Source organism: Rhinolophus ferrumequinum, chromosome X (genome assembly GCF_004115265.2).
Source record: "Rhinolophus ferrumequinum isolate MPI-CBG mRhiFer1 chromosome X, mRhiFer1_v1.p, whole genome shotgun sequence".
NCBI classification, from domain to species: domain Eukaryota; kingdom Metazoa; phylum Chordata; class Mammalia; order Chiroptera; family Rhinolophidae; genus Rhinolophus; species Rhinolophus ferrumequinum.
The window spans coordinates 101,755,361-101,899,539 of NC_046284.1; the positions used below are offsets into that span (position 1 = coordinate 101,755,361).

Consider the following 144,179-nt stretch of genomic DNA (forward strand, 5'->3'; position numbering starts at 1 on the left):
GAAAAGCAAGGACCTACAACCAAGATTACTCTACCCAGCAAACCTATCATTTAGAATGGAAGGACAGATAAAGAGCTTCCCAGACAAGAAAAAGCTAAAGGCATTCATCACCACCAAACTAGTATTACAAGGAATGTTAAGGGACTTCTTTTAAATGGAAAAAAAAAAAGATCAAAATTATGAATAATAAAATGGCAATAGCTACATATCTAGCAAAAATTACTTTCCAGGTAAATGGATTAAATGTTCAAATCAAAAGATATAGGAGGGCTGAATAAATAAGAAAACAAGACCCTTACATATGATGCCTACAAGACATTCACTTCAGATTGAAAGACACACAGAGATGGAAAGTAAAGGGATGGAAAAGTTATTTCAAGAAAATGGGAACAAAAACAAAAAAAAACAAACAAAAAAGCAATACTTATACCAGACAAAATAGACTTTAAAACGAAGGCTGTAACAAGCAATATAGAAGGACCCAGCAATCCCACTTCAGGGTATTTACCTAAAGAAACCCAAAACGCTACTTCAAGGGGATATGTGCATCCATGTGTTCATTGCAGCATTGTTTACAATGGCCAAGATGTGGAGGCAGCCTGGGTGTCCATCGATGGAAAAATGGATAAAGAGGAGGTGGTACATATATACAAAGGCATATTGCTCGGCCAGGAAACGGAATGGGTTCTTGCCATCTGCAGTGCCACGGATGGACCTGGAGGGTATTTTGCAGAGTGGAGTATGTTAGACAAAGAAAGACAGATGCAATGTGATTTTGCTTATATATGGAATCTAAAGAACAAAATAAACAAAACAGAAACAAACTCATAGATACAGAAAACATATTAATGGCTGCCAGCTGGGACGGGGTTTGGGAGTAGGTGAAAAAAGGGGATGGGATTAAGAAGTACAAGTTGGTTGTTACAAAGTAGTTATGGGGATGTAGGGTATTACATAAGAAATATAGTTAATAATATTGTAATAACTATGTATGGTGTCAGATGGTTACTAGATTTGTTGGGGTGATAGATGGGAGGGGGTTAGGGGACAGGGTGAAAAAGGTGAAGGGATTAAGTAGTACAAATTGGTAGTTTTAAAATAGTCATGGGGATGGAAAGTAAAGCACAGAGAATATAGTCAATGATATGGTAATAACCATGTATAGTGCCAGGTGGGTACTAGACAAGTCAGGGGGATCACTTCTTAAGTTATACAAACGTCTAACCACTATGTTGTACACCTGAAATTAACATAAAATGATATTAAAGGTCAACTGTACTTGAAAAATTAGAAAGGGGTAGAAAAGTTGAAGGGGAGTAAGAGGGTCAAATTTCCAGGTATAAAACAAGTAAGTCATGGGGATGTAATGTACAGCACAGGGAATATAGTCAGTAATATTGTGATAACGTGGTACAGTGTCAGATGGTTGCTGGACTCATCATGGTGGTTTCTTCTTTAGGTATGTAAACATTGAATAACTATTGTGTACTCCTGCAACTAATATAATATTGTATGTTAGCTATATTTTTAACAAAATATCTTAAAGAAATATTCATCACATGAGTGAATGAATGGAAGCTCATATTTACTGTATGTATACCATGCATCAGGAACCTTAATTCAATTAGTTAAGGACAGCTTTTAGGGGAAAAGAGATCACAAATGAGCAACATGAGCGATACTGGTGAAAGAGAACTGTGGCAGCCACCCCCTTTGGTTGCTTGTGGCTATGAGGGTGTTGAGTATGACTTCATTAGTAATAAGTGAGCCCAATGTCTCTTTTCAACGTAAACTTGGGAGTTGCCTCTATCTCCCCTCCAACTATCCCCATGAGATGCTTCCCACCAAATCCACAGGAAGGAGCCCAAAGTGAGAGAGCTAGGAAAACCCTTCTCATGCGCTTTATTCTAGGTTGAAAGCCGATGGGCACTTGTCCATCGATCCAGAATTTTGCATCATGGAGTAGAGGAAAGTGTGGCAAAGCAGTGGCATTAAATGATGCCTCAATAAGGATAATTGCAACACTGAGCAGATATTCATAATGGAGGTCATTTCTAATGAATTCTTCTAACGTCACATTTTTGGCCTCACTACTTAGAATTCTCCTTTTGCTTTCTACATTCAAATTCATCATTCTCAGAAAGATTGTACTTTTACTAGAAAGGATAGTTCTTTGAATCATACCTCATAACAATGTTCATTATATTTTCCTGCTGAGCAAGACCGGCATTGAGCTTGTTTAAGAACGGATGTCCTGCTCTTCTTTCCCTCTCTCCATGTTATCTCTCATAGCAACTGGCTTTTGCCTCTTTGCTGATCATTAGTCTGAATGTGCCTACAATGAATAAAGCCTTCATTTTTATGCTTTCACACACACACACACACACACACACACACACACACACACACAAAGACATTCCCTCCTGCGAGTACAGAACAGCCAGGTTTCCCAACATGAACAGGAACTTCAAAATCATTGCCAGTTCCTGACATGTAGATAATTCCTCCAGAATTGCAGTATTTCCAGTGCAAATTATACTTGAAAAACTACCCACTCCCTAGAATAAGCTCTATGCAATGTCCAGCTCATGCCACCCCCGCAAGAACAGGAAGAACACTGCTTCATATTTCTCCCTTGAAAGGCAATGCAGTCTAGTTGATAAGAGATCAGAGCAGACACCGGAAAACCTGACTGTATTTCTGACTCTACTTCTTAGATACCGAGAATTTTTTTTCTTTTCCTCTCCTCACCTCTTTTCTCCCCTCCCCCTCCTCCCTCCCTTCCTCTTTTTTCTTCTCTTTTTTTCTCTCTTCCTCCCCAACTTCCTCCCTCTTAATCTCTCTCTCCCCCTCCCTCTTTCCCTCTCTTTAAAACGAAAGGTTTGTTATAAATAAATTTATACTAGCAGTGGAGTGACAATACCAAGTATTGACAAAGATGTGGAGAAATTAGGACTCTCATCCATTGCTGGAAGAAGTACTAAAATGGCACAACCACTCTGGGGAAAGGTTTGGTGTTTTCTTATGGAGTTAAAACATGCATCTACCTTATGACCTGGAACTTCTTATCCAAGGGAAATGAAAATCTGTGTCCACAAAAAGATTTGTATAAGATGCCAGAGCGGTTTTATGTGTAATATCCCTAAACTAGAAACAAATGTCCATCAGCATATTTGGACATTTAACATAGGCCCACCTGGCGCACTCTTTGCAAGGGGGGAGATGTTTTGACCATTTTATTACTTGTCCTGGGGCAGAAATGAAGGGCTGAGGGGAACAACCAAACTGACCTTCATGCCTCATACGGGGGCAGTCTCTCTCTCGTAACTGCATCAAACAGGAAGTGAACAGGATTTCTCAACACATTTCTCAACACACAATTCCTACATATTTTCATGGTAGGAAAACCAGACTGTACTCTAGCCAAGTGATCAAAATTAATACCACCAGTAAAGGGCAAACAGACATGGTAGGCCTCCCAGAAAAGATGCCCTAAGCGAATACTTTAGCTTCCCTAAAAAATATCCCCTGGTGCTTCCAGGACATTTGGGAACCTCCTTGCAATTAGTTCCCTTGGTAGAAAGACGTAACCTCCCTATATCTCCCAAAACAATGCTTCTCAAACTTTCCTATGCTCACCAATCACCTGGGGATTTTGCTCAAATGTAGACTCTGGTTCAGCAGATCTGGGGTGGGACTCAACATTCTGCATCTCTAACGAGCTCCTAGGTGATGTCATATTGCTGATCTGCAGGCCAAACTTTGGGGAGCAAGGTCCTAAAGCAGTGGTTCTCCAAATGCGGTCCCTGGAGCAGCAGGAGTATCACCTGGGAACTTGTTAAAAAATGCAAATTATCTGGCCCACCTCCCCAGATCTACTTATTTACGGACTCAGAAACTCTGGGCATGAAGTCCAGTCCAGCCAGGACCTGAACTAGGAATAGGCAAAATTTAAGGGGCATTTGCTCTCCGAATTGTACAAGTGCAAGGTCGGCACCTGAGTCTGGCAGTGGTGTCCTCCAAGACCTCCATGATGCACGCCAGTATTAGAGAACCATTGTCTCCTTTCTTCTCAGTAAACCACCTCACTCCGACAGCAGCTTCATTGTATTTAAATTATCTGGGCCCGAACTCAGATACATCGAATCAGAACCTTTGGGGGTAGAAAATGTTCATCTGGCCCATAAGAGGATGTGAATGAGAGTGCTCATCAAACAATTGCTTGCCATCGGAAGGATGTGGAAGAGAGAAACCATGATATGTTGGATAAGCAAAATTTGTGGAGGCATACTGCTGTCAGAGGCAACGAGCTACGTATACCATATTGCTGTGACAAGAGCAGAAAAACAGAGATGAAAATTGCAAGAAACACAATTTAGAGCACAACACCATTTGTGTAAATTTAAAATGCATCTTTTAAAAAAAATACACTATATTTTACATAAAGATCCATAAATAGGGAGATACCAAAGAGGAAGTGGAATGGGTGTGTGGACCAAGGATAAGGGAGAAAAATGGTAAATAATCAGCCGACAAATAAGCATAAAAGAAAAGAGCTTTAAAAGGTGAAGGGATTAAGAAGTACAAATTGGTAGTTTTGAAATAGTTACAGGGGTGTAAAGTACAGCATAAGAAATATAGTCAATAATATGGTAATAAGTATGTAATGCCAGGTGGGTACTAGAGTAGTCAGGGGGATCACTTCATAAGTTATATAAACATCAATCCACCATGCTGTACACCTGAAATTAATATAAAATAATATTGAATGTCAATTGTAATTGAAAAATAAAAAGAAGGGGAAAGATGAAGGGGAATAAGAAGTTCAAATTTCCAGGTATAAAACTAGTAAGTCATGGGGATGTAACGTATAGCATGGGGAATATAGTCAATAATATTGTGATAGCATAGTACGGTGTCAGATGGCTGCTGGATTTATCATGGTGATCACTTCTTTACGTATAGAAATGTTGAATAACTATGATGTATACCTGAAACTAATATAATATTCTATGTTAGCTATATTTTAATTAAAATCTTTAGAAGTCCAATGTGCTATCCATTGTGCAACAGAGCCACCTTAATTAAAATCTTTAAAAGAGAGGGAGAGGGCCGGCCCGGTGGCTCAGGCGGTTAGAGCTCCATGCTCCTAACTCCGAAGGCTGCCGGTTCGATTCCCACATGGGCCAGTGGGCTCTCAACCACAAGGTTGCCAGTTCAACTCCTCGAGTCCCGCAAGGCATGGTTGGCTCCGCTCCCTGCAACTAAGATTGAACACGGCACCTTGAGCTGAGCTGCCAGTGAGCTCCCGGATGGCTCAGTTGGTTGGAGTGCATCCTCTCAACCACAAGGTTGCCGGTTCGATTCCCACAAGGGATGGTGGGCTGCGCCCCCTGCAACTAGCAATGGCAACTGGACCTGGAGCTGAGCTGCGCCCTCCACAACTAAGACTGAAAGGACAACAACTTGAAGCTGAACGGCACCCTCCACAACTAAGATTGAAAGGACAACAACTTCACTTGGAAAAAAGTCCTGGAAGTACACACTGTTCCCCAATAAAGTCCTGTTTCCCTTCCCCAATAAAATCTTTAAAAAAAAAATAAAAAAGAGAGAGGGAGAGAGAAAAGCTTTGTGCAGACAGAGATGAAAATGTTCTCTGAACTAGGGAATAGGATGAACTCAACTTGTGTGTGTAGAAATCTCTGTGGATGGAGTCAGGAAATGCACTGCAAACAAGAGCCCTGGACGATTCTTCTGCACACCACTGATATCTTTAATTCCACAGCATTTTCACTTTTTAACACTTCCATGATTTGGCCTTTCCTTAGCCACCCAGTCACCCTGCCTTACACTTTACAATACAGTGATACAGTAAATGTCATGATGCTCCCGCACTCCAGATCCTTATTCCAGCTATGTCTCCTGCCTTGAGCACTCTTTTGACCTTTCTTCACCTGGCTCTTATTTATCCTTTTCAATACAGTACAGGTGTCATCTCATTGGGAAAGTGTTTCTGACCCCTCTGGCTGAGTTAAGTTGACCCACTGGCTTTCATAGCACTGGCTTATTTGGTCATAGTATATGATATTGAAATCAATGATGTGTGTGTTTTGAAACCTCTCCAGCTCAAGAACTCCCTCTTACCATCCTTTGTACCTCAGTGCCTGTCCATATTGTACCTGCACTTCAAGAGGTTTACTAATGTGGTGGGGCTTAACCATAAAGCAGATGTAATAAGGCTTAACAGGCACTAGGAATAGGATTTATATATTCATTCACTTACACAAGACCTTGTTCAGAAAGGATTTAAGGCAGCACTTGAGAACTAAACTTTAGAGAAGGAGAAGGTGGAACTGAACTGTAACAACCATCAGCAAAATCAGCCCTCTGTAGCCACAAGGATCCATCATGGCTGCCTGCCTGGATAGCCCAAGATCCAGAGCAGGAGCCTGCAGTTCTAGTTCTGGCTGTGGCTGGTTGGCAAAAGATCTCCATCCCTGCCTGCTACTGCCATCTCCAGGGGACTGGTTGATTTTCACCCAGCTGCAGGCCTCCAGCTGCCAGGATAAAGTCACAGCTCTGAATTAAAATCACCTGCATCAATGAACCGACAGACAGTTCAGTTTTCCCTTTTCTCTCTTAGGTCTCCGAGAGAGATGTTGCGTGTCCTGTATCGCACTCCAGTCAGGTAGAGACCAGAAGACCATTTTATATTGTCTCTCATCTATGTCAAATAATTTCTAAATGTATAGCTTCACAAGAAAACTCCCAAAATACAGAATGCCTTTACAAAACCAGGAAGTTGCATGATGGATTGATGTAGAAAATTAGAAAGTTCATGTCTTAAAAGATTCACAAACCCTCCATTGAGAAAACATTTGCAATTATAGTCATGCTTCCTTCCCACAGAAAGGAAAATAAATGTTTTATTTAAATCACTGTTATGTAAGAGTAAAAAAAAAAAAGCTGCAACAATGAATCTAAAATGCATTTGTCTCTTATTTCTAGGATTTTCTTCAGTCATATCATTAACTTCTAAAAGAACCATCATAAAGTTGTTTGTTTGTTTGTTTGTTTTTCTAACAGACCAAATTATACTTGCTTAATGATAGGAAAACATGGTTTGGTAAAATCTAAATTCAATTGGCTAAAAAAAAACTTTCCTATAATCTGTAAGGTACTATCTCAGAAAGAGTCAAATAATCAAGGGAAACAATTGGGACAGTCACTAGAGCAGGATTTCTCAGCCTCAGCACTATTGACATTTTGGGTGGAATCATTCTTTCTTGTGGGGGTGGGGGCTGTTACATGCATTGTAGGATGTTTAGCAGCATTCCTGGTCTCTACACATTGGGTGCCAGTAGCACCCTCCCAACCACAGTCATCTACAACCAAAATATCCCCTGGGTGGCAGAGGGGAGCAAAATCAACCACCCACCCACCAACCCACCCACCCCCACCCTGGTTGAGAACCACTGCCCTAGAAGGAAACACAAAGCCATTGACAGATAATGGGGAGTCTGTAGATTAGAACATGAGACAGAATACACAGGCTTTTCCCTAATCCAAACCCTAAGGATTGAACTTTCTTAATTCAGAGGTATCAAACTTGGCAATACCATATTTGGGAACAAATCCTTTTTTAAATGGCATTTCAAAACCTAACCAAGAGGTATCTGACAGAGGAAGTGTATCTTTCAATAATTAATATAGTCTTTCACTCAACACACTGACCCTTCAAGAATAACAAATGAGCTATGTTGACCTCAGTGAACAAGCTTAACCATTCGTGATAAGAAATATAAATATAAATTTTTAAGGAAGTAGAATAATGTCCCCCCCAAAAAAAGATGTCCATATACCAATCCCTGTAACCTGTAAAGCAAAAGTGATGGAATTGCTGGCTTTGAAGATGGAAGGGCCACTAGCCAAGGAATGCAAGCAGCCTCTAGAAACTGAAGAGGCAAAGAACCGATTCTCTCCTAGAACCTCCAGAAAGAATGCAGCCCTGCTGACACCTTGATGTTAGCCTGATGAGACTCCGACCCCCAGAACAGTAAGATAAGAAATTTGTATTTTTAAATCACTAAATGTGGGGTAATTTGTCACAGCAGCCAATAAAACTAATAGAGTGACAGTCTATGAGCAGGACCATCCCAAGGAAAATCCAACAGGAATATTGTGACCTGTGAAGCCAGGAAAGGGAAGGCATTTCTTAGTTTTCATAAGCACAATTACTATTTGAAACTACAGTTAAAGATCTCAGACAATACAAGGACGCACTCTCTCTCCATAATACTACCTCTCCCTAATACTACCTAAGAAGTAAAGAGCTAGTAGGTGTCAGGCACTCTTCTAAGGGTTTTTGGTGTATCATTTAATTATCATAACAATATTATGATAAAAATACTTTAGTATCCCCATTTTTCTGATGAGGATACCACGATCCAGGGAGGTTAACTAACAATTCCAAGCACACACAGCTAGGAAATGGCAGCACTGGGCTTCAAATCCAGGCAGTCTGGTTCCAGAATCCACATAAATACCACCCAGAGCAGTTCTATTAAGTTCAGGGGTGGATTGTTTCAAAAGCAAAACCCTGGGCTTCTATACTCAAAGACCATAAGCACTATGTCATCTATGTTTCCAGTGTAGGAATGGATACTGCTTTTGCCTACCCAGCATTCCTGGAGAGTAGTATGCCGTTTCCTTGGGCAATCACCCCTCCCATATTGCCTACAGTCTCCATGGACTGTCAGTCAAGCTGCCTCATCTCTGTCCTGGCCAATGCGATACAAGCCAAACCAATACAATCCCTACAATCCCCTCTCCCTCCCACATAATTCCTGCTCCCTGGAGTGTCCCTGGTTCCTGTCTTTTCGAAGGCCTGCTATCTAGTTCGGCTTTTCCTCCGATTTGGTGGGCAACCCCACATCCTTCCAATAAAGTCCTTTTTCATTTGCATGTACAAGAGTCAGTGACTTTCCTTCCAAACAAAAAACTGGAAAACTTGGAAGAAAACAACTTGAAACTAAGCATTCAAGAGACTGCATATTTGTTAAGAACCCAAACTAGAAATTGCCTTTCCCATCACCTGAAAAGAGGCTGGAACACTCCTCTCACAGCCCTGGAACAGACAGAACACAGGAGGCTGATGATGAGAGACCAGGCAGAGCTCCAGTGAGGAGGCTCAAGACTGCAGAGCCATGCAAATAAAACGAAGCTACAGCCCGATAATCAATGAGAGGCAGTTTGACAAGTAAACGATTTTTCCTTAGCAATTACTGTTGCACAGACTGTATCCGGAGTGAACTATGAGCAATGATTCAACTTTCCTAACATCCACTTGCATGGACACAAACAACAAGGGATGCAGTGAACCCAGACAACGCAGGAGAGGTGAAGTGAGGACCCCGCTGGCATAATTAATCCTTTTATTGTCCCAATGGTTCTGCTGTTAGCAGCTATCTCGACCCAGTGGACACTAGTGACCACTGCAGTCCAGATAGTGTTGACAGAGTTGACACATCAAATAAGGATTACGTCCAGCAGAAGGTTACCTTAATAGGGCTCATTTCTTTTATAGTTACCATATAAAAGTAGGACGTGAAGAAACCTTATTTTGGATTCCCTAGGCTTCTGCAAGCCTATGTATCATTGCAATCGAAAACGTTTCATTGGGATGCATTTTCCCTCTGCAGTACCTATTACATGGACAGCTAAAAATCCACCGCCTCCAATCTCTCACTGTGAAGATAAAAACTTCCAGATCAGCAGCAGCTTCACTGACCTGATTTTAACAGGTCTTAAAGTCACTTTCAGTTGTCAAAACTTTTTTAATTACAAAAAGCTACATTTTTCCAATAAATGAAATGTCAAACGTTTGGAGATGGCCCGAGGCAGACTTTTTTAAGTGTTGTGGGTTTTTGTTTTTTTTAACTTTCCATTCGTGACTGATTCAGGGGCATTAAAGTCCTTACATATACTGCCATCACCCCCTCATCTTTTTCAACAATTTTGTCCTAGATTCAGCCTATAGAAGGCAAGTTTTACTGTCCCTCTTTAAGAATGTCACTAAGAAGTCATTCTACTTTTCTGAGATAGCTAATTCCATGATCAGTAGATCTTATGAAAAAAATCTCCAGTGTAGTCTTTTGACCGAATCTCATACATTTCTAGGGACATTAAGAGAATAGGAGCAAATTAAAATTGTATTCAGGCTTCAGAATTTTAAATATATTGCAGTGGGTCTGGACTCAACAGTCATCAGATTATTTTTGGTTTGGTTTGGTTTTATATCCCCAGTATTTATTTATCTTATAACTGGAAATTTGTACCTTTCGACCAACCACCTTCATCTAATTCTCCCACCACCCCTCTCCACTCTCTACCTCTGGTAACTACAAATATGTTCTCTTTTTCCGAGTTTGATTTTTTGGTTTTTCTTTGTTTGCTTGTTTCAATTCCACAAATAGGTGAGATCATACAGTGTTTGTCTTTCTCTGTCTGACTTATTTCACTTAGCATCATGCCCTCAAAGTCCATCCATGTTGTCACAAATGGCAGGACTTCCTTCTTTTTCATGGCTGAATAATATTCCGTTATGTGTGTGTGCATATATATATATATATATATATATATATATATATATATATATCACTTTTCTTTACCCATTCATCTGTTGATGGACACTTAGGTTGTTTCCATGTCTTGTCTATTGTAGATAATGCTGCTATGAACATTGGGGTGCAGATATCTCTCCAACATAGTGTTTTTGTTTCCTTCATATATATAACCAGAAGTGGAATTGCTGGATCAACACATACCCACTCATTAGCTATATATTAGGTATAGACTGCAAAAAATCTCCCCATTCCTTCACTTTTCCCTGTTACAGCTTCTACCGTCAAAAGGTAGAATCTTTGTCACCCCAATAAATTAAAAAAAAAGAAAAGAAAATACTTAAAAAAAAAAAAGGTAGAATCTATTTCCCTGCCCTTGGAATCATAGGTGTTCTCATGATTCATTTTGGCTATGTGAATGCAGTGAATGTGACATGTGAGTTGTAAGTTTAGGCCACAAGGGGCCTTGCAGCTTCCACTCTTGCTGCTCTTAGAACTTGATACTACTATGTTAAGAGACCTGGACTAGTCTGCTGGAGGTTAAAAGGTCATGTGAAGAGATGCTTTAGCTACTATAGCCATCCCAGGCAAGGTCCCAAGCATAGAAGTGAACCCAGTCAAAAGAAGCTGAGCCTAATTCAGACCATCCGGACTGCCATCAGAATGATGAGCCACATAAGTGGTTGTCCTTTGAAGCCACCAAGTTTTAGAGTACTTGTTATGCAGCAAAAGCTAACTGATACAATAGCCCTTAAGCCAAATACTTAAGCTCTCTGGGCTCTGTATAATGAGAGGATTAAAGTAGCACTAGAATTTTCTCATTGTAAAAATATTCTCAGTAATATATTCACCATCCTGTTTATTCCTGAGCACCCAAGTGGAAGGACGCTAAAATGAGATTCACACAATTATATACAGGATTCAAGGTATATAGTACAGTATAGCATGTGAAAATGCTTATAAACATTGAAGCATTGTACAATATTAAACTGTCATTGTAATTACACACAAATCAGGAGTACAAGTCAGTCTAAAGAACATAAATGAAGACCATCTCCAAGGCAGCCTGAAAAATGGTAAAGAAGGAACTAACGGTTATTGAGCACCTGCAATGTTCCTGGATATATATATATACTCATTTAACCCTCAAAACAATCCTATAAAGTAGTACTGTTACTATCAGTCCACCTTACAAATGAGAAAACTCAGGCTTGGAGATGGCAAATACTTTGTCCAAGTTCAAACATAATAAGATATAATAAACGAGGGTATGAACACAGGCCTTTGGGCTTCAATGCCTAAAGTATTTATTTCCATTCAGTACCTTAGCTGTTGCCACCCAGCAGAGTCAAACTTAAATTAGTTATCATAAAACATTTTTCTTACTTTTCATTTTTGATTATGTTTTTCTCTTATGACAGAAATACATACCCATGGGGAAAACTGGCATAAAATTATTATCTATGCATCCAAGATCTGATTGTCCCAAAATATCTACTGTTACACTTAGGGTCATTTTTTCCCATGTATTTTCTCGACACTGGGTTTTTCTTTAATCAAGTTAAAAAGCATTCTAATATCATTGTTAAAATCCTTTGTGTAATACATGAACATATGTTTACTATAAAAAAATCAAAGAATCAAAACACTTAAAAGATTTTTAAAATAGTATTAATTTGGTGTATACCCTTCCAAACACATACTACATAAAAGATTGTATTACAATAAATTATGCCTTACATATGTGCAGATATTATATATTTTTTGTCATACATAAATGGGGTATTTGTTGCAACTTTTCTTTTCAGTTACCAATATGTCTTGAAGATCTTTCCATATCATGACACACAGATCTGCCATATTTTTTAAAACTATGCAAAGGATGCATGTACCATGTTTTATTTAACCCTTCTATTATCTATGGACACTTAGACTGCTTTCAAAATTTTACTGCATCAACATTATGCAAATATTTTTTTAAAAAACTGCCTCCACAAACGTAATTACACATATAGTGTTGTAAACATGAGAGTATTTCTATTTATAGATGTGGACATAGTTTTAAGTTTCAAAAATACTTCCAAATTTACTCTCCAAAAAAAATGCAATTCCAAACAGAGTATGAGTACCCATTTCCACCACCCTAGTGAATGCCAAATATTACACATATTTTTTTATCTTTCCTAATCTGATTAGAGACAGATCATTTATTGCTTAACTTATATTTTCCTGATTTCAAACAAGCATTAGTTCTTATGTTTATTTGACATTTGATTTTGCTAATAAATTTTTATTTTATTTCCTGTATTCAATTTTAATTGGATTGTTTCATATATATAGATATAGATATAGCTATAGATATAGATATTGATCTTTTGACATATAATTTTAAAATATACTCCCAGCCTGTCACTTATCTTTCGTCTTGGTTTATGGGATGTTTCAATGTACAGAAATGTTAAATTTGCATGTATTCAAATATGTCAACAGTTTCCTTTATGGCTTCCAGGTTTTTTAAAATAATTTTCCCCACTCTGAGGTGTGTGTGTGTGTGTGTGTCTGTGTCTGTGTGTGTGTCTGTGTGCTTGTGTATACGTCTAAGGATTTTTGACATTTAGATATTTAATTCATCCGGAATTTATTTTGTTTGAATTGCTGGTTTTCATAACACTATCTTCTATCACCCACCAATGTCAAAGTATTTTTATTACTTTAGCTTTATAGCATGTTTTATGTCTGATACAGCAAGTTCCTCATTATTATTCTTATTTTTCAAAAACTTCTTTGTTATTCTTGTACATTATCTCTTTTACATTAAATTTAGAATCACCTTATCAAGATTCTAATTGACATTGCATTAAATTTATAGGTTAATTCTGGGGGGAAATGACAGTTCTTCTATGTGGTAGGCAGATTAATGTCCCCCCAAAGATGTTCATACACTAATGCCTAGAACCTGTGAATATGTTGTTACATAGCAAAGGGGAATTAAGGCTGAAGATAGAATAAAGGTTGCTAATCAGGTGACCTTAAGACAGGAAGATTTTTTTCTATTATCTGGGTGTGTCAAATACAATCATAAGGGTAGTTAAAAGTGAAAGAGGAAAGCAGAAGAATAGAGTTACAGGGAAATGTGACTATGGAAGAAGGGTCAGAGAGGTCCAATGTTGCTGGCTTTGATGATGGAGGAAGGAGACCAAGAGCCAAGGAACGCAGTGGCCTCTAGAAGCTGGAAAAGGCAAGGAAAATGGATTCTCCCCAGGAGCTTCCAAAAAGGAATGCAGCCCTGCTGACCCCTTGGTTTCAGCCCAGTGAAACCCATTTTGAACTTCTAACCTACAGAGCTGTTAAGATAAAAAAAAATGGTAATAGAATCAGTGGAACTGTAACAGCTATATACGATGTTAGAGGGGTAGTAGATTGGGGGAGAGGGGTATCACTTTGTGAGGGGTATAAATGTCTAACTAGTACATTTTTTTTGTACACCTGAAACTAATAAAAAAAAATTGTGTTGTTTTAAGCCACTAAATTCATAGTAATTTTTTACAGCAGCAATAGAAAACTAACATAGTCTACAATATTGAAATTTCTGTAACAGTTGGGATATTTGGTTGCAAACCACAGAAATAGACTCTGTCTAACTTAAATATATATGAAAGGAATTTATTGCAATGGTGTTAGAGATCTTACAGAACCCACAAAACTTTGGAAAATCGGGATCTGAAAGGGAAGCAAGAACCAAGGGAGGCCAGACAGCAAGATGCATAACTGAAGTCTTTGCATCAGTCAGTATTCAATTAAGAAATCAGAAACCAGGAGATCCAAGATGGCATGGAGTAGATAAATACTGGACCTGCTTCCTTCCGTGAACAAATTAAAATTACAACTAAATTATAGAACAATCAACCTGGGGAACCATCTGAAGTCAGGATGAACATAAGTTTTTTATAACTAAGGATATAAAGAAGCCATGTCGAGACTCGTAGGAGGGGTGGACTGGCTAACCCCAAACCTCTGTGTGGTTGAGAACAGGGAGGAATATCTCGGACTTGGAGTTTCCCCACAGAGGAGCAAGAAACCCCAGCCACACACTGACCTCCCCAGCCCAGATTACTGGTGCCAGGAAGAGTCCCCACAACAACTGGCTGTGAAAAAAGGAGGGGATTCCAACCATCCAAGTGGGACAGAAGGCTGTGGGAAACCCAGGTTTCCTCTTAAAGGGTCCATGCACAGACAGTCTCACTCCCAGCCACTTACCTTGGGCTCCAGCGGAGGGACAGTAACTCGGGGGTGTTGGAGACATACAGGGGACAAACTGAATTGTGTTGCTTCGGGTTGAGGGCTGAAGGACAGTCGACATTTTCCCGTGAGGTCCTCCTCCCATGCAGCCGTCAGGCTGGCACCATCTTTTCTGTGTTGAGCCCGCCCCCACATGGACAAATCTGAATCTGATTGGTCTGGTGAGCTCTGTAGCTCCATTCTGCTGACTCACTGAAACCCCGCCCCACCCAATTCCCCCAATGCCAGAGACACTTCTCCTGAGTAGCTAGCGCTGCCCACATTGCATTCTTGCTTGGAAAACTGTGGAAGTCCATTGGCCCCAGGTGGGCGGCAACTGGCCTCGGTGTGCTCTGAGACTTCTGCTGAGTAGCTCCAGACTCAGCACTGGCACCAAACCAGAGTTTACTTTAACCTGGTGACCACAACTCTTTCCACTCTAGTGACTCCCTGAGACCCTGCCTCACCCAACTTGCATACCCCATGAGGCTGTATCAGTGGCTGAACCTTAAGGGAGGTGGCAGGTGGCAGCAGGCCTCAGGGTGTCCTGGCATTTTGCGGAGCTACTCCAGGCCCAGTACTGGTGGCAGCCATCCCCAATTCACAGTGTCGCCTCTCCCAGGTGCCTCCAACATTAGCATAGGCAGCAAACAACCACAGGTAACTTTGCGGCTCCTACCATGTAGTCCCCAGCTGGTCACAGGCAGTGGGTGACCCGGGCCTGCACCGGAGAGAATCCTAAAAGCAGCATGATAAAGGCAACTAGTAACTTATAAGGGAATCCCCTAAGATTGTCAGCTGATTTCTCAACAGAAACTTTGCAGACCAAAAGGGATTGGCACAAAATATTCAACGTGATAGAAAGCAAGGACCTACAAGCAAGATTACTCTACCCAGCAAACCTATCATTTAGAATGGAAGGACAGATAAAGAGCTTCCCAGACAAGAAAAATCTAAAGGAGTTCATCACCACCAAACCAGTATTACAAGAAATGTTAAGGGACTTCTTATAAATGGGAAAAAAAAAAGATCAAAATTATGAATAATAAAATGGCAATAGCTACATATCTAGCAAAAATTACTTTCCAGGTAAATGGATTAAATGCTCGAATCAAAAGACATAGGCGGGCTGAATGAATAAGAAAACAAGACGCTTATATATGATGCCTACAAGACACTCACTTCAGATTGAAAGACAGAGACGGAAAATAAAGGGATGGAAAAAGATATTTCATGAAAACAGAAATGAAAAAAAAACACAAAGAAAGATGGGGTAGCAATACTTATACCAGACAAAATAGACTTTAAAACAAAGGCTATAAGAAGAGACAATGAAGGACTCAGTAATCCCACTTCCGGGTATTTATCTGAAGCAACCCAAAACGCTACTTTGAGGGAACACGTGTATCCACATGTTCATTGCAGCATTGTTAACAATGGCCAAGATGTGGAGGCAGCCTGGGTGTCTGTCAATGGAAGAACGGATAAAGAAGAGGTGGAACACATATATATATAATGGAATATTTCTCAGCCAAGGAAGCAAATGGGTTCTTACCATCTGTGGCACCATGGATGGACCTGGAGGGAATTGTGCTGAGTGGAGTAAGTCAGACAGAGAAAAACAGATGCAATGTGATTTTGCTTATATGTGGAATCTAAAGAACAAAATAAAAAAAAAAAAAAACTCATAGATACAGAGAACATATTGATGGTTGCCAGCTGGGAGGAGAATTGGGGGTAAGTAAAAAAGGGGAAGGGATTAAGAAGTACAAATTGGTTGTTACAAAGTAGTCATGGGGATGTACGGTATAGCATAAGGAATATAATCAATACTATTGTAATCAACAGGTGTGGTGTCAGATAGGTATTAGATTTGTTGGGGTGATAGATGAGAGTGGGTTGGGGACAGGGTGAAACAGGTGAAGGCATTAAGAAGTACAAACTGATAGTTATAAAATAGTGAAGGGGATGTAAATAAAGCACAGGGAATATAGTCAATGATATGGTAATAACTATGGATAGTGCAAGGTGGGTACTAGACTAGTCAGGGGGATCACTTCTTAAATTATATAAATATCTAATCGCTATGCTGTACACCTGAAATTAATATAAAATAATATTGAATGTCAACTGTACTTGAAAAATTAAAAAAGGAGGGGAAACATGAATGGGAATAAGAGGTCCAAATTTCCAGGTATAAAACAAGTAAGTCATGGGGATGTAACGTACAGCATAGAGAATAGTCAATAGTATTGTGATAGCGTGGTACGGTGTCAGATGTTTGCTGGACTCATGGTAATCACTTCTTTTGGTATATAAATGTTGAATAACTATAGTGTACACCTGACACTAATATATTGTATGTTAGCTATATTTTAATAAAAATCTTAAAAAATAAAATAAATTGGAAAAAATAAAAAGAAATCAGAAACCATTCTGGTATTCAAGTAGAGGGTATTTAATACAGGGAATTGGTTACATGGGGGTTGGAAGTGACAAGAGAGCAAAATTAAGAAAAGGGGACCAAATTGTACACCTGAAATCTATGTAATCTATGTAATTTTACTAACAATTGTCACGCCAATAAATTTTAAAAAATAAAAAGTAAAAAAAAAAAAATAAAATAAAAAATAAATAAAATAAAATAAAAAAAGGGGTCCAGAGAAAAGGGAGTTAGCATGGACAGGAGTGTTCGTCAGAGATCAGTATGATAGCACTGGTCTTGAGCTGGAGCCCTTCAGCCTGGACTCACCATTTCTCTGGTGGTGCTGTTGCCAGAGACCTCTTCCAAAAGTCGGGGGAAGAAGACTTCTCCCCTACTTTCCAATCTTGTATCATTACTTTCCACCAGCAGAATCTAACAGAAAGCCAGCTAATAAGGGACTTTAGGGAATGTGCTTTGCAGGGTTTTAATCCCAGCAGTACACAAGAGAGAAGTGAAAACTGAGTATAGAGCAGAGAGACAATGGACATCATCTGGCATAGGAAGAGTATGATTAACCTGTTAGTTTTCTACTGCTGTGTAACAAATGATCGCAAATGTAGCACCTTAAAAGAACTTACATTTATTAGCTCATGGTTTCTGTGGGTCAGGAGTCCCAGCATGGCATAACTGGGTCCTCTGCTCAGGGTCTCACAAGACTATCCAGTTGTTGGCCAGGGCTGTGATTTCATCTCAGTCTTCAGGTCCTTTTGCAAAATCACATGGTTGTGCCTTATGGTTGTAGGATTGAGGTGCCTGCTTTCTTGCGGGCTGCTGGCCAGGGGCTGCTCTTACCGCCTAGATTTTCTTGCCATGTATGACCTTCTCGTAATATGTCAGCTTGCTTCTTCAAGACAGCAGGAAAATCTCTTTATTCAGTCTTCTGAGACAGAGTTTTATATAATGTAACATAATCAAGGAAGTGACTATCTCCTCACATTTGCATCATTCTGTTAGTTACTAGGAGGAAGTTCTGCCCACACTCAAAGAGAAGGGATTATTCAAGAGTGTGACTCATTGGAGGGTTAGTTTAGGGTGTGTCCACCATAGTTAGGATGTAGATGCTGGCACCAGACACCAGCTGGTGCCGAATTCGTGTGTGTGTGTGTGTGTGTGTGTGTGTGTGTGTGTGTGTGTATGTTTTATTGGGGGAATATTGGGGAAGAGTGTGTTTTTCCAGGACCCATCAGCTCCAAGTCAAGTTGTTATTTTCAGTCTAGTTGTGGAGGGCGCAGCTCACTGGCCCATGTGGGAATCCAACTGGCGACCTGGGTGTTATGAGTATCGCGCTCTAACCAACTAAGCCAACTGGCCGCCCTGGTGCCAGATTCTTATGACTACCATGTCTATGAATAATGTCTAAACTTCCCTGAATCTTGATATCACTCCTTCAAGATTCAAGAAGTGTAACATTCATTGGCTGAACCCTTGTCAAGTGCCTAGATAATAATAGAAGGGAGTATTTCCTTCCTTTATTTTCCACAGTGGTTCCACAAGTGTTACACAAAACAGAGGATCCCTTCCAAATACGAAGGTGTCTTTTTGGATGCCCACTTCTTATATCCCTCCATTTAGTCAGGTCTTCCTCTGGAACATACTGTAAAGTGTTATAGTTTTATTCATCTGAGACTTGCATGTTTTTGTTAGACTTTTTTTTTTCAGTTAGTCAGAATCTCAGTTGCAAATGAAGGAACCAGAACAGATGAGATAAAAGAAAAAAATAAAACATATTGGCTGATATTGAGAATACCAGGGATGGAGCTAATTTAGAGACCCCAGGAACAAGAGAGAGAGAAATGATAGAGATATAAATAGAGACAGAGACGAGACAGACAAGACAGAGACAGAGATTGTTGGAGAAGGTCATTGAGAGGATGTGACTGCCAGTTGATCTGAGAGGTGGACCCAGGTGATCAGAGGCTCCTTACACTCTCCCCTGTCCTTGGAAGATTCGTTCAGCTTGCCTCCCCTGCACTAGAAACTGCTCCAAGGACACTTTGTTGAGTGATCAATGTGTTGTTGAGACCATCTGGACGGTAGGTGTGACTGAATCCCCCATTAAGGCCTCCATATAAACAATTAAGATTCTGGCTAGCCAGTACAGAGATCTACCGTGTTTCCGCGAAAATAAGACCTTGCTGGACAATCAGCTCTAATGAGTTTTTTGGAGCAAAAAGTAATATAAGACCCGGTCTTATTTTACTATAATATAAGACCCGGTCTTATATAATATAATATAATACAATACAAGACCGGGTCTTATATTAATTTTTGCTCCAAAAGATGCATTAGAACTGATTGTCCGACGAGGTCTTATTTTCGGGGAAATACGGTATCTGTCTTGCAGCCACCCGAGACAAGCCTCGAATGTAAGTTCCCTTGCTTACTAAACCTGCCACCTACCAGTCTGGAGTGGCCTGCCTTTTTGTGGTCTCTCCTTGCCCTCCACATACCAGGGCCACTTTCAGATTTCACCTGGGAATCTTCTGAGTTTTCAAACCAACAGAGATGAATATACCGGGGAGGTGCCAAAAAAATGTCTACAAGTGGATATTTTGGTCAACGTTGCTCAAGCAGTAGTTTGCCGTAACCAGAAGTGTCTGGTCGCTGATGGTAACCACTTTGAGCACCTCTTGTAATTGCAGAAGTCAAACGTGACTTGTGTTCATCTTTTGTTATTGGTATATATTGAGTATTACAATTAATACAATTTTTTTCCTTTCTTAAAATATGTATACATTTTTGGGACTATATATGTGTGTGTGATATGTGTGTGTGTGTCTATACACACACACATATATAGTCCCAAAAATGTATACATATTTTAAGAAAGGAAAATATATATATATATATATATGTCCTTCCAAAAGCCGATCTTCCATGAGATAGGGAAATGTGCGGTTTGTGTGCACAAAGGCAGTAGATAATTCACAATCCCAAAATTTGAGTGTGTAGAAATGTAACTTTTGATGTATAAATATTTCACTGGAAATTAGAAAACTCATGAATTATGAGATATTTTTTCACTGTGTAGAGTGATCACTAGAGAAATCCTTTAAATAATTAATGTATTTAAAATAAACTTTCAAAGAACCTAAAAAATGTAACTTTCTTCCTTTCTCCTTAACTATATTTAATTTAGCTATTGAGCCCCCAAGGTAGTCAGCAGTATAAAACTTAATCTTGCCAGTTCAAGGTAACTTAACCATTTCCAGCTTGAAACTCAGACACTTTTGAGTACCTTAGTATCTCCCCACCCCTTCTTCTCCTCAGAAATAAGCGAGGCTCTTTCTGGATGACTTACTACAAATTAGGTTTCAGTATCAACAGGATTCAAGATACAGAGGTCCTATCTTTTCCCAGAATTCATCGGAATTTAACTTGCTCCTCTGGTCTTTGTCATTGAGTTCTGGCATTCCTTGAATTTCATAATCGCATCATGGCCTGTGGTTACCAGGCCACAATTCGGAGTCTTCTCCATCCTGACGCCAGCCACCCTCAGGCCCACTAGCGCTCTCTGAGTTCTCAGTGGTTTAGGAACCCTCAGCTGCTTTCCCCACACCAGGCTGATGTCTATGGGTCCCTGACGGCTGACATCAGGTACGCCTGCTGTGGTACCTCTCTCAGCATCAGTACCCTCTATTCTGGTGTCTTGCTAAATGAGAGGCTTTTCTGAGAGGCTTGCTTTCTCCTGGCTATACCTGAGATGTGTGGCACACTTCCTTCCATCCTCAGATCCCATCTGAGGCTTGCATCACCCCCTCCCACTCCAGACCCAACCCAGAGAGTGGGCGCCAGGCCTCAGTACTCTCTTAGGGATACTCACTGATCTCTAACTCTTGTTTCCCCTCTGAATTTCACTCCTTTCTCACCCTAGTGGAATCTTTACCTGGTCTAGGGCAGAAATGACTCTACATCATCATGCATTCTTACTCACTTTGTTATTTATGAATAATCCTCATGTTCTACTTCACTTCAGAAGTCATAAAGAGTGAAATGGGGAAAAGGTGCTCTTTGAAATCTCTAAAGCTCTTTAAACACATAAGGTGACATTGCAACAATGTCTTCATAATGGAGAATATCTTCTTAGTTTGAACTTAGCATTTCTTCAAACTTTTGGGGGGAAAAAGGAAAAACAAAGCAGTTCACAATTGATGATCTTAAAATCTGAATTTATAAAGTTGTTTGGACATGACGTTCTTTAAGAACATGCCTTATTTCCCTAGGACATGATTTCCTTTTGCAGAAATTTGCATTAGCTATAAAAGCAGCTGATTTTTCTCCTAGGCATCAAAACTAGTTTTAGGATTCATTTTTCTTCTTGTGTCACACACAATTAATTATAGGATGACTTCCTCAAAAACCCTGACCACCCTATTAACATATTCAGGTCACAGTCAGCCCAAATAGTCCATGGTCTTGAATCAAAATGAAGGGGAAAATGGGTGACATTCAAAAACTTGAAATCAGAAATAAGATGCCCAGGAAGTAACAGAGGGATCCTACAAGTTGGGGGACCTTTTCATCATCCTTTCTCACTCTTGATCATGTATCAAGCTATCCCTAGGGCGGCTGGACCTGTTTGGGAGTCTTGGTTCTTCTTGCCGATGCAGTGAAGAATCAAAGGTCAGCAAGCTGATTAATATGCAAGCAGGGTTTATTAGTGATACGTTCTCAGGGACGAGAAGGGACCTAATCGAGGTGAGAGAGAGAGGCACAGGCTCCAGGTATTATTGATACATTCGCAGGAAAGAGGACGGGGCTAGCCGAGGTGGGGAGAGGCGGAGAGGGAGGGAAAGAGAGAGAGAAAGAGAGAGAGAGAAGCCTAGGTCCCCGGTATTACAGATACTTGGCTGGAGGCGTTCATCAAAGCTAGTTATGAGCTTTTTCTGTAGGCACTATGGACCCCCTCCCACCCCTCCTCCTTCTCCTGCATTTTCTAACTTCTACCTGACACACTCAGAATGCTTGATATGTGAGGCTTCTTCCCTGCACATTGAACAATTTTACCCTGATACACTCTCATTTTTAAAAATCAGATGCAGCCTTAAAGGGGAAAAAAAAGTGTTATCCTAATGAAACTGCATGGAAGGGAGAAGGGCTAGTTGCATCTACCTGCTTTACTTTGATGATGACACCCTATAATAATAATAGTAGCTAATATTTATTGAGCACTTACTATGGGCAAGGCACTGTGCTAGATCCTGCATTTACATTATCCAGTTTAATCATCACAACTCCATGATGTAGGTACTCTCATTATCTCCATTTTATAAATGAGAAAAATAAGACGCAGAGACGTTAAGTGACTTACCCACGATCAATCACACAGATAAAATATAACGAGCACATATAACTCATGATGTTGATTGAGCATAAAATAAAATATTCCATGTAAAGCAATTAGAATGTTATCGAAGCTAAATAAAATTAGCCATCAGGATGAGGAAGACCAAGAGAACTGATCTGCAATGAGAGAAAATCCAGTAAAAGCAATGAGAGAAGCAAAGATAAGATTCAGAGAGAAAAAATATTGGCCATCCCACCCCTGGTTCCAGATATTCCTGAGGCCCAGGTTAACATCCTGTTACTCTACAAGTCAATGCTCCTTTCTGATTAAGCTACTGCTGTGGTCTGAATGTGTTTCCCCCGAATTCGTATGTTGAATCCTAACCTCCAGAGGTGACAGTATTAGGAGGTGGAGACTTTGAGGGGTGATTAGGTCATGAGGGAGAAGCCCTCATAAGTGGGGTTAGTGCACTTAAAAGAGGAAAAAACAAACACAGAGATTATCTATATCAAAATGACAGTCTGACAACACACTGCAAACCTATAATTCAAGAGTGAGGGACAGTGTAACACCGACTCCCAGACTGTCCCTAAAATAAATATTAAAAGAAAACTTCAGCAACGAGAAAATAAAACTACAGGGAAGAAGTAGGAAAAGAAAAACAACAGTGATCATGGGAATCATTAATATTTTGGAAAATTTGATGACCTGCTGTATGTAGAAAAAAGTTATATATTCTTTTACCCATAAAACTAAGAAGCATTTCACAAGAGAGATCTCATTTGCGACAATCACAAAAATGCTTGGGTACCTACAAGAAAGTTTAACCGTTATTCAAGGACACAAAAGACTATCTAAAGAAAACAAGAGAAATCTGGTGTTCATGGATGGTGCATCAGTCAGCTTAGGCTAAATTGTGCCGGCTTTGGAGTTAATCATCTGTTGCTTCTTCTGTTCCTGCAAAGTCCGTGAATTCAGGCCTCAGCTACGTCCTCTCATTCTTGCTTGCAAAGTAGCCGAATCTTGGCTAGGCTTTCTCTCTTACTTATAGTATCTGCTCAAATGCAGCCAATAGTGAAGGGAGGTTACTAATATTGTTTCCTGCCCTCTCTCCCTAAACTCACAGGCTCATTCAGCACAGTTCTGCCTTTCCGAGCTATCACTAGTGATGTTTTTACCAAATGTTCACCACTTCATAACATGATTGCCTTCTTCCTAGGCTTTAATAACTGTTTCTTTTCCAAACCACTTAACTTCAAAGCCAAAGCCACATAGTTTTATGCTTTTTTACGGTAGCACCCCACTTGTAGTACTAATTATCTCCTTTAGTCAGCTTAGGCTTAGTTATAAAGCAGTGACCCATGACACCCAAAAAGCTCACTGCCTTAGAAGAACAAAGTTGGCTTTTTGCTTGCTTTTGTGACATTTCTATCACAGGATAGCTGTTGTGGCTCTGCTCAAGTTTGTCTTTGTTTTGTCATGCTGGCTAAAGGGGCGGCCTTTACCTGGGGCATTGGTGCTCTCCTAGCAGAGAGAAAAGAGGCACATGATGGCTCTTCAAGTTCTGTTTAAAAGTGGTCCAGGTTATATTTCATTCTTCTTTATGGCTGTGTAATACTCCATTGCATAAATGTACCACAGTTTCTTAATCCAGTCGTCTACCGATGGGCATTTCAGTTGTTTCCACGTCTTGGTTATTGAGTATAGTGCTGCAATAAACATAGGGGTGCATAAATTTTTTCGATTTACAGTTTTGGATTTCCCTGGATAGATACCTAGGAGTGGAATTGCTGGGTCACAAGGTAGTTTCATTTTCAGTTTTTTGAGATACCTCCATACTGCTTTCCATAGTGGCTGTACAGCATTAGGAATAGGGACAGTGGAAATGTAACGGCTGTGTGCGATGTCAGAGGGGCAGTGGATGGGGGGAGGGGGGTTATCACTGTGTGAAGGATAGAAATGATAAATGTCTAACTATTACATTGCTTTGTACACCTGAAACTAATAAACAAAAAAGTGGTCCAGGTTACTTCTCACATCAATTTGGTTAAAGCAAGTCATATGGCCCAACCCTACCTCAGATGGACACAGATAAATGATGCTCTTCCAGAAAAGGGAGGTGAATATTTTGAGTAATCATGTGATAAACCACAGATATGAAACTTTATACTGGAAAGATGTCAATTCTTCCAAAATAAAGTGATTAGTTTGACGCTATTCCAAAACATTCCCAGCAGGTTTATTGCTGTTCTGGGGGAACAGAGGGGATTTGATTGATTAATTGGTTGATTGATTGATTTAGCTTTTGTTTCTCTCATCTGTTTTCTTTTTGCAGAGCTGTAAAGCTGATTCTAAAATTCTTGGCAGTACACAGTACCAAATGTTGCCAAAGCCATTTTAAAGAAGTATCCCTCCTTATTATAAAGCTATATAAACTATAAGATTGAGACACCGGGACAGAAATAGACTCAGCAATTCCACTTTTAGGAATATAGTGTAAAGATATCATTACTCAGATGGTTATGAAGAGATGCAAAAGAATTTTTATCTGTGATTTGAATTGCACTGTTTGTAGCGGCACAAAATTGGAAACAACCTATATGTACATCAGTAGTTGAATGAATAGATAATTTGTGGTACATCAAGAAGTAGAACGTTGGGTGCCCGGTTAGCTCAGTTGGTTAGAGCATAGTGCTAGTAACACCAAGGTTGCCGGTTCAATCCCCTCGTGGGCCATTGTGAGTTGCACCCTCCTTAAAAAATAAGAAAACCAAAAAAACGAAAAACAAAAAGAAGTAGAATATTATACTAACTGTTTAAATGATCCAGAGCAACATATATCAATATGTATAAATCTTAAAAACACACTATTAATAGAAAAAGGATGTTGTAGGACCTGTATTTTATAATAACACTTATATAAAGTTTTAAAAACGCAAGCTATACCATATATTATATATGTATAATATATAATACCTATGCTTTTAAGTTTATACATATATGGAGTTTATATATTATATTATACAATATTATATTATATTATATTTCTGGCAAATATAACATTTTAGCAAATTCAGGATAGTGGTGAACTTGAGAAGGAAGAGGAATAGGTTGTATGCGTCAACACAGAGGGTTTCATCTGTCTCTGAAATGTTTCATTACTTAGAACATATCTGCAGCATATATGATAAAATGTTAACATTTGATAAAGCCAAGTATCAGGTACACAAGTATTTGTTATTTTTTTTCCATAACTTTGCGTGCTTGCAATATTTCATAATTCAATATTTCTAGCACCTAGCAATAGTTAACATTTTCTACTGTAAGTTTCCATCTGGAAGATATCTTCTTCCACGCATAAATATATTTTTTGCAAGTATATAAATTCAGGTCATAAACAATGTGGAGCTCATAGGGGTCACAGTACTTTGTCACTATTTTCACTCCATAGCATCATGAATATCTTTTATGTTAATGAACATATATTTAAAATATATCAATGGCTTATATTTCATTATACATTTGTATCGTAATTTTTAATCAATCCTGTACTGTCATATATTTGTTTCCAATATTTCAAAACTATAATAAATATTATTTTGCAAATGTCTTTCTTCAATTAAGTGCTTATATTCTTATAAAAAAATTTTAAAGTGAAGATGCTTAAAGAAATGCACTTTTTAAAGCTTCAATATATATTGCCAAGTTGCCCTTCAGAAAAACATATTCCAATTTTCACTTCAAGTGTGTCTGAGATTTTGTTTTTCTCTATTTTAGTCTTTACTAATTTTAATAATCTGTATTTCTGGATCTTTGAAAACCTAAACTTCCCAACTGACAGAGGGCAGCGAGGGCTGTTTCTCCATAAGTTAGTTTTCCTAAGAGAGATGTGTTTGCTTAAATGGAACATTTCTCAACAAACTGCCTACAACAATAAATTGCATTTGCTGAGTCATAGGAAATGTGCAATATCTTGGGAAAACATTGTCTCTACCCTTGAGTCCAGTGTTACAGATTTTACTATAGGTATTCTAAACTCTGTAGAAAGTGTATAGTTCTCTTTCACTTCAACTGGTGACTTAACCTGTCCGGAAGTCTAACTAATCTAACTGGATGGGAGATTAAAAGGTTGAGAAAAGTAATGCAGAGCAAGGCTTTTTTTGTTTGTTTGTTTTTATTCCATTGGTAATTTCCTGCTGTTTCTCGAAATTGCCCTGAGTGCCTGAGTGACACTTCCCCTTTCGTTTCTAACAACAGACCAATGAAAACTAAAATCGTGTTCCTGGTTTTGGTAAATGTCGGCCTCACCCTTCCAGTTTCTGGTTTGACAAGTACTTGTTGGGATGCAACAAAACAAAACAAAACCTTAACCAGGTTAATGCGGTGTCATGTAAAACAAGATACAGAAGAGGTCACCACAGAAGATCTTATTAAAGTTACCTTTATTATACACTTCCTCCTGCCTAAGAAATTGCTAAAGTAAAATAGGTTTTAAAATGTTTTAAGTTAAGGAAAAATAGCATAAGTAAAATATATCCTTGTTACATTACACCATGACCCTAGTTTAGGCCTCTGTTAGTACAAATGAACGTAGTTTAGAGAACCTAATAAATTCATGTTTTGAATCTGGTGAATGAGATTGAAGAAGCATTCTCAGATTTCAATTGACACCTAGAAAGTTCCCTTGGTTCAACTTTTATAATCCAAGGACAACTGCCTAAAATTTTATTAAGCTCTCTTAAATTGTGCTCCTGATAGGGCTTATTCATATAGTATCAAATTATTTTTATGGGCAATCCTCTAATTCACTCCAATCTACAGACCTACTGGACTGCTGATCACTCAATCTAAATTCAGTATCTGTTCCTACTTGACCGACTTCATATATGAGATTGTTCAGACAATACAGGGGTGTGAATAACTACTAATACACTCTTTTATAACTTTTGGTGACATCTGTAAAAAATAACAAGTTATCGGGGCGGCCGGTTAGCTCAGTTCATTAGAGCTCAGTGCTCTTCACAACAAGGCTGCCATTTTGATCCCCACATGGGCCACCGTGAGCTGCGCCCTCCACAACTAGATTGAAACAACTACTTGACTTGGAGCTGAGGGGTCCTTGAAAAACACACTTAAATAAAAGTTTTTTAAAAAATCATCTTAAAAAAAAAGAATAACAAGTTATTCGCAATTTTAATTTACTTGACTGTTCCTTAATCATTGACTATCAAATATGAATGGCAACTCAGTGATCTCAATATGGACCTCTGATTATTCATACCTAATGAGAGCCCCTGTCTCAGCAACACTGTAAGAGTTAGAGGCTGTCCAAATGGCTTCCTGATAGATGAGTCAGTGATTTTAAGTATCATATAGGGCCGCGTTCCACCCCTCTCCCCTCACTTTGTATGACGACTATTTGCAAGCCTCTTTTAGATAACCTAGAATCACACCCTCTCACTTTAACTCCCAATGCAGACTAGAAAGATCAGTATGCTTCTTTATTGACATGAACTTGTAGCAATATTGATAGGCAATTAGTCCTGTTATCGAATTATCATCAGAAATACTCCTTAAGATTAATTACTTTAAAACACCATTATTGGGCCGTCCGGGTGGCTCAGGCGGTTAGAGCTCCATGCTCCTAACTCCGAAGGCTGCGGGTTCGATTCCCACATGGGCCAGTGGGCTCTCAACCACAAGGTTGCCAGTTCAATTCCTCGAGTCCCACAAGGGATGGTGGGCTCTGCCCCCTGCAACTAAGATTGAATACGGCACCTTGAGCTGAGCTGCCGCTGAGCTCCCCAATGGCTCAGTTGGTTGGAGCGCGTCCTCTCAACCACAAGGTTGCCGGTTCGTCTCCCGCAAGGGATGGTGGGCTGCGCCCCCTGCAACTAGTAACAACAACTGGACCTGGAGATGAGCTGCGCCCTCCACAACTAAGACTGAAAGGACAACAACTTGAAGCTGAACAGCACCCTCCACAACTAAGATTGAAAGGACAACAACTTGACTTGGGAAAAAGGCCTGGAAGTACACACTGTTCCCCAATAAAGTCCTGTTCCCCTTCCCCAATAAAATCTTTAAAAACAAAACAAACAAACAAAAAAAAACACCATTATTTTGGGCAAATGATCCTGTATCACAATTAGGGTTCACTGTGAGTGACAGCAACTCAAAAAACATTAGCTTAAACTCAATTGAAGTTTATTTCTGTCTCATATACTGAAGTATAGCTTTATCTCCCACACTTTGGAGTTTTACCTTGGCCTCCAGCTTACTAGCCACTTTCTTCCTCATCCTTCCCAATCAGCATAATGTCACCAATATAATGGATCGATGTGATGTGATATTCTGTGGGACTGTCCAGATCTCTTTGGACTATGGGATGACAGAGGACAAGTTAACACAGCCTGTGGCAAAACTGTAAATGCATATGTTCATCCATTCCAGGTAAATGAGAACTGTTTCTGATCTTCTTTACTGACTGAGATAGAAAAGAACACATTTGCTGAATCAATGGCTACATATCATGCACCTGAGACCATGGTCATCCGCTCTAACATAGATACTGTGGCCCGCATGGCAGCTGTCGATGGGCCTGTCATGTGGTGGTCCATGACCATTCCCCAGGATCCATCCAGTTTCTGTAGCGGACAGACTAGCAAATTAAAGGATTCGTGAGATCCTTTTACATCTTTAAGGGTAGCATTAATCGCCACCATTCCCTGGGATACAATATTGTTTTTGAGTTACTACCTTGGCTGCTGGGGGTTGGGGTTGGAATAGAGTGTAGAGGGAGGGTTGTGTTTCATCCACTTAGTCTTCCCCACTAGGAGAGGTCTTAACCTACACACAGGCCAAGCACAAATGTGGGGGTTAAGTCAATTGCCAACCATGTCAATCCCAATCATACATTCAAAGACTAGAAAAATGACTACCATGTGATTCCTTAAAACCAGTAGAGATACTGTAAGCTGGACTGTGGTTCCCACGTGCCTCTGCTCTAACAAGGAGCCATGATGATGCTCTGAGTCTCTGTATATCAACATCAACTCAGAGACTATGTCCATTGTCCTCAAAATGCCTGTATATTTCCCTTTGCCAAGGGTACATCATCTGAGTAAATGACAGCTGGTTCCTTTGGGAAAGCACTGGGGGAATCGTTGTGGTCTCCACTTGCCATAGCGTTGCACGTTCCTTCCACCTGGGGACCTGAGGACACGGCTCCCAGGCCACCTCTTCCTTCAGTGGATTCCAGTTCTAAAACCTGGCTCAGGTCCAGGAAATGGGCACTGGGTCATGGCTTTTTATGGGAGCAACACTCTAAGCTTTCTGCACATCCACATTTGCCTGCTTTTGATTATATATGTTAAGCAGCACCCTGTTGTATGCCCATCAGTTTTGCCCGTAGGGAGCTGTAGGTTTTTAACCTTCTTCACAGTTCTCTTCTAGTTAAGGCCCCTTGGACTCTGGTGTTAAAGAACAAAATTCAACTGAGTAAATGTTAAAGATCTTATTGGTTTATTCAACAATTCACGAATCAGGTAGCATCCAATCTAGCAGATAGAAAGGAGCTCCAAAGAGCTGTATAGTTCAAGAGAGATTTGTAGGCTAAAGTGAACAGGAACAAGGACGTTATGCTGGGCATTTGCTAATTGATACAAGCAGGGTTCCTTTCCTTCTAAGCAGAAAAGGGAAGTCTTGGAACAGGGTCAGGTAACTTGTGCTGAGCAGGGTCAGGTAACTTGTGCTAAGCAGGCAAGTGCTGATTGGTTGACCTAGGCCTTCTTTTCTGGGCTCGCTGAGCACAGACACTTGGTAAAGTTTTGGTCTGCTGATATGGAGCTTAGCATGAGTGACTCATTCTTGGGCCTGATCTGGTTTCTTTAACGCTGTGAAGTCAAACTCTCCAGGGACATCAGCCCACATATCCTCATCCCATGTATCAGAGTCCCACGTTGCCTGAAACAGGGGTCTGACCTTGACATAACAGACTGCCTCAGCTGAGCAGATTCAATCATCTTTGAAGGACAGTGAATGTAACTATTAAATCTTGAGTTTAGTCTTCAGCTTTTTCTGTTCTCCCACTGCAGGAGATAAGGGCCTGTTTGGAAACTACCAAATACGCCTTCTGGCCTTCACACCTGTTTTTCAATTGTTTATTAACTCCCCTCAGTTTTTCATTATCTCTCTGTAGGGTGTCACTGAAACTTAATAGCATCCAGACAATTTCATTGTTCTTATATTTGGCAGTAACATCGCCTCCCCTCCCCCACCCCACCTCCGGACTTTTCAAATCCTTGCACCAGCCAGAACATTCCCCCTCCATCAGAACCTCCTCCCAAATCAGCATCAGTGTTAAGTTTTAGCTATTAGATGCAACATTAACCCAGGGACTCTCCATATCCTACATACTACGGGGATGAATGCCTCATTGCCAGGCAGGGGGTGAGTGGACGGGTCACCAATCCCCATCTTTTCTCCTGCTCTCTCAGACCACTTCAAGTATCAACTGTGTCAGTTCAGGTCCTCTGGGTAGCAAACAGGGAGACAGAGTAAGTAGTGTAAAAAGCATACTGGGGGAGTGTAACACTTGGGATAAATGGAGAGGAAAGAGAAGCAACAGAGAAAGCCTTCACACCCTGATGTTGTTCTGACACCTATGGAGAAAATGGAGGAGAAAGTAGAATGGGGCAGAGAGAGCCTCAGACTGCAGTGCCAACCCAGTGAGGAGCTGAACAAAGATTGCCGTTAGTGAATCCTTGTGTTGGGCAGAAAAGGCAGGACCTTTATAAGCACAGTATGGCTGTCATTGGTTAGGTCTTGCCTGGAAAAGCCAGGCCTCACAATTACGTGCTGAAGCAGATTCTGAACACACTGCAGTGGGAGGCTGTTCGCTAACTGCACTTCTGGCAGCTGGTCAACAAGTTCTTTCTCGAAGGAAGATGCAAATGGCACATCTTCTTGTTTGCCATAGCAGGCAAAACTAACAGATGTCCACCTCATTTTCATCAGTAATATGAACACTTTGCATGCTGAACAAGTAAGTCATAGAGACTTTTATTCTCATGGTTCTTTTTAAAAGAAAACTACCTCACCTACAACCTCCATGGAGAGAAAAGTAAATAAAAAGTATAATCACTACCGTTTATTAAGCACCTGCTATTTTTCGATACTAAACAAGGTATTTGGTAGAGATTCTCTTTAACCTTTACACCATTCATTATCCCAGAGTAATCCTAATCTCCAAGCCTAAGTCATCCCACCCTATTGGCAAAACTGAATAGAACAAAAGCTGCCACCTTCCCTGACTCAGGTTCAGATTCACTCTGGTCCCCTTTCTCCAACCATTTTATTTTTTGAATTCCAAACTTGTGTGTGACTTTGGCTGACACATATTTCTGGCTTTCTCTCTGGGTTTCTTCTCCTTGTGACTACTTCTTAGAGTTGCTGCTCATGTTCACTTGGTTTCCCTTCTAGGCTTCCATCCTTCAGATACAGTGATCTAGACTTTGCTCTATTTCCTGACTCACACCCTGGTACCCTCATCTCTGCTCCCAGTCACAAGTGTAAAAGGTACCCAACTCCATCTTCCCTCTACCTAGGGGTCATCCCTGCTTGGTCTCTGTCAGTTGGGGAGAAAGAAAACATAAAATAATCAGACGAGATAGATATTATTACACCAACTTTACAGATGAAGAAACTGAGTCCCAGAGAATTTAGATAATTGTTTGAAAGCTAGTATATTGCATAGCTACGTATTCTAGCTATTATTAAAAGGCATTATTTAAAATTTGAAAAATAAGGGGAAAATTCAATGCAATCTTGGGATGTTGACAGGATCACCCAACAATTATTTAATTATCTAGGGGACATATATGTGTGCAACTGCCATTTACTATTAATTAAGGGCTTAGACCCCGAAGTTATATGGTGATTTTTCTGTGCAATAAAAAATATACCCCCTTGTGACCCAGCAATTCCACTCCTGGATATTTATCCAAAGAAATCCAAAACACTAATTTGAAAAATTATAAGCACCCCTATGTTTATTGCAGCACTATTCACAATAGCCAAGATATGGAAACAACCAAAATACCCACCAATAGACGATTGGATAAAGAAATTGTGGTATATTTATACAGTGGAGTATTACTCTGCCATAAAAAAGAATGAAGTCTTACCATTTGCAACAACATGGATAGACCTAGAGAATATTATGCTAAGTGAAATAAGTCAGACTGAGAAAGACAAATATCACATGATCTCATTTATATGTAGAATCTAAAGAACAGAATAAACAAGCAAACAAAATAAATAGAGATACAGAGAGAAAAACTGATGGTTGCTAGTTGGGAAGGGGGTTGGGGGATAGGTCAGAAGGTGAAGGGATTAGACAGTACAAATTGGCTGTTACAAAATAATCATAGGCATGTCAAATACAGTATAGGGAATATAATTAATAATCTTGTAAAGATTATGTAGGGTGTCAGATGGGTACTGGACTTATCAGGGGAATCACTTCATAGACTGTGTAGAGGCCTGACCACTGTGTTATACACCTGAAGCTGATGTGGAATAATATTGAATGTCAACTATAATTAAATACACACACACACACACTGGGGGTGCCAAAAAAATGTATACAAGTAGACACTTTGGTCAACATTGCTCAAGCAGTAGTAATCAGAAGTGTCTGGACGCTGATGGTAACCAATTTAAGCAACTCTTGTAATTGCAGAAGTTGAACGTGACTTGTATTCATCTTTTATTATTGGTATATATTGAGTATTACAATTTTAATCATTTTTTTCCTTTCTTAAAATGTGTATACTTTTTTGCACCATATATTATATATATAGCATATATACGTATATATATATATTATATATGTATATGTATGATATATGTATATGTATATATATAATATATATACGTATATATGCTATATATATAATATATATTATGTTATATATGTATATATGTGCTATATAATATATATTATATATACTATATATATAATATACCTATTATATATATATGTAGTTATGGGATTTGTGAAGTACAGCATTTTTAATAATTAAAATATTATAGGGTGGCCGGATGGCTCAGTTGGTTAGAGCGCGAGCTCTCAGCAACGGGGTTGCTGGTTCAATTCCCGCATGGGATGGTGGGCTGTGCCCCCTGCAACTAAAGATTGAATATAGCGACTGGACTTGGAGTTGAGCTGCGCCCTCCACAACTAGATTGAAGGACAACAACTTGGAGCCGATGGGCCTTGGAGAAACACAGTGTTCCCCAATATTCCCCAATTTAAAAAAATTTAAAAAAAAATAGCAAAAATATTTTAAATATATATATAGCCCCAAAGTCACAGTTTCATTGCCTTTTGGACATTAACCAGTCTTGTCTCTTAGTAAATTTATTTCAAACTGCCTTTCCCGGTAGACTATAAATGTACCAGTCCTCAAAATGCTCTTTGACTCAGCATTACCATCTTATTGATCTCCTCATTAATGAGTTGAATAAAATCTTTGACATATGTCCATTCTATATTTGTATTACAGCCATGTTTTTAACTTTTGAAAATCACTCTTTGACACCATAATGTTTGACTCCAAAGTCCTTGGTCTTTCCCTAGACTAGATGACCTTTCAAGATGGGCATGCCGATATATATTGGACCAGAAAAAGAACTGTGGCCCCTGAAGTTAATTTTCTCTAGAACTGAGAGACCTATCTTTTGCTGCTTATTTCTGCTCATGTCAAAGATAGGCCCCTATCTTGAGCCAGGTGTTTGGGAACAGCTTTCCTCTTGCGGAGATTTCTGGGGAAAGGAATAGCTCGGGTACACTGATCATGAGATCTGAATAAAAAATTGTTCCTGAGATTCTTGAAATCTTGAAACAAAGCCTAAATGCTTGAAGCAAAGGCTTAAATTCCTCTTTAAGGGCTCTTTTGCTTTGGGAAGCCTTTGGGATACATAAATGTAAAGCCAAAGATTCTATTCCAGAATGGACTATGAAGAGCTAATCTACTCTGTACAATGCAAAAAATTGTCCTCATTGTGGGGAGGGTGACACGCTGAGAGTTTATGCTGCTTTGCATCATGGTAACTACTATTGCCTGGCAAGATACTGAAGTCCCTTCTTCTATTCCTAACACACGGAAATGCAGGATGAGATATGAAAAAAATATTTTTAAAACGTAGGTGAGCTCACAAGGAAATCCCCAGGGGTCAGAAGAACAGGGATGTTAGAATCAAATCAGTGAGGATGAATTGATGCCAGGCAACTTTTGGAGTATAGGCCCTGGAGACATAACTCAGGGGCTGCACTACTGACACAAGAACAGGACTGGAATCCAGGCTACAGGAACAAGACAAACCAGGAAACCAGACCTAGGCTCTCTAAATAAAGATGGGCGCTAGGAAAGGTTTCCTTGTCCTTAGGCAGAAAGTAGTAGTAAAATGTACACAAGCACGGTGCCCACTGTAAGCCACTGGATAAAATAGAGCTACTGTAAGAAAGTAGAACCACAAGCATGATCGCCGCCTGAGGCAAGTACAAGTTTGCACTAACTTAGACTATGAGTTTCCTCTGCTGAGAAACTGATCTTAACTCTATGAATTTTGCAAGACCAGAGAAGAGGGAAATGATAAACCATCCAATTGAGACGCCTCCTCAAACCAGGACACAGAGAGGACTCTCGTGGAAGAAAATACCCAATGAAAATGAGCTCGTAGCACAAAAATTACAAAGCATGTGAGGACACTCTGCCCTGTATTCCCTGAATGCTATTCATGAGAGAATCCATTGCAAGGAACTACAAAGAAATCTAATAGGTGTAGGGGAACCATCCTCTCCTTGTCCCTTATTCTTAACGAGCCTATTAAAAAGGAACATTTGCAGGAGGGCCAGGTGGCTCAGGTGGTTAGAGTGCGAGGTCTTAACAGCAGGGTTGCAGGTTCAATTCCCACATGGGCCAGTGAGCTGCACCCTCCACAACTAGATTGAAGACAATGAGCTGCCACTGAGCTTCCAGAGGGGCGGCCGGATGGCTCAGTTGGTTAGAGCGCGAGCTCTTAACAACAAGGTTGCCGGTTCAATTCCCGCATGGGATGGTGGGCTGTGCCCCCTGCAACTAAGATTGAAAAAGGCGACTTGGAGTTGAGCTGCGCCCTCCACAACTAGATTGAAGGACAACCACTTGACTTGACTTGGAGCTGAGGGGTCCTGGAAAAACACACTGTTCCCCAATACTCCCAAAAAAAAAAAAAAAGGGAACATTTGCCTCTTTAAGCAACGGAAAGAGTTGTGCCTTAGTTTGGGCACCCCCAGAAGCCAACTCTGAGACAAGGATTCAACTGCAAGTAGTCCATTTGGGCTGTACAGAAATGAGCTTGGGGTGGGGAGTGATACAGGGAAGGCAAGGCAGATAAGGTGCATTACTAAGCCAAGTGCTATGGTGCGCGTCTGGAGCTTAACTCCATGGGGCAACTCTAGTGAAATGGTATAAAACACACGCCTCCGAATTATCCCACCCAAGGGGCAGGACCAGAGTTAGGGTAGTAGTAATGAGATATCATTTATAATGGAGGATAATTATTATAATGAGAGTTTGGGCTGAGGGCTCTTCTCAGAGAGTTGAATTCCTGACACACTGCCCTGCTGCACTAAGCAGAGTAGTCCCACAGAGTAACTTTACACACAGAGACGCAGCTACTGACCAGTGAAAGTCAGAGAGAGAGAGAGAGAGAGAGAGAGAGAGAGAGAGAGAGAGAGAGAGAACACAGTGAAATGATTAAGAAGGGCAGGCCATGGATGGGACACTGAGAGTGTCGGCTACAAGCCAACTTGTGACTATGTCTCTGCCTTTTCATTCTCTTTGCCTATGTGGGGGTGGAGAGAGTGTAGGCAGAGTATAAAGCCTCTTCTCAGGAACATATTTATAAGTTTATTTTCCTCCTCTGACTCTTCCCTCTACTAATCCTGGGAAGGCTTTATATAGCTTTAGGTAGTTCTGATTGATCTGATCTTCTTCCAGATCTTTCTGTGTCAACCCTGAAGCCTTCAGGGCCTTGGCTTTTGACAGGCAAACCGTGCAGGCTCTTGCAATCCAAAAACCTTTCCTCTCATAAATAGTTCTGCAAAGAGCTTCAAAAGCATATTCTGTAGCACAAAAGTAAATGACTATCTTTTCTCTTTTTCTGCTCATTTTAATAAGGGAAGAGATGTGGGGTATAAAGGAGTTACCAACAATGGAAAAGACACTGGTTTACATTTCTTTTTTTTAAGGAGCGCGCAGCTCACAGTGGGGATCGAACCGGCAACCTTGGTGTTACTACGCTCTAACCAACTGAGCTAACCGGCTACCCGTGGTTTATATTTCAAAATCGTACTCTGCTACAGGAGATATGGCATCACTTTGTTTTTTTATAAATCACCTTAAATTCTGTTTTGAGTCTCCATTCGCACTGCACAAATGATCTCCCTCATTATTGGGACAACTCCTCTCTCACTGTTCCATCAGAATCCAGGAGTCTCATAGAGAAAAGAGGAAAGGGCCCGACATACTAAGAAATTTGGCCTTGCTAAAAGAGTGGTGTGACCTTTGTCATGGCTCCTGGAGGTAACTTCTAAACACTTGGGAATTCCCATGTGATAGAAGTGTCTTTGTTATTCACAGTAAGCTCCTTGGACTCTACCTGATAGTTTACCTTAATGAGATAACTCAGAGTGGAGCCACCCACACTAGATGGGTTCTCTAGAAAGACTAACCATGTGATGGGAGGTGGGGGTTAGAGATTCAATTCAACCACAATTTAATCAATCATACTATATAATAAAGCCCCCCAAAAAACTCTGGACACCACCTTTGGGTGAGCTTCCTGGATTAATAACATGCATGGAATATTGTTGGCAATATTCTGTGTGCATTACACTTCGATCTCAGGAGGGTAATGCATCCTGAGGACAAAGGAAGCTTTGAGGTTGGAACCTCGTGGAGCCCTCCCAGACTATGCCTACGCACCTTTGGCTGAGCTCAATGTATCCTTTTCCTATAATATACGTAACTGTGAGTCTACTAGGTTTCAGTGAGTTCTGTGAATCTTTCCAGGGAATTTCCAATCTGAAGGTGGCTTTGAGAAACCCCTGCTTGTGCACTGTTGGTGGGAATGTTAAGCTGGTATAGCCTCTAGGGAAAACAGTATGGAGGCTCATCAAAAAATTAAAAATAGGAGTGGCCAGATGGCTCAGTTGGTTAGAGCACGAGCTCTGAACAAAAGGGTTGCCAGTTCGATTCCCACATGGGATGGTGGGCTGTGCCTCCTGCAACTAAAGATTGAAAATGGTGACTGGACTTGGAGCTGAGCTGCGCCCTCCACAACTAGATTGAAGGACAACGACTTGGAGCTGATGGGCCCTGGAAAAACATGCTATTCCCCAATTAAAAAAATTAAAATAAAAAAAAAAGAACATAGGAGAATATTTTTAAAAAATTAAAAATAGAATTACCATATGATCCAGCAATTCCAACTCTGGGTATATATCTAAAAGAAATAATCACTATTTTGAAGAGATATATGCACTCCCATGTTCACTGCAGCATTATTTACAATAGCCAAGACATGGAAATAGCCTAAGTGTACATCAGTGGATGAATGGATGATATATAGAGAGGGATATAGATATATATATACAGTAGTCCTCCCCTTATGTGTGAAAAGTGAAACCACAGATAAGGAGGACTATAATATATATAACAAAACATTACACAGTCATAAAAAAGAAAATCCTGCCAGTTATGACATGGATAGACTGTGAGGGCATTATGCTAAGTGAAATAAGTCAGACAGAGAAAGACTAACACTGTATGATCTCATTTATATGGGGAATCTTAAAAACACACACACACACACAAACACACAAAACGCATCAGATTTATGGCTACCAGAGGTGGGGGTAGGGGGTTTGGGTGAAGGTGGTCGAAAGATAAAAAAATTCAAGTTATAAGATAAAGAAGTACTGAAATATAATGCACAACATAGCGACTATAGTTACCACTACTGCATGGTCCATTAAGAGAGTAAACCCCAAAGTTCTCATCACAAGGAAAAATTTTTTTTCTTTTGTAACTACATGATGTAATGGATATTAATTAAACTTATTGTGGTAATCATTCCACAATATATGTATGTCAAGTCATTATACTGTACATCTTACACTTATACAGTACTGTATGTCAATTATATCTCAATAAAACTGAAGGGAAAAAAAGAAACCCGTGCATTAGTAGTTGGTGTCAGAATTCTTGGGCAGACTTGGCAGTCTGGAGTTTGGCTAACTCTGTTTGGGCCCTTAACTTTCATTTCATCTATTCAATTATTCTGTTGTCAAAGACTGAGTTTCTCTTGAGGTACAGCAATCACCTGCTTTTGTGCCCTGCATGTCACAGAATTTGCAGAGGTGAGAATCCCCATGGCTAGGGTCTATGTCCATTTTGCACCAACCCCTTTGAGTGTTGCTGCCTCCCTGAGATTCTGCCAAATCACTGTCCCCTGTATCTCCTTACCATTAAAAGTATTCATAGTAACACTGTTCATTATGGCCCCAAACTGGAAATAATCCGAAGGTCCATCAAAAGCAGAATGGATAGAGGCCGGCCCGGTGGCTCAGGCGGTTGGAGCTCCGTGCTCCTAACTCCGAAGGCTGCCAGTTCGATTCCCACATGGGCCAGTGGGCTCTCAACCACAAGTTTGCCAGTTCGATTCCTCGAGTCCCACAAGGGATGGTGGGCAGTGCCCCCAGTAACTAAGATTGAACACGGCACCTTGAGCTGAGCTGCCTCCCGGATGGCTCAGTCGGTTGGAGCGTGTACTCTCAACCACAAGGTTGGCAGTTTGACTCCCTCAAGGGATGGTGGGCTGCTTCCCCGGCAACTGGACCTGGAGCTGAGCTGCGCCCTCCACAACTAAGACTGAAAGGACAACAACTTGACTTGGAAAAAAAAAAAGTCCTGGCAATACACACTGTTCCCCAATAAAGTACTGTTCCCTTTCCCCAATAAAATCTTTAAAAAAAAAAAAAAAGTAGAATGGATAGAATGGATAAGTATATCGCGGTATAGTCATGCAATGGGATATCAGACAGCAACAAGAATGAACAAACTAAATGACACACAGCGACATGGATGAAGCTTACAAACTTAATGTTGAATGAAAGAAACTAAAAACAAGAGTACAAACTGGGGGCCGGCCCGGTGGCTCAGGCGGTTAGAGCTCCATGCTCCTAACTCCGAAGGCTGCCGGTTCGATTCCCACATGGGCCAGTAGGCTCTCAACCACAAGGTTGCCAGTTCAATTCCTCGAGTCCCGCAAGGGATGGTGGGCAGCGCCCCTGCAACTAAGATTGAACACTGGCACCTTGAGCTGAGCTGCCGCTGAGCTCCCGGATGGCTCAGTTGGTTGGAGCGCGTCCTCTCAACCACAAGGTTGCCAGTTTGACTCCCACAAGGGATGGTGGGCTGTGCCCCCAGCAACTAGCAACGGCAACTGGACCTGGAGCTGAGCTGCGCCCTCCACAACTAAGATTGAAAGGACAACAACTTGACTTAGAAAAAAAACAGGCCTGGAAGTACACACTGTTCCCCAATAAAGTCCTGTTCCCCTTCCCCAATTAAAAAAAAAAAAAAAAAAAAGAGTACAAACTGTATGGTTCCACTGATACAAATTTTAAAAACAGCTAAAACGAATGGGAAGTATTTTAAATAAGGATAATAATAGTTGAAGAGTAACAGACTATGACAACCCAAAATATGCCTCTTTGGCATAAGGATTATTTTGAGGTGGCATATTTTTCAGAAAAAGTGGACACAAGGAGAACTCTAAAAACAAAGTGGAAATTTTCCCTTTTGTGAGGGAAATTTACACGTACTTATAAGGTTCATGTCCATGTGTAAGGGTGTCTGTCTCCCTCTCTCTACCAGAAAGAGAACATGTAACTCTAAATCACAAGAAACTGTTATCAATGGAGAAGGTGAGAATTTAAATTTGCAAAACAAACTAACTGTGTTTTCCTGATATTGTCCCGTAAATGGGCTCCGTGCCCCAGCCCAACATCTTCCTCTGTCTTTAGCTGAAGATGGTATTTAAGGTGTCTCGGGTCATTTCAGAGTTTTACTCAGATTTCCTGCGTATGTATACGGGACGTGTGTATGTTATTAAAATTGGTTTTTTTTCCTCCTGTTAATCTGCCTTTTATTATAGGGGCTCTCAGCCAAGAGCTCAGAAGGATAGAGTGAAAATTATTTTTCCTCTCTTACATGGTTATTCAAGGGGTCATGACTGAAAGGATGCAGAAGGAGGCTTCTGGAATTCTGGAAATATTCTTTCTTGATCTGAGTACTAGTTACGCATGTGTTTACTTGTTGAAATTTTGTAAAGCTACACACTTAGTATTTGCGCATTATATGTGTTATATATTTCAATTAAAAGTTTACATTAATATGGTAGGTATCCTGCTCTCCTTTTGTCCTTAGGTACACTTCTCTTCAGTGAACTCAGGATTTAGCAAAAAATTCCAGGCTGGGAGGTGTTTGTACATGACTTCACCCGAGGGTGACCAACTTGTCCCAGTGTGCCCAGGACTTTGCCAATTCTTTGTACTGAAAGGTCTGTGCTCCAGGAACTCCCCCTCCCCAAGTCCTGGGTAAAACTGGGACAGTTGGTCACCTTTCTGCCTACAAATATAATATAAATTTGGACTAACTTTCTGGAATGGGGTGGGGAAGAGAAGAACATACATTATGCCCTTCTTAAACAAAAAACTTCTGCGGCTGAAAGTCTTTTTAAAAGAAACACTTTATGGGGTGACCGGTGAGCTCAGTGGTTAGAATGCAGTGCTAATAATACCAAGGTTGCCGATTGGATCCCGGCATGGGCCACTGTGAGCTGTGCCCTCCTTGAAATAAATGAACGAATGAATGAATAAATAAATAAATAAAAGACACAGTCATTTTAGGCCATGGTTAGAAGAAAAAAAAAAATGAAGACCGGTTTGGGGCATGGAGTCTAAACAACCAGCAGCAGGGCTAGTTAGGAAAGACAACATGTTCATCATCCCATAGTTTTGCAGTTTTGCAAGCGTTTTTATACATCAAGTGGGGGGAGAAAGATGTTCTGGAAGGATCTACATTAGCTCTAGACAAAGGATGGGCTAGTTCTGCAAGAGGTACAGTAAAGTCCTTCACGCACAAGAAGCGGTTCAAAGGTGCCTGGCTATTCTCTTTTCAGAGAATCTCGGAAATAGCTGCGTGGGAGATAATTTAATAATTCCAACATACACGAAGGAGTGTGAGCAGTCTTTTATTGGTTTTGCACTGCAGTTAACTGATAACCCCTTTCTGTCTCTTCCTCCACCCTCTGGCCTGTTGTAATTTCATTTGGGACATCTCAGAATTTTCTCCTTGTCACCCTCAGAAAAACATCCTGCCACGATAGTACTTATAGTTTACGCGTCATCATAGTCAACAAAAGATCTCTCTGTTTGGGAAATCAAAGACACTATGTCACTTTAAAAGTCAGAATCTCCAGTAACCTAAAAGCTCAAGACACAAGTGCACACACACAGAACCATCTGAACCTAGATCCAGAGGGAGATATTCATTTGGAAAGTTTATTTTTACAAAGGTCAAATTATTCTCCCTGAAGTTCCTGTAGACAAGTGATTTTAGAGATAGAGGCCCCTAAAGATCTAAAGGAAATGCTATTATAATGCAAATAAAGCTTCCTGCAACCCAGCTGTGACATTTGATACCAGAGAGAATATGACTGAAAATACACAGCACCACTCTGGCTTTTCTCAAACGAAAAGGAAATTGTCAGAGACAGCTATAACTTGCAAGGACAAAACCCAACACATGTGAATTTCCATTTACAGTACAAAGAATGAGGATGCTGGCGGTGAGTGGTAGGGACGGCTGCAGAATAGCTACCGAACAGAAATACTGAGTTCAGTCTCGGCCACACAGTTGCAAAATGGGAAACCAGAGAACAGAAGACCCAGTTTAAATGAACTTCTCAGTCAATAAGTCCCCAAAACAACGTGTTATTCCTTTAACGTCTTCTATTACACAGTGATTAAATGGGCGCCCACACAGTCCTGATTAAAAACATTTTCTTGGGCCCATTTCTCCAATTCCAGTTCTATAGCACTTAATGTTCCCTCTAAAATTGCTTTGGGGAGAGCAATCTCATGTCAGGGAAATGAATTCAAAAGTGCTTCCCTACCGGGGCTGAGGGACATTCACACCTTCAATTCACAACTCAGAAATTATCAGGCTTTAGATTGCTTTGCAAAGTTCACAAAATAAATTCAAGAAGACTGCTATTGAGTGAGGTTATCTTTAGACAGTCGACACACATTTAATCTTTTAAAACCATCGTTTTAAAATAGATGATTACCAATATTCTTCAGCAGAATGGACTTGTTTACCCAAGTAAACTATTTGAATAGCGTGTTTTATAAGCCTTAGCTTTTAGAAATATCTCTCCTTTTCAGAGGCCTTCACCACTTTTCAGCACTCAAAGGTTTAACCCCTGCACGTGCACAGCTTAGTATTCAGCCAGACCTCAAAAGGACCCTATACAGATTTGTGGACCTTTTCTGTCTAGTCCCTCTGAGACAGGTTAGCTAGCATGTCACTAGGTAGCCAGGGAGGTCCCTGGTGGAACAAACAAAGACAGCCATATCCTGAACTCCAGGTTTTGAAATCACTCCTTCACTCCAGGACAAAATGTAACAACACCTTTAGGTTGATCATAAAATTCCTTTTGGACTCACAAACGGAGCAGATCTGATAGATAAGAGTGGGTTATTTTGCTCATTCCTTCAGGATGGGCAAGCAGAACAAACCTGGTAGACAAATTTCATTAAAAAGCGCCAGCTCCCCTTGCCCAAACAGGCAAGGGAAGGTATAAAAGTAAGAACTTTTGCCTCAGTCACGGGGCACCCCCACTCGGGACCCCCTCCCGCTCGGGAGCTCTGACCCTTTGCTTTCAATACACTATCCTCTTTTTAAAACTCTTTGCCTCTCCTGGGTCCGTGTTTCCATTCTTCGGTCTCACGAGAGACATGATCCCGGCCCTCACTCACTCAAAAGTCCCCTACATCATTTGGGGACTCACAGAAACATATTCCTCCTTCACCTCCTCTCTAGTACTTTGCCCAGCATATACATCTCCCTCCACTGAATGATCTTTCTGGACTCGTGGGTGAAGGGAAACAGAATTGGCCACCCCAAAATATGCCTCTTTGGCATATTGATTATTTGAGGCTGATTATTTTTTCTCCCCTACATAGGCAATGATGAGCATTGGGACAGTTTGCTGGGCCTTGTGTCCACTTGGGAACAGACCTCCTCACAGCCTTCTTTACACATGACTCAAATTCTTCCCTCCGAATGGATAATCTACCAAAAAAGCCATAGCTTAACAATTCTTGGGGGCATCATTCACATACATGACCCAAGGGGTGCCACTCAACTGGAGTTGTGTGATGTCTACGCCTTGTCTCACCCTCCAGTTCCATTTCTGTTCAGCTAATGTGAGGATTAGACAGTTGTTCACAATGTCCTTTCAGCCAATGTCTCCATGCTTTTCTGATTGTTTGCCCCATCAATAAAACATTTTTCATCACACTCTCCAACATATATACATACCTATATTTATAAAATATGTACATGTGCCAACACACACACACACACACACACACACAATTTTTTTAAGTGTGAAATACAAACTAAATATATATACCCGCAGTGCCAAAAAAATGCACACAAGTAGACACTTTGGTCAACGTTGCTCAAGCAGTAGTTCGCCGTCATCAGAAGTGTCTGGACGCTGATGGTAACCGCTTTGAGCACCTCTTGTAATTGCAGAAGTCAAACGTGACTTGTGTTCATCTTTTGTTATCGGTATATACCGAGTATTACAATTTTAATAGTTTTTTCCTTTCTTAAAATGGGTATACATTTCTTTGGCACCCTCTGTAGAACTTCTAATAATTTTTTTTTAATTAAAATGTATTGAGGTGACAATGGTTAGTAACATTACATAGGTTCCAAGTGTACAATTCTGTAATGCATCATCTATATATCACTTTGTATGTTCACCACGCAGAGTCAGTTCTCCTTCCATCATCATATATTTGACCAACTTCTAATAATTTTTGAGATCATCAGATTGGATGAAAAAATCAAGATCCCCATATGCTGCCTATAAGAAACCCACTTTGAATTTAAACATGGAAATAGGTTAAAAGCATGAGAAAACATACACCACACTAACACTAATCAAAATAAATCTGGAATGATTATATTAACATCAAAGAAAATCTCAGAGCGAAAAATAATACCAGGGATAAAAAGGGTCACTTTGTAAGAATAAAGGAGTCAATTCATCAAGATTATATAATAATCATAATGTTTATGAACTTAATAACAGAGCTTCAAAACACTTGAAGTAAAAACTGATAGAACTGAAAAGTGAAGTAGATAATTCCATAATTACAGTCAGATAGTTAAATACGCTTTTCTCAATCATTAATAGAACAAGTAAACAGAAAATCAGCAAGTATATAGGAGACTTGAAAAACACTATCAACTGATGTGACTTCATGAACATTTATAAAATATTCTATCCACCAAGAGCAGAATACGCATTGTTTTCAAGTATACATGGACTATTTATCAAGATAGACGATGCTCTGGGCCATACAGCAAATCTCAATAAATTTAAAAGGATTCAATCTATAAAAAGTGTGTTATATGACCACAATGGAATTAAATTAGAAATCAATAATAGAAAGATCTCTGGAAAATCCCCAAATAACACAATTCTAAAAAATGCATGGGCAAAGAAGAAATCAAAAGAGAAATAAGAAAATATTTTGAACTGTTTAAAAATGACAAATGATATATTAAAATTTGTGGAATGCCCCTAAGGTCATGCTTCAAAGAAAACTTATAGCACTAAACACCTATATTACACAAGAAAAAAGGTCTGAAATCAATTACTTCAGCTACCATGATTAGTTGGGAAGTTAAATGACTTGTACAAGCCATGTATCTGAGTTCTCTTGCCTCCGGATTCTCTTTTGTGAGGTTCTAATGCTTGGCCTTTTTTGTTAACTGTTGGTGACAAATGGGCCACATCTCTTCTTTCTCTCACTCACCCCTCAGCTAGAAAGAAGCTTCGCACCCCCACTTGCATCCCCTTAGAAGCTTGAGCAGAAACCAGCTTCAGACTCAGGAGAAAGAACACGTACGTAGGAGAGGCCATTTAAGCCAGTTTCCAGTCCAGGCAAAAAGAGTGCTCACTCCTCATTAGTGATCCGGTCCATCTCATCTGGGCCGAGATGTCCACAGAGAGGTTTGGGGGCCAAAACATTACAGACTGTGTGTTAGTCTGCTTGGGCTGCCATAACAAAATACTATAGACAGGATGGTTTATACAGCAGCAATTTCTTTTCTCCCAGTTCCGAAGGGCGGGAAGTCCAAGATCAAGGTGCTGGCCCATCAGTTGCTGGTAAGAGCTCTCTTCTTGGATTGCAGGCAGCCAGCTTCTCACTAAATCCTTACATTGCCTTTCCTCAGCGCATGTGTGCGGAAAGAGAAAGAGTTGTCTCTCCCTCTTCCTCTTCTTATAAAACCACTAATCCCATCCTGAAGGCCCTACTCTCATGACCACATCTAACCCTAAGCACCTTCCAAAGGTCCCATCTCCAAATACCATCACATTGGGGGTGAGGGCTTCAACATCTGAATGGGGGAGGGGAGGGGGACACAAACCTTCAGTCTATAATAAAGTATTCCCACTAAATAGCTCTCCCAAAAATATATAACACGGCAGGTTGCTTGTGGAGAATTCTGGGATTTTGATTCCAGTCATCATTATTTCCTTCTTGAAGACTCAGCAAATATTAGGCATCATTTTGGACACGAGAAGATAAAAGGAGCACTTTACTAACTCAGGGCACATAATAACATTACAACATTAGTACATTATCTTTAACAAGAAGGGAGACATGCTGCAGAAGGGGGTGAAGGGCAGGGCGAGAACCCCAAAGTAGCTGAATGCCAATGGAGCAAAAGTCTGACTTCTTATCCAATGTGACCTTGATTGCCAAAGACCTTCAGTTCTTAGATCCACCAATCATTACTACATTTGTAAAATGACAATAGTAATAGGAACCACTTCTCAAATTTGTTGTGAGACCAGGAGACGGTATAAAGAACAGTTGAAAATGTTGATTTCAATGTTAACGTTGCCCATCGCTTGAATCAGTGTCTTCTTAGCCGTTATCTCCCACCAGAGACACACACTGAAATACTGTATCATATAATTGTGTTCCCACAGTTTGTGCCCCTCCCCTTCTCTCCCAGTGTGAATCTTCAGAGACGTAAACTGAGGTGAAATGTCTTTTCTCCCAGTCTGCGTGCTTCCACAAAATTTTTCTTTTTAACTTTTATTTATTTCAAGTGTGTTTTGCCAGGACCCATCAGCTGCAAGTCAAATAGTTGTTTCAATCTAGTTGTGGAGGGCGCAGCTCACAGTGGCCCATGTGGGGATCGAACCGGCGACCTTGTTGTTAAGAGCACCGCGCTCTAACCAACTGAGCTAACCGGCGCCGCACACTTTCACAAATTTTAATAGTCTGAATTATATAATTCCACCATGCCTTCTCCTTGTTAGAATCAAAAGGATCTAACTCTGTTGCAAATACTTTAGTTAAATATTTTCCAGTGTATTTTAGGATTATTTAAAAGAAAAAAAAAATCGATTCCATCTTTTCGATACTTCCACACCTGGAGACCTTTGTTATTTCTCTAAGCTCTTCTACCTAAATACTGAAGCCTGGGTATTTCTTACAACCTAGCATGTTGGTTTTTTTCTCTTTCCTTCAACTCTGCAACATGAGTGTGGATCTGGCTTGTTCGCAAAGCCCATCTTGCCCCAGAGCATCGATTCTAGGGAAACTTCACCAGAGCCTGAGATTTTGGGGCCTGAAGAAAATTATGCATCCTCGCAAACGTCATCTGCTGAGACACTCCACATTGAGAATGTCTCAACTCTTCCTTCCTCCATGGATCTGCTTATTCAGAACAGCCCTGATTCTTCCACCAGTGCCAGCGTAAGACTACCCACTTCTGTAGAAAACACAGTGAAGAAGGAAGAGAAGGTCCAGGTCAAGAAACAGAAGATCAGAACCGTCTTCTCACAAATCCAACACTGTGTACTCAATGAGAGATTTCAGAGACAAATATCTCAGCCTCCAGAAGATGCAAGAACTTTCCAACATTCTGAATCTTAGCTACAAACAGATTAAGACCTGGTTCCACAACCAGAGAATGAAATGTAAGAGGTGGCAGAAATACAACTGGCCAAAGAACAGCAACTATAGGACTTGGAAGGGTCAGCAACTGCAGAGTACCCAGGCCTCTCTTCCTGTCACCAGGGATGCCTCGTGAACACTTCTGGAAATTTTTCAATGTGGAGCAACTAGGCCTACGATAACCCAACTTGGAACAACCATTCCTGAAACAGCCAGTCTTGGAGCTACCATTCCTGGAACAGTCAGACCTGGCGCCCTCAAGCCTGGAATAACCAGGCCTGGAACAATCAGGCCTGGAACAATCAGTTCTTATGGGGAGGAAGCCCTACCACCCCAGATCCAGCTCCAGCAAAATCGACCTGTCAGTGATTTGGAGGCCACCTTGGAAACTGCTGGGGAAAGCTATGATGTGATACAGCAAACCCCTAAGTATTGTAGTACACAGCAAATCATGAATTTATTCCCAAATTATTCCATGAACATACAGCCTGACGATGTGTGACGATGAGTATATTATTCAATCAATTTGGGCAGTGCCTGTATCACTTCTAGGGTTTTTCTATGTATCTCTGCCTTGATGTCTTGCTTCTTTCTCATTATGACTATTGTGTCAATTTGGAGGGGTGGGAGTATGGGGTATGACTGGAGTCGAATCAAAGAGGTTTCTGTAGCCTTGCTGCTATAGACAAAATGAGGATGGAAGATGTCTCTGGCTATAGATAACTAGATATAATAATATTTGGGATATCTTTACGACCTAGAATCTTATCTCAAGAATAGAAAGTAAAAGTATAAAGATGTGTGATGAAGGATTATTCACATATTCTGGGGTTGGGAGGCTTGTTTAAAAACCTCAACTCAGGGAGAGGTTAATGAGCTATAATGTGCTTCATTGATTTCCTCTGCCCCTTTTGCTGTTTTACTACAGCCCCTGATTTGTTACTTAAGTATTTATAAAAGATGTTTTTGTACTTTGGTGTATCATGATAAAAGTACCAGTTTGGCTGGTTGGTTTATAAGTTTAAGTACAAATAAATAAAACGTCTATTTAAAAAAAAGAAAGAAAGAAAAATCCATTAATTCATTAACCCAATAAATATTTATTGAGTGCCTAGCAAGTACTCTTCTAGGAACCAGGTATATAGCAGTGAACAAAACAGACTAAAGTCCCTTATATTTCATACCAGTATAAATAACTACAATAATATAAACTTCTCAAAGTCTGTTGATTTTGTTCCAGAACTTCTGTTTAGAATGGTCACTGTCTCCATTCTCAAATAAAGTTGGTATTTAATTTGTATTTTGACAATGCAAATTAATGAAGGTATCTTTTAGTGCTAGAGATGAATCTGGAGTTTATCAGACGTAACGAACACCAAGTAAATGACATATGATAAAGAAAATGAGTATGCTGAGAAAAGAAAGAAAAATCTCTTTGTGACAGTCATTAATTCTTTTTTTCTCTTTAAAGGTTTATTTTATAATGCAAGCAGGGAGGAAACATCATGAGATATTTAGACTACATTACAGGATCCAAGTATATTTAAAAGTGAACAAAAGAATTTTAGAAGTAACTTCAGCAATCTGACAACCATATTGAAAAATTATAACGGTGCATGGGTTTTCTCATCTTTACAGCTTTTCAAGTCACTGTGTAGGCACTTTACTAGACTTTCAAAATCAAATTTTTGACAGGGCCAGGAAAGTCAGCTTCATTGTTAGTTATGAGATCATCTTTGAGCATTTATATAAATCATATCAAAACTAGCAAAAGTTCAGCTGCAATTTTGTTGGTGGCGGGGGGAGCTGTCTAGGTTTCCTCTTGCAAAGTGAGTCCTTCGATACTGAATGATATGGCAATCTGCGGGTGCCAGTTTTCTATTCCGCTGGCCTCCTGTCTTCTAACAAGTTGCTGACTCACTTTATGGAGTGGAATTAAGAACCTGTCTGAATCAATAGGCATTTGTATCAGAGAGTGCTAGTTTTCCTCCAACATCCATTTTCTCTTTCTTCTAAGGAAATAGAAATTTTAGCTAGGCACAGCATTAATAAAGGTCAGCAAGATCTTGGAAAGCAGCTCACAGGCATCAGAAGCAATGGCATTGTGGTAAATAAGAAAGATTTATAACGTTGAGCAGAGTCTGCTGCTTCTTGCTACTTTTAGCAACACCCTACAGAGGGATGGACCCTAGTCAGAACTAGCTAGACAGCAACCAAAAATGGAAGAGAACATAGCTCTGTCAAGAGTCATTCTTTGCCTGTGGCCTGGGATTTCAGAGCCCCACATAACTGAAAAAGCCAACTGCTTTCTGCCACTCCACAGTGTAGCAGGTTAAAGAGGTTACAAAAAAGGGAAGACTTGCCAAGAAATAATATTGGGCTCCTCATGCACCTTCCTGCTTGACCAGTAAATGAGAGCTAGAGCAGAGGTAAAGAGCATATTAAGAACGTCAGCCTCGGGCGTCTGGTTGGCTCAGTTGGTTACAGCGCTGTGCTCACAACACCCAGGTCGCCAATTCGATTCCCACATGGGCCAGTGAGCTGCACCCTCCACAACTACATTGAAGGCAACGACTTGATTTGGAAGCTGAGCTGCACTCTCCACTAGATTGAAAAACAACGACTTGACTTGGAGCTGATGGGTCCTGGAAAAACACACTGTTCCCCAATAAAAATTAAAAAAAAAAAAGAAAGAACGTCAACCTCCCACCCAAACCTATTAAGAAGAGCTTAAGGAAGCAACTATCAAGTTGAATGAGAGGAAGATGAGTCAGCACAGAGAACAGCGAAAGAGCAAGAGAATTTGCCTGAAAGAGATTGTGGGCTATCGTTACCGTTTTTTTTTTTCTTTTCAAACTAGAATTTCTTTTTCTTATCTTTTTACATAAAAAAAAAAAAAGAAATCTTATTGTTGGATCATATTTCCTCCTCTGGAGCTGTGCTTGGGACCACTCTCATACTCTTGTCTCTTCGCTGTCACCTAAGGAGAGGGCCTGTCCAGTATGGCATTACTGCAGGGCTTCTTTGAAGGAATTGGGAAGCAGGAAGCTATGAGCATTCCCTGGAGAAAGGATCACCCCATTGGCAGAGCAGAAGAAGGGGATGCCAGAGCCCACTGATAACACAGCCACCTCGCAATTTGGCCTCATGTCACTGATAACACTAGGGTCCCCATGCAGTCATGGGGCCAGGTGGATGTGCATTCTTCCCGGATAGCACAGGACCTTGAGCAAGATGGATGGCCAGTGCTGCCAGAATATGCCATGGATAAGCATCAGGGACAGGGCCTCTGGGGTCTTCACAGGCATCAGCTCCAACTCACTTTTCTGCAGGGAGTGTCTCTGAGGGGCTTGGATGAGAGGGCCAGTGCTGGGGTCCCCCTGTTGCAGGGCAAACTACTGCTTTCCATTGGCGTCCACCATACACTGCACATCTTCAGCCGAGAATCTGCAGACCTGGGCAGCTCCAGGAGGGCGCCCAGAAGCATGAAGCTGTTGGCCCCATGGGAAGCCCTAGCTTCAGGGCCCGTGGTGCAAGGTGGAGGGCAGAGTCTTGGACAGTTGCACATCTTGATCAAGTTCCTGGGGTCTGTGAGCCTTTCTACCCCTGGGCATCGCTGCTTCCTGCCTCCTTCTTTCAGAGGAGCTCATGGTCCAGACAGACTTCCACTGTCTGCCAGCTGACCCTACAAGATGGGTACTTCTACAAGTAATTGACACGCGGAAAATAGACCAGAAACCTATTAAATGTTAGAGGGAGTCTGAAAGCCTACGAAACCAAAAACCTAGCTTGCAAATGTCTATGAAGATGAGAGCCTGTGAAGAGGAGGAAAAATAATTTCCCCTCTATTCTTCTGGGTTGTTGGCTGAGACCCCCCCCCCCCCAATAAAATACAGATTAACAGGAGAAAAACAAACAGAAGTTCAATAACATGTATACCTCCTGTAATTGGGAGATACCCAGAAAACTGAGTAACTCCCCAAAATGGCCCCAGCTGTGAACTTAAATGCTTTCAACTAAAGACAAAAGATGTTGAGCATGGGGGAAGGCCAGTTATGGGAGGGGCTTACCAGGAAAGCACAGGAATCGAGGGCAAGGTTGTTACGCAGATTGAACTTCTTGCCTTAGCCATTGATAAAACTTTCTAGAGATTTAGTCACTCGCTTCCTAGGAGGGAGAGGAAGACACCCTTACAGATGGAGATTTTCCCGATACATGTAAATGTCTCTTACAAAAGGGTAACTTCTACTCTTTTCCAGAGCTTCTCCTGTGCTTGCTGTTTCTTAAAAATAAGCAGCTCAAGATGATCAACATGCCAAAGAGGCAGATTTTGGGGGTGGCAAATTCTGCTCCCTTTCAGTAGTAATGGAATTGTACTTTGGGAGTTCTCTCCCTTGGCAACAGGTATATTCTATGTGTGGAAACATGGACACGCATAGATGTTTGTGTGGCCAGAGTAGCAGAATGGCAAAGGCTAATCGTTTTTCCCCAATATCTGTTTGCCCCTTCTTCTATCATAATAGAATTATGAACTGAGTATGTGGCCACCTAAGATAAAAACTTTATTTCCCAGTCTCCCTTATGCTTAGATGTGGTCATAGGACCACAAGTCCTGGACGATGGCATGTGAGAGGAAGTGATGTGTGAAATGTCCAGGTTATGCCCTGAAAGAGAAGGCACATGTCTTTCCTTTCCTTACTTCCCACTAGTTAGAATATGGAGGTGGTAGAGAGCCATCTAGAATCAATACACCATGGCAGCATTCTATGATGGCAGAACAAAATAGAAGTAGCCTGGTTTTCGGACACTACAGAGCAGTATATTAACCTAGATTTTTAGAGGAAAGATTTTATCTGTCAGTTATACACAAACTTCTAGCGTAATTAATAAGCAATTATATATCATAATGTAATTTTAGAAACTCAGAAGAAAATAGAGTGTTTTTCAGCTCTGTTTAAGAATGACTTCTTTAGCTTCAAGCAATGTGAAATGCAAAATGTGATAAACAAAAGTTTAATAACTATACCATATTGTCACCGTGCTGCTCGCTGTAGGAAAGCCAAAACTTGAGAGACAAGGTTGGTGGAAAGAAAAGCAGGCTTATTCAAAATGCTGGCATTCTGGGAAGATGGTGGACTCCCGTCCAGAAGCCATTTACAAACACACACACACACACACACACACACACACACACACACACACAACCCTCCACCCCCAGCATGGCCAAAAGGCCTGCATAGACCTGTAAGAAGAGGGAAACAAAGGAAAGGGGCTTGGAGGTTGGGATGAAACTGGTTTGGAGTAAACAGAACCATTGAAACTGGTATGCATAGTAAATGCATAGTAAACAGAATCATTAAGATTTGGCAGGAGAGGAACAAAGAAAAGAAAAAAAACTTTCAAAAAGTCCCAAGCTAAACCACACTGTAAAATCTAATTACACTGGAAATTTAAATCTCAAAATAGAAGATACAGTGTCACCCTTACAATATCAGTAAGTCATTCAAATTTATAAAAAAGACACCTAAAGCATGTAGTTAAGACAATAAAAAGTCAGTTGAGTCTTGAGGAAATACATATGGTAAAGGAAAATCACTTGGAAAATGTTTATCCTATATAGATATCAAAGGAGTGAAATTAAACTAACCTAGGAATTTTATGTTACACCGAATAATTACATTAGCGAATGCTTATTGAGGACCTACCTATTTCATGTTAGGCACTATGCTAAGTGTTGTATATCATTTAATCTTTACAACATTTTATATATGAGAAACTGAGACATAAAGAGGTTAAGCAAATCACCCAAGATCACATAATTAGAAAGTGCTCAGAGCAGAATTTCAAACCCAGAGTGTGCGAATTGACTCAGTACTCTCAACTACTAAACCATATTGCCTTCCTTGCCGAAAGAATAACATTTATAGGTAACACACAATGCTGGAAAGATTAGTAAAGTGATTTACTCATTCATTACTGTCCAGTTTGCTCTCAGATACCTCACTGCCCTTCTCTGGCTTTGCTCTCTGTCATAGAAAACTACATTTTCTAGGTTCCTTTGTTCTCTGTCTTGTGGGTAGTTTTGACCAATGGATATAGTACTTGCATAAGATTTGACAGCAAGAGGACATACAAATGGCAAATAGACATATGAAAAATGCTCAGCATCACTAACCATCAGAGAAATGCAAATAAAAACCACAATGAGATATCACCTCACCCCAGTCAGAAAGGCTATCATCAAAAAGACGAATAGTAACAAGTGTTGGAGAGGCTGTGGAGAAAACGGAACCCTCATACACTGTTGGTGGGAATGCAGACTGGTGCAGCCGTTATGGAAGGCAGTGTGGAGGTTCCCCAAAAAATTACAAATAGAATTACCGTATGACCCAGCAATCCCTCTCCTGGGTATCTACCCAAAAAATCTGAAAACATTTATACATAAAGACAAGTGTGCTCCAATGTTCATTGCAGCTTTATTTACGGTGGCCAAGACATGGAAACAACCAAAATGTCCTTCGATAGATGAGTGGATAAAGAAGTTGTGGTATATATACACAATGGAATACTGTTCGGCAGTAAGAAAAGATGAAATAGAACCATTTGTGACGACATGGATGGATCTTGAGATTATAATGCTAAGCGAAATAAGTCAGACAGAAAAAGCAGAGAACCATATGATTTCACTGATATGTCGTATATAAACCAAAAACAACAAAAGAACAAGACAAACAAATGAGAAACAAGAACTCATAGACATAGACAATAGTTTAGTGGTTACCAGAGGGTAAAGGGGGTGGGGGGTGGGAGATGAGGGTAAAGGGGATCAAATATATGGTGATGGAAGGAGAACTGACTCCGGGTGGTGAACACACAATGGGATTTATAGATGATGTAATACAGAATTGTACACCTGAAATCTATGTAACTTTACTAACAATTGTCACCCCAATAAACTTTAATTAAAAAAAAAGAAAGAAAAAAATAAGCTTTGACAGCCACGAAGAAAGAGTTCAAAGTACTTTACTCCCTCTTTCTTTCTTTCCTTCCTTCCTTCCTTCCTTCCTTTCTTCACTTTTTTTCGCCTTCTTCCACCTCCCTCCCCCACTCACTCCGGTTCAAGCCGTTGTTTCTCAGTCTAGTTGTATAGGACACAGCTCCCTGGCCCATGCTGGTATTATGAGCCTTGCGCTCCCCGGCTGAGGCAGTCGGTCGCCTGTCGGCTGCTCACAGCAGCTCGCAGCAGCTCTTGCAGGCTGCCGGCCGCTCACGCTGGCCACCGGCGCTCATGGTGGCACACAGTAGCCCACGGCAGCTCACACCGACTTCCGACTGCTCACCTCCAGCTGCTCACGGCAGCCCAGCTCCAGGGAGAGCAGTTGTTCACAATCTTAGCTGTAGAGGATGCAGCTCACTGGCCCATGTGGGAATCGAACTGGCGACCTCAGCACTAGCAGCACTGAGCTCCAACCACCTGAGCCACCGGGCCAGCCCTTTTTTTTTTTTAAGGAGGTGCAGCTCACAGTGGCCCACGCGGGGTGCTACCAGCACCATGCTCTAACCAACCAAGCTAACCAGCCACCCCTACTCTTTCTGCTTCTTACAGCATCTCTTCCATGGATCCAGCTTTTGCCAGACCAAACCTCCTTTAATGGTCCCAGATACTACTAGCCAGTTCTGACCTAGCAGACCCGATCATGGTTCTAGTTCCCTTCAGATGGCCCTGGTTTCTGGGCTCTGGTCATACCACCTCATCCATGTGTCCCCCCATCCCTAGGGCCAACAGCGTCTTTCTGCTATTGCCAATCACTGAGTTCTTTTGTCAATGACTTCTCAGCTTCTCTATTACTTTTAACGTCAATTTCCTGTTTTATTTTCCCTCTGTTAAAAGTACTAGAATGGTTTCTGAGGTTTTTGCTGGAACCTGACTTAATATACAGACAATCCACCCCTTTGGGGAATAAAAGCAGTAATGATGATCATACACGTTGACCCAGTTTTCTACCCTTAAAAATGTACCTTAAGGAAATAATTGAACAGAAACAACAACAAAAAATTTGTACATAGATGTCCTTTTCAGCATTATTTGTAATAGTAGAAAATTGGAAACTATCTAATGTTCAATATTAGGAGAATGGACAAAAAATTGGGGGTAGGTAACACGATGGAATTAAATGCAGCCATAATAATTATTTTATCAGTCAGCTTTTGCTAGATTATACTACAGTAACGGCTGATTTATCCAAATCTCTACCAAATCTCTACCAAATCTCTGATTTATCACAGGTTTATTTCTCACTCAGTTACCTATCCTTGCAGGTGAGCTATAGCTCTGCTTCCTCCCAGGACCCAGTTGGAAGTACCAGTCCCATGTTGGTCTCTAGGCAGTGGGAAAAGAGCAAGGACAGAATAAGACAATAGCCCTTACAGCACGGGCTCAGATGTGGGATATGTCATTTCTGCTCAGATGTGGGATATGTCATTTCTGCTCAAATTCCAATGGCCAAAGCAAGTCATATGACCAAGCTTGATACCAAGGAAGCAAATACTGTTTCTATGGGGAGGCCCACCAGGAATTGGCAATATAGAGATAGCGCCAGGGGAGAGGGGCAGCAAAGATTTTCAACAATAATAAAATATACCACCATAATGAAGACTGTAAAGAAACATGGAAAATGTTTTATATAATGATAAGGAAAGTAAAAATCTACAAAAATTTTTACGCACACTGTTGTGGTGGAGTCTGCCAGCTGTCTACCAAAATCCATTCTAACCTGTTTCCTGGGCATATGTAGTTAGATGCAGTCATGGGACTAAGTTCTAATCAACGACACTACCTACCTGGAGACAATATCAGGTTCCACAGGTGAAGGGCTCAGTCCTGCAGGACTGCCCCCTCCCGCCTCACTTTAGACACCAATTTCAAGTGCAGTTTGTCACCTGTGCTTCTAAATCAGAGGTTCCTACGACTCCCTCCTTGGGCTTGATTCATTTGCTAGAGCAGTTCACAGAATTTAGGTGAACAGTTTACTTACTAGATTACTGGTTTATTATAAAAGGATATAACTCAGGAACAGCCAGATGAAAGAAATGCCTCGGGCTAGGTATGGGGGGTAGAGCATGGAGCGTCCATGCTCTGTCTGGCAAGTCATGTTCCTGGCACCTCCATGTGTTCAACAACCCAGAAGTGCTCTAAACCCCTTTTGGACTTTTACGAAGAATAAGTAAATATGAGTGATGAAATCATTGGCCATTGGTGATTAATTCAACCTCCAGGCCATCTCCCCTCTACAGAGGTTGGAAGGTGGGGCTAAACATTCTAATCCTCTAATCACAGGCTTCCTTGGCAACCAGCCCCCATGTTTAGGGGCTTTCCAAAAGCCACCTCATTAACATAAACTCAGGTATGGTTGAAAGGGGCTTGTTATGACTAACAAAAGGCACTTTTATAGCTCATATCACTTAGGGAATTTCAGCAGTTTTATGAGCTCTGTGCCAGGAATGCAGACAAAGACCAAATAGATATTTCTTATTATAAATCACAATATCACAAGGACCCACTATTATGCAACCTGATTTACCGTCTCCCAGCTTTTCCCTCTCACATCTCTAGGTTCATGACAATGGGTCAGAAGACTATAGAATGAGAAGTTTAGAAAGAATTCTTGTGGTGTCACTACTCTTCGATTGGGTGCATGAGATTTGAAAGTAAACAAATGATCTTTTTAGGTACCAAAAGGAAAAGTTTTTAAAAATTCTCTACATAATTTCTCTTCACTAAAATTGAAATAATGATGAACTTCCATTTTGAATGTTTATCATTTCACTTATAATAATTGAAAATATTTTTACTCAATTTCGTTGTGAGTTTACACATGACCTCTTTGGGGACAATCTCCCCAGAAAAATGTCTCCTTCCCGTAACTTTTCCCAATCGCCACTCTCCCAAACACTTTCTCCAGATCCATAGTTTCTAGAACATTAAAGGTATTGTTAAAGAGAAAACTACAGGCTCAAAATGGCGTCACTCATGCTAAAAGTCCATGACAACAAGCTATAAACAGCTGGCATCCTACATCAAGATTGCCTGGCACCAAGCATCCCGAGTAGTGAGTAGTCCATCACTGACAAGGTTCCTCGTAGGCTTGTTCTACAAGAAGGGAAAGCACGGGATCCTGTCAGTGGAACCCAGGCTCACTCTTCAGACCCAACAAGGGCTCCCTCTCACCAAAGCTCAATTTCGCTACTACTGGCCCAACCTATCACCTGTAGAAACCAACACTGCCACAGTCTGGCACAATTTCTCAAGGAAACCAGCAGCCACCTGGGCAAATTGATTACTTTGGATCCCTTCTACATGCGGTGTGTGTGACTGCAGGGCAGCAATTCATTCTTTTCAGAAGTGATTCAAACTCTCACTGAGTTTGCCTTTCCTATCCACAGTTCCCCCAGGAACACCACCATTCAAGAGTTTACAAAATGGTCATCTATTCATGTGGTATCTCATATAGTATTGCCTAAAACCAAAGGATCCATGTTACTGCAAAGCACATGACCATGAGAACCACTGGTCTCATCACATATCTCATCATACACCTTATCCCTCAAAAGCAGACAGCCTAAGGGCCGCCCCGGTGGCTCAGGCGGTTGGAGCTCTGTGCTCCTAACTCTGAAGGCTGCCGGTTCAATTCCCACATGGGCCAGTGGGCTCTCAACCACAAGGTTGCCGGTTCAACTCCTCGAGTCCCGCAAGGGATGGTGGGCAGCGCCCTCTGCAACTAAGATTGAACACGGCACCTTGAGCTGAGCTGCCGCTGAGCTCCCGGATGGCTCAGTTGGTTGGAGCGCGTCCTCTCAACCACAAGGTTGCCTGTTCGACTCCCGCAACGGATGGTGGGCTGCGCCCCCTGCAACTAGTAACGGCAACTGGACCTGGAGCTGAGCTGCGCCCTCCACAACTAAGACTGAAAGGACAAAACAAACTTGACTTCAAAAAAAAAAAAAAAAGCCCTGGAAGTACACACTGTTCCCCAATAAAATCCTGTTAAAAAAAAAAATCCTGATTGTGCCACTTAAAAAAGAAAAGCAGACAGCCTAATGAAATGGCACACTAAAGGCTCTTAGCTTTTAGACCATACCCTGTGGAGTTGGGGTGACTTGGTAAGAGGGGGCCCTTGTTGGTCTCATGAGTAGCCTCTATTCTTGTCACCATGAGTGACCCTGGGTGAGACCAGAAGAAGGGCTGCCCGGCTGAGCCCAACCCAAATTGCGGACCTATTGCCCCATGAAATAAAATGGTTATTATTTTAGACTATTATGTCTTAGAGAGGTTTGTTATATAGCGATATATTATTGATAAAATAAATGAAGCCAAAAATATCTGAAATGGTACAGAAGGTGTAAGAGACACAGCTGAAGAAAATACATGCTAAATTCTATCACATTCTAAAGAGAGCTTCTAGGCCCTTCCCTAAAAGCTCACCAAAAGGTAGCAAAACCGGTTCTATGACTATCACCCAAACACCTCCCCAGCCTGAATAAGAGAAGACTAGAAGGGAGATTTTTATTACTTACCACCTTTGAGGGAGTGTTGTAGATGTTCTCTCCCATTAGGGAAGGCAAAGCCAAGTGAGGGGGCTTTGGAGCGCTGAGTGAGGAGTGTCAAGATGTATTACCTTCCAGCTGCTTGGTCACTGAACAGCAGCTATCTATAGGTCCATCCCAGGTGAGAATTTTAGGGACAGCCGTCCATATATCCTTGGAGTTTGGAAACCGGAGTCAGCAGAGACACTGCTGCCTGCCTCTTGCCAGAAGAATTCTGAAGACCGGAAGCTTGTGGGAGCAGCAAGACAGGGCAGCATGTCTGTTGTTCAGCATGTCAAGGACATGTGAGTTTCCCATGGATCAAGTGAATGTCACAGAAAGCAAACAAGCTGGAGCCTCGTTTGTGTCCTGCCAGTGGGTGAGGGGATCCTGGCAATAAGCACCTGTGCGTCTTCCACAAGAGGCAGGGCCTGAGAAGAAGTTAGAAAAGGGTGAGTCCATATCAAAGAATTGTGCCTTGAGGAGGGTGCTGAAGAATCACGCTCAGCCCATGAGAGAGCTAGCATTTGGGTGCCAGTCACATAGAAGGCATTGACAACCAAGAGAGGACTTATATTAATAGCAGCATCAAAAGGTAAAAGAGGGGTGGCCGGTTAGCTCAGATGGTTAGAGCGCGGTGCTCTTAACAACAAGGTTGCCATTTCGATCCCCACATGGGCCACCGTGAGCTGCGCCTTCCACAACTAGATTGAAACAACTACTTGACTTGGAGCTGATGGGTCCTGGAAAAACACACTTAAAATAAATAAAAGTTTAAAACATATGAATATATATTTCTTCTTTAAAAAAAAAAGTAAAATAGGCCAGGGGCTGAGGAAAGAGTCCAGACAGAGGAAAGAGCATCATCTGTGTCCTCAGATATGCTATCAAATCTTCCCAGTGGGAGCCTAAGAAGAACCCCAAATGAAATCAAAAGAGAAAGAGCCAATTTGGGGCACCTGCCAAGTGCAGAGAGGACAAAGCCATGTTATGATTGTACCTGTAAAGCAATAAGTTGCCCGCCTCCATTCCCACCCTCTTCATCCCTAAAGGAGAAGAAACTAGTTAGCAAAATGGGGGAGGAGAAGTAGAAGACTAAGGAACAGAAAGAGTAAGATTATACCTGCTTCTTTAACTTTAATCTCTTCACTGATGAGAGAGGACAAGATATCATTTTAAATCAAGTTCTGAGTTTTGATTATTGTATGGGGTTGCTCGCTGTCCCCCCAACCTTTTTTCTAAAGTCATAGAATTTTTAGCTAGATACAAGACTGCTTAGAATAAGACCACATTTCCCAGTCTCCCTTGCAGGTAAATACAGTAATATGATTACGTTCTTGCCAATGGGCTGTGAACTCGAGTGATATTAACAACTTCTGGGTTGTGCCCCTAAAGGAAATGGGTAGACCTTCCCCTTCCCGATGACTGGGATGTGATGTGGTACTGAGACATTCTGGACCAAATATACTAGGACAACCCTCTATGGATGGTGAAGCAAGAAGGCAGAAGGAGACTCACACCTGTTCACTGTGTGGAACAGAGCTGCTGTATTAACCCCCTTTTGCCATGTAATAAGCATAAGTCTCAGTGCCATACTACAGTGCACACTTATTTTCCACTCATGGGTTTGTGAATTGTTTGGGGCAGTTGTTTGGTATGAAACCCTGAACTTGAAATAGGTTTTCTACAATGTTTTAACATGATGTACCCCACTACCTGGGATGTGCAACAGGAGTGAATGGCCCCCTTTCTGACCACATCCAGCTTCCAAAATGAGTGGCTCTCAGCATCAGAGCTGCTCTGCTTCAGGATGTGGGTCAAGTTCAGCTCTGCTCTACACATCTCATTCTTATCACCAGGCTGGAGGGCGATTAGAAGCTCTCAGGACAGTGGCAGTTCCTTCCCACAGCAGCAGTTGGAGCCAGTTTGCAGTTTTGCCCACACTTGTAGACACTGCGTTTTGAAACCCCACCTCAGAGACACCAGCTCCAGCAGATGCTGCTCCCTCCTCATAGGTCTGAGTTTCAGCTGCACAAGTCCCCTCCTCTAAATATCTAAATTGTAAAAATTCCAACCTCTCCCCTTTGTCCCCCTGAGCTCTAGACGTAGTAGCTGCTTCCTGCGGCTGCTATATCTGCAATATATGCCTGTGAGACTCTCCTCAATAATTTTCTCTATTTCATGACACCCCACCCCCCAGTATCTACTCATTTTTGTCACGGAATTTACTGTGCTGAACTGTCATTTTTTTTTTTTCTTTCTCATCCATCTCCATCTCAGGCCAATAGCTCTCTGAGGTCAGAACATATCTGTTTCTTCATCACCTGGTACATAGGAAACTGAACTACACACGTTTGAATGAATAAATGAATGAAGGAGGAAAAATAAAACGGGAACAGAAGCAGTTAATAGTATGAGATTTGGAAGGCTCACACAGCGTCAAGATGAAAGAGAAAGTTAGAGGGTGATGTGAGGAACAGGCGGGCTGGGGTTACCAGCTGCGAGCCCAGCTCCGAGCACACAGCAAGCTCTCAATAAAATAACACAAGTCGACAACAGGACGACGGGGCAGCTGAGACTTTGCAAAGACTACTTGGTGACAGGGAGGGTAAGGAGAAGGAAAAGGCTGGAGGACTCCCGAGCATCCCCAAGTGTGTTGGCCCTTTGGGCTCTAGACGGATAACCTAGCCTTAAGGGACGCCTTTCACTTCGCTGCCGGGTCCGGCCCAGTCCTTTCCCGAGTTTCATTCCTGGTTCTTCTGCTCCCTCCTCTGCCCCACGGTTCTAGAGGAAACAGGTAAAACAGGGAGCACTTGGGTGCTAGTCCAAGGGCTGTTCTGGGCATGCGTCATGGCCCGCGCGCCCGCCCTTGCGCAGGCGCAATAACTTTCGCTGTCACTGGTGCTACCCCTTGCGGATAAGGGGGAGCTTTCTCTCAGAAGCTCAGACTACTCTAATTGACCACCTTTCCTGTGGGCCCCCGCCCTCCGGTTGCTGTGGGGGAAACCTCGCGAGATTACTTTCGGCAGTCCCCGACAGTGCCACCTTTGTGCCTGGCGAGCGACTGCACCCGACGGGAGCCCTGAAGCCCGCGGTTCGCTTGCCCAGCTCTCGCTGAGACCGGATCCAGGAAATACGAGGCGGGCCTCGGTGGGAGGGACGCACTGAGGGAGGAGGGAGGAAAGGGGGCGGCGGCGGCTCTCACCGTATCCGGGCCTCGCGCGGCGTGCCCCCGAGGGGGGGTCGGGCGGAGAAGCTGCGCCGGCCCGGACCCCCCGCGGGAACTGGCGGCGGGCGTGAGGGCGAGGCAGCGGCCGCGGCGGACGGGGAGCGGCGGCTGCCGGTGAGTGTCCGTGAGGAGGCCCGGCACCTGCTCGGACCGGGCCGTCGGGGGTGGCCCCGGGGTTGTCCCCGGGGTCGTCCCGGTGACCCAGCGCCCGGGTGGTGGGCGTGTGCGACGGCGGGTATCCCGGGGTTTCGGCTCGGCCTGGGGCTGAGGGGCTGCCGGAGGTCTGCGCACGGCCTGGTGCGCCCGCCTGGGACGCCCCGGGAGGCCGAGAGAGGGAGTGGCTGGGAGCCTGTGTCGGCCCTCGCCTCTCAAACAGAGGGGATGATGTCCTTTCTCGCCGGACCCTGGACTTTGACAAGAGTGAACCTCTGTGGGCGGGCTTCAAGCCCTCGCAAGGCGTTCGGGGATGGGAACTAGCAGCGCCAAGGTTGGGGTTGTTGAGGGTGTTGGGAAACGTGGGGAAGGTTAGTAGTAATTGTTTTCAAAGAGGTTTGCAAATAATTGTAAGTGTGGAGTCAGGAGAAGACATCGTCAACGGCCATTTAAAGATAACACAATCTAGTAGCCCTCTGAGGTCCAACAACAGATAAGTTATTACCAGTGGAGTTCTATAGTTTAGTATTGTGTGCCAGCCCATTAAAGTGTATAAAAGCCGGATTTTAGGGGGTGATATGGGGGACAAGGTGCGTTATAAACTAACTTGAATGTAAAGTGAAAAGTTGATACTGTTGATGGAAAGCATTTCTTACTGAAACGTAATTTTAAACAATTGCTTAAGAAAACTTGTCACCTTTGGTCCAGTGTTTGTCGACAGTGCTTGGCGATGTGTTCTACAGTGACATTTGTCAGACAATTTCAGCGTGTGATGTATTTACTTCTGGTTTGTAAAAGAACAAGAATGAATGGGAAGGGACAGTTTGAGAAACTTAGCCTTTTTTGCACACTCTAGTTTGGAAGGATAAGGGGGTTTAGTTTTTTTCGTTGCTGTGCAAATGTTTTGCATTCGTATACAGGAACATTTATGAGGAGAAAGAAACATTTAGATCAAGAAAGGGATTTTGAGATGCGAGTTTAATTTTTCACAGTATTAAATTTTAAAGGGCATCATCACCCATGGTAGTTTTATGACGGTGTCCGTTTATGAACACCGGAAGATTGCAAGCATATATATACACATACATAATTTTAAGTCCCTGTGTGATAATGAAGTTTTTCAGCTTTAGCCCTCCCCCGCTTTTCCTACAACTGGCTTACTCAAGGGAAAGACTTCAGTGAAGTTAAACATTAAATGTGATTTTCATCTTTGCATTTCACAGAACATAATCTGTGTGCTAGCATTCTGAATTCTCTTCCACATGTTTATTTGACACAGTCTTCTCAATTACAGATACCACACTCTGTACAGTTTGTGTTGGAACAAAGGGAGCTAACATTGAGTACGTTGAAGCACTGGACTTGGTGAATTATGTATGTTTGCATTTAATCCTCATAGCCACCCTGTGCTAAAGATAACATCCATGTTGCACAGAAACGACACCTCCAGTACTCCTCAGTAACTTTCCTGAGGACGTCATATAGCTGCTGAGTTGCAGAGCTAGAACTCAGACTCATGTGAGTCTGATTCTAGAATATGTGCTTTTTCTACTATGCTCTGCATAAGTTTATGTGCTGACCGATACAAATTTTGTGAAAATGGAATTTGTTGTCACAAAGAAACCTTTCAATTCTGTTGGTAATCTTAAAAGCTTTCAGTGTTCTTGGCTGAAGATAATCTCAAGTGGTTTTTGTTGTTGTTGTTGTTGTTTTGTTTTGTTTTCAGATGCCTTCATTTTCTAGCCAGAGGTAACACTTTCGCAGGTCTGCTGATTGGCAAAGATTCTTAGTAGTGACCTATCTGAAATTCATGTTTCCATTAACTTTGCCTCCAGTTTCAGCATGCCCAAGATACTTCAAAGACCAAATATTTTGTTTATTCTGGTCTTGAATGCCTTTTCAAATTATATTACTAAAATAAAATACCAACTATATATAAGGGTTTGAATTTGCTGTATCATAGCTTAGATGTATACACACACCCGCATCCACCCACCTACCCAGCCACCCACCTACCTTCTCCACCAAATGGACTACTTGATAACAGACGCTGTTTTTCTTCTTTTTAATGTACTACAGAAGTTTTAGACCCAGTTTGTGGTTTGCAGAAAATACGGTAGCTAGTCTGGGATCCAGCATAATCTTCTGTGGAGTTAGGGAGTGAAAGACCTTCTAGGTTCCCAGGCAATATCTTAGAATCCTGTGAAACAGCAGGAACATCTTTCCAGTGCATGGCCATTGGTCACTTTTGTCCCTCACTGGTCTCTGCTCTTGCATCTGCGATAAGCTGCTGAGCTTGTCATCCTGGCCGTTCTGTCTGCTGGAGAGTTCAACTGGAAGAGTAGCAGCTGAAATTAAAGAAACGGGGTGGGGAGTGGGGAAGGATACTAGGTGCTGTGCTGGCATTTATTCTCCAGCAGGTCCTGTGGTTAGGTTTACCTGTGGAATTAATTATTCCCGGAATTTGGGATTTGCTGCTCCGTCTTTCAAGAAGTAAATTGGGGACCTTCAGTTAAGTAGCCATGTCTCACAAAAACATGGGCATTAGAGGCAGAGGAAAAAGAAGTGCACTCCTCAGGACACAGCTGAGAGAGAGAGAAAAGAGGAGAGGAGAGTGGAGGAGAGAGAAATATGGAGTTTGGAGCTTTGCTTTCTTGAAATAATACCGTGGAGTCCTGATGGGCAATGTTTGGTCTGAATGAGCAAGTTTTTCATTATAGTTATACTCCCAAGAATTAAGTATACTTATTTGTGAAGATAATTGGTATTTGGGTTATTGGGGCGAAAAAAAATCAACAAATGATAATGTAAATAAGTACTCAAGTAAATAAAAAAGCCTTCTGAAATGATTTATATTGCCTCTATGTAAAGACACCAGGAATTGTCTCATGTAGTTAGCAGTTTATTTTCATACCTTTCTACGTAATAAAGCTCAATTTTTTACCATGGCCACAAGTATTTATCTAAAAGTGATAAATACCTGGTGAAATGGACCTGATGAAATATTTAGAACTGTCAAAATGAATTAATCCTAAATAGTTAAGAACAGGCATTATAGTTTAATTCATTGGCAGCTCTGCCCTCCGATATCCCACTTCCCTCCTGCTTCAAATTTCTCCCCTTAGTTTCCTCTCTTTCTGACACTGTTCCTGCTGGTACCTGGACCCTTCCTTTACTTCTCAGTTGACAACACTAAAGTCTTTGGCAGAGTGGACAAGGAGAGCAATGAAGCTCCTTGAAGTCCACTCTCCTTCTCTGAATCCCTGTGCTCTAGGAGTTCAAGAGGGACCCGACAAGACCCTTAACCACTCTTCTTTCTTGAAAAGACGAGTAGCCAGAGTAACCAAGCAATGTCAAGACCCTTGCCAGTTTCTCTTTTTCTTTTCCTTCCTTCTCCTAAGCGTTAAGGAGGAAAGTCTGCAGAAGTCCATCTGCTGCAAGAGCAGGCATTGTTCCCTCCTCTCCTGCTGCCCACCCTGACCCCCATACTTTTCCCTTGCTTTTAGCCACCCTCCCACACTTCATCCTTCTCTCCCAAGTAGGTCTTGCTTTCTTCATCTTAGGATCTCCGCCCACCGAGGTGGTTCTGCCTTTTTGTCCTTCCAACTCTGAAGCCCAATGCAATGCCAACTGCCCTCTTTCATGCCTTGATCATGGAATCCTGGGCCTGTGGTCCTGGGGAGCCCAGACCCCCAGTTAGGGGAGGGAAAAATTCTTTTCTATTTCCAGGGCTGAGTGGGGCAGGGGTAGTTACTTTTATTCTAAGTTGAACACTAAAAGGGTTTTTCTATAGAAACATTGCCCATGCAGGTTCGGTATTTTATTATATTTCTGTAACATTATGGATGTTTAAGTTTTTGTGAGCTGGCTCAGAAACGTGGCACATAGACCTTTGTTTCCTGGGAGGGTGAGTTTTGAAGTTCAAATAGATGATTCAAAAAAATCAGCTTGTGCTCCAGAAGTTGCTGGGTTCTTTGTTAATTATTCAGTGGGATGATGGGAGCACACCTTTAGCTCTCCAAAATTCTGCTGGTATGTGGACCAGACGGCTCTTCTGGGATATAAACTGCTAGCCTTTTTAGATTGTAATTCTGAAGAATTTCTGAATTTAGGCTCATGTTTTGAAACAACAATTGAAGTTTGGTCCATCCCAGGATCATGTTTGTCATTAAAGCAGATGTTACAATGTTGTGGAAAGAACAGGTTTTCTTTGTCATAAAAGGAATATCTTGTTCCCGCTATATCTTGCTGCTGTTTTGAAACTTTTCAAGGGTATTGGAATTCTTGCAGTTATTTTACCGTAGTTTACTTAGTGATAAACATGGACTGTGTGTTTATTTTACCTGAAATTTTAAAATAAAGTTTTATTAGTCTGTTGAAGTCATATGCTGTTAACACTGTAGTATTCAATTAAGTGAAGGATTGCAAAGTGATAAAAGCAGAGCAAAATACATCTTAAATTTGTTCTCCATAAATGTGTTCAGTTTTAGCTTGGTTGAAGCACATATTCCTAATAAAAGGCAAGTGGGTCTTTTTTTTTTTGGTCTCCAAACTACTCTTGTTTTCAAAATGAATTTGAGTAAGCACCCTGTGTTTGAGGGTTTACCAAATTATTTAACTACACATAGAATGGTTAAAAACATGCTTTCTAAGGGTAACATGCTCAAATATTCAAATCTTACTTTTGACACTAATTAGCTTGGTGATTTTGGGCAAGTTGCTTAATCTCTGACCTGTTTCCTCATTTTTGAAATCGGGATAGTGTAATGTCTACCTCACAGGATTTTTATGAGGTTTAAAGGAACCAGTGTATGTATAATATTTTGAACATGCTTAGCAATGGTAAATACTAAAATAGTTCTTCTCTTTCTTATTATTACTTGGTCATCGTCATCATTACTGCTACTATTATTACTACTTTGGCTACCTTCTGCGATGACACCCCTTCTGTTTTGGGGGGTGTGTGTGAAACATTTATTTATTTGGTAGTAATTTTTAAATGTAAAGTTTATGGAGGAGGTAGGGAGAGAAGTATATTAACTGCTGGATACATCCAAAGTTGGCCATAGTGAAGGAAATCCATAAAATATTAAGCTGATTTTTTTCAGTAAACCATTCCTATTATTTTAGGTATAAGGAGCTGTGCCACTTTAATGTATGAGCAAAACTGGATTATTTTGGGTAGTGGCGGTGTCTTTATTAAAGTTTGTTGAATTACCTTGGCATCTATGAGGCCAGAGTCTCTGTAGAGGGAGTCTCAATTTCGGAATGGTCCATTTATAACACTTCCTTTTTGAAAATCAGCACCATTTTCCCACAGAAATAATGTCACTTATGGCCTTCAGATTCCCAGGCCAGCCCAACATATCTGAATTTGAAAACTGATGATACTGTAAAAATTCTATGTATATCAGTGTCTCAACAAGAATCCGCACTGAGTACATGAGGTACTGAAAGATAATGAACACAATCTTAAAGAAGGAGTGGTGGAGTCACATTCCTTCTCCGTTTTAGCAAGGACTCCCCAGCCTTGGGCAGGGGACTTCTTTCTTCCCTAGTGGAGGCTGGGCAGTGTGACATGGCCTCTGGAAGACAGGAGCGTTTTCCTGGCTTTGCTCCTCAGAAGGCTGTATAGTACAGTGGTTGCCCTCAAGTCTGTTCCTTCACTTACAGATTTCTCACTGTGAGTCCTGCCTACCTTACGAAGTTCTTGAGAGGGTTAAATGTGTTAATACTATATATAAAGCACTTTAAACAGCACCTGGTCCATAGGTGGGTGCATAGGATTCATGTTACATATTTACTATTAAGCTTTACTGTTTTAGGAACTCTAGAATACCTCTCTCTACTTGGCAGTCCACTGCCCCTATCTATTGTACTTAAATAGGATTGTTCTCCTTCCTTTCCACTGAGAAATAGTTTTACAGCTTTCCCTGGGGATGGCAAGTCTAAGGATTCATCTTGGCACTGAACTTCACAGATTGAAGTAAAAGGAGCGAGTCCTATGCTAGAAGAAAGAATGCTATGGAGATGGAGTGAAGACTGAAGCGTTTTTATAATTTAAAAATACGTTTTCACAGGACTAAATGGGTTTTATGTACTGTTCACTTTTGATGGATTTAGCTTCAAAATGACAAGCTCCTTTCTGTTTGCTAGATCGGATGCTACCCTATTTGTGAATGTTGAATAAAATCAATTAGATCTCTAAATTAAAAAAAAAATGTTAAAGTTAAATAGAAAGCATACTTCATCCTGGATGTAGAAGCTAATTGGAATGAATTGAAGAAATTACTTTTTTAGTATTTATAATTGATTGATTGAATAAGAAAATTAATACTGTTAATACAATAATTTATTGTCACTAATTAGCACATTTGTTAGTCTGTATGTACTGGTTTCAGTTTGTGTTCATGATTGATTTTTTTCAAGTCTTTTTCAGGGGTACCATAGGCTGTAAGTTTCATTGTCATTCTAAATTATCACATATGCCTAAGTTTGATGTCATAGTTGTTATTTAACATAAACAGAAAGTTATCTGTTAGGTTGCACATCATGAACTTCAGTTTTAGAAAGTCTTATCTTTTCTGCCCCAGAAATAACTTGGCTATTAGTCATGGATGGCAAAGAAATTAATTTTGAATTGGTAACATTTGGATGAAAATGTTTCAATTAAATAGGGTATGTATTGAGGGACACTTCCAGTAAACAAACTCTCTTGGTGGGTGGAAATCCCCTAGAACTCTCAGAAAATTGGTAGAGGGGTGAACTTAATTAAATAACTTCAGTTGTTTCTACTTATCAAGAGCTGTTTATGACCTTGGACAAATCACCCAACTTCAAAGGACCTTGGTTTCTTCATTTGTGGAATTAGGAGATTTGACTAGATAATGTGAATCTGTTAGTTCATTTCTGAGGTTTGAAAGACTCTCTTATTTAATAATTTAGCAAAAACCTGTAAGACCAGGTTGCTTGTCTTAGACCTTTACGAATCAACACGAGGCACTAAATCTAGATATAAATTAATGTATTTTGGGGGGTTTTAATTTGTTTCAAACCAATGTTACTGTAAATTTGAGAGTCATTAGTTGGTTTTGCACCTCTATGAATATTTTTTGGTAATTAGTATGTTGTTTAATAGCTGTTTTTTTTTTTTTTTTTAGTTTTTGTTATTTGAGTTCTGTGCTTTGAGCTGAAGCAAGTGTCCACTTGTATACTTTTTTTTGGCAATTCCCCCCCCCCCCCCCGTATATGCAGAGAATGCCCATCAGTAGTGAATAGTCCAGTGAATATTCATCAACCGAGCACACTTGTGTACCAATACCCAGGTCAAGAAAGTGAACGTTAGCAGCCACTAGAAGCCCCTTTGTTTGCCCTTCTGGTCACTTATCACCCTGTCTCCCAACCATCGTCCTGACTTTTAATATCACAGATTAGTTTTGCCTCCTTTTGTACTTTATATAAATGGAATCCTACTGTACCCCCTTGTGCAGCATTATGAATGTGAGATTTATTTATATTGTGTGTAGTTGCAGACTATTCCTTCTCATTACTATATATTCCATCGTGTGAATATATAACTATATATCATTCTGTTGCTGATGGATATGTAGGTAGGTCTGTTTTTGGAGAATATCTTTGTGACCTTGGCGTGGGCAAAGATTTCTTAAACAGGATTTTTTCAATGATCAAGTATTGCTTTAGAGTTCTCACTAGAGAAAGAATGAGAGAACTAGTTTATTTTAATACGGGCATCTAAAAACATTTTTTTAATGTTAACATAGTGAAATCTTGTACTCTGTAAATCTCAGGGAAAGGGTCAGTATTTAAAACTAAATCTTCTAGGTAACTCAGGTTTGGGCTTTCGTAACTTTTTTGAATTCCTTCAAAAAATGTGTCAAGTATTTCCTTGCCTATTTTGACTTTCCGATTTGTAGTTCTTTATTATATGACAGAAAGGAGCCCTTGCATGCTTTTTCATTTTAATGTCTTTTGATAAACCAAAGTTCTTAATTTTAGTGTAGTCTGATTTATCAGTTTTCCTTCCTGTTTAAACGAGACAGCAGGTTCAGTTTAAAGTAGCCTTCCCTGTCTTCCCCAGAGTCTTAAAGATACTCTCTCTCATCCTCCAAAAGCTTTATTGTTTTGGCTTTAATGTATAGGTCTAGCATCTAGCTGAAATTGATTTCGGAACATCCTGTGAGGAAGGGGACAGTATTCTTTTTTATCCACGTGGATAGCTAATTTTACCAGCATACTGTCTTACCTGCTACTGTCAGGACTCGAATAGCTCTTTATCTGTGGTTGTGTTTCTAGGCTGTCTGTTCTGTTCCATTAGTCCTTGCACTGACACCACACTGTCTTTTTTACTATAGCTTTATCATAAGTCTCTATGTTCAGTAGAACAAGTTCTTCCACCGTGTTGTCTTTTGAGAGAATTTTGGCTATTCTTGGTCCTTAGCACATTTATATGAAATTTAGTATCATCTTGTCACTTTCCACATACCACACATACATGCAGAAAACCTGTTGGGGATTTGGATTGGATTTGCACGGAATCTATAGAGCAATTATATCGTACTGCTTTCTAATTCATGAATATGATATTTATTTAGGTCCTCTTTGATTTCTCTCAATGTTTATAATTTTCTCCAGAAAGTCATTCACAACTTTTGAGATTGTATTCATAGATATTTGATACGTTTTCATATTGTAAATTTTTATAGACTTCATTTTGTTTTTAAAAATACAACTGACATTTGTGTATCAATTTTGTATCTACCAATTGTGTCAAATATTTATTACTTGTAGTAATTTATCTTCGGTCTTTTTTGTTCCTTTCAAATTGTTATACTTTTACTTCTTACTGTGCTGACTGGTGTTTAGATTATAATACTGAATAGAAGTGGTAATAGAAGGTACTGTCCTGTGTATCTATGACGTATTCCCTTTCTCAAACGGAAAACTTTGAACATTTATCCTCTAAATATATTTGCTTTAATTTTTTCCTAGTTAGTCTATTAGTCGATTAAGGAAGTTTCATTCTGTTCTTGGTTTGGTAAGAGCTTATATCATGAATGATACTGGATCTTATCAAATGCTTTTCCTACGTTGCTCCTTGAATCAAATTATATTGGTTGATTTCCTAATGCTAAATCAACTTTGCCTTCCAGGAATAAACTCATTTTGGTCATTATCATATTTTCCTTTTATTTTACTTAGGAATTTTGGATCTTTGTTCTTGAGTGAGATTGACCTTTATTTTGTTTTCTTGTACTATCATTGTTAGGTAGGTTTCGGTGGCCTTGTAAAATGAGTTCAGGAATATACCTGTTGTTTCTTTATAAAAGGTTTTTTTAAATTCAGTTTATTTAAACTAAAAAAAAAGTTCATCCATTTCTTTCTCCATCCCCCACTCCTTACCTCTGACAACTACCAATCTGTTCTCTGTATCTATGAACTTTTTTTTTAGATTCTACATATAATAGAGACCATATGGTATTTGTCTTTCTCTCTCTCTTTTTTTTTTTTCACTTAGCGTAATGCTCTCCAGGTCTATCCATGTTGTTACAAAGGGCAAGCCATCAAAAACACTGTTAGAACTAAAAACAAAATTCGGTAAACGTTTCAGGATACAAAATTAATACTCAAAAAATCAACTATCAGAGAGCAATTAAGAAAACAATCCTATTTACAACTGCATCAAAAAGAAGAAAATATCTAGGAATAAATTTAACCAAGGAGGTCAAAGACCTATATATAGAATATTGCAAGACACTGATGAAAGAAATTGAAAAAGACACAAATAAATGGAAAGATATTCTGTGCTGATGGATTGGAAGTATTATTGTTAAAAGTCCATACTACCCAAAGCAATCTACATACTCAGTGCAATTCCTATCAAAATTCCAATGGTATTTTTCACAGAAACAGAACAAACAAGAACATAAAAAACACCTTAGTTCCATTTACTCACCTGACATACGTGCTGTCGTCCTGTAATTTAATTTTCTATATACACATATATTTTTACAAAAAGCTGTACATATTTTATATATATTAACTATTAATAATATATATAAACTATTAATAATATATGTAACTTAATGAGTTTGAGCTAAATTTCTGTTCGTATTTTAAATCCCATAAGACATTATATTATTATTTTACACAGTCAGTGTTCCATTAAGTTTTTCACGTGCTTACCTACATTTTCATGGTTCTTCATTCCTTTTTGTATCTGTGACCTTCTTCCATTTTGTGTCAGTTTTCTCTTGCTTTATGATTTCTTAGTGGGGGATGTGCTGGATATGAACCCCGTTTTTATTTGAGAATATTTCATTTTCATTCTTGATGGGTAGTTTCTCTGCAGTACAGTACTAGGTTGGCAAGTTGTTTTTCTTTCTCCTCCTTAGAGATACCATTACACAGTCTTTTAGCTTCCGTTTTTGTTGTTGAGAATTAAGCTATCTGTCTAACTGTTGCTTCTTTAAAAGTAATCGCCCCCCCATGCTTAATTTTTTTCTTTCTGGATTTTCAACTAGGAATTCATTGAGATTCTTAAATTTGTTGTTTGACAGTTTTTATTATTTTTAGAAAATTTCAGCCATTCAAATATTGCTTCTGCCCCATACTCTCTCTTTTCTTTCTGAGATTCCAATGAACTGTGTTGGATATTAGACTCCTCACTATATGCCCATGTTTCTTACCCTGTCTTCGTTCTGAGCCTTTTCCCTTGAGTTATTGCTTCAACTGTTTATTGGCTTTTAAACCTATTCAATGAATTCTTAATTTCAGTTTTTGTATTTTTCAGTTACAGAATTACTCTTTGCTTCTTTTAAAAACTGCTTTGTCACTTTTTATGGTTTCTATTTTATTGCTGAGATCATTAAGTTTGGTTTTCATCTCCTTGAACATAGTAAACATAATTTAAAATCTATATTTGATAATCTAATATTTGGAGTCCCTGTTGAATCTGTTTTTGTTGTTTGTTGTTTCTACGGCTTTTGATCTTGTTCTCATCTCCTTGTATGCCAGGTTGTCTTCAATTGTATGCTGGGTTTTGGATTTGAAAAATTGTCAGAGAAATCATTTGAGACCAAGGATGATATATTCCAGAAAGGATTTTTTTGGTGGCCTCTGCTTGAGGGAATCCAGGATTACTTATACTAGTCTAACCTCAGCTTTTAAGATTTTTCTGGGTCCACCACATGACTCAAGGCCAAATGGCATTCCGTGTATGGCCTGATTAATTTCTGGTTCACCCTTATTTCCACCGTGCAGCCCTTTAGGCTTCTAATCTGAAGATGAGGGAAGAGGATTTTTCCTTTTGTCCCTCTTAGCCTATCAGGCTGTCAGATACAGTTTAACCTCTAGTTTCTTCTGGATTGCTGGGCCCACCTCTCTGAATTCTTTAAGGGCCTCAGCACAGTTTTGTAATCAAACCCATTTAACATTTAATATATCATGGGGAGCCATAGGGACCCCTGATGGTTTGCCAGGGATGCAACTAAAGTTTTTCTTGCTAGCTTTCTCTGAAGCTAAAACCTCAGAAAAGTTTTTTGGCCCTCCCCTCTGCTGTTGCCAGCTCTGCCTTAGGCAATAGAGGTGACTGACTGGGAAAGGGGACAGGGGGTCTTAGGCAGTCAGGGGAACTTTGTTAGTATCTGTGGGACATTAACGTCATTCACTGTAATTTCAGGTAGTAAAGGTGTACAAATGGCTGCTTTCTTTTTTGGTGACCTTTTATTTGTACACTGGATCATTTGCTCATGCTGTCTTTAAACCTTTTACTGTTTGAATCTTACCTCATTGGTCTTTCTTTGTTTTAGGACAGTATCTTCAGACTTTTCTTCAAGGTTTTGATTGTGAGTTGCCACGTGTCAAACTGGACAAGGTATCATAGTTGAAGTTCCACAAATTGACAAATTGGAGGTAAGGAATGGATATCTGTGTCTGTGTATTCCTGTAATTATATTAGAGCAAAAAAGTTTTTTGAAAACTAATCCATGTGGCTATTAATATCACCCCACCCCCTTTACTCCTATCCTTTTTGTGCATTTAAAATCAAGGAAAAGATGTCCAGGTGATTTCATGTGTTTAGATTTAAGCCCTAAATCAGGACCCTAAGCAAGTTCTTTGTACAATTCATTTGTTATTAGAAAGCTTACTAGCAAATGAAAGGGAGATTTAGCAGTTGATTTTTAATAAAAGGGGCGAATCCTCCCCAGGTCCCACATCCTCAGTGGTAGGAACTGGTGGAGCATGCAAGACCTGCCCCAAGGAGTAACTGGGTGTGCGTGCGTATGCTAAGCTTTAGACTTCCTAGTTTTTATTGTAATTCTTCTTACTCTCAGATCTGTGTTCAATAACAGTTGTATAGAACAAATCAGAATAAGTTTTCAAGTGTAGCATAATTCTTGCTTTGAGCCATCGGTAGATCTATATCAAGAAAGTCTATTTAACAATACTTATAAAGATTTCCGCTCTTTTTAACATCTGTTTTTTAGTATAACAACATACATGGGTGTGTGTTATGACTTAAAACACTGGACAAGGTGTTATGTATGAGTCCTGTTTTCTAATCTTGGCTTTTTAGCAAGTTTTAAAATCCCTCTGGCCTTTAGTTACCTTCGTGTGTAAAACAAGGTTATTATACTGAGGTTAGGCTCAGTCAGGGTTTCTTGGCCTTGGCACTATTGACATTTGGGCCAGATGATTTTTTGTTGTCAGGGGATGTCCTGTGCACTGTAGGATATTGTCCCTGACCTCTGCCCACCACATGTCAATAGCACCCCTCCCCAGTATAACCAAAAAATGTCACCAGACATGGACAAATGTGCCTTGCAGGGCAAAATCGTCCCCAGTTGAGAACCAGTGGGTTAGAAGATATGTACAGTTCCTTCTAGCTCTATAATTTTATTATTTTTATTTTTTTAATCCTATTTTTCTTTGCACCACATCTTAAATCTCATCTCTTCCATGAAGCTTTCCTTGGTGTTCCTTTTCCTTGTCCTACCTTAATCGTTTCTTTTTCTGACTAGTTATTACAGGATTTACCCCCACTCTGTTATAACTGTAAGTGTGTTTCTCTCAGTTTGAGGGCATGAAGCCTTCTGCATCTCCAAGTGAGTTCTCAAATTTCCTTAACTGAATGAACAAGGGATTCAGGAGTATTGTCTGGCTAGACATTGTAAAATAAATGATTATAAATGGCACTTTTGTTAATCTTTCAAACCCTTCCAGTAGGAAATTCCGACAATTTGTGATTTTGAATTTCTGGGTTAATGAGACTGATAACTCATTTCTTAAAAAAATCCTTCAGAGGGCAGGAGCCTCCAGTAATACATGAGGGAGCTACACAAAACACGTTGAGGCTGCATTTGAGAAAAAGTCACAAAAATTCATGACATAAAGAGTTGCTTCAGCTTTCATATGCAGACATTTCTCAAATAACTCCACTTTGTTAATTAGAAAACTGCCATCTATTCAGATAAAAGTAGAAAGGAAAGGGCTACATATTTTTCTTACATAACCTGGAATACCTCACTATATTCTAAGTCAGTATTTCTCAAAGCAACCCACAGTAAGACATTTTTATCATGATCTAGTACACACACACCCCTCAGACAAGTTTTGTGAATCAATATATGTACGATTACTATGTGTGAAGCACTCTACTATTTTATTATTATGTTTCCTTTTTTCTTAAATTGTTGTCATCTCCCAGTAAATTTATTACCTAATTCACTGATAGGTCACACTCCACCATTTGAAAACCACTGTTGTAAGTAATCTCTTTAAGTAATAAAATGTGGAGATGATCTGTCTCTGCCTATATTACCAATAGGTTGTCCTGTCTTTCTTTTTAAATAATGTCATTTAAGAATTAACCCAATAAAGACCTTGGAGCACCTCAACCAGACCACATTGTTTTTTCCAATTATTTAAAACTCCTGCATTTTATCATTTATACTACTTAGTGTGTACAAGGCACTATAACTAAAAGAGCATGTTTGGGTTTTTTTGTTTGTTTTTGTTTCTTTGATTTTTAAGGAGGGCGCAGGCTCACAGTGGCCCATGTGGGGGTCAAACCGGCAACCTTGGTAGCTTGGTGCTACCAGCACCCGCTCCAACCAACTGAGCTAACCGGCCGCCCCGAGCATATTTGATTTTCGTTCTCTAGATTCACAGCAATAAAACCTTGAGGAGAATAAAAAGTTAATAAACATTATTTCAGGTGCTGAAAGTGGTAATAAACACACAATGACATTTAGGAAGGGGAGAAGGCTGTGCTAATTGAAATCGATGGGAGAAAGTTAACATGAATGTGGGGTGGATTTTGCATTGTCATACTGGAGATTGGAAAAAGCTATTACACATGGTAGAAAATAGCATTCATGTAGGTGCACTGTACTTGCTCATACTTGGAGTTCATTTTTTGGGTAATGTTTAAGATAAACAGTAAGTATGGCAAAGTGCTGAATTTATATGGTATAAACAGTGTATGTTATTTTAGCTCTGCTGTGGTTATAAAATGAGGTTGAGTCAGGAGATTAATTAGAAATGTATGCATGATGGCTCTGATGTTAAGTCAGTATTTGCCCTAAAATGATAAAGTTTACATTGAATTTACTAGGTTTACCGGGATTGAAGATAGCTTCTAAATGATGGGAGAGAATGCTCATTTGTCAGAATAAGCCAATAAAGCTACTATTCTATATATAAATTGCTCTTCATGGAACAGAAATGGGTTACATAATAGCATTTTTTAAAAAGTTGTATGCTATTTTGGGTATGCAATCCAAAATTTTATATGGGCTTCATAGGCCTGGGCTCATCCTTTCTTCTCTAAATAGAATGGGGGGCTTAGTAACTGCCAGATACACGGCAAAAGCCTTAAGAAAACAAGCAGTGGACTATCTTTTCGTCATTCTGAACTTCTGTCTTCTGTGAGGGAATGTAGAATTTAATTACTGTAGAAGATATTTGTGACCTAAAGGAAAAGAGGAAGATTCAGCTTGTGATGATAGTTGGGAAAGAACCATGTGCCCTAAAAGTGTGGTCTAGCATTGTGTCTGCTGTTACTTGTCTGCTGTTACTTTAAGGCACCAGAAGTCTATGGGTTTTGTCATTTTTCCATATTGAGTTGGGAAGTTAGCAAAAGGATAACTCCTCATTTTGTCAGATTTCCAGACTACTGAAAAGAAGGTGCTTTCAGAGCTGGAGATGTAAATACGATTCCTCTGCCAGGGCTCATAAACCATCTTGAGGTTATCAAAAATTTTTTTTACATAGATTTTACTTTTTAGAAGAGTTTTTTGTTGTTGTTTTTTTTTTTTAGGAGGGCGCAGCTCACAGTTGCCCATGTGGGGATCGAACTGGCAATCTTGGTGTTATCAGCACCACGATCTAACCAACTGAGCTAACCAGAACAGTTTTGATTTTACAGAAAAATTGAGAAGATAATGCAGGATGTTCCCATATACTCTACACCCGCTTTCCTCTATTAACAGCTTACATTAACATAATACATTTATTAAAATTAACCAATATTGAAACATTGTTATTAACTAAAGTCCATACTTTATTCAGATTTTCTTAGTTTCTACCTAATGTTTTTTTTCTGTTTCAGGATCCCACCAGGATACCATTTTACATTTAGTTGTCATGTCACCTTAGGCAGTTTCTCAGACTTTCCTTATTTTGATGACCTTGTCAGTTTTGAGGAAACTGACCAGGTATTTTGTAGAATGTTCCTCAGTTGGGATTTGTCTGATATTTTTCTCATGATTAGACTGGGGGAGAGTTTTTTTGGGAGGAAGTCCGCCATAATATTCTTAATTGAACGAAATATTTCCAGTTAAATAAGATGGCTTTCCCATTTCTTTTTCCATATACCACTATATAAGGTCATTAAACTTTGTTTGTTTTTTAATATTCTACCTCCTTGTTACAAACCTAAGAACTGGGAAGACATCCCAAGAACCTTTATTTTTACTTTGAGGAGAGGTTGGTGGGAGAAGGCAGGGAGTGGCTTGTCTGATAAGTCCTGTATTGGTGGTGGCTGGCAAATATGCACTTCAGGGGAGGGGTATTCAGTTTAAATGTAATCTGAACATGCTTCTGTTTGTTTCTGGGGGCTATATTTAATTGGACAATGCTTTTAGTGATTCTTTTAATATGAATATTATTTTGGTCCATAGTTTATCTCTTGAGAATATAAGAGAATATGAGATAGATGCAACAAATGTGTGACTATTTTCTGAATGGTTTCCACTGTAATGAAAATCTTAGTCTTACCATGTAGCCAAGAGTACAGGAGAATTATGGTAAAAGCACAGACTTCAAGTTTGTATCCTAGCTTTGCTCTTAACTGTGTGACCCACAGGCAAATTATATACCATCTCTGAGCCTCACATTTCCCCATTTATAAAATGTGGATGATATTACCTCTTCTATTGGATGATAGTAGAGATGAAATGAGATAAAGCACGTAGCACGGTGCCTGGTCCATAGATATGGCTCAATAAATATGATCTAAAATCAAAACCTGAAAAGCAGCAAGAAAATGGATGACAGTTCCAAAGGTATATACTAGTATACATGTTTTTGTTCAACAGATATTTGGACCAGACCAATCAGAAAAAAAGAATGATTCCTTTAGTTTTTAATCTTAAATCCTCTCAAGACAAGACTAACTATTCTTCAAACCTGGGAAATGCTCACCTCACCAGACTTCACATGTTAACAGTGGTTGTCAGCCTGAGATCCTGTTGCCTCTCTAGGGACCACTTGGGGGTGTTTCTGGGGTTTTACAGGAAGGGAAGGATGCTAAAGACCTTGTGACACATGGAACAGGCTTACATGATGAAGAATTATTATGTCCCAAACTACCACATCAATAGCATACCACAGAGACTCTACTAGACTGATACTTACAGTGTATCTTTAAACCTCTCTTTCAAACACATTTCGTGTGTCACAGATCCAGCAAATATGTCCATGAGTGAAGCAAGGCCGGGCCTCAGTGCCTGGGACACCCTAGGGAATGTAGAAACTAGGCAACCTGAAGAGTGTATGTCCTTTCTAAATGGGAGAGTGATGCTTCAATCAGTTATTGCCTACTATTGCTAGATCTTGTATTGTTTCAGAGGAAAGCTAGATATCCAAATTTTAACGTAAGATTTCCCTGCTTTAAAGTGTGGCTCAACTTTTTTTTTTTTTTTTTTAAACACTGCCAAACTAGACGGATGGGCTGGATTCGGCTCACAGACCATTGGTTTGTAACCTGTGATATAATTATTTGAAGAAGTGAGCTGAAATTCTGGCAGAAGTAAACAGTCAGGGCCATAACAGCACTCTCCATATTTGCCGAGCTCAGAAAAGGTTGTGGAAAGAAAGGACTAGGTGTCGTGGTCATTTTGTACTGTTTCTGGAGTGTGGAGAATTGTGGCATCAGAGCAGAGCTCTGGGGGAGCTTGCTCTCCGTTTGGGAGGAGGAATTCTGTTGGGAGAAATCCCAGCAACTGCTGTGCCTTGTACCTACCTGCACTCCTGAATTGGGGGGGTGGGGGTAGCTGCACCAATGGAGGAAGCCTCAGAGTGATCCCTCCGCGAATCACATGACCCCAGGCTCCCCGTCTTCATCCCGCCTTGAGAAGAAGTTAGGAGTCCCTGCAAAACTGACAGGCAGTAAAGGTTCCACCCTACAGAATCTCCCGGTTTCTGTGACTTTGGAACTGTGGGATTTATGCCTTCACTATTTCTTCTTTCTTGATCTAGGGTTACTGACTACATATACAGCTCAACAATCCACAGCTGTGGCCATCTGTGCTTTAGTGGGGGTGTCCCAGGAGTTTGGTCACATCCTAGCCTAGCCAGTACAGTTCAGATATTGCTTGAGTCCTTTGTCTGGTTTTAAGGTGTCAAATCATCACTCGTCACTTTAATATTTTAGTGTAAAAATTAGCATGTCATTATAATGTTAAGAGACAAAGTCCATGTGTATTTTGCACAGTTATTGCATACATTGATATGTAGTTGACCCTTGACCAAGGCAGGGGTTTAAGGTTGCTAACCCCCAAACAGTTGAATATCCATGTAAAACTTTTGACTCCCCAAAAACTTAATTGCAGTTGTCCCTCAATATCTGCAGGGAATTAGTTCTAGGACCCTCTGTGGATACCAAAACCCGCAGATGCTGAAGTCCCTATATAGAATGGCATAGAACAATGCATACCACCGGCCCTCTGCATCCCTCGATTCCCAACTAAGGATCAAAAATACTCTTGGTTGAATTCACAGATGTGAAACCCGGGGATACAAGGGACACAGAGGGCCAATCGTATGTTTATGGACTTGTACAGTTCGAACCCGTATTGTTCGAGGGTTAATTGTGTATGCACAAGAATAGATTTTATGTTTTGATCTGCATCGTATCCAAATCTGTAAGTTGTATTCTATGGGATTAAATACAGAAATACATTGTAGTACTTTACTGTAAAACTTTTAAGTGTTTTTGTTTCTTTTTTTTAAGGAAACTAGCTTATCTTATTGGCTGGAATATTTTCTATTTGCTTAACCTCCCAGTGAACAGAAAGGAAATTGCTTTGTTAAAAGAAGTATTTTAATATTTTATAATAATCAGGAAATTCAATTTATTTGAGAGTGTTACATATTGTGAAATACTTAACGCTTATCCCTGTCAGTTAGTGCTTATGTGAGTGACAGTGTATACAGGGCAGAGTGCTAATCACTACTAAGATTACATACAAAATCCCTTAAGGAAAAGATGTTTTTGAATCAGTTTAGACTCCTACTTATAGTGAAAAGTAGATCCACTGTTAATCATCTTTTCAGATGGTAGCCATTTTTGTGGGTAAGTTGTTGGCTTCAATTTTAAAGATGCTGTTTAATGTTTTTTCAAAGGCAAGTTATTTTAACCATTTTTTAAAAAAAGGCAGTTTCTTCCCTTTACCTCTGCTTCCTGTATGTCCTAAAACAGCTATTTGTACAAGGATTTATTATTCCCCTCTGAGCCCTCCATCTAACCTACCACATACCTGGAACCCCCTATTTGGATGATACACTGTTGAGGGTTTGCTGCCCGTTTTTCCCAGCCAAAGAAGGGCACACACATCATCACTCTACTGGGAATGACCTTGATACCTGCCAGTGACATAGTGGAAAGAACTCAGATTTTGGAAAAGGCAGGCTTGTATTTGAGTCACGATTCTGCCATATACCCATTCTCTGAGTTTGTTTTCTTCTTTGTAAAAAGGAGATGATCATAGCTACCTTTCAGGGCATAGGTGTTCAGTAAATGATAGCTGATACTAATAGTGATAAATTAATGGTAAGTTTGTGTAGCACCCAAGATTCTGAAGGCAGAGAAAGCCAGCTGAGGGCCAGTAGTTGCTAAGAGCTCTGAATGTGCGGAGCCTCAGCTCTTGGCACCTGAAACGTCTTTCTTCTTGTTGATCCTTGTCACTTTTTTTCCTTCTCATAAAAAGGCAACTGTATTGCCCTTATATTTTAAAGACTTGAAATTAGGGTTGAGAAATGAATAAAACTGTTCTTTGAAGCCAGTAGGAAAGCTTGAGTTAAACCTTTGGGGGCTTCAGAAGCTCTTTATTTGATGATGATTAAATAGCCATCAAGTGTTCTGAATGTGGTTAGACCCTCAAATATAAAGGAATCATTTCCTGTTATCATTTCTGTAAATAAAAGATTTGATTACCTAAGATCGTTCCTATCATTAAATTCAATGAATTTCACGTTTTTTTCATTTCACCTGACAAATAATCCCTAAACACCTAGTCTGTGCTAAGCCCTTTGCCTAATTAATTGTATACCCTCACAGGAGATACGGAATTAGGGAATCTAAGAGTTGTAGGTCTTAGCCTGTCCTAAGGCCTTAGACCTGTGCTGTCCGGAAAGGTAGCCACAGTCAGTAACATGGCTGCTGAGCACGTGAAACGTGGCCAGTCTGAATTGACATGTTCTGTAAGTATGAAATACACACTGGATTTCAAGGACTTAGTCTGAAAAAAATATGTAAACTAGCTTATCCGTGATTTTTATATTGATTACATGTTAAAACAACAGTATTTTTTATATATTAGGTTAAATCAAATATATTATTGATAAAATGAATTTTACCTGTTTCTTTGTACTTTCTTAATGTGGATACCGCAATATTTCAAATGACTTGCATCTGTGTTGGACAGTGCTGCCTTAGAGCTTCAGTGACATGGCAAAGTAACTCCTCTAGTTAGGTCTCCTGTGACGAGTATAAATTATAGATTGACTCACTGTGAAAATGGCAGGTAATGTTTGTGTTGATCAAAAAGTTAGATAATTCAAACACTGTTTCAGAGAAAAAATTAACACTAAGGACTTTCAAATAATTTACATTTTAAATTAAAGCCTAGATTGTTAACCTGGTAGAATCTCTTAGCATTTCAGATTTGAGATATTTTAAGAGGCAAACTGGAAAAATAAACCCATTGATTCAGTAGCCTAAACCTATTTTTCTTTTTTCCTAAGCATTTACAAATCATTCTACATAGGTGATCCCTGATCCCCCAAATTTTATTGTGGGTGTGTGTGTGTGCGCGCGCAGGAGGTAGGGGATAAACTTCATTTAAAGTTTCATACACACACACAAACCCCCACCGGGATGCCAAAAAAATGTCTACAAGTGGACACTTTGTTCAGCGTCGCTCAAGCAGTAGTTCGCCGTAATCAGAAGTGTCTGGACGCTGATGGTAACCACTTTGAGCACCTCTTGTAATTGCAGAAGTCAGACGTGACTTGTATTCATCTTCTGTTATCGTTATATATCGAGTATTACAATTTTAATACTTTTTTCCTTTCTTAAAATGTGTATACATTTTTTTGGCACCCTCTATATATATCTTAACCTTACTAGCTAGATTGATTTATTATAGTAAAATTGATTCTTCGTCATTTAACAAACATTTGAGCGGGTACTACGTAAATGCAGGGATGAAGAAGGCATAACACCTGAATAGAACCACGACTTCCTGTTTGCTTTTAGTTTTGCTTACAGAAAGTTTGCAAAATTCTATTGCAAGAATAAAAACGTACAAAGAACACCGTATACCCTTTACCTAGATTCACCTATTCACCTTCCTGTTTGCTTTGTAATTTGTTTCCTCTCTCTGTGTATGTGTGTGCGTGTGTTTGTGTGTGCACACATGTACATATATATATGTATTTTTTCCTGAATCATTTGAGAGTAAGTTGCATACATCATGCCCTTTACCCCTAAATGTTTTATTGCCTAATTCCTAAAAACGGATATTCTTATGTATAACCACAGCAGTTATCAAGTCAGTAAACTTAGTAAATTCAATAAATTTCACATTGATAGAACACTTTTCCTAATCTACCATCCACATTTTCGTTCTATCAATTGATCAATTCATTTCTTTTATAATATTCTTCCCATTTAGTATAGGATCCAGTCTAGGATTTAGTTGTCAAGGCTCTGTCTCCTTTAATCTGTGACATTTGTCTAGCCATAGTCTTTTATGACAGTGGCATTTTTAAGATGACATTCTCAACCCCTCTGCCCCCCTAAGTCCCTGCTTTTTTTTTTTTAATAGAACATTTCTCATTTGGGGTTTGTCTTGTTTCCTCATGAGTAGTTTCAGGTGTTATGCATTCCTGAGTGGAATAGTATAAAGTGATACTATCACATCTGGAGGTGCACGCTGTCTGCCCCTCATTGGTGATGTTTATTTTGATCACCCAGTCAAGATGTTGTTCCATTTATCCATTTATAGTTAAATTTTTCCCCTTTGTAAACAATAAGCAATTCTTCAGGGAGACACTTTAAGACCATTCATATATCCTATTCTTCATTCAAATTTCCCCCTAGATTTAGTATCCATTGATTCTTACTTGAAGCAATCTGCATACAGTGATTGGCTGCAAAATGCTTTTCCCAGCTCTAGCACTCCCTGCAAGTTTACCAGTTGGATTCTACTATAAGCAAAAGCCCTCCCTTCTCCTCCATTTATGTATGTGTCTTTATTTATGTCTTTAACTATTTATTATTGATATTGAGTCATGGGTTCTTCTTTTCTACAGGCCTATAATTCATTACTGGCCTTAATTATTTTGGTGCTCAAATTGGCACAGATGTGGCCAGGGGGAGACTCTTCAAGCTGACTCACAGGTCCTTGTGACAGGCTCCCATCACATTTTGAGTACTTCCTCACTCTGGCATAACAGCACGCTCCAGGTAGAACTATAGTTTTATATGAGAGACCCTTCAGATACACGGGTGGCTTCAGTATAGTGTGTTTGCTTCTCCTGTGATGATAAGCACAGCCTGCTGTGGTACCGCAGTGGAGAGCCCTCTAGCCCAATGTAGAAGGAGAGGCATGGCAGCAGGGCTAACGGGGGGAAGTGTCAGTGGGTGGTGCCACCAGTACTGACATGTATGGGATCAGTATGGCTTGGAGAAGCAGGGCGAGGGAGAAAGAAAAGGGTCTCAGGCAGATAGATGACCATGGGCTAATGGCCCGAGAAAAGGTGGCACGGAACATCCACGCAAAGGATCAATCACACATGGCTCTGTTTGGTTGGGATACAGAATGATCAGATTTACATCTGACTATGATATGGAGGAAGGCAAGACCAGGGCCAGGGAGAGCAGTAGGAAGTGGACGAGAACAATATTCAGACATGCCCTGAATAATAGTAACTAATGCTTCCTGACTTAATCACTGTTTTCCATGTAAATTCTACTACAAAAAAAAGTTTTATATTAAAAGATCGAGCCAAAAATAAAAAATAAATTCTACTACAACCCTACTATTATTTTCGTTTTACAGATGAAGCTTCAAAGGCGTAAGGATTGAGTATCTTTCCTAGAGACTATTAAATGGCAGAACCAGGGTGCAGACCATGACTCACTTGATTCACACTGTGTAGTTGGTTGTTCAAGAACAGGAAGTCCAGGATCACACCACGGTTTCTAGTTTTGTTAACTGAGTGGTAGTATTCATGGAGAGAACAGCATTTGGGGAAGGATCGTGGTAAGGAGTGCCTTTTTGGACATGTTGACATGTCTTTGGGCCTGTCCTTAACGGTGCTGTGTAGTGGGCAGCTGGCTGTGTGTGTCTGGAGTTTGAGTATGGGGCTTGATAGACCGATATGGGAATCATCAGCCTTTACATGTTATCGAAACCTTAGTAGTGATCACTTAGGGTGTGATCACTGGGCAAAAAGGGACAGAATGATACGAGCCAGTTTAGGGGAAAACCCGGGGAAACGTTAATGTGACAAGAGAGGTGGGAAGAAACCAGGCTACTGTGATGCCACGGAGGCTGAGAAAAGGCAGGAATATCAGTAGTGTCAGATACTTCAGAGGTCGAGGGCACAGGGGCCAAAAGATAGATCATCTGGATTTAGGAGCAGAGAGCTGATGGGAGAGGGTATTTCAGTGGAACGGTGAGCTGAGCCAGACAGAGTAGACGAAGGAATGAATTGCCGAGAGAATAGTAATAGTACAGGGTGACCAGAAGACCCATATGTGCGCTCAGTGGAAGTTCTCTGTATTCTTCTCCCACATTCTACTTTTTTCCTCATGTTTTTTTAGATACCTTCGGTGTGGATGGTTGGGAGCCGTTAAAGCAGTCCCTAATAGCTCTTTTTACCCATGCTTAGGCCTAGTCTTATAGACAGGGGCTTTGTGGCCACCTTGTACACGCAAAGAGTACATAAATAACTCTTGACAGTCTTGGCTTGGAAGGAAGAAGAGAGACAGCTAGATGCCCAGTAAACGACAGCAGATTGCATGCAAAATGAAATTCCGTTCCTATAACGAAAGTCAAATTAGAGATTCCATGGTATTTTTAAATTATCTGCTTAATTATAAACCAGCAAAACTAATTCAATATTTTCCTTAAATACTTCTTGTTTTAAAAATAGTCTCTAGTTCTCTGCATCGCCCCAAGTAATGGTATGATTTAAAGTTCTGGGGCCTATTTGCAAGAAGCAGAAGATTTGGTGGGGATGACCCTCCGTTCGGTGTGTGGTTCAGACATGTATCTTATAATCATGGTTTCCATAAATTCTGTAAAGATGCAGGTATTTACTTCTCATTCTTAAAAAGTATTTTGACCATATAGTGAGTGAACGCAGCAGAAATATGAGCTTGTATGGTATACACTGTATGTTTTTCCCCCTTTTAAAAATGAGAAGTGGGGACGGCCGGTTTGCTTAGTGGGTTAGAGCGCAGTGCTCTTAGTAACGACAAGGTTTCCGGTTCGATCCCCACATGGGCCACTGTGAGCTGCGCCCTCCACAACTAGATTGGAACAACTACTTGACTTGGAGCTGATGGGTCCTGGAAAAACACTTAAATAAAAAGTTAAAAAAAAGAAAAAAGAAATGAGAAGTGCTGATTAAAAAATGGATCAGTTAATTGACCCTTAATACTACTAGCTGATTTTTGATTTCATTATTACTGTACTAGCTGCCTTATTTACATGGGTGCTTAACTTGACTACTGCCAGTAAGATTGGGGGTCAGTTTCCATTGCTCAAACCGTACTCCCACATCCTGTCATCTCAGCACCTGTGCCAGTTGCATCAGAACTAGCTAGACAGGTCTGGCCAATAATGATGAGCCACCAGCGTCATCTTTGAAAACAAAGGATTCCACATTTCCTTTTTTATTTGCCCAGTTGTTTCATTTAGACATTGGGTTTCCTATACTTAGACTTCAAATTCAAACATTTTGGCTTCAAAGTACAGGGAGAATGTAAGACAGACAGGACAAGTGCGCTTTGTGGTGTTGATATTATCAAGTTCTTATTTTATTATTTCAGACATCAAAGTAATTGCTCTGCTTTGGAGAAGTGATGGGATAGCCCTTGGGAAAACACGAGTGATTATATATAAGTAGTATTTCTCAAGGCTAGAAAAATATGGTTGCCAAATAATACTCTGCATTTTTCCTCTAGCTGCCACTTATTTTTTTAAGCATTAAAATGAAACTGAAGTTTGGGGGGTGGGGTGGCTTTTTTTGTTTGTTTTTAAACCAGTGATTAGCTGTATTACATCAAGAAAAGTCTGGCTAAATTGTATTTGTCAATTTTCCGACTTTGGAATCAGATATTCTTAGTTTAGTTCACTAATAGCTTCTATTCGAATAAAGTGAAATAGGTAATTAATTTCTTTAATAGAAAATGACTGTGGTGCTGGAAGATCATTACTACTGGAAGGCCGGTTAGCATCCATTTCCTGAGAAAAACTTGACCACCGTTGGCTCTGGCATGGCGCAAAGCAGTTCGCAGCTTGACGTGCAGGTTCTTCACGACCTCCGACAACGTTTCCCTGAGATTCCAGAGGGAGTGGTGTCTCAATGCATGTTACAGGTAAGTTACCCACCAAAGACAGGGATATTAAGTTCCAGTGTTTCCTTCTTAGAGCTGGCTTTGTGCTATGGTGGCTAGAACTTGGTTACATTCTCTGTGTATGGTGGGGGGGGTGGGGGGTGGGCGCTGGGGGGGGCGGCGTTTAGAGCAGGATTTCTCAGCCTTGGTGCTGTCAGCATTTTGGGCTGGATGATCTTTATTGTGGGGGTCTGCCTTGTGCATTGTAGGATGTTTAGCAGCATCCTGGCCTGTACCCACTAGACGCCAATAGTATCCCCGCACATGTGACAGCCAAAAATGTCTCCAGACATTGCCAAATGTCCCATGGGAGGCAAAATGTATCCCATGGAGAACCACTGATTTAGAGCAAACAGGGAAAAAGATGCTCCTCACATTTCACTTCTTATATTGTTTGGGTTGTGTCATCTGTCCCCAAATCCTTAGAACTGAATTTTGAAAATTTCAAATTTATTGTTATAACTTGTTACACTATGCTTTAGAACCTATTTTTAAAAGTTTTTGGAGTATACTCTTTCTTACCAGTTTTTCTAGTTGATAAATGCTTACTAACATGTCTAATTTTAAGTGTAAGGCCACTTTTAGTTTATTCACATTCCTTTTGTTGTCTTCTATAACGAATCTTCCCACTCAAGAGGCAGCAGAGAAAGACACCTAATACTTCCCCTCTTGAGTTTTACATCATCCTCCCCAGGATAGCAGTGTGTTTGGGGTTATAGCATTTCCCTATTTGGTTGGCTTTGGGGAGCAGCACCACTTTTACCTTGCCTACTGGACCTCCTCACACAATCAGTCCAGACTCCACCTTACTGCATAATATGCAAGCTCTGCCTTACTGTAGTGTGAGCAGCTCAGGGTATAACCTAAACCCACGTGAGGTTTTAATTACAAATAGGGACTCACAGAACAGTGGTAGTAACAGAGGTGCTTCCTTTGTTTGCGAGCCCTTTACTAAGTCTAGGCCTTTGGGCTTATGACTTGAGTGTTATAGCTTGTCTTTGTCTTTTCTAACATACATTCTCAGTCTGAAATTCTGCTCTTCAGCCCCCCATTTTGGTCTCTGGTAGAGCAAAGGTACTTCCCACTGAGTGAAACCAACCATAAGCAAGGCTATGGTTTAAACCACTTCCTAGCAATCACCTTTCTAACCCATCCTAGGGCACCACCTCACTCTGACCTTTTCTTTTAAAATATTACTTTATTTAGCACTTTGTTTGACCTGTATTTTTTTCATGGCTTAGTGTCTTCATCTCACTTACTAAACTGAAGGAATGAAACTGTAAATTCAACTCAGTGAACATTTGTTGATAATTTACATTGTCCTTAGTCTTTTACTTGTTTGTTCCTTTGGGATTAAGAGATTTTCCGGTATGGAATTTACCACCTACTGGGTTTTCTCTGTTTGCATTAAAATGTATGAGCCTCAGTAGTTTGCATTTAATACAGAAGTCTTACATCGTTCCTCAATTTAGGATCACTTTTTAGGAGTATGATGCTTTTTTTCTGCCTCAATCCTTTCAAGAGTGTTCATATATGTCTTCGTAGAAATTCTAACCTCTTCTTTAACTAAACAATTTTGATTTCTTTATTCTTCATATTTACTGTTTGATCAATTTTTTAACCACTTTTTTCTTTTTAAGACATTTAGCAGGTCAAATATGATATTTGAATCTATTCTGGTGGTATTCTTTTAAAAATACTTCCACAAAGATAATACTTAAATATCTTGTATTTGTGGTTTTAAATTTTGCTTTATGAAAATTTACTCAGCTTACCATAAACATTCATTTGAAATAGGCTGACCAATCCAACTTTGTATCATTTTGAATTTGGATCCTTTTTGGAACCATACTAGTAGTTAGGCTACTTAATTCAATGTAGAAAACATGAAATTTCAGGATCATTAATAAAAATGTCAAATAGTAAAGTGTCCATAACTGCTTTAGGTTTCAAATAAAACTCTAGTTTTCGCTCTCTCCTTAATCCATAGGTTAATAAAATAGTTGAAGGAGATACTTTATTTTCACTTTCCATATTATTTTCCGTCAGATATCTGTCAGTGACATTTTCTACTTGGCAATCAATTTGAATCTTTTGGCTCCAAATTTGCTTAATATATCTAGCTTCTCTCCCTTGATCAACATGATTTCCAAGAAGGATAAGAAAAAAAACCAATCTTAGAGTTCTAAGTATGTTCTTCTTAAATTTCAATAGTACAGTTTTTTCTATGCCTCAGAAAGTATTTTTCAACTTATTTGAATTTGAGTATCAAAAGCTTCATATAGGGAAAAGAATGAAAGTTATCTATGGAGTAGAGTTTTGATAATACCAATTCTTTAAATTCCTGAGAATTCATTTTGCAAAGGTTTGCTTGACTGAATCTTCTTTTACTTCCTAAAGATTTCAGTATAGTAAATGTATTTTGGGCCTAACACCCTCTCCCTTGAAATTCCTGTGTTACAGTGAAAAGAGCACTACAAGTCAGGAGACCAAGAATCTAGACCTGGCTCTTCAGTTAATTGCTTAAGTGCAAGCCATGTAACTTCACAGGTGTCTTTTTCCTTATCTGTAAATGAGTAGATGAACTCATTGTGTTGGAGTAGATGAACTCTAAAAGTTCTCCCAGCTTTAAAATTGTGGTATTGTATGTGGTGTTTTGGGTTTAACCTTATTTGGCTCTTGACAAGTGCAGCGTTTCATTTTTTTAATATAAAATGTACTTTTCCATAAAATAAATATATGACAATATGTGTGCATGCGCATATCTGTATGTATATCTAGGAACTGCAGAGAAGGTCATGAGAATTGAGAAACGTTAATAGATTATTTCAAAGGCAATAATAATAGTGTTTTAGGCTGATAAAATAATTACGAATTCTGTATTTTAGTGGAAAACTACCTTATATCTTAACAATTTAAAAAGAGGGAACCTGTTATTAGTTTGCTTGCTGTAGACTGGAACATCTAAAATGTCAGTTTGTTATTATCACCTTTGTGTGTGTGTATGTCACTCGAAAAATTCAAATCCTTAAATGATTTTGAAAGTTTACCAAGCTACCTTTCATTGGGTAAAAATTTGAGACTAGGAGTGTGAATGAATTTCATTAAGGCAGTCGAGACCTGGTTTTATGTTAAATTAGCATAACTTAGGCAAAGTCCTGGATCCATAATGGAAAAAGTGGACTTTTGACAAAAACTTTCATAATGATGACAGTTGAAGTTAGATAGGGATAACTTTGGTTAAAAGTGAAGGCTTCTTTAAAATTTTTACTTTTTTGACTAGGGATTTTGTCATTCCTCCTTTTGTTGTTTCAGTGCCTTTTGAAAAACTAAAGCATGATTATCTTCATGATTAATGATGGCTATTACTTATTACTTATACTTGTGTACTGCAACAGTTGTGGAGAATCCAAGATTAGCCCAACATTTTAATTTGTTCAGATGCAACAAGTATAAAATGAGTCCTGGATTTGGAGTCAGAAAAACTGGGATGAGTCAATGTTCATTAGTAGGTACTTTACGTTTCTGTAGCCGTCGCAGTCGTACCAGTCACGCGAGCTAAATGTCCGTAAGATAATATGAGTCATTTGAGATCTGCTTTTCAGGATAGATGAGCATGCAGCTTCTTGTGCTTAAAATACTGTTCTCTGCTTATTCTATGACGGTCATACATGCGTAACTCGGGCAAAACTATTAGGATTTGTTAATTTTCCCAATGTTGCTTTTACCGTATTCTTCCCCTAGAATAACAACAATCTTGAAGCCTGTTGCCGAGCGCTTTCCCAGGAGAGCAGCAAGTACTTATACATGGAATACCACAGTCCCGATGACGGCAGAATGAATAGAAATCGCCTTCTGCATATTAACCTGGGTATCCACTCTCCTAGTAGCTACCACCCAGGAGATGGTGTGCAACTAAATGGTGGTCGGACCCTGGTGCATAGCTCAAGTGACGGACACATTGATCCTCAGCACGCAGCCGCAGGTAAACAGCTGATATGTCTAGTTCAGGAACCACACTCAGCTCCCGCTATTGTGGCTGCTACTCCCAACTACAATCCATTTTTTATGAATGAACAGAACAGAAGTGCAGCTACTCCTCCTTCCCAGCCACCTCAACAGCCATCTTCCATGCAAACCGGAATGAATCCATCTGCTATGCAAGGGCCTTCGCCACCACCACCTCCTTCTTACATGCACATACCTCGGTATAGTACAAATCCAATCACTGTTACCGTATCCCAAAACCTCCCTTCTGGACAGACTGTACCAAGAGCTTTACAAATTCTTCCACAAATTCCAAGCAATCTCTATGGGTCTCCTGGTTCTATTTATATCCGACAGACATCTCAGAGTTCATCAGGAAGACAAACTCCGCAGAATACACCGTGGCAGTCCTCACCTCAGGGCCCAGTGCCTCATTATAGCCAATGTCCTTTGCCTGTTTATTCACATCAGCAGAACTATCAACCTTCTCAGTATTCTCCCAAACAACAGATCCCTCAACCTGCTTACCATTCGCCACCTCCTTCTCAATGTCCTTCACCCTTCAGCTCTCCACAGCATCAAGTGCAGCCTTCCCAGTTGGGCCACCCGAGTTCCCATGTCTTTATGCCACCCAGTCCTTCGACTACTCCACCCCACCCATATCAACAAGGCTCTCCCTACCAGAAACAGGGAAGCCATTCAGTCGCCTATCTCCCCTACGCAACATCTAGCTTACCCAAAGGATCCATGAAGAAGATAGAAATTACAGTTGAACCCTCTCAAAGACCTGGGACCGCAATGAATAGGAGTCCGTCACCTATCAGTAATCAACCGTCTCCACGGAATCAGCATTCACTGTACACAGCCACCACTCCACCTTCAAGTTCTCCTTCAAGAGGCTTGTCCAGTCAACCAAAACCTCCATTTAGTGTTAATCCTGTGTATATTACGTATACACAGCCAGCTGGACCTTCATGTGCTCCATCCCCAGCTCCTCGGATGATACCAAACCCAACTACAGTTTTTAAAATTACCGTAGGCCGAGCAACGACTGAAAATCTTTTAAATTTAGTGGACCAAGAAGAACGTTCTGCAGCCCCAGAACCTATTCAGCCAATTTCAGTGATTCCAGGGTCTGGGGGAGAAAAGGGAAGCTATAAATACCAGAGGACTTCTAGTTCTGGATCAGATGACTACGCCTATACACAAGGTAATTCTAGCCCTTTTATTGAATTTCATCTTTGTGGTGGGGTGGCAATCTCCTATTCAAAATAAAGTAACTTATATTAGCTATTAAGAGTAGGGTTAGTGCTTGAGGGTCATCTACAGACTTTCTTTTAAAATATGAAAATGTTGGCATGCGATGGTGACTTAATAAGACTTTTTTTTTAGGAAGAACATTCATTGGGAGAAAAATATAGATAAGTGAAATTGGTATTGTCAAAAACACAAACTACAGAGTGGGAAAAAGAGATTCATAGAGGGTAGACTAAAGTTCATCAAGATGCAAGAATTTAAATGTTTTCTAAAGAGGATGGCCTAAAGGATATAATAATATTTATAAGAAGTGGGATTGGTAACGAAGAGCGTTGTTAGTTAATAATGGACCTAAGTAAATATAAAGGAGAATAGTTTTTTAAAAGTCTATTTAGATTGTTTCAAGATACCTGAGAATGTAGCGTTCTTTCAGTGTATAAGAAGGGAAGTTAATTACGATTGTAATTCAATGTGCCTGGTATTGAGCCTGTTTAAAACTCACAGGTGTAGTTAAAGAGAATCTTAGGGAAACTAAGGACGACAGAACAAGAGGGACGGATAGATGATATTTCGGCAGCAGTTACAAGAGCTAAATTAAAGCAGATAATGGAGGCAGAATAGCATTAGAAAGACGTGAGAGTAAATGCCAGCTCAAGTTGGATGACAGGGTTGCTTACAGGTATTTTATACGTTAGCAATGCATATAGGAATTTCCCCATCACTTGTTCAATGTTATTCTCTGCAATGACTTTATCTGTAATGCTATAGCCTTGCTGTTACATCAGCGAGCAAGGATGGAGAGGTTAGCAAAGCAATTGAAACTTGAGAAAGAGGAGCTAGAGCGGTTGAAGGCCGAAGTGAACAGGATGGAGCATGACCTGATGCAGAGACGACTCAGAAGGGTCAGCTGTACCACTTCGATCCCAACGGTAAGTGATCTGTGGGGATGTGTGGCTAGGAAAGGGGGGACACTGGCTGGCTGTCCAGGACGTTTGTTTTTCTTTTAGGTTCTGTTTCTGGCAGTTTGTTTGTTTTTGTTTTTAAAACAATGGTTGAAGGACCTTTGCCTTCAACAGTGCTCGTCAAAATAATTTGTTACTTTATTTTTTTCACGTGTAGGAATTCCATAGGCTCATCGGTATTTTCAGATACTGACAGTTATAATCAAGCGATAGCATCTCAATGTACAATAAATTCCTTTTTGTCAAAATAGAAAAGTGCACCCTGACCAAATATTTCATAAATTGTTCTCATGTATCCATTTATTCTCCTAAGTATATTATATACTTTCCCAAACATTTAAAAATTATTTTTCTAAGTCCGTTAATTTAAATGAGCTACAGTGAGATCAGTATGAATTTTGGGAGTGTTGACTATAGACTCTTTGAAGGCAGAGCAGTTTTGTTAAGTGTAAATAATTGTACAAACTGAGATAACAGCATTGACAACAGTCCTAACAGGAGCTGCTCTAATGAAAGGATTTGAATAATATATTTTTAACATGTTGGTTAATATTTATGAGAAGTCTCTAAAATCTTACGACATCACAAGCTTTCTCTGATCCAGCCTATCATTTCACCTTTTAACATTCATTCAGTCAACGAGCCTATTTCACAGTTTATGAATGTGGTCTGATACTAGGCTGTTTAGTGCATGCCTGCTAGTGGGAGAAATAGATCCAGCAACAGATAACCGTAATACCGTGGGGTAAGTGCTCCGTTTGCTGCCGGTTACTGAGAGGACTCATACATCAACTGGTTTCTGTATATACTCAGGGCACTTCTCTGCTCTCACATTCCTCCTGCTGGAATGCTCTGGATGTGAAAATCCTGTCTGTTCTTCAGGGCTCAACTCAGTCTCTGCTTTTTCCACAGAGCCATTCCTCATTTTCTTACCCTCTCTAAACTAAGGGCAATCTCTCTCTCTGAGTTTACAGGTTTAGAGAAGTGGGCATGTGTGTATGTCAGGCCTGTTGCAGACAGCGTGTCTACAGCTATGCCTCATAGAAAAGTTTGTAACTGAGGTTCTTGGCTTCAAAGGAGATGTATGAATCCCTGAAATTATATGCAGCTTCATATGTGTGTTTATGTGGGAAGCAGGTCTATAGCTTTCCTCTGATTTTCATAAAGTTATTAAAGGAAAAAGGGGAGGAACCACTGCCCTAAACAGTGTATACTATTGCTGTATCGGCAGAGAGGAAAGGGGAAGGGATTTTAGAAGGAAAAATAACCTGAGGTAATGAAGGCTTGAAGTCAAGTCAAGACAGACTTTCAGGAGGCAGCAATTAACAGTTCCCTCACTGAAGCTGAGATTTCTGATGTCTTAACAGGTTAACGTGCATGGGTAGAGTGGGGCTTAGACCTTGATCACTAGGTTGAGGTGTTTGAACTTCTACTGGTAATGGGGAACCAGTGGAGGCTATTGGGAAACAGGCATGTTTAATGATATTTTTCTAATGTTGACTAAATTCCTAAGTATATTCAATATTGGAAGTGAGGAGGGAGGCTACTAATGGAAATTACAAAGCTGTTTTTAACTGAAAGGTGATATTTCAGCCTCCTTTTTTTCTCACTCGACATCTTACTTGAATTCTCTGAGGGGAGATATTGAAGAACGTAACTCATAGGAAACCACCTATGGTGGTTGAGCACTTTGGAGCCCTTTAGGTACTTGTAGAGCATAAGCAAAGTTTCTTAGCAGAGAAGTCATTTTCTCTAACAGAACCATACAAGCTTTGATTAGCAACCTCATGGTGTGTGATGATCCCTGCCAAATTAAAGCCCTATTGGTGTTTCTGTTGTTGCTGGAAGTAGAGAACTAGCTAATGTAGCATAGGTTAGTGCTTCAGAAAAACCCCGATTTTAAATGAAAGCTTTTATTGATGAGATTTCTTTAGAAAAAGAGGGAAGTTGGTGAAACTGCTGCCCTAGGCTGTACTTAGAATTTCAAAGGTAACGTAAAATGGGTGGAATAGTATAATGAACCCCCATGTAGCCATCATCCAGCTTCAGAAATTGGTAGTTCATGTGGTAATATTTGAGAGATGAGAAATTTGAGTGTGTGATTCCCGTGTGTTTCTGCTGCCAGGCCTAGAGTAAAATGGAGGACTATTAGGACAATTGTGGTTAAGATAGTGAACTCTCGATTCAGGTGCGAATTTGCATCCTACTTCTGTTACTCATGTGTCACTCATACACCCTTGGATAAGTAACCTTCTCTATGCCTGTTTTCTTCTCTGTAATATGTGTGAGTATCCATCTCATGGGATTTTTGTTAGGATTAAATAATAAACAATTTATATAATGCCCAACAAATAGTAAATATTCTTATCAAGTAAAGGTTAGTTGCAAGACACTGGAAAAATCTGCTTGAGTTACAGAAATCGAAAGCATTTTCTAGAAATTATTTCTTTTAAACTTTAGGAACATACATAACACAGAATTAATCAGAAAATAAAGCATGTAGCCAGAATTCCCTTTTTGTTCATAGAGCATCTTGCCATAGTTGAAAGAGTGCCCACATAGGCTCTGGAGCCAGAATAGCTCTGGCACTCACAGACTTCTCTACAGTTGATTTTCCCTATCCAGAAAAGGGAATTATAACAAGTACATTTTAATATTGTTGTCATGCATGTAAAGTGCCTGGCTTGTCTTAGGTGCTCAGTAAATGGCTATCCCTATCATTGTGTCCCACGCTTCTAGGATTACCCAATATAAAATTGACTTTTTTTCGCTACTAAGTACATATTGCTATCTTCGCGTTTTCAAACAAATTGATTTCTTATCAAGCAGTGTATTAAAAAAATTGCTTAGAAATGTGTGTGCCTAATGAGACTGGAATGCACATTTGTGAACAGCTCTGTTCACAGTTGCAGAAACTGTGTTCAGTTGCAGAAACTTACAGGAACAGTGACACAATCTTCCTAAGGAGGGCAGAAGTGCAAGATGCATGATCGTCATCATTTTTCTCAATCTACCCTGTTTCCCTGAAAATAAGACCTAGCCGGACAATCAGCTCTAATGCGTCTTTTGGAGCAAAAATTAATATAAGACCAGGTCTTATATTATATGAGACCTGGTCTTATATTATAGTAAAATAAGACCGAGTCTTATATTAACTTTTGCTCCAAAAGACGCATTGGAGCTGATTGTCCGGCTAGGTCTTATTTTCGGGGAAACATGGTACTATTTGCAAAGCATAGTATTAAATGCTGTGGGAGATGTCATCTCTTAGAGATCTGTATGTATATCTGCCTATGTACCTATATGTATTGGTGTGTGTGCGAGAGAGAAAGGGAGAGAGAGAGAAGAAGACAGAGAAAAGAATGTGAGGCAGTAAATCAGAAGTTCTGGCCAGCTGAATTACGGTAGTGATATTAAGTACCTTCAGCGTTCTGAGACAGAAATGTTAGTTTTTTGCTGGTAGGGTTCAGAGATGAGACAGTTTCATGGAGGAGGAGGAAATTTAAATTATATACCTTTGAAGGATAAATAAGATTTCAGTAAGCAGAGGGCTGCCAGTTATCCCCTCCCCCAAGTTTTTTCTCCCTTTCGTCTTGTTCTAATTGGGTTTTTGGACTAACAGCTTTGAGTCCCAGATGCATCATTGGGGCCAAGCCACCAAAGAACATCAGAGTTCCTCCACCCTGGTCTCTGTGAAACTGTTGCTTCAAGTGCTGAAACAGTTGACTTAAGGTGTTTCTGCTACCTTTGGGGAAAAAGCTTAGAATTTTTTACTTCGAAATGTATTTTACAAACTACTATAAATAAAAGCCAATCTTGAAACCCCTTCTCCACGAAAAACTACTTTTTGAGACATGGTAGTAACTTTTCAGAAAACTTTTTCTTCTCAATTTAATTAGAAGCTATGAAAAGGACATAGGAATCTTACAGATAAACTGTTAGGTTAGTGAGTTCCTGTGGTTCTACTGTCTTTGGAAATGAGCCTGTTGACGAGAGCTTTTTGTTGTTGTTGTTATAAGCAAATTTGCAGTAGCCTCTCGACCATGATGCGTATTAAACTATAATCAAGTATCATAATAGTTAGTTACAGAGCTCCACTATTCAGGGCCGCCGCAGTTGAAACCACCACCACCATCAACATCTAGGAAGGATCAGCTCCTTCAGGTACTTAACTTTCCTGATATGATTCTACGAATAAAATAGGTTCTTTCACATGTTCCTAGGAAGATAGCATCACTCTTTGAAACCCCTGAACAAGAGCTTTATCTTTAATATAATGTCACATGGTTTACCCATAGGAATGAGAAAAGAAAAGGCAATCCCTCATAAATTTTTCTAACTGATTTTTGTGTTCCCCTAGCATTCTAATGGATTATAGCTCTTCTTATATATATTCTGCCTGTAATAGCGCTTATTTTCAACTTGATACCTACTAATTTAGTGGGAATTCCCGGTTATTCTGGTAATCCTTCCTAACAGCATAAGATCTTGCATTATTGTCAATTAAATAACCCTTTTTGCCCATTTTTCTACATTCTTACAGATTTAATTTTTAGCAAAATACATGTTTTTAACCATAGAATTTTATTCTGTCTTCCTGTCCTAGCAGATTTTTATCTTTTACTTTATATATCACCTTAGAAACTTAATTAATACCTAGGTTGTGCTGAAAGCTTTACTACCCATGCCTCTGGAGTCTAAACCCTAATTTTATGTTTTACTGTACATATATGTAAAATAGTAAAGGAATTCAGAATGTCAGGGAAATTAAGGCTTCCAAAAAGCTTTATTTAACTGAAGAAGAGGTTTCTCTGCACATTTCAGTATCTCATATATGCCCCCGAAAGGCCTAACGTGTAGGCTGAGCTGGAAAGGTCAAGGCAGAAGGAAACAAAGTTGGGGGAAGAATGGAGTCCCTTTGTTCCTGAAAATTTCATGAACTAGATTAATTGCTTCTTTTGACCTAGGAAAAAGATTTCTATGTAAGTTTATATAGAAGAGTTCTATATAAATTCTGGTTCTACCGATTACTACCTTTTATAACCTTGGGGAAATTATATAACCCGTGCCTCAGCTTCCTCCTGTATAAATTCGAGGTGATAGTAGTACTTACCTTGAGAAATTGTTTTGAGGAAGGAATGAGAGAATTCTGGTGAACACAGTACCTGCCACTCAGTAAATGTTAATTAAAATTAGTACTGTTGTAATTTTTACCAGCCTGAACAAGTTAAAATCATGGATGTTGCTTATTTAAAAGGTTGATACTTAGAGTCTCCCTTACCATAAAAACATAGAAGAAATAAAATATTCTCAGTGCTCTGTGATTAAAATGGTAGTATTTTACAGTCTAGTATTGTAGCCTGCCACGTTATGTGCAGATTTTGTTTGTATGTGGCCATACTGATGTCCCCATTTTACCTGATTATTCCTTGAAAGCATAACATATAGGACTTCTTAAACACGCCCTCTTATGGACTAAGGCCATTTTCTTGGTAATAACCAATCAGAACAATTAACGTGAATAGCAGTTCTTAAATGTTGGGCTTGATAATGACTTTCCCACAATTGCTATTTTGGGTCCTTTCTTACTAGCCTGAGGAAATGACAAGATTGAGAAGCATGAACAGACAACTCCAGATAAATGTTGACTGTACACTGAAAGAAGTTGACCTCCTTCAATCTAGAGGTATAGACTTGATTATTTGGTAAACCATAAGTAATAGTGTGGTGTTTTAAGCTGCTTAAATAGCGATCATTTTGGTTTTAAAGATTTAAGAGGTAGTTTTTATCCATTATAAGATGATAGTCCTGGTAAAAAGATCTCTCCACCCCATCCATGGTCATAGATCAGATTTGGGGGATCAAAAAATAGTTTTACTTTGGCAATTTCATCAAGTTCTTATCATTAGACTGTTCTATGTTGTTACTCTGTGTTTATCCTCTTTTAGTCATTTACTGTAAATATTTTATAAGTTGATGGGTTTTAATTCTAAAACTTAGTAGGTTCATATTATATGGTAGTCATCTAAAATACTTGTAAAAAAACAGGGATCCCAAATCAGAATATTAAACTTCTGTTTTAAAGTAAATTCCATATGCCATTTTTAATTGATCTTTTCTGGGTTTTTTGTTGTTGTTGTTGTTTTGCCTTTGTTATAGAAATGTACTAACTACTACAGTAGAAGCTCTCTTAACTGACTTTCATTGACCCAGCTCATCAGGTTAGAGATACTCTTCATTTCTTTGCAAAATATACTGACCGAGTCCACAGCTGCTGCACACTCGTGATAAGAGGCTGTATTCTGGCATGTCCATATACTATTTATTGTTCCATCGGTGGAATTGTCTGCTTACCAAAAGTCAGTTGTGCCTGTTCCTAAACCTTTTTATGCCAGTTACTATACTTCTGTAATTTAATGTTTCTTAAACGGACATAAATGCAGGAGAAATAAAAACCAAAGGCAAATGCTTTTTAAAGACTCAGGCAAATCAAATAGGGACTAAATTAGATATGAGTGAAAATAACTGAAAAGAGTTAAGGGGGGGAAATCATAAAAATCTAAAAAGATTCTGTCCTCAAATTAAGTGTTCTTAAAGTAGCTTTCTTGCTCCATTCTAACAAAGTCAAAACAGGAAATTATGTTATAGATCAGGGTTTTCCGCAAACTAGCCTGCTTCGTTTTGTAAAGTAAAGTTTTAGTGGAACATAGCCACGCCCATTTGTTTACATATTGTCTTGGGCTGCTTTTGTGCTTCAACACTACAGTTAAATCAGGGCTCAGCAACAGAGGCTGTATTATCCACAATGCCTAAAATGTTTATCTGGACCTTTACAGAAAAAGTTTGCCCACCCACTTTAGGTCATCCCGGGCGTAGTTTATATAAAAAAGACAATATAGATTCGTCAGTCAACAGACACATACTGCTATGTTTCTCTGTTTTGTTACAGTAAAGTTGACATGTAATTTTTCTTAACAATTCCATTTTATAAATGATCCTCCCTCCTTTTTTGCTGTCCTTAATTATGAAAGCTAAGAGAGTTTCTACTGTATTTTAAGAGTATATAAAAATACTCCACTGCCAGTTTTAGGCAAGGTTAACCCAAGCAGGGGAACCCAAAAGATATGGAACTGTCTGAATAATAGAAATAAATTTGAATGTGAAAGTTGAACAATCTAGTCAGGTGCCCTTAAAAATATTTCCAGAAGCCTAGTCATAGTAATTCTTTCATTGCTTAAAGCTAGTAGGCTGTAGAAAGAATTACTATGCATAATGGGGGGTGTTATACAAACTATTGCTGCTGCTGTATTAGGAGGAAGAGTGCATCAATTTTTTTGGCTTGTGTTCTTTGAAGCAAAACAAGAAACACAAACATTTGGTTAGGATATTTATAGTAAGCCTTATGGGTCTAGAAATTACATCATCAGCTATAACTTAAGTAATTGAAGAAAAACATATGTAGCATCTTAAAGCATAAAAAGATCCAATTAATATATCACATAGCATTGTGGTTTTTTCATGAGCCATCATAGGAATTATTTTCAGAAAGTTATCTTAAAATAGCATATCCAAATGGGTAAAAGCATTTGTAAGAGGACCTGCAAGGGAAACCATGATTAAGATTTTATAAGCAAAGAGCTGTTTTCGGTCTCCATGGGGCAACAAAACGCTGGTGCGGAAGGATTTCTAAATCTACTTTCATAAGGGGTCCAAATGTATCCATTTTATCCTAAATTCTACTGTTCCATGCTCTAGAAAAATTTTATATGAATTTCCAATCTAAACTTTTAAGCAAGAGAAGGAATCTAGACATTTTTGGGGACATTTAGACTGGATGTAAATCAGTGCATGATTTGATAAAAAGCAGCTTTATTGTTGGTTATTGTGAGGAAAACTGTTATTGGGGGAAAAATTAAGTCTAGAACTATCAGTACCATATAGCATCCTCTGTAAATAAGTGTGGGTACAGTTAATAAAGCTTAACTGGAATTGCGTAGAACAAGCAGGTTACAGTGATAGGTTTACAGACGTGAATATAGGACCCAAAGCTGGCACTGGATCAAAACTGACGTTGGAGGAGTCATGGCAAGAGATGGGGTTGAAACAGACACTACATCAGGGAAGACACTACCTAGATCAGGGAGTGAACACTTTAAGAGAAGTGAAAGTTTTGTGGCAAGACAGAATTCTCAGGGACTGTTCTATTATTCTGAAATTGTATCATCTTTTGATAAAAGTATCATCTTTTATCATTGATAAATCTGTAGGTGACACTTAAGATTCTCCTTGTCTTGACGATATGAATCCATGAGCTGCTGATATAACAACTTGATTAATCTTTGTAAATTTATATATTTGGGTTCTTCCACAGTTGAATTTACAATAGATAAAATTTTAAGGTAAATTATGAAACACATGAAAGTGAGCTTTCACTATTTAAATCTTCTTTCTCATGGTTTGTTTATTAAAATCAAAACAAACAGAGAAAACAGTTCAGCCATCTTTTCATTTCTCTCCTCCATTTACCTCCCTGAATGCACCACATACTTAATCATGCCTAAAGAGACTAGCTTTCCAGTTAGAAAAACATTCCTTTAGGTGAACATTGTAGACAGACACAGGTGTGGTAGTTTGTTTGAGTCTTTTCTCACAATGATAAAGAAAACAGTTTCAGTGGGAAGAGGGTATAATGAGTTTTGAAACCCTGGAAAACTTTATTTCCCTATTTTTCCTTAACAAAAAAATTCAAATAACAGAAAGAGCCCTAAATGCCTGGTAATTTTATTTTCTTTATAGGAAACTTTGATCCAAAAGCCATGAATAACTTTTATGACAACATAGAACCTGGCCCAGTGGTACCACCCAAGCCATCTAAAAAAGGTGAGTAAGGAAATGTCACAAACATCATAGAAATAAATATGAAAGTTCTTTGGGAGTTCAGTTATAGCTGAAGAAATATCTATTAACTTGTTCAGCATACAGAAAGTTACCATAATGTCTCCAAACTTCTAAAAAGCACTAAAATTAATGACTCCTGGAATTATTGTCAAAAGTAATTAAATGGGATATACAATTTATTTTTAAGTTGAAACAGTGTATTATATAGTTATTATAAATTTAGCCAGCACTGTAAAAACTATAATCCTAAAAGTACTATGTAAGAATGGAAAGTTTGATCTGCAGTAGATCTAAGATTATTAGTTAATTGACAAGCTACAAAAGAGCCCTTGTGTACTCAACAGGTAAGCATAACCATTAGATCCTACATAAACCCAAGGTTTGGAGGAATTGCTGTTGGATAATTGTAAATCATTCCTATGTAATATTAAAGGTATCACAGCTCTTATTTTTATGTACCAAATGTTTAAATTTGAATTTAAACTTTTTGTGCCCCAATCTTAATTCTCAAGACTGAGCTAAAGCATGCATTTCAGATCTTAATCCTTAGGATTTAAGTAACTCAAAATAGATCGATCATCTGATGGCCGGCTAACTCAGTTGGTTAGAGCATGGTGCTAATAACACCACTGAACACATCCAGTAGGGAAGAATGTCTTACTTGAAAAAAATTAGGGTGTAACATGTTAAAAATCTCATCATTATTAATGAGGGAATGTATAAATAATGTTACCTGACCTAAATTAAATTACGTAAAATACTCTGTATGGAGCTTTAAAGTACATTCTTTTACAAGTTGCAACACAGTTATCTGTTCTTTTTTTTTTTAATTAAAGTTTATTGGGGTGACAATTGTTAGTAAAGTTACATAGGTTTCAGGTGTGCAATTCTGCATTACATCATCTATATCTCACATTGTGTTCACCACCTAGTCAGTTCTCTTTCCATCACCATATATTAGACCCCGTTGTCCCTCTTCTAGAGCCCCCCGTCCCCTTACCCTCTGGTAACCCCTAAACTATTGTCTATGTCTATCTGTTCTTTTTATTAATACTACCATAAATATTTCATGTGATCCGCATTTAAAATAGCCTACTGATTTCTAAAAATGGTACAAAGAAAAATCTTAGTGGATGACTACCAAATACCTGATTTGGTGCTGGGGCAACATTACATATAGTTTCAAGCTGAAAGTGACTGGATTATATATATCATTGATCACTCTACCCACTTGGATTAATATATGAGTCTTTACACTTAGTGTCTACTAAGGAAGCATTACCTGTTGGCAATCCAACAGATAAACTTCAGTTAAGTGATTCGAGGGCTATCATGGAGGAACCACCCTATTTAAGAAATGGTGGACACTTTGTCTACCATTAGCTACCTCATTAGCATAAACTCTCGTGCATGGTCTGAAGGGCCCACCATAAATAACAAAGACATTTCTATCACTTGGGAAATTTCAAGATTTGAGAGGTTATCTCTCAGGAGCTGGGGACAAAGCTGGACCTCTTTGGGCAAGATCAAATTCTTTGCTACCTGATAGCTGAAGCACTACTTAGAAGGAAATTTACAGCTTCAAATGCTAGTATAAGACAAGAAGATCTCCAATCAATGACCTAAAATTCCACCTTAAGAGATAAAGATATAGATAAGTCAAAGATAAACAAAAATTAATAAGCTCTAATATCAACTGATCTAGGAAGAAAAGAACACAAATTACCAAAATCAGAAATGAAAGATGGGTTATCCATTAAAATAACAAGGGAATGTGATGAACAGCTATATGCCAATAAACTCAACACCTTAGGTGAAATGGACACATTCCTTGAAAAATGTAACCTACCAAAACTGAAAAACAAAATGAAATAGGAAATACTATGTTTCCCCGAAAAAAAGACCTAGCCGGACAATCAGCTCTCATGCGTCTTTTGGAGCAAAAAATTAATATAAGACCCGGTGTATATTATATTACATTACATTACATTATATCATATTAGACTGGGTCTTAATTATATAATATACACCGGGTCTTATATTAATTTTTTGCTCCAAAAGACGCATGAGAGCTGATTGTCCGGCTAGGTCTTTTTTTCGGGGAAACATAGTAGTACTAGCTATTTATCTATTAAAGAAATTGAGTCTATTATCAAAAATTTTCCCACAAAGAAAATTCTAGACCCAGATGGTTTCACTAGTGGGTAAATTCTAGCAAACATTTAAGGAAGAGATAATAAGTCTTACACAAACTCTGAGAAAACAGAGGAGGGAAAGCTTCCCGTTTTTTTTAATGGAGTCAGCAGAACCGTGATTCCAAAACCCAATAAAGACATTACCAACCCACCCCTACAGATCAATACCACTCATTAACATAAAAGCAAAGAAATCCTTCATAAAATATTTACAGTCATGACTAAGTTGGACTTAGCTCAGGAATGCAGTATTAAAGTAAACGAGAAAAAGCATATGATCATTTCACTAGATTCAGTTGACAAAAGAGCATCTGACAAAATTCAACATCCATTCTAGATGGCATCATTATTTGCCAAGAAAATCTAAAGGTACTGAAAAACAACTATTAGAACTAGTAAATGAATTTAACAAGGTCTTGGGATGTAAGGTCAGTATACAAAAACCATATTTGTATACCATATTAGCAAGCAATTTGAAAATGAAATAAAAGATACCATCAAAAAAACACGATGCACGAATAAATTTAACCAGATATGTACACTGGAAACTAAAGAAGACCTAAACAAAGAGAAATATACCATATTCGTGATTAAATCAATATTGTTAACGATACCTAGTCTTCCCATGTTGATTTGTAGATATAATGGAATACCAATTGTATCTCCACTAGGCTTTTCTTTTTTTGGTAGAAATTAATAAGCTGTTTCTGAAATTGACAGGGAAAACACAGAGGACAGAATACCCAAAACAATCTAAAAAAAGAAGAGCAAAGTTGAAAGTCTTATGCTAATCAACTTTAGCACTTACTATAAAGCTACAGTAATCAGTATGGTACTGGCATAGGGATTTAAAAAAAAATGGATAATTGGAAAAGAATAGAGAGCCCAGATGTAAACCCTCACTTACACTGCCAGCTGATTTTTGACAAAAGCACCAATGGAGAAAGGGAAGTCTTTCCCACAACCAATGCCAGAAGAACTGGATATCCATATGAAAAAAACAAAAACAAATTTTGAGCCTTACTTCAAACTATACACAAAAATTTGAGAAAGGTCATACACACCTAAGTGTAAGAGCTAAACTTACAAAGCTTCCAAAATATAGAATATCTTTGCAACTTAGATGTAGATAAAGATTTTTAGATAGGACATAGGAAGCAATGAAAAAAAAATTGGTAAATTAGCCTTCATTGAACACTATTAAGTGACAAAGGCAAGCCACAGACTGGGAGAAAATATCTGCAAAATATGTATCTGGTAAAGAACTGATACCACAACTATATAAAGAACTTCTATGACACACAACCAGTGAAAAAAAGGGCAAAACATGTGAGCTGACACTTTACAAAGGAATGTATATAAATGGCCAATAAACACATGAAAATGCTCAACTTGAGTAGACTTTAGGGAAATGCAAATTAAAATCCTGGGATACCACCTCACACCACCAGAATGGCTAAAATAATGTCCTGGCCATTTCTTATAGAAACCATTCACCTGTCCTAATAGCCCATCAAGAGAATCTAAAGCATGGCTACAAAATGACTTGTATTAGAAGAGTCATACCACTTTTATTCATAATAACCAAAAACTGTAAATAGCCCAGGTGTCCATCAACAGGTGAATGGATAAACAGACTGTGATATATTCATATCATGGAATAATGCTCAGCAATAAGACTGAACTACTGATACATGAATCTCAACCACATAGAGCCAAATGAAAGAAATCAAATACAATACATACTGTGATTCAGTTTATATGAAATTTTAGAACAAGGTAAATTAATATATGGTAAAAAAAATGTCTCTGGAAGTTGAGGTTGGGGATTAAGTGGAAAAGGGTAGGGGTAGGTTTTCTGACTGATAGTAGTATTCTAAGTTGGTAGGGATTTGGAATATTGAGGGGTATATGCATTTGCTAAAACTCATGAAATGATACATTTAAGAGGAAATTTCTTGAGGTAATGTGATAGATCAGCTGCCTGGAACCCATGTACTCAGTTTTCTTGCAGTGGTGATATCAGTGTTGCAGATATGTCATTCTGCCTTCTGTCTTTGAGACCAACGCTATGTACCGTGTTTCCCCAAAAGTAAGACCTAGCTGGACAATCAGCTCTAATGCGTTTTTTTTGTTTGTTTGTTTTTAATAACGGCCTGAGCCCTGTCTGTACACGCGAGTGCAGCAGGACTGGGCAGCGAGGAGGAACCACCATAATGCGTCTTTTGGAGCAAAAATTAATATAAGACCTGGTCTTATTTTATTACAATATGATATGATACAATATAATGTAATACCAGGTCTTACATTAATTTTCGCTCCAAAAGACGCATTAGAGCTGATTGTCCAGTTAGGTCTTATTTTTGGGGGAACACAGTATTTGAGGTGGGAGGTTCCTGTTTGTTTGGCATAGTTCTCAGCTGGGAATTATGCAAGGCTAGCATTACTGTGCCATTAATAACAAGCTTCATCTAGTTCTGTACAAGTACCTTTACACTAAAAAGGCTCTTTCCCATGGCACTTTTAATTCTAATCAAGTTTGCTAAAACTAATAACAGATGTATCAGATTGGTTTTCTGCATGAAATCAATTTTGTTTTCTTTTAATTCTAATAAAATTTGCTAAAACTAATAGCAGATGTATCAAATTGATTTTCTGTATGAAATCAATTTTGTTTTCTTTTAAACACAAAAAATTTAAAGCTTTTTAAAGATTTTTTAAATTTTTTAAATTTAAAGTTTTAATAAAACTAAATTGGCCTTTCCTGAAAGTTTGTCAGTACCACTTAAATTTAAAAAGCAAATAAAATGTAAATAACGGTAGAATTGTTTTATCAGCTAGAATAAATGTCTTGGGGTTGTTACAGTTACATGCTAGAAATCCAAGTGGAATCAGGATGTTTATCTGAATAATTGCCATAATTAAAGAGAGAAGGAGAGATAGGAAGGGAGACAGAGAAAGCTTTTTGCACTGTCAGATCCACATCTCACCCCCAACCCCGTCATTATGGTGAGAGCACTGACCTTGGTATCCCAGGAGTTGAGCGCTGGTCCTGCTGGTCTTCGCCAGCTGACCTTGTTCAGATCCAGTCTGTGCACTAGCGAGGTCATCAGCCCTGTAAAATACACAAGCTATGTAAGAAGGTACAATGAGAAGAGGTATGTGATGCTATAAAGTACTTTACAAATCTAAGAAATAGGAACTTTACCACAGTCTTTGGAGCCTAAGGAGACATTTAACTCTGCTTTTGTTTCCTCTGTCTGATAAGGGAGTGCTTTAGTGCCTAAGCGCTGATTTCCAAAGGTGGATGTAATAGGGGGCTGCTTATGGACTTAGAACTGATTACAAAATGTAGGATCTTTTATTGGTTCTTAAGGGCAAATAATATGAAGTCTGCCACTTTTTGTTTTGACTTAATACAAAGGACTACTTACTAATAACCTATAAATTAATAGACACAATATTCTAGTAAGAAATTGGGATGCTTGTAGTCTGTTGAAAAGTGTCTCCTGGGCTTTTGCACAGGTAGGTAACTGGAATAATGAAATGATTGGGGAGCATGTGTTACCAGTACATAGATTATTCTGAGTTGGTTCTGATTTTAAGTACTGCTTTTGTTCTTTAATGTTACCATTATTGTAAATGGGTTCTTTGGTTAGCCTTATATGGGTAGTGTACTTTTAACCCATAATTTTCTAATAACTATTGCTTAATCAGGGAATTGCTGAAGTGTAATCTCCCAAATTTTGCTTTCACATAGACATTTAATTACTGAATTTGTACCCCTAACCCACTATAAAGTGGAAAACTGGTGAAATAAGGCATTTATTCCAAGCAATTGGAGAGGATGTAAAAAGAGCCACTGCTCGGTATAGGTTGTAAAAGCAGTGTTAAATATGGCACTTGCCCCCACAGGAAAATTAAAGGTAACATCACGTATTAGAAGGGGTAAAATACCTGTGCGCGCCCCGTGAGCGATTTTTGTGAGCCTGTCCACTGATCTAAATGAATGGCTTGATCCCTTCTTCCTGGCGTCTCTTCTCATGCAGACTCATCAGACCCCTGCACAATTGAGAGGAAAGCCCGAAGAATTAGTGTGACCTCCAAAGTACAGGTGGACATCCATGACACCCAGGCAGCATCTGCAGATGGTTTGTACTTGTGTGTCCTTTAAAGACACATGTTAACCCATGTAGAGTTATAAGACCGACTTTTACTTTAAAAAATTACTCTCTCTACGGAGTTTCTAAGGCTGCACTGTCCAATAGAAATATAATGTGAGCCACACACATAATTTAATATATTCTAGTAACCATATTTTAAAAAGTGAAACAAGTGAATTTTAATATAGTTTCTTAATCTAGTATATACACGGTGGTATTTCAATATGAAACTGATATAAAATTATTGTGAGATAGTTTACATTCTTTATTTCATACTAAATCTTTGAAATCTGGTGTATGTTTTACACTTAACAGCACATCTCAATTCAGAGTGGCCACAATTCAAGTGGACACCAGAGTGAACAGATTAAGATAATAGTATCTAGAAAGCAAGGCCAAGTAAATGAAATAACTGGAAAGCTCTGGACTTTATAACTTTTCACTGAAGTTTTCTAATGCTTATTGACCTTTATCGTGTGATTCAGTTAAAATAAGGTTTTTAGAAATATTGTACATATTTGAGTTTGTGCAAGTATTCTACTTGACATTTCTTAGGCTGGGATCTTTACACCCAGTTATAAGAACAAACCAAGTAGCTCTCCCTCCCTGAGTCTCTTTCTGTTCGAGTCTGTTTGTTGGGGTATCTCTTTCTCTGTCTGCTACTCTAAGTCTGTCTGAGTCTCTTTCTCTAAGAGCAAACCAAGCATGAAACTACATTACACTTCATATAGTTAAAAAATCCTTCTTGCTTTACAATTGGCATATTTCCCATTATTGGAAAAATAACAGCTATCTTTGAAACTGTAGAAAATATTTAGAATTTTTGAAAATTTTAGTTCCATCCTTTTGAGCATGTTGTCTTCTATAGTCTAATTACTATAAATATAAACAATATTGATTAAATTGATGTGATATTTATGAGGATGGTCATTTTTACGGAAATTTAGCCTATTAAAGGAAAAACCTATTTACTTCATCTTTTATTTGTATATAACTATGCATTGCCTTTTGTTTTTATTTTCTACGAGGCCTGAAAATCTTAACTTCTTGAAATATTCCTTTAAAAAGATTTCACATCTATAAATCAAATGAAAATAGACATCTAAAATGTCTTTCGGGTTTTAGATGCTTCTATTTAAACAGTACTTTCCTATGATGAAATGAGCAGTGTCTTTTTTTAGGACCAACAATAATTTAAATTAGGTACCTTTTAAATATCTTTTTTGATAAGTTACTTCAGAATAATTTCTTTTTCCAAATTAAATTGTTGTAGTACGGAGGGGTAGAAGAATATGCCACTCCAAAATGTGCCTATTTAGAGAAACTGCAGGTGCAAGAGAAGCTCTCAAAACAAAGTAGAAGTTCCCCTTTTGTAAGAGACATTTATATTTATAAGGCAATCTCCATTTGTAAGGGTGTCTCTCGGTACCTGAGACGAGTCTTGTGACTAAATCTAAGAATTTTAGCAATGGAGAAAGGCAGCTAGTTAAGTCTACATAACAAAACTTACCCTTATTTCCTGGGCTTCTCCTGGTAACCTCCCATAACCAGTGCCCCCAACATCTTTCTTTTGTCTTTACCTGGAGATGGTATTTATGGAAGCAGCTCAGGCCTTTTCCAGGAGTTACGCAGTTTCCCTGGGTCTCTCCCATGTACACAGGAGATAATACACGTTATTAAACTTGTTTTTCTCCTGTTAATTTGTCTTTTATTACAAGGGGGCCTCAGCTAATAACTCAGAAGGGTAGACTTTTTTTTCCCTCACTTACAGTACTAAATAGTGAAGAGAGTTCCCAAGTATTCTGAATTAATTAGGTTAAAAGAGGTTTTTCGGTTATGTAGTTTCAAAAAAAGAGGAGTTTGAAAAACCTTTTCATGTTAAACATTTGTACTGCCACAATCTAAAATTTAAGGCTACTTTTGGAATTAGCATAGAAAGATGGAAGGTAACATATTAAGGGTTTCACATCTTAAATTTTGTCGCTCTGTGATAAATACTTCATGAAATAAAAAGTCATCTGCCCTAGAAAAGTATTGTCAGTGTTTGGTTTGGGGGGCATTTTGTTCTTTTAAAAGGTTTTAACAAGGTGCTTGATAGACGGAGGAATTGTAATGGTGGCACTAAATCTTCTATTTTGAGATTTGGACTTCTGGTATAATTCGATTTAACAAGTGTAATTTAGCTTGGAACTTTCTTTTCTTTGCCGCCTTTCCATCAGATCTTAATGACTCTGTTTACTATATACAGAGGGTGCCAAAAAAATGTATGCACATTTTAAGAAAAGAAAACAACTATTAAAATTGTAATAATATATACCAGTAACAAAAGATGAATACAAGTTTTGTGTATACATTTTTTTGGCACCCCTGTATTTACAATGCATACCAGTTTTAATGTTTCTATTTACTTCCGGCCTTGCTCGCCAGGCCCGGTGACTAAGGGAGAGGTTTTGTATCTGTATGGGATCCACTCCTGGCTCCGACTTAAATCTACATAACATGCAAAGGTTGCAATAAGCACCTTAACTGCACCCCCCACCCCATGGACAAAGCTGAACTCAATAGAAAATTCCACTACAAGCCAAAGAAATTTACATCCTGTTTAGAGAAAGTTTTAGAAAATATAAAACGAGGCAAAACAGACTCAACGCAGTAGTTTCCAGCAGACTCTTCCCAGCCGACCCTCCTCTTCCTTTAATAAATCTACCTTCTCTATTTCTTCTACCTGCCTGGTGAATTCCTTCCCGACCCGCGAGCAAGCAGCCACAAAAGAAAATATCCTTAACCCCAAATGGTAACTGATTAAAACTTGCCCAGATCTGTTTGTTTTGTTACCTGCTTATAGGAAGGCTGCTTACCTTAGATCATAATCTCATGTCCAGCTCAAAGGGAAGATTTCCCACTGTTTACAAGTAGATTTTCGCAGCCTCCTGACCTTCAGATTCCAGGGTGAGTTCCATCTGGAGGTTTTTCGCCTTCTAGCCACCAATCCCACTTTCAGTAGGGACTGTTCCTAAAAGGCAGGATTTACAAACTATAGAAGCAAAGAGCCTCTGTGAGCACGCCAGAGAATGAGGACCTAGGAGGAGGAGAAGTTTCAGGGTGTTTTTGCTGTTGTTGTTGTTGCTTTAATAAAATCCCAAAGACCAACATAAGGTTGCCAGCATTTTATATTGCCAGGTATAGAAATTTTAAACTAATACCTGAAGGACAATTTAATGCGAAAAAGGTAGGAAAGAATCTGAGAATACAAGAACCTTTCATGATTAAACGTGCCTATTGTGGAACTGAAAGTCTCCTGGAAGAAGGCACACATTTAATTAGATGTTTAAATACAGCAGGGCTGGTACTGTGGGCATGGGGCGGGGGAGGGGGGCGGTCACGGCAGGCTGAAGATGGCAGAATTCATTGAACGTGCTATATAACAATTCTCATTTTTAAAATTTGTCTGGAATATAGATAGCATAATTATCTACTATCTGTGGGTAATGAACCAGGAAGTAGTCTATGCTGGACCCAACAAATTGTTTAGAACAAAGTAGAACATACAGAGGGCACCAAAAAAATGCAGGAGGTGCCCAAAAAATGTATACACACTTTAAGATAACATCGCTTAAAATGTGTGTACATTTTTTTGGCACCCCCGCTATATCATAAAATACATGTCATCAACTTTGTTTGGCTAAGCATTTCCAGTAGCTGTGTTTACTAATTGGCTTTCACATTAGGTAAGGTGGAAGGTAACATACTAAGGGTTTCACATCTTAAATTTTGTCACTCTGTGATAAAAGCAACCCTCCCTTGCTTTTGGGGGGTTGTTTTCAATTTCACTTTGGATTATACTTGGAAAAAACTCAGTCTTTCTTTCAATCCCAACTTCTCTCAGAGCATCTTCCTGGCTCCAAACAGAGTCCTCGGACACAACCCCGAGACGAAGACTATGAAGGGGCCCCATGGAATTGTGACAGCTGCACTTTTCTGAACCACCCCGCACTCAATCGCTGTGAGCAGTGCGAGATGCCGCGGTACACCTGAGTGCAGAAGAGTCGGCACCAAGTCGAGAGTGAAAAGGCTTCGAGCACCCATAAGAAAAAAAGGAAACCGTGGGAATCTTCATCTGCCCAGACTCTTCATTTCAGATTACACAGGGGGGAGGAGGAATGACACTGAGGCCGCGTGAGCTCACTAAAAAGAAAAATGGGGAGGTTTGTGTGTTTTTCCCTTAACTCATTACAGAGTGAGAGACAGAAAGGGATACTTGAAACAGAGAAAGGATTCACTCCTAAAAGAATGTACACAGAATTGAAGAGCTCTTCTATGGAATCCCAATTGTTCAAGTTACTGCTGAGTGGCCCTTATTTTATAAACTAGAACTTTGAATCATAGTGTGACATGTTACAGTTTATACAGACAAACTGTGAATTCCCAGAGCAGACTTATCTGGTCACAGCTCTCTGGAAAACCAAGGCTCCCCATGCTTCTTCCCGTTGCTTCCTATTAAAGAGAAGAACAGGAAAAAGCACCCAGAATATGATTTAGGGGGGCAAAATAATAAGGGTATTTGTAATTGCTGCTTTTTTCAGGGGTAATTTCCAACACACAAACAAGATGTTTTAAAATGTGATTTGTAGCAGTCAGGAATTAGTCATATTGTGCCCTTTGTTCAAAAGTACAATCAGAGGGGAGAAGATCCCTTTTGCTTATACAATGATTCACCAAGCTATTATCAGCACTGGTAACTAAGACCTAATTATGCCACATAAAATCTATTAAGTTACTGCATGCTTTTATTAGGTCCTTGGTTTTCAAAATAACAAGTCCTTGCAAAGTAGGATTTTATGAATGACCTTCTTGTAAAACTGCGCTTTGCCAACAGCACAGTGAATGTATGCCAAATGTAAATCCATTCCAAAATCCATCTGGAAGTCCTGATCTCAGCTGTGCTTCTACAGGAAATATTTACAGAGGGCCTTTTTTTTCTTTCCAATTTTGTGACGAATTCATGTTTACAGCACAGATAATATTTTGTGCCATAATCCTAACTTAGCTGAAAAAAATCAATATTAGTTGTTCAATAAATATTTATTTGCACACATGTTAATAAACCAGTGTGAGGGAAATTACAGTTGGCCAATGTTATAAAGTTGCACACTGTGTTATTTAGGGAAAAAGAGAAGGCTAGTCAAGAAATTTGATTAAGAGAAAGGTAAATACAAAGGACTTCAAAACTAAGAACTTATATAACACTGAGTTTGGTAGTTCAGGTGATACTAAAGCACTCCTTTATTTAGGAAACCAGAACTTTAAGGTGTGAATAACTGAAGAGATAGAAAATCGTGTGATTCACTAAAATGCACCACTGAAAAATTAGTAGTAGGACATTTAATTAAGGTTTCTACCATTGCTGAGAATTGGATTTTGGAATCTTCTCCTTATTTGGGTGAACATAAATAGCAATAAAATCGGTAAGTTTTCTAATCCTTAAAGATTTCACCTGCAGTTATAACTTTAGGAATACCCACTCTCCCATATCAGGTGCGTGTACACACACACACACACACACACACTTCAAGCTGTCATTGTATTCTAATTTGGCAGTAGTCTGGCAGACCTATAGAAAAATAGGTTGCCTTGATAACATAATGAAACCAAAGGCATAATAACTCATCCTAGTTTTCCATCAAAATCATACTTTCACACTCTACCTACAACTTTGAAAACATTTTTTCACATGGAAAATTCCCTACAAATATCCACTTGTCTCACAAAGTAAGCATGGCTATGTAATTACACTGATAAAACATCTCTAGTACAACTGTGAAAATACTGGTGAGAAAACAGTACTTGGACTTAAAAGCACTGACCTGAAAACAGCATTCTTGAAAGGCTTCTGTAACACTGGTGTCTGTCAGTCTCCAATAACAGCCTATCAGTCCTACTGTCCTGTAATATGCCAATGCCTTTGCCTTTGTATGGTTTCAGATCGCTTGCGCGATGGTCCCCCCCACTTGGTACTAAGTAACAATTTAGGGGGAAAACATATACTGCTTGGGGTTCTAGTTAAAGGTTTACCAGTATTCTTAGTGATATGCTGAAGTGGCAGCAGTTAGCTTGGCAGTTGTCAGTTGAGAATGAAAGTAGCATGTATGAAAACAGTTTGATGCTTTATGAAAACCACGTAGATGACTTTAAAACTACTGCATGAACATACACATCCGGGTTACTAAGCTGTTATCCAGTAAATGCATGGTTCCAGTTCTTCGGTGATAGATCTAGTCAATCATTGTTTTCACCCGCCAGGGAAAGTGAGAAACCAGTCTGTTTGAGAGGTGTAGAGAGGGTGGGGTATGAGACATCAGAGATTGATTTTAAGGAAGTTTTTGTGTGTGTGTGTTCATTTCTGCTTGTGCACAAGTTTCATATGCCAATATAGGCTGTATCCAGTTTTTAAAATAAGCAAAAATTATTTGATAGGTTTAACTGTGTCTCATACCAACTACTTTGTATTTTCAATTACAGTTTATTGGGCTGACAATTGTATCATATCAACTACTTTTGTCTGTGACCAATTTGAACAAGAATTCAGTCAACTTGCAAGGTGCCTTTTCAAAAGGAGCTCCTAGTCAGACTGCTACGTGCAGACAATTGGCAATACAAGTGGTAGGCTACAAATTGGATGGTGCCTACCTCCTGAGGTGCCTGTGCTCTTTGGATCAGTTGGTGCAGTTCTTTTTTCTAGTAAAAAGTTTTCTTATTTTCTTCTTAAAATGTTAGTGTGATGTATCTGGTAACACACAGACCTGACTATACATTTTAAATTAATTCACTGTTTTGTAAACTGGGTCTTGAGAAGAAACACATTTACCATTTTGTTATAGTACATTGCCCCTTCAATTTTGGAGTAGGTCTTAAAAGTTTAAAGTGGTAATAGAGGAGCCTGAAACTTTTCTAGGAAGCATTGTAAGATGTTTCAAATTGATGATAACCTTGTTTGGGAGAGTGCAGAGGCAGGGAGTTTTAAAGAAACAAAGAAATGCATTGTAAAAAAAAAAAAGGTAGTTTTAGAGCAGATTAAGGATGGTGGGGAAAGTGTTGCTAATTTGTTTATTTCCCTGAAAGAAACGGGATGTGTGATGAACAGTTTAATAATTTTTAAGGAGCTGGTCTCAATTTTAGTACTTAATTATTTTGTCATTGCTTTGTCCCGGTTCAGTTATATAGGGTTCATATCCAACTTTCTGTGGCAACTTAAGTTTTACATAGTATTTTAAAAGATAATTGTAATGTCTTTGACAGTATAAACAAACAGTGAGAATATAAGGCATAGAAAAACTTGTCCTTTGACGATATCAGTGATGTATCCTGGAATGTGAAGATGTCCCTTTATAGTTAAAATTGATTTCTTTTAATATTGTAACCATTGTCCAGACTTTGAATGAGTTCATGTTACATGTTACAGTGTGTGTCTGTATTATCTGTAGACAAAGACAAAGGACAATTGAAATGTTACTTTAGGCACTGTCTGTGTTGCACCACTACTGTATCTTCTTGAAAGAATTAACAGTATTTTCTTATTGTAAAAGTTAATTACGATGACGTTTTCACATTCACCAGACATGCTTTTTTTTTCTTCTGTATTATTTGCATCCCCAAATATTTAAAACAAGTAGATTTTGCATGGCTTGGGCATTCAGAGATTAATAGAACGATGACACAATTTTAATTTTTAAAGCCATGAAAAGTTGCTTTGAGACTGAACAATTCTGACTTCTTATTTATAATGACACCCAATGTCCATGTTTCCCTACTGTACAAGAATTGATCAGTTTCTTCATTAAAACAGCAAAAACTTATTAAATCTTGTAAATATCATTTCTCTTAGATTTCTGTGTATGCTGTGAATCAAATTATTTTGAGGTGAAATTGTACAAAGGCATTTTCAAAGGCTATGCATGCATCGTACCTCCAAACAGTACATATTTGGAAAGTCAACGATTCCTCCAAAATAAATTAATAAACTAAAAGCAAACATTACATTCTGCATCTTTTCTGTGTTGTTAGAAATGGTTTACAGTATCCAACTTGTCCTAGTTCCAACACTCATATTTCTGGACTGATATAGGCTGTCAGAAACATAATCTTTCATCACATTTCTGTTCCCCTGTTAGAACATGTAGTAATGTTAAATTTGAGGTATTAAGCATGCATTATTCTAATTTTAAAATTGGGTTAAAGTATGTATAAGCAAGTTTTATATAAAAGGTGGAATGTTAGAAACTTACGACTTTTTATTCCACTTCAATATGTTAAAAAAGAAAGTAATTTTCTTTTTTTCACCTTTATGTCATTTGTAGTTTTTCAAAGGCAAATAATCAGAGGCCCTGAACGTCATTTTGCTAGGGTCTGTAGTCAACCTTCCCTACTTTTGCACCACAGATTAATTATAGTAGATAGCCTTTTCAGTGATTAAGCATATTTAAAGTCAAAATAATGTCCACTACACTCTACTCTGAAAATTTGCTAACATACACAAGTACAGAAGAACTGCATAATAAGCCCCCATTTGCTCATTACCCAACTTCCAAAATTATCCATATATAAGCAATCTTAGTTTATAGTCTCATCCACCACCACCCTATTTTGAAACAAATCTCAGACATCATAGCAAGTCATCTGTAAATAAACTTTTTAAACATAAGCACCATATACTCAGATCACATCTTAGAAAATAATTACCAAATTCTAGTGTTAAATTTCCCGTCTCACAAATGTACAAGCACATCTAAATAGAACACTTAAAATTGTCTCGTACATCTATAATCTGCATATACATACACACAGGGCACCAAAAAAATGTATACACATTTTGAGAAAGGAAAAAAACTTAAAATGCTGATGGTAACCACTTTGAGCACCTCTTGTAATTGAAGAAGTCAAACGTGGCTTGTATTCATATTTTGTTATCAGTATATATTGAATATTAAATTTTAATAGCTTTTTTCCTTAAAATGTGTATACATTTTTTTGGTACCCTCTGTATATATTCCCTTTCTGTCAGAAATCAGAAGGAAACTTCCCCTCATCAGCTATTTGGTTACCCTCTACCACATCTTACAGTAAAGTAATGCATAGAAATAATAAAGATAACTTTAAAAATAGTACATGAAGTATTTTTCTTATTCCCCCCTCTTCCCCATCTCATCATTTCCCACATCCTGGGTTGTCCCTTTTAAACAACTGATTTATTTTGAAATAGGAAATTACTTCAAATCTATTTCGTTACCACAGTAGTGAGTCATTATGGTGCTCATTTTGGTAATTAGGCATCTGTGAGAACTACATCGTCTGTAATCCCACTATCTGCATAATGATTTTTCTAGGTATTGATTAGCTCAGTTTTCCACACACTAGTGTAGGGCTGACCGGTGCAGGACGCCCAGTGTTTGTCTCCCACCTGGCTTTTCTCCAAAGACTTCCTGACTTGACTTTGGCCTGTTGGCCTTTTTCTAGGACACTGCCCAGGTAATGTTTCCGTTGGAGGTTTCAAAGATTTTAATAGGGTACGTAATATGTGGGTGAGATTTTGGTTTGCCAGTTCCAGATTCTCAGAGCGGTCAAACCATGTCATTTGTCCTTGAACAGTGGTGATGGGTGTGCTTCTGACGACCCTTCACGACATTCCAGTATTAAGAGAATTAGATTGTGGGAAAAGTCAGGTGATGTAGCTCTAGCTTCCCAAAGGTTTGCACTGTGATTTGCGAACAAAATGCTATCATGTTTCCCCGAAAATTAGACCTAGCCGGACCACCAGCTCTAATGCATCTTTTGGAGCAAAAATTAATATAAGACCTGGTCTGATTTTACTAATAATATATAATAATAATATATGATATAATATATAGAGCAGATGGTCCGGCTAGGTCTTATTTTCAGGGAAACACAGTAGTTACTATAGTCTATATTACATACTTTTTTGTTTTGCTTGCTGTATTTGTGCATTTTCTCAAGGGTGTTTTCAGGTAGTTATGCTCCCTTGATCGAGAAACACTAACATTTATAGCTATTTCTAAATCCCATCCCTCAATTCTGATTTATTTTAAATCACTAAAAATAGTCTGCTTTGGGTGTGCATGATTTAAAAAAAAAAAATCTTTATTTGAAAGGCATTTGGGGCTGGGGAGAAAATTGGTATAACATTGAAATAGCTTGCATACCCTATACATTGTTAGTGAATCAAATGGTCACTTGTGGCCGGGGGACTCCTATTGCAAGATTACAATTTCAGTTTCTCTTCCCCAATTCTACTGAAATAACTAATGAAAACATTTTTAAGGGTTGGAGAACAGGAAAGACAGAATGCAGATGGGGATGCATGGAGGGCAGTAGCTACCAGTGTCAGCCAGGCCACAATTCCAGCCAGCAGTGAAAGTCAACCTGCAAAAGCAGGTCCACACGATCCCCAGCAGAGCCCATGAAGACCCCCAAACTCTGAGCAGCAGGCAACTGGAAGGATCTGTGTGCGGGACAGGAAGCACAGAGATTACAGCATTTGCTTTCTGTCTCACTTGCACCACAGCTCACTAAATAAGGAAGGCACTTGGGAGTGGTTTGGCCACACAGACAAAGGGTAGGATGCACCAGTCACAGAGAACCCGGAGGAAAAACTGGCTTGGCCTAGCTGAGGATTCCAGGGAGCAATTTTCAACTCCGCACAGTAAAAGACCTAAAAACGCAGCATCCACTGGTGCTTGCTTATTGAGTGACTAAAAACAAATGCCTAGCAACAGATTGAACTTCCCGGTCTTTACTCTGTAAGCCAGGAATTTCTAACCAAGAAAAATTAAGCTAGAGGAGAAAAGAAAACTTTTTTTTTTTTTAAGATTTTATTGGGGAAGGGGAACAGGACTTTATTGGGAACAGTGTGTACTTCCAGGACTTTTTTCCAAGTTAAGTTGTTGTTCTTTCAGTCTTAGTTGTGGAGGGCGCAGCTCAGCTCCAGGTCCAGTTGCCATTGCTAGTTGCAGGGGGCGCAGCCCACCATCCCTTGCGGGAGTCGAACCGGCAACCTTGTGAGGACGTGCTCCAACCAACTGAGCCATCCGGGAGCTCAGCGGCAGCTCAGCTCAAAGTGTCGTGTTCAATCTTAGTTGCAGGGGACGCTGCCCACCATCCCTTGCGGGACTTGAGGAATCGAACCGGCAACCTTGTGGTTGAGAGCCCACTGGCCCATGTGGGAATCGAACCAGCAGCCCTCGGTGTTAGGATCATGGAGCTCTAACCGCCTGAGCCACCGGGCTGGCCCCAAAAAGAAAACTATTATGCTTTCTTTTTCGTGACAGATTACAACATTTGAGCAGTCATCCAATAATCTTTTTACAAACTCCTTTAAAAACATTGAACATTTGGAAAGAGTATTCTGAAAGAAAGACCTAATTCTACAGAATTGGAGCAGAAGCGAAAACTTTAATTTCTAATTTTAATTACAAGCAAGATTTACAGTAATGTCATATCTCTCAAAAAGGAGCAATCAGATCAGGAATGGGTGCTTTCAAATGAAAACTAATTTTTACGAAATTCTAAACTACAAACACAGGTAGCGAAATTTTAGAAAACTGAGTCAATAGCAAAATTATTCCAAAATTCAGAGGAAATGGATAAAGAAATGAAGAGTTAACACATAAGAAATGTGAATTCTAGGGCTGGCCAGGTGGCTCAGGCAGTTAGAGCTCCGTGCTCCTAACTCTGAAGGCTGCCGGTTCGATTCCCACATGGGCCAGTGGGCTCTCAACCACAAGGTTGCCAGCTCGATTCCTCGACTCCCGGTAGGGATCGTGGGCTGCGCCCCCTGCAACTAGCAATGGCAACTGGACCTGGAGCTGAGCTGTGCCCTCCACAACTAAGACTGAAAGGACAACAACTTGAAGCTGAACGGCACCCTCCACAACTAAGATTGAAAGGACAACTTCACTTGGAAAAAACTCCTGGAAGTACACACTGTTCCCCAATAAAGTCCTGTTCCCCTTCCCCAATAAAATCTTTAAAAAAAACAAAAAACAGAATTTTTTGACATCAGAATTTTCCTACATCTTTGTGTAAAACCTGAAAACAACTTGCTGATTTTGACCTGCAAAACAGACAAAATTGTGAATATTATAATCAGTTTGGTTAAATCTCCATAATAAAATTTTGTATCTCTCATGAACTAAATGTTCTTTCAAATGTCCCAAACATTTACAAAAAGAACCGAAACAAAATAAAATCAAGAAAACCTCAATTTTTAAAACAATTATACAGGTGACATGTTTCTGATTGCAATACATTAAATCTCAAAATTACTGAAACAAATCAATCACAAATACAAGTGTCAAGAAGTCTCAGGAACAATGAAGAGGTGATGCTGTACGAAAACATCTTGAATTAGAAATCTGAGAGAGACAATTATAGGATCTACACAGACAATCAAGAAGATTGTAGCTTTCCTAGCTTATCAAGTCTTGTCAATTTTATTCATATTCTTAAAATTTCTTATACAGAAGTTTTTGGGGGGCCAGACATAAACTTTAGAATCTGTGCTGTTGTATCACAGAATATTTTCATTTTTAGAAAAATTGGTACTAGAGTAAAAATAAATAAAAGAATAAATGTGTCTTTCTACCCCATCAGCATGCTAGTTTTCCATGGCACATATGAAGTACTCTCAGGACGAATGCTTAGATACAAAGAATCAAAAGTTTACCATCTAAATAGCCGCAGTGAATGAAACACTATATTAACTCTTCCACTTGTGTTCACTCTTTGAAAATAAACATATTCCTCCAATTACGAGCACATATACCCACACCATTTTTTTGTTAATGCCACATGAATTCTTATGACAGTGTTTTGCTTTTGTTTTAGGAGTGAGAAGTGCCTAGACTATTAATGGTTAAGGATACTAGTTGTGGAGGGGGACTACCTGTCCTACCTACAACCAACCTGTGTGATCTTCTACAAATTGCTCTATTTCTCTCCAACTCAGTCACCTCATCTGTGAAATGTGGACAACAGCACTCTATCTTATTGGGTGGTTGTGAAAATTAAATGAATTATATTTGAAGCACACAGAATAGTTCCTGGCATATTCTAAATGCTCAAAAGCTGTTAGCGGGGTGGCCGGATGGCTTATTTGTTTAGAGCGCGAGCTCTGAACAAGGTTGCCGTTTCAATTCCCGCATGGGATGGTGGGCTGTGCCCCCTGCAACCAAGATTGAAAACAGCAACGGACTTGGAGCTGAGCTGCGCCCTCCACAACTAGACTGAAGGACAACGACTTGGAGCTGATGGGCCCTGGTTCCCCAATATTCCCCAATAAAATTTTTAAAAATTCACATTAATAAAAAAGCCGTTATCTATTATCATTGTGTTATTATTTTAAAATTATGACTATTATCACAAAATATATGAAGCAAAGTGACAACTGAAGGAAGAAATAGTTCTAAAATAGTTGGATACTGCAATGTAACACTTTAAATAATGGATGAAACATCCAGACAGAAGATCAATAAAAAGAGAACTGGAACAACACCATAAACCATCTATTCCTAACATACTCATGGGCCACTCCATCAACAAGAGCAGAATGCACCTTCTTCTTCTCAAGTGCTCATGGAACATTCTCCAGGACAAACCATCTGTTAGGCCACACAACAAGTCTCAATCAATTTTAAAAAATTAAATCTTACAGAGTATCTTCTCCAACCACAATAGAATGAAATTAGAAATCAATAAAAGAAGGAAAACTGGAAAATTCACAAATATGTAGAAATTAGCACACTCTTAAACAACCAATGGATTAAAGAAGAAATCACAAGGGAAATTAGAAAACACTTGGAAATAAATGAAAAAGAAAACAACATACCAAAACTTTTAGGATGCAGTGAAGACAGTGCTCAGAGGGAATTTTAAAGCTAAAAATGCCTATATTAAACACACACACACAGAGATCTCAAGTCAGTAACAATTTGAGAAACCAGAAAAAGAGCAAACTAAACCAAAAGCTAGCAGAGGGAAGGAAATAATAAAAACCGGAGCAGAGATAAATAAAGTGGAGAATAGAAAAATAAGAAACAATGAAACCAAAAGTTGCATCTTTGAAAAGAAACATGTAATTGACAAACCTTTAGCTAGACTGACAATGAAAAAAAGGATACAGATACCTAAAATAAAAAATAAAAGTGGGGATATTACTGACGTTATAGAAATTAAAAGAATTATAAAAACATACTATGAATGACTGCACATCCATAAACTACATAACCTAAACAAAATGGACAAATTCCTAGAAACACACAAGTTCCCTGACTGGTTTAAGAAGAAACTGAAAATCTTAACTGATTCAATGTCATCTGTTATCAAAAACCTTCCAAAAAGGAAAAGTCCAAAACCAAATGGCTTCACTGGTGAATTCTACCAAACCTTTAAAGAAAAATCAACACCAATTGTTTTCAAGTCCTTCCCAAAAACAGAAATGGAGGAAACACTTCTTAACTTATTCTATGACGCTAGCATCACACTCATCCCAGATAAAGACATCACAAGAAAATTACAGACAATACTCTTTATGCAACAGATGTGAAAATCCTTAACAAAATACTAGCAAACCGAATCCAACATCACGTTAAAAGGATTATACTCCATGACCAAGTGGGATTTATCCCAGGAATACAAAAGTAGTTCACTAAAAAAATCAGTGTAATACATCATATTAATAGAACAAAGGGAGGAAACCTACCTGATCATCTCAATTGATGCAGAGAAAGCATTTGACAAAATCAACACCTTTTTATGATAAAACTCAGGAAACGATGCTTAAAAGGGAACTTCTTCGGCACAATAAAGGACATTTATGAAAAAACCCATAGCTAACATCATACTCAATGGGGAAACTAAAAGCTTTCCCCATAAGCTCAGGAACAAGATAAGGATGCCTGCTTTGATCAATGCTATTCCACATTGTACTGGAAGTTCTAACCAGAACAATAGACAAGAAAACAACAACATCCATATTGAAAAGGAAGAAGTAAAACTATCTCTATTCTCAGAAAATATAATCCCAAATGTGGAAAATCCCAAAGACATGAAAGCAACTAAAGCTACTAAACAAATTCAGCAAAGTTGCTGGGTACAGGAATAGCACACAAGAAAATCAACTGTGGTTCTGTATCGTAACAATGAACAAGCTGAAAAGGAAGTTAAGAAAGTTGTTTCATTTACAACAGCATCTAAAAGAATAAAATGCCTAGGAATAAGTTTAACCAAGGAAGTGAAAGACTTGCACACTGTAAACTATACAAAACATTGCTGAAAGAAGTTAAAGACCTACATAAATGGAAAGACATCCTGTGTTCATTAATAAGACTTACCATTGTTAACATGTCAATACTACCCAAAGTGACCTACAGATTCAATGCAATCCCTATCAAAATTCCAATAGCTTTTTTTCCTCTTTCTTTCTTTTTCTTTTTTTTCCGCAGAAATGCAAAAGCTGATCCTGAAATTCATATTTCATTTCAAGGGGCCTGAATAGTCAAAACAATCTTGAAAAAGAACAAAGTTGAAGGACCCAACTTCTTGATTTCAAAATTTACTACAAAGCTAGAGTAACAAAAACAGCCTGGTAATGGCATAAGTTTAGACAATTAGATCAATTAAATAGAATTGAGAGTCTAGAAATATATCCATGTGTCTATGGTAAATTGATTTTTAACCAGGATGCCACATCTATTCAACTGGGGAGAAAGAACAGTCTCTTCAACAGATGATGCCAGAGCAATTGGATTTCCACAGTAAAAGAGTGAATTTGGACTCCTACCCCCCACCTAAATACAGAGGGTGCCAAAAAATGTATACACATTTTAAGAAAGGAAAACTATTAAAATTGTAATACTCAATATATACCGATAACAAAAGATGAACACAAGTCACGTTTGACTTCTGCAATTACAAGAGATGCTCAAAGTGGTTACCATCAGCGTCCAGACACTTCTGATTACAGAAAACTACTGTTGGAGCAATGTTGACCAAAGGGTCCACTTGTATACATTTTTTTTTGGTATACACTTTTTTTGGTATTCCCCAGTATAAGAGCCATAAAACTCTTAGAAGAAAACATACAGGTAGATCTCTGGGGCCTTGGATTTGGCAATTAATTCTTAGATATGACACCAAAAATATGAGCAATAAAAATAATAAAGTGAACATCAAAATTAAAAACTTTTGTGCATCAAAGGACATTATCAAGAAAGCAAAAAGACAATCTACAGAATGGGAGAAAATATCTGCAAATCATATATCTGATAAGTGTTTAATATCTACACTATACAAAGAATTCCTACAATCAACAACAAAAACGCTAATTCGAAAATGGGCAAAGGACTTGAATAGAGTCTTTCTACAAAGAAGATATGTAAGTAGCCAATAAGCACATGAAAAGATGCTCAACATCACTGGTCACTAGAGAAATGCAAATCGATACCACTTCAAACCTATTAGGATGGCTATTAAAAACTGAAAACAAAACAAAACAGAAAATAACAAATGTTGGCAAGGATATGGAGATATTGGAACACTTGTACTTTGCTAGTGGGAATGTAAAATGGTGCACCTACTATGGAAAACAATTTGGTGGTTCCTCAAAAAGCTAAATATTAAACTACCAAACAATCCAGCAACTCTGCTCCTGGGTGTATATATACCCAAAAGAACTGAAAATGGGCTCAGACAGATACTTGGACATCAATGTTCACTGTGGAATTATTCACAATGGCCAAAAGGCGGAAACAGAAGTGCTCATCAGCAGAGGAATGGATAAATAAAATGTGGTGCATACATACAATGGATTATTCAGCCGTTTTCTTTAAAAAATAAAAATAAAAAAAGGAATGGGGGTGGCCGGATGGCTCAGTTGGTTACAGCGCGGGCTCTTAACAACAGGGTTGCCAATTCAACTCCCCCATGGGATGGTGGGCTGCGCCCCCTGCAACTAAAAATTGAAAAGGGCGACTGGACTTGGAGCTGAGCTGCGCCCTCCACAACTAGATTGAAGGACAACGACTTGGAACTGATGGGCCCTGGAGAAACACACTGCTCCCCAATATTCCCCCAATAAAATTTTTTTAAAAAAGGAATCAAGTTCTTATACATGCTACAACATAGATGAACCTTGAAAATATTATGCTAAATCAAATAAGCCAAATGCAAAAAAGACAAATATTGGATGATTCCACTTATATCAAATGTCTAGAATAGGCAAGTTAAGAAATTAAGAAAGTAGATTAAAGGTTACTAGGGGTGGGGGGAAGGAGAAAATGGGAGCAATTGCTTAATGATTACAGAGTTTCTGTTTGGAGTGATGAAAAAGATTTGGAAACAGAGAGTGGGATGGTTGCACGACATTGTGAATATAATTAATGCCACTGAATTATACACTAAAAGTGGTGAACGTGGCAAATTTTGTTGTATCTATTTTACCATAATAAAAAAAAAAGAATGGAAAAAATATATATGGGACCTCTGTTTCATAAATGCAAATAATCAGGTCCCACCCTCAGGAGTTCTGATTCAACAGAACTCAAGAGGGGCTCAGAATCTTCATTTGAATAAACCATTCTTCTCCCCCCACACGATTCTGATACAGGGAGTCCAAAGAGCTCTCTTTGAAAAGCACTGGTAGTGTTCCTGTGTTTTAAGTATCACATGAGCCCCTTCCTTCATGGAGATCTTAACACCTAAAATTCTTATTTGAACCTTAGGTGGAAGGAAAGCTTTTATCAAAGATGACAATTTCTTACCATTGTATCAAATTCTATTTGTTCAGAAGGGTGGAAAGTGGCAAGGAACAGTGCTTTGATGCCCGATTTCCACTTCCCAGAGACCACCACTGTTATAGTATATTGTGTGCTCTCCAGAAAGGAAGAGGACTTTGGGAACGCAGGGATGTCTAAACGCTTTTGATCACGAGTCCTATTTCTTCCTGATTGATACCTGCAGAATGAACGTTCCATGAAATACTCTTTGGGACCTGCTGAACCAGATAACATATACACATATGGTATTTGTAAATGCCTATCACTTCTGTCCCATATGTTGTCAATTAGCACTTGGCTTTTTCTCATCCCTTCTCTATTCCTCCTTCTATTACAAGGACTTGAAAATTTCCCAGGCAGCCTTCCACTAAGGCACTGAGTGCCATTTAAGTTCAGTCAATTCATGTGAGATTTGGATGACTGAGGAGAGACAAAGGATGCTGCAGCAGGGGTAGCTCACAGTTTGTAACAGATATGAATTTTGACAGTGACCAGATCCCACACATCATCACTACTTAGTCACCAGCTTTTGGAGGATGGTGTGGAAACTGAATGCTTATCTAGAGTCTCCTGGACTTGCCTCACTCTACATCTCAGTTCCATCAGTGCGATTTGAAAGACAATGGCAGACCCCCCCAAACTTCTCCTCCTCCAGCCTTCCCAATGACTGTGATCGTGTGAGCATTGAATTCCCTGTACGAAATAACTTTCTGCTGGCACAACTAGTGGTTTCCATTTCCAACTGCACTGCTGCAATTTCTGGAATACCCACTTCAGATGACTTAAACTTGCATCATCTGGCATTTCTTCCTTTCCTGGAAAATCCAAGTTATTACATCTAGTAATAAATTTATCAGTTGCTATATTTCAAAATGCTAAGGAATGTTATGTATATGAATTTCGAGAGTCCCCCCAAAAATCAACATCATGATTTCTTTACAGAACAAACAGATTTCCTCCATCCTTTAAAAAATATTTTTCACTTGAGCCAGACTATGTCCCAAGTCCCAGCCAGATCAGTTGGCACACCATTGTCCCAAAGATGCTGAGATCAGCTCAATGCAAATGCTCCCATATAAAGATTAGTTCTTTTTATTGGGGAACAGTGTGTTTCTCCAGGATCCATCAGCTCCAAGTAGTTAACCTTCAATCTTTAGTTGCAGGGGGCGCAGCCCACCATCCCATGTGGGAATTGAACCGGCAAACCTGTTGTTCAGAGCTCACGCTCTAACCAACTGAGCCATCTGGCCACCCAAGATTATTTCTTAAAAATATGGTTGGAGGAGGGTAGAGCTAACAGGATTACATCAAGTAATTTCTCACTGTCTCAGTAGGACTCTAAAGCAAGGACGCAACATGACAGTCTATCTCCTCTATAGATTCTGAACCCCAAACCCCAGCTTTTTCTAAAACGAATAAACTAAAGGGAATGATACTTGAGGTAAGAAAAGGGATTTGAATAAGGGAGGCAAGCAGAGCACAAAAGGCAACTTATACCCAATTTACTACTGTGTTTCCCACTAAATAAGACCTAGCCGGACAATCAGCTCTAATGCGTCTTTTGGAGCAAAAATTAATATAAGACCCGGTATTATTTTACTATAATACAAGACCGGGTCTTATATAAGATCGGGTTAATATAATGTAATGTAATGTAATGTAATATAATATAATATAATATAATACCAGGTCTTATATTAATTTTTGCTCCAAAAGACGCATTAGAGCTGATTGTCCAGCAAGGTCTTATTTTCAGGGAAACACGGTATTTTGTCTGAAGCCATCTAAGTCAATCCACTCTTTATACTGTAAGCTCTTATTTATTGAGTGCTTACAATATGCAAAATACCATGCTTTGTGCTTAGATTACCTCACTGAAATTCTCACACTAATCTTACCATTACCACCATTTTACAGGTAAGGCCGCACAAATAATGGACTGCAAAGCCTGGACACAACTCCCTGTCTACCTGATCTTTCGCTGCCTCCCATCTTTGGCTTACACGTCACAGAATGATAACCCTGGAGACATTCTTCTTTCAAAGACAATTTGCTCTAAATTAGCAGAATATACAATTATAAAATGAAAAGGAAAAGCCAGTGAAGAAAAGTCTGTTCAGGAACTAACCTCTCAATCACCTCACTGGCCAAAGAAGCAGAACTCACCCCAAACAGTTTTCCTTAGAGCCTTAACTAGAGTAAGAAGAACAGGAACAATAACATTAAAGTAAATAAAATAAAATTTAGAAAGGGCAACATTTTAAAAATTATTTCAAAAGATGGGGGCCAAACAAATCTTTAGCCTGAGTCAGCACTCCCGGGCAGCTAAGCCACGGGCAGAATCTCCAGACCCTAACCCCTTAGGGCCATCCCAATACACAACTCCAGGGCTGTGACAGAAGTGGCCCTAGTGCACAAGGCAGCCATTTCTCCCCATCTTTTCCCCCTTTAACCTCCCTCACTCCTTTTCCCTTTTCTCCTCTAACCTCCCTTTTTCTCCTTCCCCATGGTTTAAGGACTACTTGTAGCTATAGTAAAACTGACAAAACAGGGAATGCACAAAGAATTATTCATATTTCTTTATTCCCATTTTTTTCTCTCTTTATCCATCAATTACCCTTTCATTTTACTGACTCATTTCTCATAGTCACCCTTTCCCTTAACATTTATATGTCAAGATCCCATTTTATTAAACACTTCAAATAACATACTTTTCATTAATGGAAAAGGAATATGGTCAAGCAAGAAAGATACGGGACCTGCTTCTCTCCTTTTCCTGTTTCTCCCTCATTATATTCAGTATTCAAGAAGAATATAAGAAAACCAATATAGGGGTGGCCGGATGGCTCAGTTGGTTAGAGCGTGAGCTCTGAACAAGGTCACCGGTTCAATTCCCACATGGGCCAGTGAGCTGCGCCCTCCACAACTAGATTGAAGGACAACGACTTGGAGCTGATGGGCCCTGGAGAAACACCCTGTTCCCCAATATTCCCCAAAAAAATTTAAAAAGAAAACTAATACAGAACATTTCTAATATTAAGATTGTTTTATCTAAAATTCTTATACTTTCCACCAACTGGATTATCACCAAATGGGTACCTACAACAAGTGTCCAACATTCCTTTTAGTGAGACAAAATGAGGTTGACTACATAGTACAACATTCCTTTTCCCATCACTTGGGTGAAACGTCAAAATGGTCACATGAAGGCTGAACTTACTCGTGTTCACTACTAACAACACAAACTTTAACAGCCTGGTGCCCCAAAATGTTTGGGGATATTTAATCATTTTTCCTCACTTGAGGTTAATGCTATAACTTCTAGCCAAAAAAGAATGAAACATTAAAAAACTATGTTCTAACATTTAAAAAAAAAAGTGGTTGGAATTATCAATCCTTGTTTTGGATACAAAAGGTAAAGCAAATGATAGGCTCTGAATTGGGGATTTTTCCTGCAAAATATTATGTTCTTCTTCCTCCTCTTGAAAAAAAGATGCACAGATCATACCAACATGTTCAAAGGTTCAGTAATGGAAAATGTTCTGTTTTAAAAATGCAAAATATGGGCCGGCCCAGTGGCTCAGGCTATTAGAGCTCCGTGCTCCTACTCCGAAGGCTGCCGGTTCGATTCCCACATGGGCCAGTGGGCTCTCAACCACAAGGTTGCCAATTCAATTCCTCAAGTCCCACAAGGGATGGTGGGCTCCGCCCCCTGCAACTAAGATTGAACACGGCACCTTGAGTTGAGCTGCCTCCCGGATGGCTCAGTTGGTTGGAGCGCATCCTCTCAACCACAAGGTTGCCGGTTCAACTCCCGCAAGGGATGGTGGGCTGCGCCCCCTGCAACTAGCAATGGCAACTGGACCTGGAGCTGAGCTGCGCCCTCCACAACTAAGACTGAAAGGACAACAACTTGAAGCTGAACGGCATCCTCCACAACTAAGATTGAAAGGACAACAACTTGACTTGGAAAACAGGCCTGGATATACACACTGTTCCCCAATAAAGTCCTGTTCCCCTTCCCCAATAAAATCTTTGGAAAAAAAAATGCAAAATATGCCTCGCTAGAAAGAGGTATGTGATCAAATTCGTTCTTTGGGTCTTGGCCTTCCTTGACCGTTCTCAGCTTCTCTTCCACTTTGCTAATTGAGGTCACTGAGGTCTCAGCATGCCTCCACATGGAAGGCAAACTTAAGATGCCTACAGAATAGACTATAAACCTAAAGTAAGATACTGGAAATTTTAGCTCTGTTCATCCATCCACATGGATGGGCTGCTTTGCCAAAATATTTATACATACTTCAGTTATACAGATATTAAGTAGTGAATATAATGATTATTTATAGACACATTAATGTATAAGAGTACCATTAGGTTTTAAACTGCCATATCATCTCTTAGAATAACAAAATTTATTCTACAGAATTGAATACCTTACGCTGTGACTTAAGAAGTGTCACACATTAATTACAGGCAACTGAATATAGAAGACGTTTCACTACAATTGTGAGGATATATGAATTTTGAAAGAACCAAAAGTCGATCAGCTAGCCATTATGAACTATGTTAAATTTAAACCAGATGGAGCCGGCCCGCTGGCTCAGGCAGTTGGAGCTCTGTGCTCCTGACGCCGAAAGCTGCCGGTTGGATTCCCACATAGGCCAGTGCCAGATGGCTCAGTTGGTTGGAGTGTGTCCTCTCAACCACAAGGTTGCAGGTTCGACTCCCGCAAGGGATGGTGAGCTGTGCCCCCTACAACTAACAACGGCAACTGGACCTGGAGCTGAGCTGCACCCTCCACAACTAAGATTGAAAGGACAACTTGACTTGGAAAAATGTCCTGGAAGTACACACTGTTCCGCAGTAAAGTCCTGTTCCCCTTTCCCAATTAAATCTTAAAAAAAAAATTAAAGCAGATGAAGCTTAAAAGAAACATATTCTAAATATTGAAGCGTTCCCTTGCATACACAAATTACCACCTCTTTATGACTAAAGGCTATTTATCTTAAAAGAGCATGCCACCACTCTTTTTCTATTCAATCTTTTCCAGGAGAGCAAGATGAAATTACATCTGAGATAAAATGATTTGGCCAATCAGTTTGTTTCCTCTGCAGCAAATCCTGACTGAACTCAAAACCATTAACATAAAATGATGTCATGGTATTATACTACAGTTATATAATATGTCATAACTGGGGGGGAGTGGGTGAAGGGTTCATGGCACTCTATGTACTATTTAGCTACTTATTGTAAGTCTACAATTATTTCAAAGTAAAAAAAGCTTTAAAAACAATATCAAAGGTTTATAAAGACTTTAAATTGTCATTGTAATAACTATGTATATCAGATGGTCACTAGACTTATCAGTGATCACTTTGTAAGTTATATAAACGTCTAATAACTATGTTGTACTCCTGAAATATTGTATGTCAACTGTAATTGGGGGGGAAGGAAGTCTGGAAAAGAATATACACATGCAAACAGGTAATTGCAACATGACCTACAATATGCCATAACATAAAGTCATCAAATTGTCTTAGAAACTAAACCACAACCCTGCTCTCCAAAGTGGTTCATTGAATGCTACATCCAGACTAGATCTTCTAATTTTCACAATGTTGGTACTAACCCTCATTTATAAAAGAGTGCTCTGTAATGCTGACTTTCAAAAATCTAAATTAGACCAAAGTGAACCTTATGTTAATACTAATACAATGGAATCACAATCTAATTTCCACTTTAATTTTTTAAACCTAATTATAGAGATTTCCTCAACAACATACCAAAAATAACTATTTCATTACTCCTTTCTCAGTTTTTCTTTAAAAACTATGGCATTAATCCAATCACTAAAAAGAAAGGATAATTATGTAACACGACACAACGGTTACTTATCGCTACAATGGCAATCATTACTATACATAAATTATTATTATTTTTTAAACTTTTATTTATTTTAAGTGTGTTTTTCCAGGACCCATCAGCTCCAAGTCAAGTAGTTGTTTCAATCTAGTTGTGGAGGGCGCAGCTCACAGTGGCCCATGTGGGGATCGAACCAGCAACCTTGTTGTTAAGAGCACCGTGCTTTAAACAATTGAGCTAACCGGCTGCCCCAATATAAAGTATTAAACTAACATGTTCTACACCTTAAATTTATACAATGTCATATTTCAAACATTTCAATAAATAAGTAAAAGGAAAATAAATTTAAAAAATAAAAACTGGAGTGACGTCATCAAAATGGCGGCGTGAGGGCCAGCCTGGTGGCTCAGGCGGTTAGAGCTCCATGCTCCTAACTCTGAAGGCTGCCAGTTTGATTTCCACATGGGCCAGTGGGCTCTCAACCACAAGGTTGCCAGTTCGATTCCTCGAGTCCCGCAAGGGATGGTGGGCAGCGTCCCCTGCAACTAAGATTGAACACGGCACCTTGAGCTGAGCTGCCGGATGGCTCAGTTGGTTGGAATGTGTCCTCTCAACAACAAGGTTGCTGGTTCGAGTCCCGCAAGGGATGGTGGGCTGTGTCCCCTGCAACTAGCAACGGCGACTGGACCTGGAGCTGAGCTGTGCCCTCCACAACTAAGACTGAAAGGACAACAACTTGACTTGGAAAAAAAATCCTGGAAGTATAAACTGTTCCCCAATAAAGTCCTGTCCCCCTTCCCCAATAAAAAAAATCTTTAAAAAAAAATGGTGGCATGAGGTGAGCCTCTGGAAATCTCTGGAATTTACAACTAATCGAACAACAATAACTCCACAAAGGACCCCCTGCACAGCAGACAGGCAAGACCAAGAGGCCCACTACTGAATTCACCGAAAGGTGGGCGAATTGCGTGAGCAGGGGAGGAGGGAAGGGAGAAGTGCGGAGACGGAGCCGCGCGGGCGCAGGATGCAGACTCTGGCTCAGTGCTCCGAGCTTGGTGCATCCCGGAGCTACCGCAGCTGCGGGAGAGGGAAGGACTCGGACTGCTCGGGCTCCGCTTATGGCCCACAGGGCTGAGGGGACCGCATGTAACACGGCTGAACCCAACGCTCACGGCAGAGACTTCGGAGCAAAGACTGAGGGAAGAAGGCTGAAAACGGTGGTTTAAGCCCTCACTGCCCAGCAGAGAACGGAAGCCTTGGGCACTGAGACTGGCCGCCCCCTCCCTACCCTCCCAGAGCTCGCCCCGCCCCCACCTGCCCGGGGGAACAGTAGTAGTGTCAGATCAAAGAACAGAATATTTGCTGTTCTGAGAACTGTGGACCGCAGACAAAGATTCGCAGCCCAGCTAGTTCCGGCAAAGGGGAGGGAGCTGTGGAAGCAGAACTGGCTGTGGTGGTGGTCCCTGCCATTGCTCTGGGCCACCTCTCACAACCCAACTAGTCCCCACCTATCTGGGCAGATCCCTGCAGGAGTAAACAGAACTGCTGAAACACACGGGCTCTGAATCTGGTACAGGAAGAGCTTTGGAACTTCAAAAGCTCTCCGCATACCCACACGGACACTGCGCCCTGTGACCCAGGAGAACTGTTAACAGAGGAGGAGCCCGCCTACCAAGGAATCCCCCCATTGTGTGAGAAGCTGGATAGTGCAGAGAAAACATAGCACTACCGTGTGAGAGAGAAAAAAAAGGCTGCAGTAAGAGAGAAAATAAAACAGTCCACCAACACGTACTGGAAAACAAAAGAAAGACCTCTTCCTATCAACCTGTTGCAGAACCCACTCCTGTAGATGTCTAGGAAGATAAATAATAAATCATTAATTTCCAAGGCAATTATAATATAATAACCAAGGCAACAAGACAGCTCAGAAAGAAAATGAAAAGTCTCCAGAAAATGAACTTAAAGATATGGAAATATGTGACTTAAATGACAGATAATTCAAGATTGCAGTTCTGAAAAAACTCAACGAGATGCAAGAAAAAACAGAAAAGCAGTTTAATGAACTCAAAAGCACAATCAAAGAACATGAACGTTTTACCAAAGAGATTGAAATTTGAAAAAAGAACCAAATAGAATTTCTGGAGACTAAGAACTCAATAGAAGAAATGAAGAATGAAATAGCCAGCTTAGGTAGTAGAGTTGACCAGATGGAGGAAAGAATCAGTGACATCAAAAACAGACACCTGGAAATGATACATATGGAAGAAGAAAGAGACTTGAGACTTAAAAGAAATGAAAGAACTCTACAGGAACTTTCTGACTCCATCAGAAAGAGCAATATAAGAATAATGGGCATACCAGAAGGAGAAGAAAGACAGAAGGGAACAGAGAGTATATTCAAATAGTTAATGAGAACTTCCCAAACTTATGGACAGAACTGGATCCTTGAATCCAAGAAGCAAATAGAACACCTAATTACCTCAATCACAACAGGCCTTCTCCAAGGCACATTGTATTGAAGCTGTCTAAAATCAACGACAAAGAAAGAATCCTCAAGGCAGCCAGGGAAAAGAAGACGGTAACCTACAAAGGAAAGCCCATTAAATTATCATCAGATTTTTCAGCAGGAACTCTACAAGCCAGGAGGGAGTGGAACCAAATATTCAAACTACTGAAAGAGAAAAATTATGAGCCAAGAATAATATATCCAGCAAAGCTATCCTTTAGATATGAAGGAGGAATAAAGACCTTTCCAGACATACAGAAGCTGACGGAATTTTCTAATACAATGACCTGCATTACAAGAAATACTAAAGGAGGCTATTCAACCACCATCAACAGGGACAATTTGGCAACCTAAACATAAAAAGGGGGAAAATAAAGGCCTGAACCGGAATATGGAAATGGAAAAAGTAAGCATACTGAAGAAAATGGAATACTCTAAATATCATACTTTCTTTTTTCACAGCAAAGGAAACCAACAATAAAACAAAAAAAGACCCTACGGAATGGGAAAAGATATTTGCCGATGATATAACTGATAAGGAGTTAAAATCACAAATTTATAAAAAACTCAACTCCAAAAAAACAAACAACCCAATTAAAAAATGGGCAGAGGACATTAAGAGACATTTTTCTAAAAAGGACATACAGATGGCAAACAGACATATGAAAAAATGCTCAAACTCATTAATCATCAGAGAAATGCAAATAAAAACCACAATGAGATACCACCCCACCCCAGTCAAAATGGCTATCATCAATAAATCAACAAACAACAAGTGCTGGCGCTGATGTGGAGAAAAGGGAACGCTTGTGCACTGTTGGTGGGATTGCAGATTGGTGCAGCCACTATGGAAAACAGTATGGAGGTATCTCAAAAATCTGAAAATGGAACTACCCTATGATCCAGTAATTCCACTCCTAGGTATCTATCCGGAGAAATCCAAAACTCCAATTCAAAAATCTTTATGCACTCCTATGTTTATTGCAGCACTATACACAATAGCTAAGACATGGAAACAACCGAAATGCCCATCGGTAGATGACTGGATTAAGAAAATGTGGTACATTTATACAATGGAGTATTACGCAGCCATAAAGAAGAAAGAAATCTTACCATTTGCAACAACATGGATGGATCTAGAGAACATTATGTTAAGTGAAATAAGTCAGACAAAGACAAATACCATATGATCTCACTTACATGTGGAATCTAAAGAAAAGAATAAGTGAATGAACTAATCAGAAACAGGAAAAACTGAGGGTTGCTAGATGGGCGGAGGGGGGTGGGGGTAAGGGGGAAGGTGAGGGGATTAGAAAACAATCAGTAACCACAAGATGGCCACGGGGTTTTGAAAATTAATTTGGGAATGTAATCAATAACGTTGTAAAGATTTTGTAGGGTATCCGATGGACACTTCTCTCATTAGGGATACCACTTCTGGGATGATGTAGATGCCTGAGCACTGCACTGTACACCTGAAGCTGAACAATAACGAATGTCAACTACAAGTATGTACGTGTGTGTGTGTGTGTGTGTATATATATATATATATATATATGCATATGTATGTACTTACAAGGAACGGATTACAGCATTCGGAATAGAGACAGTGGAAATGTAATGGCTGTGTGCGATTTCAGAGGGATAGTGGATGGGGAGAGGGGCGCTCACACAGTGTGAGGGATATAAAAGATAAACGTCTAAGTATTACTTTGTCTTGTGCACCTGAAACCAAAAGAAAAAAAAACTAAGACCAAAAAATAAATAAATAAATAATTAAGAACTTGAAAATAATTTCTGAAAGTAGAAAAAAATGGCATTTAATGTTTTTTTGTCTAGATAATTTGGGAAAACATTATTTTTGAGTCAGAAGTAGATGTAAAATATAAATAGTAAAAAACCAAATAATATATTATAAGTTAATCCAAATTTTGTAAAATTACCAGGTGTATTAGTGCCCTTAATATTAAACAATTAACTGCTGAGAAAAAATAAATAAATAAATAAATATCATACTTTCTTTTACATAAACTTAATGGTAACCACTCAAGAAAAATCCAGAACTGAAATATATACTGTAATAAAAGAAGAAACAGAGGGGGAAATCATAGAATACCACCACACAGAAATAATAGACAACAACGAAAAGGCAAAGAAACAATGGAGACACTGTCTTACCAGAAAACTAAAGATAGAATGATAGGAAATCCTCACATATCAATAATCGCCCTAAATGTAAATGGACTGAATTCGCCAATAAAAAGGCACAAAGTAGCAGATTGGATAAAAAAACTAAGCTCAACCATATGCTGTCTCCAAGAGACACATCTCAGCTACATGGACAAGCATAGACTCAAAGTGAAACGGTGGAAATTGACACTCCAAGCAAATGGTATCCAGAGAAAATCAGGTGTAATCATACTGATAACAGATGAAACAGACTTCAGGGTGAAAAATGTAACAAGATACAAAGATGGATATTTCATAATGACAAAGGAGACTATGCAACAAGAGGACATAACAGTCATCAATATTTATGCCCCCGATCAGGGAGCACCAAAATATATCAAACTACTACTAACAGAACAAAAGGGAGAAATTGACCAAAACACAATAATACTAGGGGACTTAAATACATCATTGACAGCTATGGATAGATCATCCAAACAGAAAATAAATAACGAAATAGCAGCCCTAAATAACACATTAGATGAAATGGACATAATTGACATTTATAGAACACTTCATCCTAAAACATCAGACTATACATTTTTTTCTAGTGTATACATGGAACATTCTCAAGGATAGACCATATATTGACACATAAAACTAGCCTCAGCAAATTTAAGATTGAAATCATATCAAGCATATTCTCTGATCACAAGACTTTGAAATTGGATATCAAGTGCAAAAAGAAAGCAGGAAAAACCACAAATACGTGGAGATCAAACAACATACTTTTAAAGAACAACTGGGTCAAAGAAGAAATTAGAGGAGAGATCAAAAGATATATAGAAACAAATAAGAATGAAAATACATCCTACCAAAATTTTTGGGATGCAGTGAAAGCAGTTTTAACGGGAAAATTTATATCATTACAGGCCTATCTCAAGAAACAAGAAAAATCCCAGATAAATAACCTCATGTTACACCTTAAAGAACTAGAAAAAGAACAAATGAAACCCAGGGTCAGCAGAAGAAAGGAAATAATAAAAATTAGAGCAGAACTAAATGAAATAGAGAACAAAAAGACAACAGAAAAAATTAATGTGACAAAGAGCTGGTTCTTTGAAAAGATTAACAAAATTGACAAACCCTCGGCTAGGCTGACTAAGACAAAAAGAGAGAAGACACTAATAAACAAAATCAGAAATGAAAAAGGGGAAGTTATCACGGATGCCACAGAAATACAAAGGATCATCCAAGAATACTATGAAGGACTATATGCCACCAAATTCAATAACCTAGAAGAAATGGACAAGTTCTTAGACACATACAACCTTCCTAGGCTGAAACATGAAGAATTGGAAAATCTAAACGGACCAATCACCAGTAATGAAATTCAATCAGTCATCCAAAACTTTTCCAAAAGCAAAAGTCCGGGACCAGATGGCTTCAGTAGTGAATTCTACCAAACCTTCAAAGAGGATCTAATACCAATCCTGCTCAAACTCTTCCAAAAGACTGAAGAAGAGACAGTACTCCCTAACTCATTTTATGAGGCCAACATTACCCTGATACCAAAACCTGGTAAGGACAACATAAAAAAAGAAAACTACACACCAATATCTCTGAGAATACAGATGCAAAAATCCTAAACAAAATTCTAGCAAATCGAATGCAACAATGCATTAAAAAGATTACTTATGACGACCAAGTAGGGTTCATCCCAGGGGCACTAGGATGGTTCAACATATGCAAATCCATCAATGTGATACATCACATAAACAAAATAAAGGACAAAAATCATATGATTATATCAATTGATGCAGAAAAAGCATTTGACAAGATACAATGTCAATTTATGATTAAAACACTCAATAAAATAGATATAGAAGGAAAATACCTTAACATAGTAAAGGCCATATATGACAAACCCTCAGCTAATCTCATAATTAATGGTGAAAAACTGAAGCCCTTTGCTCTACCTTCAGGAACACGACAGGGCTGTCCCCTATCACCTCTGCTTTTCAAAATAGCGTTGGAAGTTCTCGCCAGAGCAATCAGGCAAGACAAAGAAATAAAAGGCATCCAAATTGTGAATGAAGCAGATAAACTGTCACTCTTTGCTGATGACATGATGCTATATATAGAAAACCCTAAAGACTCCACCAAAAAGCTGTTAGAAACAATCAAAGAATACAGTAAAGTTGCCGGCTACAAAATCAACATACAAAAGTCCATTGCATTCCTATATACTAACAATGAAATCTCAGAAAATGAAACAACAAAAAAAGTTCATTTTGTAATTACAGAAAAAAGAATAAAATACCTAGGAATAAACTTAACGAAGGATGTGAAAGACCTATATGCTGAAAACTATAAGACATTTTTAAAAGAAATTGAAGAAGACACAAAGAAATGAAAAGACATTCAGTGCTCATGGATTGGAAAAATCAACATAGTTAAAATGGCCGTACTACCCAAAGCACTACACAGATTTAATGCAATCCCCATGAAAATCCCAAAGGCATTTTTTAAAGAAATACAACAAAAAATCATCAGATTTGTTTGGAACCACACAAGACCCTGCATAGCCAAAGCAATCTTAAGAAAAAAGAACAATGCTGGAGGTATCACACTCCCTGACTTTAGCTTATACTACAGGGCAACAATAATCAAAACAGCATGGTACTGGCAGAAAAACAGACACACAGACCAATGGAATAGAATTGAGAACCCAGAAATAAAACCACATAAATATGGACAGATAATTTTTGACAAAGAAGCAAAAAACATACAATGGAGAAAAGACAGCCTCTTCAATAAATAGTGCTGGCAGAATTGGAAAGCCACATGCAAAAGAATGAAATTGGACTGCTATCTGTCACCATGTACCAAAATTAACTCAAAATGGATCAAAGACTTAAGCATAAGACCTGACACAATAAACTGCATAGAAGAAAACATAGGTACTAAACTTATGGACCTTGGGTTCAAAGAGAATTTTATGAATTTGACTCCAAAGGCAAGGGAAATAAAAGCTAAAATAAATGAATGGGACTATATCAAACTTAAAAGCTTCTGCACAGCAAAAGAAACTATCGACAAAGAGGCAACCAACTGAATGGAAAAAGATTTTTGCAAACAGTGCCTCTGATAAGGGGCTAATATTCAAAATATACAGGGAACTAATGCAACTCAACAACAAAAAAACAAACAACCCAATTGAAAAATGGGCAGAGGACCTGAAGAGACATTTCTCCAAAGAGGACATACAAATGGCAAATAGACATATGAAAAACTGCTCAACATCACTAATCATCAGAGAAATGCAAATAAAAACCACAATGAGATATCACCTGACTCCAGTTAGAATGGCTATCATCAGCAAGACAAATAGTAACAAGCGTTGGAGAGGCTGTGGAGAAAAAGGAACCCTCATACATTGTTGGTGGGAATGCAGACTGGTACAGCCACTATAGAAGGCAGTGTGGAGGTTCCTCAAAAAATTACGAATAGAGTTACCATATGACCCAGCAATCCCTCTCCTGGGTATCTACCAAAAAAATCTGAAAACATTTATACATAAAGACACGTGTTCTCCAATGTTCATTGCAGCTTTATTTACAGTGGCCAAGACATGGAAACAACCAAAATGTCCTTCGATAGATGAATGGATAAAGAAGTTGTGGTATATATACACAATGGAATACTATTCTGCCATAAGATGAAATACGCCATCTGCGACAACATGGATGGATCTTGAGATTATAATGCTAAGTGAAATAAGTCAGACAGAAAAAGCAGAGAACCATATGATTTCACTGATATGTGATATATAAACCAAAAACAACAAAAGACCAAGACAAACAAATGAGAAACAAAAACTCATAGACACAGACAATAATTTAGTGGTTACCAGAGGGTAAAGGGGGATGGGGGTGGTAGATAAGAGTGAAGGGGATCAAATATATGGTGATGAAAGGAGAACCGATTCTGGGTGGTGAACACACAATGGGATTTATAGATGATGTAATACAGAATTGTACACCTGAAATCTATGTAACTTTACTAACATTGCCACCCCAATAAACTTTAATTAAAATAAATAAATAAATATTAAAAATAAAAACTATTTACTTTGTAGAAATAAAATTATGGTCTTAAAATTTGCATGTATTTGTGCTATAGAGGGTGTGAATGTTTGTCACATCCTGATTTCAAACTATATTACAAAGCTACAGTGACCCAAACAGTATGGTATTGGCATAAAAACAGACACATAGATCAATGGAACATAATAGAGAGCCCAGAAGTAAAACCACGTATATATGATCAATTAATTTACAACAAAGGAGCCAAGAATATGCAATGGAGAAAGCACAGTCTCTTCCATAACAGGAGTTGGGAAAACTAAACAGCCACATGCAAAAGAATGAAATCGTGCTACAATCTTATACTATACACAAAAATTAACTCAAAATGGATTAAAGACTTGAACATCAGACCTGAAACCATGAAATTCCCAGAAGAAAACACAGGCGGTCCTCTCCCTGACATCAGTCTTAGTGATATTTTTTGGATTTGACACCAAAAGCAAAGGTAACAAAAGCAAAAATAAATAGGTGGGACCACATCAACCTAGAAAGCTTTACACCGCAAAGGAAACCATCAACAAAATGAAAAGGCAATCTACAGAACGGCAGAAAATATTTGCAAATCATATCTGATAAGGGTTAATATTAAAAATACATAAAGAAAGCATACAATTCAATAGCAAAAGAACAATCCAATTTAAAAAATGGGTAGATCACAAAAGATATTTTTGCAAAGACATACAGATGGCCAACTATGAAAAGATGCTCAACATCAGTAGTACTCAGAGATATGCAAATCAAAACCACAATGACCTATCATCTCACACCTAGTAGAATGGCTCTTATAAAAAGACACTAATTCAAAGAGATATCTGCACACCACGTTCACTGCAGCATTATTCACAATAGCCAAGATGTGGAAACAACCTAAGTGTTCATTAATGAATGAGTGAATGAATGAAGAAAATGTTGTATATATACATAATGGAATATTACTCAGCCATGAAAAAAATTTGTGACAACATGAATGGACCTTGAGGACATTGTGCTAAGTGAAATAAGTCAGACAGAGAAAGACAAACACCGTATGATCTCTCACTTATATGTGGAATCTAAAAAAAAAAAATGCTCATAGATACAGAGAAGAGATTGATGGTTGACAGAGTTGGGGGAGGTATGCATGAGAGGTCAGCCAAATGGGTAGTCACAATGTACAAACTTCCAGTTATAAGATAAATAAGTCATCGTGATGTAATGTACATCATGGTGACTATGTAGTTAATAATACTGTTTGTATATTTGAAAATTGCTAACAAAGTATACCTTAAAGTTCTTATCACAAGAAAAAAATTCTGTAACTATGTATGGTGACAGATATTAACTAAACTTAATGTGGTGATCACTTCACAATACAGACAAGTATCGTTATCTTTATGTTGTACATCAGAAATTAATATAATGTTCTATGTCACTTTAAATCTCAGTAAAAAGAAAAATTGCATGTGCTTGTGCTGTTGGGTATATGAATCTTTGTCCATCCATAGAGAAACATAGGACAAGAAAGATGGACCCTGTGTACTTAGATTGTCACTTTTTCCCAGAATCAGTGCGTACCTCAATAAAATTTCTTATAGAGCATGTCTAACTTCCCCAATTGGAAATTAATTCTTCTACATACTCTCTCCCATGGAACTGAAATGAAATAAATGAAGCAATGTGTATTGTAGGTGTCAGTGTGTGTCTACATGTACCTTGAAATGTTACCACCACTTCAAATG

At 39.1% G+C, this 144,179-nt stretch overlaps 1 protein-coding gene and 2 pseudogenes across 2 annotated transcripts; 2 read left to right on the forward strand and 1 right to left on the reverse strand.

The window, feature by feature from the left end:
* Positions 1 to 47,649: 47,649 nt before the first annotated feature.
* LOC117027621 (homeobox protein NANOG-like) lies at positions 47,650 to 48,570 on the forward strand (annotated as a pseudogene).
* A 2,403-nt stretch (positions 48,571 to 50,973) lies between these two features.
* LOC117027631 (tRNA 2'-phosphotransferase 1-like) lies at positions 50,974 to 51,718 on the reverse strand (annotated as a pseudogene).
* Positions 51,719 to 62,830: 11,112 nt separating this feature from the next.
* TAB3 (TGF-beta activated kinase 1 (MAP3K7) binding protein 3) lies at positions 62,831 to 117,964 on the forward strand. Of its 2 annotated transcripts, XM_033109276.1 has the most exons (9): positions 62,833 to 62,994; positions 74,862 to 74,964; positions 88,259 to 88,450; positions 92,213 to 93,665; positions 94,481 to 94,641; positions 100,267 to 100,360; positions 103,471 to 103,554; positions 109,817 to 109,918; positions 113,817 to 117,964. In XM_033109276.1, the coding sequence occupies exons 3-9, from the start codon at positions 88,349 to 88,351 to the stop codon at positions 113,963 to 113,965; spliced, it is 2,145 nt and encodes a 714-aa protein (XP_032965167.1). In that variant the 5' UTR covers positions 62,833 to 62,994; positions 74,862 to 74,964; positions 88,259 to 88,348; the 3' UTR covers positions 113,966 to 117,964. The 2 variants fall into 2 exon arrangements, 1 of the variants encoding a protein (XP_032965167.1); XR_004423296.1 differs by lacking the exons at positions 100,267 to 100,360; positions 113,817 to 117,964 and having other exon boundaries at positions 62,831 to 62,994.
* Positions 117,965 to 144,179: the final 26,215 nt, after the last annotated feature.

Excerpts from the sequence above, each read along its gene's own strand:
- TAB3 (XM_033109276.1), top strand. The coding sequence starts at position 88,349 with ATGGCGCAAAGCAGTTCGCAGCTTGACGTGCAGGTTCTTCACGACCTC. Across the intron at positions 88,451-92,212 it reads TGTCTCAATGCATGTTACAG|AATAACAACAATCTTGAAGC; the intron begins GTAAGTTACCCA and ends TTCTTCCCCTAG. Across the intron at positions 109,919-113,816 it reads CCAGGCAGCATCTGCAGATG|AGCATCTTCCTGGCTCCAAA; the intron begins GTTTGTACTTGT and ends AACTTCTCTCAG.